At 31.5% G+C, this 107,143-nt stretch overlaps 3 protein-coding genes and 3 pseudogenes across 4 annotated transcripts; 3 read left to right on the forward strand and 3 right to left on the reverse strand.

Annotated features, from left to right (window-relative positions):
- LOC129292839 (laccase-14-like) overlaps positions 1-1,766 on the forward strand; it is a 21,068-nt pseudogene extending 19,302 nt beyond the window's left edge.
- A 22,894-nt stretch (positions 1,767-24,660) lies between these two features.
- Positions 24,661-27,291, forward strand: LOC129292841 (laccase-15-like; annotated as a pseudogene).
- A 6,896-nt stretch (positions 27,292-34,187) lies between these two features.
- LOC129292772 (uncharacterized) lies at positions 34,188-45,780 on the reverse strand (annotated as a pseudogene).
- A 9,322-nt stretch (positions 45,781-55,102) lies between these two features.
- Positions 55,103-61,020, reverse strand: LOC129292189 (laccase-15-like). Its single transcript, XM_054929747.1, has 7 exons — positions 60,879-61,020; positions 60,387-60,538; positions 58,127-58,371; positions 57,922-58,047; positions 56,404-57,025; positions 55,836-56,188; positions 55,103-55,551 (listed from the first exon to the last, which is right to left on the reverse strand). Exons 1-7 carry the CDS (start codon positions 60,975-60,977, stop codon positions 55,418-55,420), a joined length of 1,731 nt encoding a protein of 576 aa, XP_054785722.1. The 5' UTR covers positions 60,978-61,020; the 3' UTR covers positions 55,103-55,417.
- A 2,325-nt stretch (positions 61,021-63,345) lies between these two features.
- LOC129292877 (putative laccase-9) lies at positions 63,346-69,507 on the reverse strand. The gene is made up of 7 exons (XM_054930553.1): positions 66,883-69,507; positions 66,456-66,607; positions 65,845-66,089; positions 65,618-65,743; positions 64,851-65,439; positions 64,394-64,746; positions 63,346-63,705 (listed from the first exon to the last, which is right to left on the reverse strand). Exons 1-7 carry the CDS (start codon positions 66,973-66,975, stop codon positions 63,569-63,571), a joined length of 1,695 nt encoding a protein of 564 aa, XP_054786528.1. The 5' UTR covers positions 66,976-69,507; the 3' UTR covers positions 63,346-63,568.
- Positions 69,508-77,717: 8,210 nt separating this feature from the next.
- LOC129292703 (exocyst complex component SEC6-like) lies at positions 77,718-99,549 on the forward strand. 2 transcript variants are annotated; one of them, XM_054930314.1, is made up of 28 exons: positions 77,718-77,736; positions 77,982-78,100; positions 78,273-78,499; positions 79,857-79,895; positions 80,179-80,267; positions 80,394-80,484; positions 81,425-81,514; positions 81,627-81,706; positions 81,856-81,948; positions 82,552-82,578; positions 83,768-83,875; positions 85,352-85,478; positions 85,611-85,655; positions 86,708-86,763; positions 87,167-87,275; positions 88,604-88,744; positions 88,843-89,022; positions 89,197-89,280; positions 89,384-89,470; positions 90,415-90,459; positions 95,243-95,321; positions 96,206-96,275; positions 97,361-97,448; positions 97,564-97,653; positions 97,773-97,889; positions 98,412-98,474; positions 98,943-99,079; positions 99,184-99,549. In XM_054930314.1, the coding sequence occupies exons 3-27, from the start codon at positions 78,371-78,373 to the stop codon at positions 99,072-99,074; spliced, it is 2,259 nt and encodes a 752-aa protein (XP_054786289.1). In that variant the 5' UTR covers positions 77,718-77,736; positions 77,982-78,100; positions 78,273-78,370; the 3' UTR covers positions 99,075-99,079; positions 99,184-99,549. The 2 variants fall into 2 exon arrangements, with proteins under 2 accessions (XP_054786289.1, XP_054786288.1); XM_054930313.1 differs by lacking the exon at positions 77,718-77,736 and having other exon boundaries at positions 77,834-78,100.
- Positions 99,550-107,143: the final 7,594 nt, after the last annotated feature.

Below are 107,143 nucleotides of genomic sequence, written 5' to 3' on the forward strand. Positions count from 1 at the left end.
ACACCCCAACCACAGCCATTTTGCAATACAGTGGAAGCTCCAATACTTCTCAGCATCCTCCGATGGTGCTCCCAGATTTTCCTGAACATAATGATTCTACTGCTCTTTTTAACTTCACCAACAGGTTGAGGGGTTTGGGGAGCAAAAGTCACCCCATTAAGGTTCCAAAGAAAGTTAACAGGAGGATTTATATGACGGTCTCTGTGAATGTTCTTGCATGCAATGCTAGTACTTGTGACAGCACCACCAAGCTCGCGGCTAGTTTGAACAACGTGTCGTTTCAGACCCCGAGTATTGATGTATTGGGCGCTTACTACTGGTACGTACAATATTTATATACATATATATATACACTGTCCATCTATATTCTCACAGGTCACAGTTTGTGTTCCACTTACGCACAAACAATAATTCATGGGTTGTTTCATTATGCAGGAATAAGAAAGGAGTTTTCACTAAAGACTTCCCGGAAGAGCCTCCAAACTACATCAACTTCACAGATCCTGACAACAACGCATTTACGACCACGGGAACGAGGGTGATAATGCTGAACTACAATGACTCTGTAGAGATAGTGTGGCAAGGAACGAATAATTCATTGAATACTGCCGAGAATCACCCAATGCATCTCCATGGATTCAGCTATTATGTTGTGGGACGAGGCTGGGGAGTTTTCAACAATAAGACAGATCCCAAATCCTATAACCTCGTTGATCCTCCGGAAGTTAACACTGTTAGTCTTCCCATTAATGGTTGGCTTGCTATGAGATTTGTCGCCAACAATCCTGGTATGTCTTTTAAGTTATCATTCATAAGCATGCCGACGTACTTTGAAAAATATTACTGTCCCATATTTCACTGGGAATTATCTGAATCTCAAGCGGCTTTTCCATATTAATTTAAACATATCTACAGGCTACAGCCCAAGAAAATTTCTGAACATCCTGACCTTTGTTTTTCCCCAATAACAAATCATAATTATTTTTAAGGACAAAACCTAAGTGGAGGTTTTATTGGACTTTTTACCGTGTTAAGAAAACTATTAGTATTTTTTTTGAAAAAAAACTACAAATTTAAAGAATTTGTGGTAATTTTAAGAATTCCTGAAATCTTTAAAACAATTGTCATCTTAATGATTTTTTAATGCAACGCTTCAAGTTATGACTTACCAATTTTGATTCTGTTTGGATTAGGCCAACAGATAATGGATGTATATAGAACTCATATAATTAACTTGTGTGTGCATATACATTGACATATAAAGATTTTTTAAAGGGGTTCCATACGTTACATGAAGTAGACAAACTGAACTTTTTTTTCGTATCTCATGAATAATACAGCTTTTGTTATATAGATGTACGTGCATATTGATTCATTGATGATGACGGATAAGAAAAGTGATCAATGAATGAATTAATTTGCAGGAGTATGGTTTATGCATTGTCATTTTGAGAGGCACAGTAGCTGGGGAATGGACACTGTGCTGATTGTGAAGGATGGAAAAACCAAGAAGACAAGGATGCTTCCACCTCCTAAGTACATGCCTCCTTGTTCCAAATGAAGACGTTGCGTCATTCGACATCAATCATTCCTTGACCCATTAGTAATTATCTATAAATTAAATAACCCTGTATTTGATCTCAGACAAAGAAGCGAATCCTGAGAAATTTGATTCCGTTTAGTTGTTTGAGCAATAATGTCTGATACTAGAAATGGTTCGTGTTCATGTTGTCATTAGTTTGGTTTGCAAATTCTTCTATCTCTCATCCAAATTTATGTCAAATTGATTGATACTCCTCTAGTCCTATTTATAAAGTAGAGATAGAAGAAAAAATTTGGTTTTATTTATTAGTCACTTGTCAATTTTTAATATTTTTTACATTTTTACCCTTATTAAATGCTTTGAATAAAAATATTAGTAATGAGATTTAAGAACATTTATTAAGGCTAAAGGTGAAAACTTGTTAAATTTTAAGACAAAATTAATGAAGTTTAAAGTTTTTCTTGATTTTGATGAAATATATTAAAAATAACTTGTAAATAAAATCAGAGGGAGTAACTCTTTATATTTCGGTGTTTAAAAAGTTATTAAGGTGAATTTAAATAGTTATTTTCCTCCTTTATCATAATTTGGTCTTTTGTTTAGTATTTGAGTCTCTAATTCACTTTGTTGTGAATAGCAGTTTTTAGCCTTGTTTTCATTTTTTAGTCTTGTTTTCATTTTTTAGTGTCTTTAGTTGTTTATTTTGTTTTTGTGTTATCTTAGATGACTCTTGAGTTTGAGAAGCATAAGAGTGAAGCATGGAAGGAGTTAAAGTGAAGAAAATTTGCTGAGAGAAATTTTGTGTTAAAAAAATGGACTTTGATTGTTTTTTTTTTTTAAGATCCAAATAAGAATATCAACGTGTCAAATAATACAGATAGAAATGAATATATATATATATGTCAAAAGCTCCCTAGCTAGATGCTACTAAAAGTAGCTTCATGTAATTAAGTATAAAAACTTAAAAAGTGGTGATAAGATGTGGTGTTATTTTCAGCGTGTTAGTACTTCATTAGTTATTAATTAACATTAATTAGGTCAGGACGCACAACAAAACGATGGGGACCAAACTTGTTCCCCATCAAAGCAAACAAGGAATTTAAATCCTTGACGCAAAGCAAAGCAGCATAACTAGCTGTTGCTCCATAATCAAAAGGCACTACTGGTGAAATGTTGGAATCCAAAAAAAGATACTAAAATCACGTTTTGTTTTGCCCCTTATCAAAAGTTAAAATAGACCCTTTTTCTGTGTAATCAAATGACAAAAGAAATAAAATACTAAATTACTTCATGCCCCAAATAAAAAGGTTTAATTTAAATAAATGCATCAATGTATCATTTTATGTTTAAATTATTCTCAGAGGAATAGTGTTACTCCTAAATTACTCATCATAACAATATTATCTATAAACTAATTAAATTAGAGTAATGTGCTCCCGTCACTTAAATATCAATTATTATAATTAGTGAGACTCATTCTTCCTGAATGATGACTATAGACTCGAAATTAGTAGGGAGGTCAGTGGGGAGGGATGAATTTTTGTGTTGAATGCGAGCTTCGTGGATGAGCAGGAAATTGAGAACATCTTCTGGTGAGAGATGGTCTGTAAGAGTAATAGAGGCAACTATGGACTCGAAATCAGACCCAAGGCTGTTGAGAAGGCAAGTGATGAAGTCGACATCATCCACTGGTTTAACTACAAGACTCAAAGCATCAGCAATTAACATGGCGTTTTTAAAATACTCAGTTACAGATTCATTGCCTTTCCTTAGAGAGGTGATTTGGTTATGTAGATGCATGAAGCGAGCCTGGGATTTTTGGGTGAATAGTGGGTCAAGAGCTAACCACAATCACCTGACCGGTGAGAGGTTCTGAGAGAGAAGAGATTATTAGTACGGAGAGGACGAGTTGATCTTGGTGAAACCAAGAGAAGTAGTCTGGGTTGGGAGTGCCAGAGATAGTGAGCTTAGGAGGAGCGGGTGAGCTGCCATCAATAAGGGAGAAGAGATGTTGGCCCTAAAAACATTGTGCGGTTATTGTGTGTCAGCTTGATAGAGATAAAATGGGAGGGAGACAATGAGAATGAGGTAGGTATTGGTGTGAGAGAGGCATTAGCCATTGAGGTGGTGGTGGAACCTTGAGGAGACTAGATTGAAGCCATTTGGTGAGAAGGCTCTTATACCATTAAAAAACGAAGGACAAGCTAAAGGAATATTACATTACCACCACTATCTGAAAATGCACAGGAGATCAATATATATATATATACATATATAATGCAAGGCATAAGTGTCGCGTGATAGGAGAGTTGGATTACAACATACACAAGATGAATCGTCTTTTTGACCTCTATCCTTAACCACCCAACTTTTCATATTTCTGTACAAACAAATGGAACTACGTACATTTTCGGTTTCTATCAAACGCAACATTATTATTTTATGTCTTTTCTTCTTTCACTACCAGATTTTCCTATAAAAGAAGCATATACGTTTTGGGAAACGTCGATGTCAAGTAACACTAGCAAATTTAAACCTGGTCTCTAACCGTGAAAGAAACAAGAAATCCTACGTGCTAAACGCTATTGCATGCTAGTGTCGAACTCATTTTCGGCTTCTCTACATCGATATAGTATAACCTCGTAATGTTTGGCTTATGTTATACATTAAACGACACACTGTGACTTTTCACGTACGTATTAAATCTTGGCCATTCAACTAATCTCCTCTCTTGGAGACAGAGTAGGAAATAGAGGTCGGGCTTAAAAGATTGAGCTTGAAGGTCTTGCTTAAAAAAAGATTCGGGCTTTAAAAATTAATCTTTTTAAAAATAACTAAGTTTGAGAGCCTAACCCTAATAAGACTAGTAAAAAAGGACTTAGATAGAGGCAATCTTTATCAAAGTTTATGTGAAACTTTAATTTATTTCATGTTAAATTTTAAAATATTTTGTTTTAATTAAAATGTTAATTTTTTTTTTTAGGAAAAAAGGCTTAAGAGCTTGGCCCTGAGCTCTTTAAATAAAGACTGAGCCTCAAAATCAAATAAATTTTTGAATAATCAAACTTTAGGACCTAATCTTTTAAGAGTCAAGTCTGCTTTAATTCCCACCTCTATTTGAAGAGAGATCTAGAATGAATGACAGAATGGGCTGTACAAAGTCATCACAGTGGACTGATTTTCGGGCCTGAATTGTTGGGCTTCTGGGATGTGTTAATACTTACTAAGTAGCAGGGTCTATTTAATATGTCTATAAAGTTAAACTCATATCTAAGGACATTATTTTTTTGGCCTGAAACCTAAGGACAACATCTGACCTTTACATTTTTGGTAATTTTCTTTATTTATCCCTTCCCAAAATTAGTAATCTCGTTAACTGCTCCCAACTTCGGATTCCTTTTCCAAAATACAATTACATGTACTGGACAATCTAAAGATAAAAAATTCTACTTTGTATTTCTTTTCAAACCATCCACGTTTTTCTACTTCGTCAAAGCATTTTTTTTTGTTATTTTTAAATGTGTTGTTATTAAAAAGAATTTAAATGCCACGCACTGTCAAGAAATGAATTTTTTTCCCAGCACGTGTTAAACATAGATGATAGATCATCGTCTTGCACGAAACTTGTCATTAAATTAAAAGAAAAGAAAACGTTATATAGAAGCCAAAAGATTACAATAGTGAGATAAATCCGAAAACCAAGGAGAGAAACTAAAGGTAGAAAAAAGTAAATTGCCTTGAACCAATTGGTAATCTAGACTTGTAAAGGAACCGATCGTAAATGATGAAGGTCTGGAATCACCACATTCCTGTTGGTATTGCAAGAGAGGAATCCGTGGAGCAGATTTTTCCTGAAACAAGTGATTCGCAGACTACCATCTGAAAGCCATTAATATAGCAGAAGTTGCAAATCCACCATATAGCACAACGGATACTTAAAAGGTGGAAAAGACTAGAGTCCTGTGAGTACTTAAATTTGAAGCCTATGACGAACTGATTGCTCCAGAGACATGTACAACTTAAGAATTAAATTTTTTCTCGGATGCATGATTTAGAGCTATCTTTTCGATCTCTTGCCATAATAAGGGCATGCTGTATCATCAACTAGTCGGTTAACTTGAAAAGAAACAGCGGATTATGTGTAGTGTAACTTCCTTTTGTTCTTTTAATTTTTAAATAGAGACTTTTTTATTCTAAATACCATCATCTCCATACAACTACTATTTTATTTTCCTTATATGCTTTTGTGTTTTGCAGGAGATGATATTCCGTGGTACTGATACGACGGCGCTTCTAATCGAGTGGGCAATGGCGGAACTGGTTTTGAGCAAACAAGTTCAAGCAAGGCTCCGTGAAGAAGTTGACGAGGTTGTGGGAGACAAAAATGACGTCACTGATTCTGACGTGGCAAAAATGCCCAACCTCCGAGCTGTCTTGAAGGACACCCTGCGAGTACACCCACCGGGACCCCTCCTTTCTTGGGCTCGACTCTCCACATGAGACGTCCAGCTCAGCAACGGTATGGTGGTCTGTGATGAATATTTAATCTAGTGAAAAACCACCACGGACTATGATACCCACTAAGATTAGGGACACAAGACTCAAATTTCTAGAGGGATCAAACTCCATCTTAAGTGTGTGTTGGTTGTAATACGTGAACAGGGGAAAAGAAATGGGAATACCCTGATCAAATATTTGACGCTTCACAATCGTTGTCCATGAGCACTGGAAGAAATAGGCTAGCGCAGCCAGACACTGCTATAAGAAGGTCGACGCAAGAATCAAGGGTAAGAATTCCATTTCACCCTTGGAGGCCAAATGTCTCTGAATTGGTCATGGAGAATGATTCTGCAGATTAATTGAAGAAGGACTGCAGAGGTCCAAATTGGACTACCAGGTCTTGGGCCCAAGTAAGAAAGTGGTCCGTCAATTGAAAAAGATAGACGCCGTGCATTATAGGCCCAATCTCAGGCATACCACTCTGGAGATCATCGAGCATGGTCATACCATTGTCTCCAATTGCAGAGTCGATGGACGCGACACCAGTATTGTCATCTGTAATGACCATATCAGCAGAGAGCGAAGCAATGATGGTAGCTGAAGGATATATGGATGCTATCTCAACAAGGTTTGGCGACAAAAACAGCGGCAGGGAAGAGTTCACCAGGATGGGATCTTCTATCTTATCACTCTGTTTTGGAACGGAGATGGTCGTTGTTCATGGGACCTCTGTAATCTCAGAATGCCAACAAGAACGATGAGTAGAAGCTTCTTGAGAAGACAAGGGCTCATAAACTAAACCCATGCGATTCATCAAAGAAGCAAGTGTAGCTTCAATTCTATCTAGGCGAGAATAATCCATCATCGCAGCAAGCGCAGCATCAATTTGATGAGAAGAATCATCATGATGTTCACGTTGCTCCATGGAAGCCATAAATATTGTTGCCCCTATTTGATCACTCAGTTCAGCCCCAAGCTCTTAATGAAAGCACGAAAATGTAATGGTTATGCAAAATAACAACAGAGAATGATAGATGCTCTTTTGCAATATTTCATAAATCAACTCAATACAGTCTTACAGAGCATGACACAAGCACAAGTACAAAATAGAGAAATAAATGTGACAATGGAAAAAAAAAAAGGATAATAACCAAAGGAAAAATTGCAGAGAATACCAGAAAAGAGCAGAAAGGAAGCAGAAAAGACAGAAGAAAAGTCTCAGGAGGAAGATGATTGAATCATTGCACGAGAACCAATTGCAACCAACTTTGTCCTATTAAAGGACCTCCTCTTCAGCCAATTCACGAAGCTTCCACGTCACCTGAGCTCTCTGACTTCTACGGACTGGTTTGTTTGAGGGTTCCTTGCTTGGGGTCTTATCATTGGGTTGCCATCCATCTTTAGTGGGCTCCTCTATTGGGTCCTCTATTAACATCTCAAAATACATTTGTTATGGTCTCCTTCCATTCATGGATTTGCATAATAACTCCAACTCGTTGAGTGATGTTCTTGTCAAGCATGAGTTGGTGCGTGCTGTGCTTCTTCAGTTAGTATTTCGAATGGGTTTGACATACGTGCCACAGTGGCTCTTTCATTGCTTGAACATTATCTTGATTTTTGATCCTGGGTATGCCAAGAATGATTGCAGCCTTAGAAGTGATGGGAGCTTGAAATTTGTTATTGAGTTATATCATTTATTAAATATTTTGACTACTGCAACTACTGTTACAATGATGCAACAAAATTCTGATTTCAATACTTCTCTTGGCTCCTTACGAGCTAGTATGACAGTCGACGAGCATTGTGCATTTATATCCAATATGCAACAACTTGGAGTTTCTAAAATTTGGGTACTATTGCTATACACTGCATATGCAAATTTTGATGCTGATGGATGTATCATTATTTTCATTTATGAAAAGGTTAATTATTTTCATTTAGAAGGAACAAATTTTGTTCAAGCCCTATATCGCTCGAAGTTGCTACTCAAGGGGTGCAATGAAAACACGTGGGGGTGTAGAGAATATTGTAACACTTACTCTCTATTAGTGGCTCAATGTTCTGTTCCTAGATATTCCTTTAAGTCATCGCAAGTTGATGAGATAGCATTTGCAAAAGTTGTTGTGGGTTCTGCTTTCTCATCTTTAGTTACTTATCAGAGCATGAATGAGTCTAAGAGGCACTTCCAAGAATTAGTGGATATCAAAGGAGTGATCTGGATGGGTCCTCTCATTCTAATACAACTAAAGGTTTGCGTCGACACACTTTTATTTATATACGAATATATGATGTTATATATATATATATATATATATATAGGAGGATTATGGTTTTCCCCACGGTGTATGAATTTTAAGGTTTTTAATTTGTTTGAAAAGTGTTATAAATGTTGTATGAGTGTGTGAATAAATATGGGCATGTGACGCACCAAACTAAATAAGGGGGCGTTTATTAATTTTCCTCCACATGTAATAATTAGTATTGTGGTTAATTAGTCGATATTATGTGTTTTGCGTAAGCATCATGTGCATGGTTGTCCCGGGTATTCCATGTAGAATCAAGCATAGAATGCGAATAGGCTTTACATTGTAGTGCCTGGCACAGTCGGCTCCTTTTTATCCTGATTTTTATGCACACCGACCTTTTTTTTCCCCCCTCAATCCATCCCAGTGCATATATATTTATTAATGAAACAGAATTTAATTAAACAATCTTATTTCAACAATTAAAATATTTGATACATTAATTATTAAACGTCACATTAATTGAACAAATTCTCTAATCCTATCAAATATATATGAGCTATCCAGCAACTATCAAGGAATTTAAAAAAGTTGGCTAAAAATAAAAGGAATTACATTAAAAGTGCAATCAGATAAATAATTAAATTAATGGGAATAAACTTTTGTGATCCCATGTGATCATTGTTCATATACTACGTCAAATTCCTAGCTATATTTAATTAGAACTCATAAGTGACCACTGACACCAAGTACGAAATATCATATTTTGTGGATGCATGGTAGGTTTTTTACATGGTACACCCTTAGTGGATGTAAAAAAGCCCAAGCCCATTATTTATTTCTCTGAACTTTGGGCATATTGGCGGATTTTTTGTGATTGATTTAAGAAATGATCTTTCGGCCTAACTTTCCACTGGGCTAAATTGGACACTGAAGTGATAAATTAGGGTCCATCTGCATCTGCCCAAGGGTTTCTGATACTGCAATTAATGGTTCTCATGTTATTGCTATACACTCATTTTTTTGATTGACTTCACATATATAGCTAACAAATTGCAGATCAAAGCCACGACCTTTCCTCTGTCGGCAGGATTTCATACAACTACGTATATAGGCCTTTGCATACGTTGATAGGTTGTCCTTAAATTTTTCTATCCATTGTTTGCGTGAAAAGTTGAAGGGTAAAATATATTTTTAGTTTTTAAATTTTATATAAAATTTTAATTTAGTTCTTTAATTTTATAAAGTATTTTTTAGTTATTTAACCCTAATATCGTTAATTTTAAATATTTCTATCAATCATTGTTATTTTTAAAAAGTTAAACTTAATATATCAATATTTAAAAATATTTTATTAATATTTAAAAGTTTAATGTAAAAATTTATTGGGATGAAACTAATGATATTAGAGTTATATGATTAAAAAGGCACTTTATAAAATTAAAGAATTAAAATAAAATTTCATATAAAATTAAAGAGTTAAATGTATACTTTACGCAAAGTTAAAAGCAAGGAATGAGTACGTACCTTGTTTCACATTTTTATCGTGTCTGGAGTTAACATGAACTCATTCGACTAAACTAGAAATACAAAGTTATATTCTCTTCGTACCGAATTTTATTCTTTAATAAAATAGTTATTTACTTTTAAATTAACTCTATCTTTTCATATTCATTTCTATTAAACACCCTACAATAACTATAAAATTATTATCAATAGGAGTGCTTTTAAAAAAAATAATGATTACATATCAAAAGAATAAAAATATTTTATATTTTTAAATATTCAACTCTTTTAAAAATATTTTATATTTTTAAATAAAAGAAGTGTATATTTGACATCGTGGAGGCCCTTTTGCTTTTTACATTGAGAATGCGGTGGCTAAGATAATTGAGAATCCACAAAGAGAATTCGATACAGACGAAGAGAAGTATGAAATGAATCATAAAGCTGTCAAGATGTCACTCGACAAAGGAACCACTAGTTCACTAAAGATAAAGAAAACGAGGGCTGACATTACGTTGTGCTGAAAAGAAAAATACACTACTTTTAATCTCTATATTTTATTTAAATTTTAATATAAGTTTTTATATTTTTTTTGGCATTTCAGATTCTTTTTTTTTTATGTCTATAATACTAGTTCTCATATTTTCATATGAACATTAACACAAGACAAAAATAATGTTAATAATACTAACATGTCAATTAACACTATTAATTTTATGTTTACATGAATTTTTTAATGAAAATTTTTTTCTTTATAAAAAAGCCTACATTAGAGGAAATAAAAAACTGATCTGAACTATTTAAATATTTGCTCGTTAAAAAATCCATGCCAACATCTTTATCTCATCCAATGTTAGCTTTTTTAATTTTTGCTTATTAAAAAATTCATGTTAGCATCTTTATTTTATTTGATGTAAGCTTTTTTTTAAAACTTTTTCTTATTAAAAACTCATGTCAGCATTATTATTTCATCTAATGTAGGCTTTTTTGTTTAATTTTTGTTCATTCTATATCACCATAAATTTGATATGTAAGCATAAAATTAATGGTGTTAATTAACATGTTAATATTATTAATATCGTTTGTACTATATCAATGTCCTCATAAAAATGTAGGGATCAACATTGTAAATGAAGAAAAATGTAAGAATTAATTAGAATGCCAAAAAAAAAATATAGGAATTTATATCAAAATTTGAGTAAAATATAAAGATTAAAAGTAGTGCTTTTTTTAATAAGAAATACAAAATCCTTGAAAATAAAGGAAGAAGATGAACTGACGAAAAATTGTTTTGAAAATGAAGCCGATGCTTGGTGCTGCAACTTCGTAAACAGGGATGAAGTTGCTGAACTGTATACATCGATGTCATCCTGCATGGACCCCCTCCCCCCTTTGATTTCTCCTTTTCCTTCTTTAACTGCTTTTTACCAAATCTCTCTTTTATTTTTTATTTTTTTTTTTTAAAAAAAGCTCTTATGTATCGATCTGCCTTGTAGTTCAGGTCCTCTCATTCTTAAATGTTGCAGGCTCCACCACTAGATGCCACGCGTGAACGAAGGCTTACAAAGCTGAAAGAAACGGCGTAACCCAAGCACAAGACCGACGCAATGGCAAAAGCTATTTGCTCCAGCATACTGAATTTTCGGGAAGGCTAGATGGAAAAAGTCTATGTTGAAGATGATAGATTGAAAAAGATATAGCATTTTCTTGTATCAAACAAGTGATCAACAACTTAAAACTCCTTGAAACAAGCTGGGCCAAACTTGACATTAAAAATTCAATCAACATCAACTGGACAATTGATTGTGGTGGAATGCATGGCGGAGCCACTTGCCATGGAGGGTTACCCCCACACTTGGGAAAAATAATATATATGGAAATATATACTTTTATATTTTATAATCTATTCCCTCTCTTTTTTCTTTATTTTAATATTTTAAACTTTGAACCCATTTCAATGTTACATTTAGATTAAATCTAAAATTTAATTTTTTAACTCATTCTAGTGAATATTAATCCATAATTTCACCATATCTAAATACCAATATTATTTATTAATTCTTCAAAAAATAGAAAAAAACAATTTGATTGGACTCTATTGACATTATTCTCATCCTAAAAATACTAGTTAGAAAAAAAAGGTAACAAAGAATGAAGATTCATAAATTAAGAGTAAACTCGTTGAATGTATTTTGCTAACTCACTATACTTGCAAGTCTGTAACTAAAAGTTGAATTAAGAAATAAAGACAAAGAAAAAAAAGAAAGAAATTTAATGGATTTTAAAAAGATAAAAATATTTTCCTTATACTAAGGTCCTGGCTTAACCTCCCCTGACTCAAGAACTTGACTCTACCACTGGTAATTGGATCAAAGAACTCTTCAAATATTTTAGATATCATCCTAACATAGTGATTGAGCTATTTAAAATTTTGGAAGATCTTGCCCTTTGTTGGAACTTTAAGTTTTTAAAAATTAACATCCATTCTGACTCCATGAAAATAGAACTATCAATGGTTCATTCAACACAATTTCTTCCACAACCACTTTTTAAAAAAAACTATTAAGAAAATTAGAAAGTTTGTTATAAGAGTTTGGACGATCATTTCTAATTATATGTTCAAAAAAACAAATAAATATGCCAATTTATTTGTTCACCGGTCTTCTTACGACAACTAGATATCATGATCTTCAATTAGCTACCTTTTGAGTGGAGAAAATTTATTATTTTTGACATGATCTAACTTGTTTTTGTCTCATTACACAATTTTCCGTGATCTTATACTAAAAAAGCCAAAAGAAAGAAGAAAGACTTGCATCAATAATGCCCTTTAAAAAGATGAGGATGAGTTTGTTCATAGTCAAGGCCGAACTTGACTTTAAATTTGACGGGGGCCAAGTTTCTTAATTTAATAAATATTATTAATTTAAGTAATTTAAAACTAGTTAATTAAATACTAATAATTTTTTAAATATTTAAACTTATATTTACGATTTTATAAAAGGAAAAATATACTTACATATATATTATATGCAGCCATGAATTAAATAAAAAGTGGGTGTTGATGTTTTCTTTTTATATGATTCATGATTGGCGTGTTAAATATATATATATATAGGGAAGTAGTGGAATCGGCCCCCTCCCTCATCAATTTAATTCCGTGGTTGTTTATAATCTATCCACCCTTGGATTAGACCTAAACGGAATCTAACAGATGATCAGAGTAAACAACAAAAACTCATCCAAGTTCAAATAACATAAGAACAAATGGGGGTCACGGAAGGTGGCTCACTCTCGCTCCGCGAGAAGCAATAATCAACTTTTAGGTGAAATCCAAAGACAGACCACCTGTCGAAAAAGCCAAAGAAGGACCACAACTTCCAGGCTTCCCGCCAATCTTCCGCGATTATACCCACTCTGATCACGACGTGCCGATTTTCACACACCAGTTCTCAACTAATATTAAATGTCTCCATGTTTGAAATGATCCCTTTTCTCTGCAAAATAATACTCCTGCCAATCATTTCACTTATTTCACATTTGTTAAAAAAATATTTTTTAATATTATAAAAGAATAAGATGCGTTTTTTATTTTTAAATTTAAATAATAATACAATTACATTAATTATATTTATAATAATTAAAAAAATTAAAAAAGATAATTTGATTATCACAAAGTGTCCTACATTTTGAATAAAAATTATCTCTAAAAAATATCCTACAAATAGAATCAAAAGGAGTAGTTTTTGTTTACAATAAAATCTGATAATTAAGCATCCAAATCTATTAGGCTAGGTTATTTTAACTTATTTTATTAAAAAAATTATCTTTTTAAAAAATATATTTTATGAAATTTTATGATGTTTCTTTAAAGTTTTAAAAATAATTCAAATCTAAAAATAAAATTTTAATTATTTTAAAAAGCTATTTTGAATAGATTTGAAAATAATCTGAACAAAAAAATATTATTTTAACAAGGAAAAATATTTGAAAATATTATAAAATTTTAAAATAATATACTAATATATTATTTTTACAAAACAGAAAATGAGAAAGATATCTTAAAATTTGAAAACAATTAATTAATAATTACTTTTTTATTACTGTAACTAAACATAAAATAATACTTGAATTGTTTTTTATAAAATCTCTACAAAATTAATCTCTTTTATAAAATCTATAAATCATCTAACAATTATTTATTTATTAATCTTAAACAAGCGGCCCAAAATATAATTATGATTTACAATTACGAAATGATCATCCAAATTGATGGAACAGCCCAAATTCAATAAAACTGATTAAAAAAAATAAGAAAGAAGAGGATTTGTTGAAGTCTTGTTAGAAACTCCCCAACAAATGCTCTGAAAGCAATGTTGGGTAAGTTGACTTGTTGAGATTAAATTAATGATCAGTAAGACATGTGGAATAGAAATTACTCCTACTATAAGTCTATACTCGTACAGTAACTTCTAAAAATCTGGATCTAGAATTGATTATTGTTTTTGTGAACGAAAAAAAAATAATTATTGTAGTGATCATAAGGGATGCACTTAAATTTACCCAAAAAAAAAAATTTATGTGCATTTATTGGAGTCTCGTGACATTAGTACTGCTGAACCACACCGATAAAAAAATGTTTGGGGTATGTATTTGAAAACATCAGGATAAAACATATAAAATTTATTTATAAAAAGGAAAACAAAATTGCACACGGATCAATTAAAAAATGATTTTGGTATGTATTTGAAAACTAATTATTATGTGGTGAAATATCATAATTAAACTCAGATCAATTAAAAAAATTGAAACAATATTCTAATTTCTTAAAATTTTCTTCGGGAAACTTACAAAACAATGAAATGTGAGGCTGCTTTCCATCCAGCGAACATACGAACGTACGTGACTTAGCCTCGCAGGTTGCGGCAGTCTACATGTCTATCACGTGCATTTGCCTTTTTGTTTTTTTTGCCAACGCATTTGCTTTTTACCGCAACAGAAGTAATCGGGAAAAAATCACGTGGTGGGCTTGGGTGATCCAAACCTTAGTTGGGGTGGTAGAAATTCATTGGAAAGTGGGACAAACAAAATATGTTTAGATTACCAAAAAAAAAACAACATTCAAGAATCATTTAAAAAATTTATTTGTCAATAAGATTCTCATTCAAAAAACCAAAGTCAATATTTTTATTTTAATACTAATTTTAATTTGGAATTAATTTTTATTTGTGAATAACTTTTTTTAAACTTTTTTAAAAAAATTGAAAATGACTTTTCAAAAAACCCACGTTAAGATTAAAACATTAAAAAATTATCTTCTGGCGTTATCGGTGAGATGGGTGGGGTTAATTGGCGTTATCCGTTATGACTCATTTTTGTTTCTTTCTCTCATCATCTCGCAGACTGTGCACGTGCTCTGACCAAAGCTACCTGTTGAAGATCCACGTTGGCCAAGCAATATGCTCCTTTGATTATTTTTATAAATTATTTTCACAAATTTTATTAATATCAAATAAAAAATAAAAAAAGAGTTTGAAAAATTTTAAATATTTTTATATAATAAATTAAAAAATAATGTTGTGATATTTTTTTTCTTCTAAAAAAATATTTTTAAATAGTATTTAAAAATTATATCGTAAATTAAATAAATTTTTTAAATTTTTTTTTATAAATGAGATTGGAAGGAATATTTTATCAATAAATATATTTTCCACTTTTTTTTTGGGTCAAGAAAAATATTTTATTTTATTTTATATGTTCACTCTTTGGATGCCTCTTATAGGCTTCTTCTATCAGGCCAGAAGCGCGCCGCACGTAAATATTTTAAAAAAAATAATTAATATTAGTTTTTTGGTTGATTTCATGGAATATTATTGACCAGCTAATCATCTGGCTGGAGTGAAAAAATATAAAATAAAAATTATTTTAAAAATGTGGAGGGGATCTAATGATGTGAAAAATTATTTAGCTTTTTAAAATGAAAAAAATGATAACAACTCCCCAATTATATAAATGCTAATATGGTCTCCATCAAATTTTATAAAGTCTTAAAGAATTTCTGTGTCAATAAATTTTAAATAAAAATTTTATTTTTATTGATAAATTGTGATTTCTTAGTTATAGTTCTTGAGATTCTTTCAATAAAAGTTATTATTTTTTTGAACAAAAGTTGTAACTAAAATTTGTTATTTTAAGAACTTATTTTTAATAACAGAAATTACACTTGACAAGTTATGATTTTTTGTTCAATTCTTGTAGTTCACAAACCAATAGTTGTTATTCCTTAAAACAAAAGTTATGACTGGGGCTTATTTTTTAATGATAAAAATTATACTTAATAAATTGTGATTTCTTATTTACAATTACAATTCATGAAAAAAGGTTGTTATTGTTAAAGTAAAAGTTATAATTGAAACTTATTTTTTCAATAAAGGTAAAATAATTTTTTTACTTTAAAATTTATTAACACAGAAGTCTATATGAATTTTAATAGTATTATAACATTTTGAGAAACTAAATTGTCATTTATAGAATTTAGAAAGATTTTATTGTCATTTTTTCATTTAAAATTTAACATTTTCTACTTTATAATTTATTTTAACACTTTATAATTTAAAATTTGTTATTCATTGATTTATTCAATTTTTTACAATTTACAAATAATGCTTTTAAATCAAATTATCTAAACAATTTTAACTTTTTTACTAACTTTTAAAAAAGAATTCCAACATAGATTATATTATAATCACTAATTTTTATTCAATTGGGAATTTTTTAATCCAAGCACTCTCTTAGCTTGTCCCGCCGATCTGGATGGTAGAAAAACCACACTTAAAAAGCACATATAAACATAATTGTTTGACTCTCAAGTTGACCTTATAAGTTTATCATTTTTACGTTTTTAACTTATAAAATCATGTCAACTTACTTATAAATTTAAATTAGATACAAACTCAGTTAACTCGCGAGTCTATTTTCAAGTTTATCATGTTATGTTTCTAACTTATAAATTATGTCAATTAATTTATAAATTCAGATTAGACGTAAGCTTGATTAAACTTGTTAAGCTCGTCAATTTTTTTTTGAGTTGAGTGAGTTAATTATATACTATAAAAAATTCAATTTATAAAAAGTTATAAGACCTGGTTTAAAGAAAAAACTTGAAATGTAAAACCTAATATTAATAAAAATAAAAATATCAAAAAATAAGTTTCCTTCTTTTAAATTTTTTATGTCTTGTATATATAATTTATCAATATAGATGAAATTAATTTCAATAATTCATATTTTTAATATATTTAAATTAAATTACAATCATATTTTACTGGTTGTGTTAATAGAAATACACTCTTATGAATTTATGATCTGAGTTTGATATACGAGTTTATATTTTTGTCACGAGTTTATTTAAATTTGTGAGTTTAACAACCTTGCATACAAGGCTTAAGAGCAAAAAAATATTCTAATATTTTTCTGCAGGGGCTAAATACCACAAAGTACAATTTTTTTGAATATGAAAAAACTAAATCAATTTTAATAAGAGGGAATATATACATGCTCAAGGAAATTAACAAACAAATATTTGTAAATAACAAAAAACAATTAATTATTTACAACAAAAGGCTTATTTATTCACAGCATTATCAAACTTCATAACATGTTGCCTCCTCCAAAAAATTTAAAATTTGATGCTTTTTAAATATTATATAATAAAATTTGATAATTATTTAATTAAATTAAATGATTATTATCGTGCCACATGAAATACTTATTAAATGAGTAAATTTGTGTCTGAAGGTGGAACCAACCTTGATGTTTGGGGGTACCAAATTTTCATGAAAAATATACCCCTTTCATTAAAAAATTTGACATACATTTAACATAAGTTAAGTAATTATTTTTAAATTGATATAATTTTTTTATATTATTCTGTTTTTAATAAGATATCTCTCTTCAAGGTGAATGATTGAGTGTTTATTTTATTAAAGATATTCTTAGAAGAAATACTTATTAATTACACATTAAAAAACTAAAGATATCTTATAGTTTTAACATCTAACCTAAAAAGTTTTTTATATTTTTAAATGGAAGGAGTATGTATATGTATAAATTATTATTTTTATTTTTTATATTATTTATAGTTATTTTGAAAAAATAACTTACAACTTTGAAACATCATTATAAATTGATCATCTACAAAAAACAGGAGAGATCTTCAAATTTTATAAAATTATAAACCAATCTATAAACTTTAAAAATATATGTTAATTGTTTTTTTTTTGCTAAAAACTAGTCTTATTAATATCAATTTCAAATTTAATAAAAGTAAATGATATAATCATTCAAATGATCAATTTTATAATAAGTGTGTTTAAATAATTTAAATAAAAAATAAAATTTATAACAAAATATGGGAAAATCACTCTCAGGTGCTACTTTCAACATATTTTATCAGAATTAACAAGAGAAACCTTAAAAATTATTAATTTTTTTATTTAAAATTTAATAAGTTTTTAATTTTATCTCTATTAAATATGAATACTTTTTTTAGCATTAAATATGCATACTCTGATAGCATATTTCTTGCATTAATATTTAATGAATGACAAAGGAGAAATTTATGATAAAATTTTTTATGACTATAAATTAGACAAAAAAATTTCTCTCTCTCTCTATCTTATAAGTAAATAAGAGGAAATTTATATAAGTATGTCTATATTGCATCTAGATATATTCGACTTCTTTTATTTTTTTGTAAAATTTTTCTATGGAATTGAATATTTGGAGACCCATATAAATATATTGAAAGGATAGAAAGTTAAAGTCGGGGTGGGGCCATGGGCCCCCTCACCTTATAGGTAGCTTTGTCACTATTTATGTTACAAAAATTGTTGTTATTCATCATTCACAATTTTTGGCCAAAAAAAAAATCATTCACAATTTTTGTAAAATGTATTATAAAAATTAAGATTTATTTTTTAACAACAAAAATTACACTTAATAAGTTATAATTTTTTATTTAATTTTTATAATTTACAGAATAAAAATTATGATTCCTTAAATAAAAGTTTAATTGAAATTTATTAAGTAAAGGTAAAACCTTTTTCACCAAAAAATTTATTGACAAAGAGGTCCCTAAAAACTTTATTGAAATTATGATATTTTAAAAAATTAAATTATCATTTATATAATTTAGAGATATTTTATTATCATTTTTTCCTAATTAATTTGGTTACTTGGGCCTGAAACTTAAGCATGAGCCAATCCTTCAGTATTCCATCACAATGCCATTAATATTAACCTACAATATAACACAAATCATATTATTGTACAACTCATGGATGACTATATATATATTTTTGGTATATATATTATACTCTTTTAATTTTATTTATAAGTCACTTCTAACATGATTCACATGCATCTAAAAAAATCTTAAACTCAATAGCTCAATCTTAAAATTTAATAAATTATCAAATTTATTTTTATTAATATACTTTCTCTCATCAATATTTAATGGAGGCTATTGTAAAAATTGTAATAAGAATTTAATAATATGACTTATAAATAGAGAAAAAGCTATCTTCTCTCCATATTTTATAAATAGGATTGGAATGAATATAATATATATCAATGTGTTTGCTTATTATGGAATCATATCTTTTATAAATTATAAATGACATGATTCATATTATCTCTGATGCACACAAAATATTTCACTGTAAGTGTATGGTCAATTTGCAATATAGTAGTGCGACAAAGTTGATCCCATAAGAAATCAAGCACAATAACAATTAGGCAATAAAGTTTCTACTTTTGTTTATATTAAACAAAACCAATTGAAATCAATTGATTGACCAAAATAAAAAGTGAAATGAATAAATACAATGAGATTCTCAAGCCAACAACTACAAATGTCCAAGGTAATCTAGAGTCACTAATTCCTTACCAACTTCATGGATCTTTCTTCTACCCAATTAATTAATTTTAATACCAATTTGGTTAATTTAGAGTATTGGTGGCTATAAGAGCCTTTCGAACCTCAAATGACCCTCTATAAATTAATTATATTATTTTAATAAAATTAGCCAAGAGGCAAATTCAATTCTAACTCACTCTAATTTGATGCTTATATAGGATACTAGGTATATCTCTATCCTAATTGAAAATTAGATAATAATCTAATTCTATATTACTCAATCTAGGGTCCAAATGAGATTTTTTTTTTTCAAAAAAACTCGAACACCCACATTCATATTGATAGTGCCAAACATCAAATAAACAATTAAATGCAAGATTAATAACAAAAATCAACATTCAGCATAATCAATGGGTAAAAACCAAACTCTAATCCACCAACTTCATAGTTACTTTGGTCAAGAAGAATCAGCCACTAATAGCCATGAAAATGTCAAAAATCAAGATAATATAATATACATCCAAATGAAGAGAAAAGGGAGAAAAAAGCTTAGGAAGGATGATTTCTATCACAAATTACGAGACTCAAGTGTTCCCTAAGCTTTTCCCGCTCTTTCTCCACCTTAGAATGCTTTTTGGATGTGCAATTGTTGGTTGAAAATGAACTAGAATGAAAATGATCTTCAAAAACTCTTAAAACAGAAATTAAGTGAAGTTGTGTGTTTTGGTGAAAACTAATTTGATATCATGACATTCAAAATTAGTGCTATAGCATCACTGGGCAAAATTAATTTTTGTGGGTTTTAAAATTGTCAGTTTGAGCCTATGAATTGGGCTTATAAATAAAACCCAAATTGAATATCATAATTGATCTCTATACTTCTACAATTGTCTTAAACAAATCCACACCCACTCTCACAAATAATTATCAAATTAATCCCATAATTGCTAATTAATTTCACAAGATGACTTTTAATTACATAAAAACTTCATTAAATTCATCAAAATATTAGAAGTCATCAATGTCTATGCAATGTAGATGAGATATAGCATCTATAATTGTGAATATATGACTTTGTGGTGATGTGATGGTGACATTTAAAACTTATTATTACACACATGTTTGAACCTTGAAATAAAATCGGTTTGCACACTTGTTTGAAGTCTGAAATGAGATTGGCTACGATTTGCAGCAAGTACCTATATGTGTCACATTGTTTGAAATCCAAAAATTGGATTAGCTCTAATTACAGGAGCATAGATTTTGGCATTTGTGGGCATTTCAGATATGGAGAGCTCGTCAATTCCATAAGATTATTAATCAATTTGTTTAATTGTAAGTGAATTTGAGTTGACGTGAAAAATCTCATGTCAATTAAATTAAATTTAATAATAATTATATAATAAATAAAGAAAAAGGACTCAAGCTTTAAAATTTTGAATTAAGTATTATTATATTCTTCTATTACTTTTGTCCATATTCTTAGATCACATTGAAAAATTGAGGGTGTATAAAAATCTCTCGCCCTCTTGGTTATGCGTTTGTCAAACCGATCAATTATCTGTGTTTATCCGATAATATTTTTCTTTTAATTTCCTTGCGATGAAAGCTGATCTATATGCAATTAAGTTTGGATACTATTTTATATTGCTAGCGATACTATAACAGCATAAATAAATAAGGCTGAATTTAAAAGGATTGTTCATTAAAATTACCTCATTTGCGTAATTTCTGCTTGAATGTGCCAGCAGTAATCTTGATCAAATCATTATCCTTGCACTCAGTAGGGTAACGTTGTCCACAATTTTGTTGTTGTTCTTTTTTTTTTTCTTTTTTGCTTTTGGGTATAGAACAGGGCTATGCCCCAAATAATATTATTCACTAAAAATAAGACGATAGATCAGCCCTCCATATCTAATGCCACCCAAGTAAGAATCTCGCCAGGAGGATTTTCAAGCACACTATACAGCTCTCAATCTAATTGACACCCTTCTTAGCAAGCCAGTCTAAGGTACATATTACCTTCCTTAAAAAGGAAAAAGACAATTTTGTCGTTGTTTTTTTGTTATTGTTTTTTTACCAGCAGTTTTTATACCATTTTGTTGTATGCGCATTATAATTAATTACCTTATATTAGAAGACATACAATGAGCCAAATATGGCTTTCGGTTCACCAGACGAGCATCATTTAGTTTCCTCTGTCTATATTCGAAGATTAATATTACTGTTTTTATTTGTCCATCGGAAAATTAATACCACTGTTAGACAACATATTATTAGCTTAATAAAATATAGTGTAACAGTCAAGAGATGTCATTTCAGCAAATTAGATAAAAAGGGCAAAGAAAATTTTCTGAGTAGTTTTCTGTAGTTTTTGATTTTTTGTCTATAATTTTGGGTCATTTTTTATTATAATTTTTGAGTTATTTTTTAGTCAACTTATGATTAAAATTGGCAAGGATTAGATTATACTATTTTTAAAAGTTAAAAGAAATATTATAGAAAAGATGAATTTAAAATCCCAAACATTTTTGGACATACCATAGTTTAGAGTCAATTTAGTCATTTGCTTATTTACCCAAATAAAGATAACATAATCTATTGCATATGATCTCTTTATGCAATAAAGAACAATGATTTTATGTATATAATTTTAGAATAAATAAACTAAAAAATAGATAACTTATAGAAATTAGGCTAGCTAGAATATATATATTTTTCAAAGGATTAGAATACATATTTAATCCTCTAATTGCATGTGATCCAAATAATTTAACGTATTTAATTACTCTGCGGAGTCTGATGGCGTGAATATAGTTTTCATTGACGTGTTGGTGATCGATAAGTGTCGCCAAACGTGATCTGTGTCTTGGGCTTATCGCCTTGCATGAACTGGTAAATGCTTGGAAGTCAACTTAAATTTTGGTCAAAAAAAATTTCTTTTGCATAAAAGTAATGATAACAATTTCATGATTACTAGGAACTATTTTTTTTTTGCTGGCCTAATGGTTATATGTAATGATAACGTACAGTTTCATCATTCCTTGCTATTTTGATCCTTTCAACGTAAATATGATATCATTTTACTTTATAATATATGATTCTACCATATGTTTATATATTCATTAATTCTGATTACTTTTAATATTAATTAAAGAAAAAAAACAATCATTTGTTCATATAATTTTGTTGGAGTTCGTTTTTTACTTCTTGCAGTTTTTTTTAATAAATATTTTCAGTTTTTATAAGAACTGAAAACACTAAAATTATAATGACTTAAATAATAAAATCTTATTAAAACTATAAAAAACACAAAATATTCTAAAAAAATTACAAGGACTATAAGTAATACCTAATAAAACTATAGAAAATAAGATTTTTTTTTAATTAAATCTCACATTTTAATTTTAGTATTTTGTAGCTATCAGTTTAACTGACCAATATTTTTTTTTTTTTTGGGAATCTGATACATGAAGGCATATTGCTTCGCCTTCGAAGTCACAACTAGAAAAGACAATCCACGTTCTATGATCTATACGCTGCCACGTCACCCTGAACAATTCCTCAAAATCTTTTCTCCCACATTATCAAATATTTTATAAATATTTTCTCATATATCAAGTGAAGAGATAAAACCACCCCACCCTATTTCTATTATGTAGCCTCAAATGGGTACTAAATGTCTTTCCTTATGCATTGCAGAGATAGTAATTTAAGCACTTCGTAAAAATATAAATGCTTTTATCTGTCTTGTAAATATTCAGATCTTTTCAAATGCGTATGGTGAGGTGATATATTGAAGAAGAAACGAAAAATAAAGTTGAATCATGGTTAATGAAATATGTAGAGAAACATTGAAAGAATAAGAAAAGGAAGAACAGAGAGTTATAAATAATCCACCACTCCATACTTTTATACTTTTATAGATATTAATTTTACATATTGCATATATATTCATTATGTACAGGCGGGCGACATAAAGGTGATTTTTATACTTGCATGCTTAATTGCTTATATATGTCATTGTGTAAACGCTTTTGCCGCCTTCTCTTTTGTCACAAGAATCGATCAGATATTTCCTTCGGCCAAAAACCCACAAACCGCAAGTGGTGCTTTCACAGGCCAGAAACAAACTTTGGTGGAAAATGTGGTACTCCAAGAAACTCATCATCTTTTTCTCCATTCTCTGGTTTTTCTCCTTGGCTGGCGTTTATTCTCAAACACCGAAACGTTACACGTTTGTTGTAAGTCCCACAACAATATTTCATCTATTAATTAATCTGCCTCTCCTTTTTTGCGCTAATTATTTCTAAGAACAATAGTGTTCGCTAACAGGCCATTATCTGTCATTCAATTACTATTTTAACTGGTTTCTCACAGGTGAAAGAAGCTCGATACAGGAGACTTTGCAGCACGAAAAATATATTAACTGTAAACGGACAATTTCCAGGGCCGGTTATCAGTACTGGGAGGGTGAAACAGTCTATGTCGATGTTTATAACAGGGGCAGATACAACATCACTCTGCATTGGTACTTTTTCTTCATCTTAATCTCAGCACTTTATACAAACAAAGAAGTTAAGAAGTGATTTCATAACTTTGACAAATCATGTGGCAGGCATGGAGTGAAGCAGCCGAGCAATCCATGGACAGATGGTCCTGAATACATCACACAGTGTCCTATACAACCAGGACGGAGGTTCAGACAGAAAGTGATTTTCTCTACAGAGGAAGGAACCTTGTGGTGGCATGCTCACAGTGATTGGTCCAGAGCCACCGTCCACGGGGCTATCATAGTCTATCCTCGCCGTAACTATCCTTTCCCCAAGCCTCATGCAGAGATACCCATCATCTTTGGTATGAGACATACACTTGATCAATTAGTACGTACTAGCCGTCCTGTCCTATGTAACCCCACCAGATATATGGTTAAGGGAGATTTCTGAAAGATGATTCTTGTTGTATGTGCAGGAGAATGGTGGAAGAGTGATGTGATGCGGGTCTATACCGAGTTCCTGAAATCAGGAGGATCTCCAAACAATTCTGATGCCATCACTATAAATGGCCAACCAGGAGACCTTTATCCTTGCTCTAAATCAGGTATGTGGTCAACCAATCAAGAAGCAAACTAAGTAATAAATATTTTTTTCTGAAATATGTGTGTGTCAATCAACAAGACGACAAAAACGTTTTCTGCAACATTCAGGAACGTTCAAGTTAGACGTGGACAGAGGGAAGACTTACCTTCTTCGCATGGTTAATGCTGCAATGAACCTGTTCCTCTTTGTGGCTGTCTCAAATCACAAGCTAACCCTTGTGGGGACAGACGGTAGCTACACGAGGCAACTGACGAGAGATTACATCACAATAGCTCCGGGACAGACAATGGATGTGTTGTTACATGCCAACAAGAAGCCTAATCGTTACTATATGGCAGCAAGAGCATATTCAAGTGGCGTTGGAGTTCCCTTTGATAACACCACAACCACAGCTATTATTCAGTACAGAGGGAAATATGACACGTCATCGTCTCCTTCAATGCCCGATCTTCCTTACTACAACGACACAGACGCAGCTTTTAGATTCTACAGCAGCATTAGAGGCCTGCCTGAGAAATTTCCCCACCTGATCCCAGTGAATTGCTCCACGAACATAGTAACCACACTCTCTATAAACACATTTCCGTGCCGGAAGGGCCTGACCTGTCAGGGACCCAACGGGACCCAATTGGCCTCAAGCATGAACAACATAAGTTTTGAAAACCCGAGTATTGACATACTTGAAGCTTACTACAACCACGTAAATGGGGTTTTCGGAACGCGATTTCCCACATTTCCGCCATTCATGTTCAACTTCACGGCAGATTATTTGCCGATGAGTCTGGAGATACCGAGAAAAGGGACGGAGGTGAAGGTTCTGAGGTTGGTGCAACAGTAGAAGTTGTGTTTCAAGGCACCAACTTGGTGGCAGGGATCGACCATCCAATGCATCTTCATGGATTTAGTTTCTATGTTGTCGGATACGGGAAAGGGAATTCAACGAAAAAATGCACCCCAGGGATTTCAATCTGTTTGATCCTCCGCTCGTCAACACCGTGGCTGTACCCAAAAATGGCTGGGCCGCCATCAGGTTCGAGGCTGCCAATCCAGGTACTGTCGCAAATTTTTATTTTGTCTGCAGAGATACCCATCATCTTTGGTATGAGACATACACTTGATCAATTAGTACGTACTAGCCGTCCCGTGTCCTATGTAACCCCACCAGATATAGGGTTAGGGAGATTTCTGAAGATGATTCTTGTTGTATGTGCAGGAATGGTGGGAAGAGTGATGTGATGCGGGTCTATACCGAGTTCCTGAAATCAGGAGGATCTCCAAACATTCTGATGCCATCACTATAAATGGCCAACCAGGAGACCTTTATCCGTGCTCTAAATCAGGTATGTGGTCAACCAATCAAGAAGCAAACTAAGAATAATATTTTTTTCTGAAATATGGTGTGTCAATCAACAAGACGACAAAACGTTTTCTTGCAACATTCAGGAACGTTCAAGGTAGACGTGGACAGAGGGAAGACTTACCTTCTTCGCATGGTTAATGCTGCAATGAACCTGTTCCTCTTTGTGGCTGTCTCAATCACAAGCTAACCCTTGTGGGGACAGACGGTAGCTACACGAGGCAACTGACGAGAGATTACATCACAATAGCTCCGGGACAGACAATGGATGTGTTGTTACATGCCAACAAGAAGCCTAATCGTTACTATATGGCAGCAAGAGCATATTCAAGTGGCGTTGGAGTTCCCTTTGATAACACCACAACCACAGCTATTATTCAGTACAGAGGGAAATAACACGTCATCGTCTCCTTCAATGCCCGATCTTCCTTACTACAACGACACAGACGCAGCTTTTAGATTCTACAGCAGCATTAGAGGCCTGCCTGAGAAATTTCCCCACCTGATCCCAGTGAATTGCTCCACGAACATAGTAACCACACTCTCTGTAAACACATTTTCCGTGCCGGAAGGGCCTGACCTGTCAGGGACCCAACGGGACCCAATTGGCCTCAAGCATGACAACATAAGTTTGTGAAACCCGAGTATTGACATACTTGAAGCTTACTACAACCACGTAAATGGGGTTTTCGAACGCGATTTCCCACATTTCCGCCATTCATGTTCAACTTCACGGCAGATTATTTGCCGATGAGTCTGGAGATACCGAGAAAAAGGGACGGAGGTGAAGGTTTCTGAGGTTTGGTGCAACAGTAGAAGTTGTGTTTCAAGGCACCAACTTGGTGGCAGGGATCGACCATCCAATGCATCTTCATGGATTTAGTTTCTATGTTGTCGGATACGGGAAAGGGAATTCAACGAAAAAATGCACCCCAGGGATTTCAATGTTTGATCCTCCGCTCGTCAACACCGTGGCTGTACCCAAAATGGCTGGGCCGCCATCAGGTTCGAGGCTGCCAATCCAGGTACTGTCGCAAATTTTTATTTTTGTCCGTTAATTTTCCCCCCTATATTGTCTAATTAATTAATTTTTTTAAACAAGAATATGTTATTTTTGTTTCTAAAAATTACAAAATATCTGAGATATACAAATTAAAATAATACCCAGACCAATATATTGAATAAATTTTACAAAACTCATAAGAGATTCATGTAATGAATTTTTTTAATTTTAAAAAATAGAGATAAATAGAATTTCAATACATGAAAATTGTATACTTTAATCAAAATAAAATTAACTAATAAAACAAATTGAAATATGCCCCAATTAAATAAGAGAGTTAAGTCTGGAGAGTCAAAGAGGGCTGACACAAGTGGACCCCACTAAAGTCCCATCCGCTCGTTACTTTATCATTGTCTGCTGGTTCTCCACCGGGGAAACGTTCACATGTTGATCTCAAGTGCAAACTAAAACATGTTTTTCCCTTGCCTTTGTACTAAAATAAGGTAAATATTTAATTTGCTGATTTATTATGTACGTACGAATTGTAGGAGTATGGTTACTACACTGCCATCTAGAGCGGCATATTTCATGGGGAATGGGAGACTGTCTTCATTGTGAGGAATGGCTTAAGGTCCAATCAAACTCTGCCTCCTCCACCTCCTGACATGCCACCCTGTTGAAGCAAGATTCTGAATTTCTCCATTTGGGATTATGAGAAAGCCTAATATGCATCTACTGTGTTTTCTAATTACTCTCTTTGTTCAATCCTTGTGAGTCTTCCTATTTAATAATATGCATGTACTGTGTTTTCTATAACTCTCTATAATTCGTTCAATCCTTGTAAGTCTTCCGGTTTCAAGATGTACTGTATTTTCAGTTCTCTGTTTTATTTTTTTGATAAACTTTTTGTCGACTCTTTTCCTATCATATAAAGGAAGAAAAAGTTGCTGAATGTCTTGATTACACGAAGAAAGCTAAGTTAGCTACTAAAACAATGGACAGGCTCATGGAATAATTATCAATATCAATATAAACTACCACCAAAAGTTTCATTATTTATATGTTCACTTAACCTGTGTCCCTCCGAAATGAGCCAACATTAGAAGAAACCTTTTGAGATAAGAAGAAAAGGAGCTTGTTAATTATCCCCGTTTCACTAAAGCCAACACCACTTGAGCTTAACTTATAGCATCCTGTACGTCCTTCGTGCATCAAGCGTGAAGTACCCAAATCTATTGTTACTGCATTCTTCATTAGGGAAAATGACACACAAGAACCTAAAAAAAACAAAATACATTGAAGAAACCCCCAGTTTACGAATTTACAGAAAAGGATCAAATTTTAAAGAAAACAAAACAGACAAAAATACCCTTATATATTTGCACATAGTATAGTTACAGTTGGCAAAAAATGCTTTTTCCACGGGAAGCCATATTGGTCAAATCAAACTTCGCCTCCTTCACCGTGGGGCATGCTACCATCTTGAAGCTTCTTTCCGAATCACGCACTGTTTTCAATTTAATTTGCCACAACTCAAAGCCGAACTATTTTCCTGATATATTTAGATGCAAATATTAATCCAACTTATATATATGACTATATGTTTTGCAGTCAGTTCCTTCACCCCGTTGATCTGTTTGTATTTCTTTCTGTTCTTTTTTTTTTTCCCCTGGTTCTGTAACCATCTGTTCATGTAGTCTCGTACACACAAAAAAAAGAGAGGAAAACTTGCTCGGGATCGGACAAGATAACTCTAAGTAATTAGACCACTTGTACGGCTCACTGGGAAACTTCGTCGGGCTCTCGTTATGATGATTATCAAGTCTAATTAAAACCCATTAATCATACAAATCTAAGGAAAAAAAAAAACCCTCCGAAATGCAACATGGATAGGCTCCAAATCAAATATAATCATTATCCAAAACCAATCCGTTGTTGTCTTGTAGTTATATCCCTCATAGCTAGCTTGCTCACAACTAGAAAATAGCATTTATATAATGCCTTATATTAAATGATTATATGCAAAACCGTTTAATAAAAGGAGAAGGGATTTAAAAAACTAATTATTAAGCAATTAAACTGATTATGTTAGCAATGTCACTATAGGTCATGTCATATCATTAAGTGATCAGTTTTTTTTTTTTTATCCATTATGTGATCGTAATGCCTAGAACAAGCAGACAATGTCAACGATTATGGGTACGGTCTCATAAAATTCACAGAGGACATAATCCAACGTGTTTCCACTAGGACTCTTCTAGGCAATTGTATATGTATAATCAACATCTTCATCATTATATTATTTTTATTAATAAACATGACTTTAATTTGTTGCTGCTGTTACTGCATACAATAATATGAGGACGCATATTGTGACATGTATACTTATGCTTTAATGAGAGAAGCCCTTGAAGAATTGGCACATAGTATTTTTCAAGCATGATTGACCTTTAACAAACAACTATGATAGTAAAGAAATAAATGTGATATAAGTATATTTAAAGTTCACATAGATGATATACATAGATAAAATTAGCCAATTTTTGAGACTTGAATCTTTATATTTTAGTTGTTATCTAATTGGCTTAAATCAAGAAAGTTTAAACTATGTATAACTTTTGTGTACGAATTCATTGTATATTCGCGCACGTCTGTGTTGAGATTTGAATGTTTATATTTTAGCTGTTATCTAAAGCAAGTTCAAATTATATACAACTTTTGTGTACGAATTTATTGTCCGTTTGTGTGTGTGCCCGGGGGGGGGGGGATAGATAGAATATGTTTTTGGGTGTTGGAATATAGTTATATAACATACAATTAGAAATGCAATCTCTATTTAAAAAAAAAATAGTTACAATATTCAATAGTTATGAAGAAAAACCGTTGAGTATTATAACCAATTCTACAACAAACCGACATAACAAGATTGTAACAAACAAATATTTTATATTTTAAACTATTTAATGATTTTGAGGTCAAAATTGTTACAACTGAGTCAAAAACTCAAGGGCTGAGCTATAACAAATTAAAATTTAAAGATTGAGTTATAATTAAGTTAAAATTATAAAAATTAAATGGCTATTTTACACACACACACTCCATCCATTTAAAAATATAAAATATTTTTTAGAAGTTGAATGTTAAAAAATGTAAGATATTTTTAATCTTTTAAGATGTAATCATTACTATTTTTCAAAAGTGTTCCTATTGATGAATGATTTTATATTTATTGTAAAATATTTAATAGAAGTAAATATAAAAAGATAAAATTAATTTAAAAATAAATAACTATTTTATTAAAAATAAAATTTAATTAAAAATATTTTATACTTTAAACAAGAGGGGAGTATATGTTAGTAGTGGCTGCTGCAAGATCGTACAGTCTTCATTTCTTTGTCGGACTAAAATCTTAATTCGTTTTGTCCGGACATGCCGACACATGTTCAGTATAAATCTAGCTTTCGGAAGAGACTTGCTCATGGAAAATGGCCGAAATTCGAAACAAGTCCGGCGAGGCGGAGTCTGACAACCCGTTAGAGATTTTCAGGATCGGACATGTAGTAAATGAATTGGCCAAAAAAAAAAAAAAAAGACATGGAGTAAATGAATGTGAAAAGCGTACGTGTTCATGAGTTACGCACTGACGAGTTATAAGATATCTTTATTAAACAACATGATTTTGCCTTCAGAAAAAATTTAATCGCCTGAATAATTATCCTTAAATATCACCAGATTGATTATTAATTAATCACCACTTACAATCATAAATAACCTCTCATTTTCTCAGTACTGTCGTGCATGTAAAAGGAAGCCAGCGATTATTAAAGGGTTATAAAATCCAAGAGTTTTCATCCAACGAGTTTGTGCGCGCGCGTGAGGGAGAGGGAGAGATCCAACTTATCACAATTCATCCATATTTAGTTTAATATTTAATATAAAGACCCATAACTCAAATAATTAATTGTCTCTATAATTAACTAATGCTAATCCTTGATCATTAATTTATAAAATTATTCCAGGATTAATATCCCTAAAAAAAAAGTGAGATCGATAAAGAAAACATACATATTTGATAGTATTAGCTAACAAAAATAAATCATGTGAGACTTGAAAGAAAAATCTTACCTTCACAATGTTCCCCGCGTTTTCCTCATCGGATCTTTTTACCTTATAATTTATTCTTAATCATGCCTCGCTCGTATTTAATTCTCCTCATTTCTTTAATTTAGATTTATCTTTTACAACTATTTTACTAATAAAATCTAAATGAAAATACTATACTCCTTGTTTTTATATTATGGATAATATATACTCCTTCCATTCAATAATGTAAAGTATTTTTTGAAAAGTTAGATATTAAAAAATGTAATATACTTTTAGTCTTTTGAGATACAATCATTGTCCTTTTTTAAAAGTGCCCTCATTAATAATGACTTTATATTTATTATAGGGTGTTTAATAAAAATAAATATAAAAAGATAGGGTTAGTTGAAAAGTAGGTAACTATTTTATTGAGAGGTGATATTCGATTAAAAATGCCTTATATTTTTTAAAGAAGAGAGTGTATATATATATATATATATATTTGCATCTAGATTTTCGTATACAATATTACACCCGGGGCATATATATCACAGAATAAAGTGAGAATTGAAATGTTCACCCAAAAATAAAAGAACGTGAGGTACCAATTACATGAATGATCATAAGTAGTGGCTTTTCCTTCCTTTTTTGTTCCATTTTTTTTATATAAATGGTGGTTATGAAAACAACAGCACGAAGATGAGAATCGAGAAAGAAATGTCACGGAAACATTTAAAAGAAAAACGAACAAAAGATGTTAAATCAAATGTTTCTTTTCAGCTAAGCGCAAGTCTTCTTCCGATCCATTCAATCCTTCTATATTTAAATTCGTCGTCTTTCAATGGCAGACAAAGATTGTTTGTTGAGTTTTATGAGGTCATATATTAGGCAATGAGATGGATTTGTTGTTTTCCAGAATATGTTTATGAGTTTCCATTATTGTTCTACGTGTCATCTCCCTTAAATGGTGTACTATCTCCGATCTTTAATTTTAGATAAAGTTTGCAAACTTTTATTAGTTCTACATATAAGATAAAGTTAGAATAATCAATTTTACCTCTTGTTTATTTATTTTTATTTGAATTCCTACATAATAATTTATTACGGTCATCAATAACAAAGCAGGGTACAATTAGAAAGTTATAATTTGTTTTTTAACAATTTAAAGATTATAATCAATCTTTCTTAACAAGCATGAACTTTGTTAATTTCGTCTTATATTATGAACTAGAGTATTATATTCTAGTTCATCAATTTAAGGTTCATTTTTATTTAGTAAAGTAACAGTCAAATAAAATATATAACATTCATTTCAGCGATTTAAAGCTCATTTTTATTTGGTAAAGTAACAGTTAAATAAAAATATATAACATTCATTTCAACGATTTAAAGTTTATTTTTATTTAGTAAAGTAACAGTTAAGTTAAAATGTATAACACTTTCAAAACAGAAAAAAAAATTAAAAACATTGAAAACTTTTAAGATTGGATTGGACATTAATTCTAAAGTGAAACACTTAGGTAAACCAAATGTACCACATTATTTACAGTCTATTTAATTAAAATACTCTAAATAATCTAAATAAAATCTTGTGTGATATTTTTTAAATTGATTTTATTTTTATAACAAAATGCACATTTAGTTTCTTTCTACTATCAAAATTATTAATATCAAAATTAATTTATATTTAATGTTATTTTTTATTGGATAAATTATAAATGGTATGATGTGCACCAGTCTACCTAAATATTTCTTTAATTTTGAATAATGAATAGGTGACACCATATCCAATTGAATATTTTCTGTCAATCACATATCATTAAATATGGTTAGCGAATTATATGAAGCAGTGGCTAACAAAACGTTTTCTATTTTGTTTAGAACTTTTCTTTTTGGCAGTTGGCAGTTGGCATTTATAAATTGGAAAACTGATTCGGCTAGCAATTTTTATTAAGTTTTCAATTCTTTGCCTTTTTTTTTTATCGGAGCAAAGAAAGTTTTTTTAAGTGGTTAGCTACATGGAGCAACTTAACAAGCAAAATAATATAATATATAATAGATATATGGCGCATGGAACCTTTTATTTATGCAAATGCAGATGAATTTCAATGTCAGCAATTATATTAAAAATAAATAAAGCAAGGACCTATTTTAAGAGAGAGACAATGTTCAACTTATGAAGCACTGATATTACAAATTACCTCACATATATATACATTGATTATTGTATCCAATAACGATACTTTTCTTTGATACATATTTATAGAGTATTGAAATATTTTTTTTTAATTTTTGATATATATCTAATACTTCTAAATTACAAATTACTATTTTAATGCCAATACTTTGAAACTGTTTTTAAGAAATTAAATTTTATTAAATATTATGATATCAATTTTTTGTTTTTAATATATTCTTGTGATTTACTTTTAAAGTCAAAGATTATATTTTTTTAAGAAAATCAGTTTTAAATATAATAAAAGGATAAAAATTATATTTTTTAATTACGAATATAATCTTTTGGCGTATAAATCCTAAGTATGAAATTACTAGTAGAGGCTATGCTGTAAGCAATTAGGTATTGATAGATAATTAAGTATAATTAATGATTATATTTTGTTTAATATTACTATAAAGAAATATATACGTATGCTAAATTGCATATTTTCTAAATTAAAATTATATTTTTAATGTTTTTATGATTTTTTATAAATATATTTATATGTATTGAAAACATATCATGTACAATATTTTTAAAAATAAAAGTATTCACTGTTGAATGCGTATACGTTAGGCGTATCAGTATCTTTGCAACGTAAGATCCGACACTTTCACGTGTGTTCACTGTTGTGGTCCAGGATGGAACTAGATAACAAGATGTCAAGCCAATAATGATATTATAGTTGTTGTTTTTATTATAATTTTCCAAATAAATTACATGATAATATATCATCGTCGCACTTATTAATCCATGCACCAAAATATCAAAAAATAAAAAATAAAAATCAGCAAGACAACAATATCCAAAGTTCTGAACAGTCCGTGCATGAATCTGTTCTGAAAAACTTCAACAGGGTGGGATGTCAGATGGTGGAGGAGGCAACGTTTCACTGAACCTTAACCCATTCTTCACGATCAACACAGTCTCCATTCCCCAAGAACTATGCCGCCCTAGATGGCAATGCATTAACTATACTCATACTACACGTGTATATATCACGCAAAGTTAAAAAAAAATTAAAGATGAGTCTAAGGGTCTGAAATTGATATGTTAATGTTGTACCTGAGTCGGTAGCCCTGAACTGATGGCAGTCCAGCCATTTTTGCGCACGATCACCGTGTTCATGAGAGGAGGATCAACGAGATTGAAATTTCTGCAGACCAACTGTTTGTTGAAATTCCCAAATCCATATCCAACAGCATAGAAACTGAATCCATGGAGATGCATAGGATGGTCAAATCCTGCGACTAAGTTTGTCCCTTGGAGAAAAGTTCTACTATTTCATCATACTCCAGAATCTTAACCTCTATCCCTTGCTTAGGTGTTTGCAGAAGTAAAGGCAAATAATCAGCAGTGAAGTTAAAAATCAATGGCGGAAACATGAGAAATCATCTTCCAAACACTCCATTGACGTGGTAGTAATACGCTTCCAGTATAGTAATAGTTGGGTTTTCAAAACTGATGATGTTCATGCTTGAAGCCAAACGGGTTCCATTGCGTCCCTCGCAGGTCCGGCCTGTCGAACATGGAAACGTGTTTATAGAGAGAGTGGCCACTATGTGAGAAGAAATTTTCACCGGAACTTTGTGGGGAAATTTCTGAGGCAACCCTCTATTGCTGCTATAGAAGTTAAAAGCTGCCTGGGTGTCATTATAGTAGGGAAGATAGGGTAATGAGAGAGAGGAAGATGCCTTATATATATTTCCTTTCGTACTCAACAATAGCTGTGGATATGCTGTTATCGAACGCAACTCCGTCCCCTTTTGAATATGCTTTTGCTGTCAAATAGTAGTGATTTGGCTCCTGGTTTGCATGTAACAGGACATCCATTGTTTGCCCTGGACCTATTACGACGTAATCTCTTGTCAACGGCTTCGTGTAGCTGCCATTTGCGCCCACGAGCGTAAGCTTGTGATTCGAAATACACACAAAGAGCATGAGGTTCATTGCAGCATTAACCATACGAAGAAGGTAACTCTTTCCTTTCTCCGCTTTCAACTTGAATGTTTCTGAATGTTGCAGAAAACTCAGATGTTAGGTACTGCTCACAGCCTCACACACTGATCATCAGAAAAGATTACGTAGCTTTCATATAGTCTGTCCATCTACCTGAGTTTCAGCATGGATGAAGATCACCTGGCTGGCCATTTATAGTAATGGCATCAGCGTTTCTTGGAGTCCCTCCAGATTGGAGGAACTCAGCATATACTTTCCTCACATCCTTCTTCCACCATTCTCATGCGAAAGAATACAATTATCTTTCAGAAACTTGACCATTACCGGACAACCATTAATTAATTATCCAAGACTTTGATTCTTATACCAAATATGATGAGTATGTCTGTGTCGGGCTTGGGAAAAGGATCGGTAAAGTCGTTTCTGGGATAGACTATGATAGCCCCATGGACAGTGGCTCTCGACCAACCATTGTGAACATGCCACCATAAGGTTCATTCCTATGTAGTGAACACTACCTCGTGGCTGAACCTCCCTCCTTGTTGTATAGGACACCCTGTGATGTATTCAGGACCATCTGGCTATGGATTCCTCGGCGGCTTCACTCCATGCCTACCACATTTAATTAGTAAGAGTGAAGCATTTGTAACTTCATAGCTTTTATTTCCTTCTTCCATCGTATCAAAAGTGCTGAGATTGAGATTAGGACATAAATATACCAGTGTAAAGTGATGTTGCATCTGCCCCCGTTATAAACATCGACATACACTGTTTCACCCTTGTAAGCAGTGAGTATAGGCCTGGAAATTCTCCAATCACTGTCAATATGCTTTCTGTGCTGCAGAGTCTTGTACACTTTGCTTCTTTCACCTGCAAGATATTACAATGTTATGAAGTCAAAAGATGGCTAATGGCTTGCCCTGTTTGTTGATGTTGGGAGACTTGTAATCAAATGTAGTAATTTTCTGTCTACTAAAAAAGGATCTCGAGAGTCCTGGGCCTATTCGGGCTTACTTGAAGGATGCACTGTGCTAGCGTCATTGACATACTTCAATATTGGAGATGGAAATTCAACCCGTATAGGGGGTGACCCCTGCATTCCTTCACTGACAGGTTTTAAATTGGCCTCACGAGCTCTGTGTGAAGAAACTAAAGACTGGATGGTGGCGGATTTAATTCATAACCATTCGTGGGATTTGACAATAATTGATGGGATTCTCTCCCAGTCCGAGAAAGAGGCTATCCTGCAGATTGTTCTCCCACTGTTTGAACGTGGAGATTGAGTTGTTTGGACAGTAAGCAGATGGCGTTTATTCTGTTAAGAAAGGCTATCGATTAACTAACAATCAGAATCCCCCAGTCAAAAAAGCCCCTCGCCATCACGGTTTACAAATTGTGAAATATAGAAGGAGATTTGGAAGCTTAAAGTTCTTGTTAAGATTAAATTTTTTCTCTGGAAAGTTATCAAAGGAGCTTTACCCACACATGAAAATTTGTGGCGAAGGAGATGTGCCTCTAATCCATAATGCTTGGTCTGCTGTGAGCATGTGGAAACTTTAGAACATCTTCTTTTACTTTGTGAGCGTGCTAAACGTGTTTGGTTTGGTTGTCCTGTTAGTTTGAGAATTAATGAAAGCCGCATTACTCATATGCATGCTTGGCTCCTTCCACTACTTAAACATAGTGAGATTCCTGACATGACTAAAGCCCTGATTGCATTCACCCTATGGCAAATATGGAACGCAAAGTGCACTTTTACTTTTGAAAAAATGCTCATTGAACCTGAAGGAATTATTCAATTTGCCACTGCTTATTTTGAGGTTTTTTGGGGTACTGATGACCGGTGTACTACTGAAATGAGAGCTAGCAGGGCTCAAGAGACTGCGAATGCCAATTTAATGCAAATGAGGAATGTTTGTGCTATTTCTGAATTTGATTTCTTTGCCTTCTGTGATGGTGCTTTCTTTAGCTCTTTAAATAAAGGAAGTATTGGTTTCATTATTCGAGAGGTCCCGGGTAGGTGTGTACACATCTCTGCTAAGCCTATTCGTGCTGTTTCTCCTTTATTTAGTGAAGCTGAAGCCTTGCATCAGTGTGTGGTTTTCTGTTTGGTCTTTGGTCTGTCGAATGTGCCTTTTCTTTGAGATTGCTCCTTTTTGGTTAAAGCTGTGCAACGTGAATCTTCATGCCCAAACTGTGAATGCTCTAACATCTTGGATAATATTTGGAATCTTGGGCTAACGTTAAGCTCTTGTAGCTTTAAGTGGATCCCACGAAGCTTAAACCGTGCTGTTGATTGGGTCTCTCATGCAGTAGGGAAGGAGATGCGCCCCTCAAGTTGGGCATCCTTGCCCCGACCTCCGTTAGCTACTCTCCTAGATAGTGACTACTCTGATTCTAGGATGTTCACCTTTGACAGAACCTGAGTTTTGCTTTGTGTTGTTCAGTTTTTGTGTTGCTTTCACTTTCGTTCAACCTGTTTGTGATTTGCTTTTGTGAGTTTGCTGTACTGCACTTTTAATTTTAGTCATATGATTCTCGTGTTCTTGGCCCAAAAAAAATGGTAGTAATGTTTCAGTTTTTGGGAACGAACACCAACGGATGTGAAAGCCAAAGCATGAAGAGCGTGTTGATTCATGGTTTCAAAAACCACATTATCGTGAGAGCGCGAGAGAGAGCTCTGCAACCGGTGGTACAATCGATAGTAATGAAGTGATGATTGTTATTTATAAGACAGCATCGCTTTGAGGTATTGTTTTAAAGCAGAAAGCATGATAAAAGATTTTGAATCTGACCCATATCCGTAAAGTGGGAGATAATCGAAATGATCAAATTGGTCTTTATAGACTGATTGCAATTTACGACCAACTTGATAAGTACAGTATATTGCTTTAATGGCGGATTACACGAGTTCAAGAAACTTAATATTATTTAAATAGGGAGAATTTTAAATAAGCATCAAGGATGTGACATAATTACTAGTAAGTTTTAAAAATATTTTAAAATTTTAGTTCATTCCAATGGATAAACATAAAAATAATTTTAACTGTAAAAAAAATTAAAATATCCTTCACTTATTATATAAATTATTAATTATTAATTATTAATTTTATTATTTCACTTGTTAATTTATTAATATAACGTAAATTACATTTATTTGTTAAACAATCAGTAACATTAATTATTAATTTACTAATTTTACTTATTAATTTACTAATATCAATAATAAATTATAAGATCTGTCAATAATTTACACTGATATTAACAAATTATAAAACCTGTCAATAATTTACAACTGACGTTAGGGGTGTTCAACTTGTTCTTGCTCTGATTGGCCCAGTTTCATTCCATTCACATCGGGACGAGTCTCATCCCAAGCCAAAAACAATCAAGATGAGAGTTTTTGGGATAAGATGAGAAAGGAGTTTAAGATGGGATGGGACAAGAGATTGCCCTCAGCTCCATTCCAAATATTTTATATATATATATATATATATTATTTTTTATTTTAAAAATTTATATTAAATATATTAATTATATTAATTATAATTTCAATATATGCTATTCTTATTAAAACTAAAAGGTTTTTATATTGATAATTTTAATAACACAGAGTAAGCAGTATAAGATCATATCTTTCTTTACAATATATTAGTTATATTAATATAATTTATTTTCATATCTACTGTAACACACCAAATTTTTTTTTTAAATAATTTAACTCAACCAAAGTTGGGTTACAGCCACCCAACACATTTTTATATCAATAATTTCGATATAAAATATTTTATAATTGACTTCAACTCACACACTATAACATTTCAGATAAATTTTTACCTCCCACATGCCATTAGGCTAAATCACATTTGTCCATCCTTATACTCCCAACAAGTAAACTAAATCACATTTATCCATCCTTATACTCCCAACAAGTAAAATAAGCAATTTAGTCAATTTTCAACACAAGCCAGTTATTTGGCCTTATAATCATGCCATTTTAATCAATCCAAAGTAAACCAAATATTAAAATTACAATCATCCAAATTGTACCAAAAATAGAAATAGTTTGAAAGGCATGATTACATTTATATATTCATATAATTGACAATAAACAAAAAGCCTTAATATTGGCAATATAACACATTATAAATCATAAATTAAATACCCAAAAGAGACAGTGGATCTATACCACTAAGCCTCTGGGACTCCTCCACGTGTCACTCTTGGCTCTTCTCCTGAAAATTGTTAACCACATAATGAGACTCAAAAGTCCCAGTAACCAAAGCCAATTTATGATAGTGTATACAAACAATTAAGTGTGTACTTATTAAGTAAAAATTAAAAATAATATAATTCCAACAAATATAAGAAATATTACAATACACACAAACAACCATCCTTATATCTCTCCATTAACCTCGAGCCGTAGCCCTCACTCGGTGCTAAATTACCCGGCCAAAGGTAGATTAGCCCGAGTCCTTACAAGCCACCTATTGAGCTCCAATAGGGGAGTACCACGTGGCACATAAATACAACAATAATAGCAAGTCTCCCAACACCTCCCACAATAAATAAACAAATTCATAATAATATTGCACAATTATACAATATTACAAAATTCATAATTTCTCAATAATCACCTAATTAACATGAAGTAACACTAATCACAAATTAAAAGCATGGTTACCTTGTGGCTTTTTCAATAAATTATTCCTTAAAATTTCTCTCTCACCACAATCTTCACCAGTAATACAATCTACAAAATAACATATTATTTATAAATATTAGTTTCAATTTTTGAAACTAATAAAATAATTCTAATAATAGAATTAAAAATATAACATAATTCCTAATCTCAATCTTAATACAAATCTAGAGTCAATACTATTAAGTAAAATTTTTAACTCCTCTTTTAATTATCAATAAACATTAATAATCTAAAAATCAACTTCTAAACTAATTTTTATTATTAAAATTTTCTTTTTATTTCATAAATTCGTACCTAAAATACCTAAAAATTAAAAATTAAGTCTCTAGCTTAGAATCATAATCCTATAGCCATAATAATTCATTTCTCATCCCAAATAATCATCTAAACCTCAATAAATCAACATATATTTTCAGATCTAGTCTATAATTTGATCCATAAGCCACAAATTCAAAGATCACTAATAAATTTATACTCTAGAATATTTATTATACTACTAACAACCTCAAAAACTATATTTATTCAACATAAATTCATCCCTCTTCCAGATCTTAAATTTTCTACCACTATAAAATCAGAAACCAAAGAAGAAGGATGACTAAGAAAAAAATTTTAGAACACTTACTTAGTCTTGAAAAGCTTAAAGTCACACCCTAAATATCCTATTAAAAACTCTTACCTTAAAAATTTAGATATTTCGCACCGGCGACTCGCTTCTCTCCGCCTCAGCTCGCGCGCAGGAAAACAAATTGCAGAAATGAAAGGAAACGGGTGAGTTTTATAAAAATTCAGTGGGTCCAACACATTTTTTTTATTATTTCTTCTTTTCTCTCTCCCCTTTTTTTTATTATTATTTTATATTTACTATTCATGCGGCACCGAAAGCAAATTCGTTTTCTTCTTCTTCTTCTTCTTTTTTTTTGGCATACCTTTTCCCCTTTTTTTTATTATAATAATAATTTAATAATTTTTTTAATTAATTTTTAATTTTTTTTAATAAATTTATTTTTTTAAAAATTTTTTTAATTTAGAATTATATCCTAAATTAGATTTAATAATCATTTTCTACTAATTTTCTTACCTCTAAATATTATTTTTTTTAATTTCTATTAACCTAAATTAACTATTAAAATTTAAATTGGGATGTTACATCTACATATTTAATAACTTTTATTTATATCATATTTCTTATTTTATTCTTGAAAGAATCACTAGCTTAATATATTTTAACTAAAGAAGAAGAATAATGACTTGATGTTGCTGGGCTTATTTGTTGTTGCTGTTCTTAGAGCCTGTAGATCACTTGTAATTGTTATCATAATATATTATGTCTCATGTATACTTGACTGTAAGTTGTACACTTCAAGTTGTGATTGATGTAATTCAATAATTATTATAATTTATGTATTAGTATTATTTTGGTTTTAAATTTATAAGTTATGTGATTTAAAATTTTAATTAATAAATATTATTATTCCATCTTTTCTCCTACATTTTTTATTTATTGAGACATCTAAATGTTCATGATCTTGTCCCAGTTTCATCTTGATTTCTAAGAGATAGGACAACTTTTGGGATAGTATAAAACACAAGACAGAGGTGTCCTGATCCTGTCTCATGAACACTCTTAATTGACATTAGTAAATTAATAAGTAAAATTAATAATTTAATAATTGATGTTGTTACTTATAATTGAACAATTGATGTCAAGTTTTATATATTTAGTGACATGTCAATTCATGTAATTTACAATTTATATTAGTAAATTAATAAATGAAGTAAAAAAATTAATAACTAGTAATTCTAAGAGTACTTTAATTTTTTTACATTTGAAATTTTAAAATTTTTCAAGATCCACTAGTAATTATATCATATCCCTTATCTTTATTTGAGATTCTCCCATTTAAATAAGATCTTGAATTTTTGACCTTGCAGCTTTCCCTTCAGGTCCAGCAATATTAAAATATGGATTAACTAGTATCAAATACACACGGCAACTGTCACAAAAGAAATTGCTTCTAAATGAGGTGAAAAAAATGCATAGCAGGCGAAAATTAAACTTGAATTAATACAAAACTAGTAAGACACCATGCAATTAATGCACGGGAAAGTTAAATTGTTTTCTTAGGAAAATGACGGATCCTCCATCTCTTCCTTGGGGCAGTTCGACAGCCACCATGCCACATGGCTCTCTTCGCTCTCCCATTCTCTCATTCTCTCACTCTTTCTGTCCACGATTCTCTCCTCTTTCTTTTTCTATCCTCTCCTCTTTCCCTTTTTAATTTCTAACAATTAGATCAAAATTATTGGATGGTCTAAATTGGATTTCTTATAAAACATTTCATTTTATTTTTATTTTACTGTATCTATTAATTAGTTATATTAAATTTGATTTTTATTATTTATGTTTCTTAAAATTTAATATTTTAATACTAATTTTATAGGAGATCAAATTTAAACTGTCTCAATCGTAATCTGATAGTTAGAAAGGGAAAAGAAGGATGGGATGGGAAGGAAGAGCTGAGAATCTCACTAGTTGTAGACGATGTCATGCTTTGCATAAGAGTTAGTTATGATTATATATGCGGGTGGGTTTAAAGGAGACTTCTTGTCAATTACAGGGGTTAGAATGTTTTAGAAATTATATATATATATATATATAATTTGAGTTAGTAGATTGGCCCATGTAATTTATTAACCAACACGAAATAGATTGGATCATAATTGAAGATGACATGAGGACCCTCCTGGATTCTTTTTCTAGCTTTAACTGTCATATTACCTAATCAGGCGTCTTATTTTTTTAGTTTCTCTTTATTTATTTATAAGAAGTTTATTTTTAATATTAATTTTCTTACCTAAAAAAATTAGATTGGATCGGGATAATCATAACCCACATAATTTATTATAGAATAGTAACTGTTATGTTTATTAGATTGAAAATAAATACAATAAATATATATGAGAATAGTAGATTACACATGGAAATACACAAATAATATCACGTCACTACAGGCGTGGTTACATTATTAAATTACACGGCAATATTAATGATCAATATTCAATATTTGCATCTAAACATCGTGAAAATAATTCATCACTGGATACTTCAAATCATAATAGGTTGTTTATAAACAGCGCAAATGAGTGTGAAGAAAGCTTCAACATGGTGGCATATCTGGTGGTGGAGGGATCAAAGTTTGATTTGACCTGTTACCATTCTTCACTATGAACACTGTCTCCATCCCCCAAGACAGATGGCGATCTAGATGGCAATGCAGAAACCACACTCCTATCATCCACACATCATTAACGGTGTCAATTTTCAGAGATTCACAAATGTCCAAAAATCTTAAACAACACTCTCAAATATAAAAATGTAGAACTTTTTGTATTATATATACTCCTCCATTTAAAAATATAAAATATTTTTAATTAAATCTTACCTCAATAAACTAATTATTTATTTTTAAACTAATCATATCTTTTTATATTCATCTTTACTAAATACTCAAAAATAAATAAAGTATTTCATTTTATAGGTACACTTTTTTTTTTAAAAATAATGATTACACTTTAAAAAATTAAAAATATTTTATATTTTTTAATATTTAATTTTAAAAAAATATTTTATATTTTTAAATGAAGAGGGTGTATATATATGTATTTGACAAATGGAACTAATTAAAGTCATTGGAGAACCTGGATTGATAGCCCAGAACCTGATGGCGGCCCAGCCATTTTTGGGTACAGTAACCGTGTTCAAAAGAGGAGGATCAACCAGATTGAAGTTTTTGGAGTCCAACTTTTCATTGAAATTCCCCAAACCATATCCAACAACATAGAAACTGAACCCATGTAGATGCATCGGATGGTCTATCCCAGCAACCAAGTTTGTCCCTTGAAATACAACTTGCACTGTTGCACCATACCTCAGAACCTTCACCTCCGTCCCTTTCTTCGGTATCTCCAGAACTAGCGGCAAATACTCTGCCGTGAAGTTGAATGTCAACGGCGGAAACATGGGAAATCGCTTGCCAAACACCCCGTTGACGTGATAGTAGTAAGCTTCCAGTATGTCAATGCTTGGGTTTTGAAAACTGATGTTGTTCATGCTTGAAGCCAAACGGGTTTCGTTGGGTCCCTCGCAGGTCTGGCCTGGCAGACATGGAAATGTGTTTACAGAGACAGTGGTCACTATGTGAGTGGAGATATTCACTGGAATTTTGCGGGGAAATTTCTGAGGCAACCCTCTGATGCTGCTGTAGAAACTAAAAGCTGCTTGCGTGTCATTATAGCAGGGAAGATAGGGTAACGAGGGAGAGGAAGATGGGTTATAATTCCCTCTGTACTGAACAATAGCTGTGGTTGTGGTGTTATCAAAGGGAACATCAAGCCCACTTGAATATGCTCTTGCTGCCAAATAGTAGTGGTTCGGCTTCTGGTTAGCATGTCACAGAACATCCATTGTTTGCCCTGGTGCTATTACGATGTAATCTCTTGTTAATGGTTTCGTGTAGCTGCCATCTGAGCCTACAAGCGTGAGCTTGTGATTTGACACAGACACGAAAAGAATCAGGTTCATTGCAGCATTAACCATACGCAGAAGGTAACTCTTTCCTTTTTCCACTTCCAACTTGAATGTTTCTGAACGTTGCAGAACAAAGTGTTAGGAACCTAGCTAGCGTTGCATCAGATATCTATCTAATTTACACAAACACACAAACATACCTGATTTAGAGCAAGGATAAAGGTCACCTGGTTGACCATTAATAGTGATGGCATCAGAATTGTTTGGAGATCCTCCTGATTTCAGAAACTCGGTATAGACCTGCATCACATCACTCTTCCACCATTCTCCTACATGTAAAAGAATCATCTTTCAGAAATCTCCCTTGAACTATATATCTGGTGGGATTATATAGGACTAATACGTAGTAATTAATCAAGTGTCTCTCATACCAAAGATGATGGGAACCTCTGCATGAGGTTTGGGAAAAGGATAGTTACGACGAGGATAGACTATAATAGCCCCGTGGACGGTGGCTCTGGACCAATCACTGTGAGCATGCCACCACAAGGTTCCTTCCTCTGTAGAGAAGATCACCTTCTGGCTGAACCTCCCTCCTGGTTGTATAGGACACTGTGTGATGTATTCAGGACCATCTGGCCATGGATTCCTCGGCTGCTTCACTCCATGCCTGCCATAAAACTGGTTAAAGTGAAGCATGTGAAAGTGACGAGATCGAGACCAGGAATTAATTAAGTACCAGTGTAGAGTGATGTTGTATCTGCCTTTGTTATGAACATCGACATAGACAGTTTCGCCCTTGTGAACTCTTATAATGGGGCCTGGAAATTCTCCGTTAACAGTCAACGTACTTTTTGAGCTACAGAGCCTTGTATACTGGGCTTCTTTCACCTGCAGAGTTTCGTTTAATTAATTTTGTGAATATTCTTATAAGATAATTATAACCCAAAAAGGGGCGGACGGACACGATGTTAGGGGACTTACAACGAATTTGTAACGTTTCTGTGTATGGGAATGAACACCAATTGATGCTGTGAACCAGAAAATGAAGAAGATCATTATCTTGGAAAACCACATTTTCATGAGATGGAAAGACTTCAGCTGCGGAAAGTGCGAGAACTACGTACTTCTTTTCTGATTTACGAAGGAGCTAGTCACTTGGGCTCTGGTTTATATAGAAAAAATTGAAAGCCAGCCACCATTTAAAATATATTTTTGAGTAGCTTAATTCTTTCTACCAAGATGACACGGGCATGTGTATGACACCCGGATCGCAACGCAATTCCTGTAAATTTTTTTATGTAAGTTTGTGAAGTGTTTAAAAACTTTTCAAAACAAAAATTAAGTGAAGAAGATCAACATCCTCTGAAGCGGATTATAGTCTTCTTGAGTATGATTTGGCATCTTAGAAACCTTATCCTCCGTCAAGGCTTGATGCAGGATCAAACATCTTCTATCAGATGTTTCAACAGTCAATGCTACTTGTTTGAAAATAATTGTGACTGGAATGACGAGAAGATTAATCTCAGTTGCTCATCCTTGGGAATTAGGTGTTTCTCTTGATTCACAGTTGGTTAGACAATTTGATTGGAATATTTGCATGAAAGAATTCAAATCATCTTCTCACTAGTGTCAGCTGGGAATTTTCAGGGGCAATCAGTTTATCACTGGCTTCAAATTTAAGAACTTACAGGACTCAGTATTTTCCACCTATTGAGTATCCGTTATGCTGCATGGTTTGCAACTTCTGCTCTATTAATGGCTTTCGATGGTAGTCTGCGAATCACTTGTTTCAGGAAAAATCTGCTCCATGGATTTCTCTCTTGCAATGCCAACAGGAATGTGGTGATTCCAGGCCTTCATCATTTACGATCGGTTCCTTTACAAGTCTAGATTACCAATTGGTTCAAGACAATTTACTTTTTTCTACATTTAGTTTCTCTCCTTGGTTTTGGGATTTATCTCACTATTGTATCCTTTGGCTTTTATGTAACTTTTTCTTTTCTTTTAATATAATGACAATTTTCGTCCAAGACGATGATCTATCATCTATGTTTAACACGTGCTGGGGAAAAAATTCATTTCGTGACAGTGCGTGGCATTTAAATTCTTTTTAATAACAACATATTTAAAAATAACCAAAAAAAATTGCTTTGATGAAGAAGAAAAATGTAGATGTTTTGAAAAGAAATACAAACTCAAATTCTTTATCTTTAGATTGTCCATTAAATGTAATTTGTGAGCAGTTAACAAGATTACTAATTTAATTTTGAGAAGGGATAAATAAAGAAAATCACCAAAAATGTAAAGATTAGATGTTTCCTTAGGTTTCAGGCCAAAAAAAAATAATGTCCTTGGATATGACTTTAACTTTCTACACAAATTAAATAGACCCTACTAAACTCAGTTTAGATCATAGAAAGCAACTTGTGATCGATGGACAGGATATTTTTCTAAGCATGTACAAATAATTAGTTTAGACATATATTAGCAACCTGTTTGGCGTGTATGATTGTTAAATTGTAAATTTTAATCTGCACTATTTGATTTATAAATTAAACAATCAAATGGGACACTCCCAAAATGTCATCACTATGTTATTAATTCGTGGCCAAACATATATATAAACAAATTTAAAATAACATATGAAAAATTCACAACACGATCACATACACTAGAAACTTTGTTACACTAATTTATTAAAAAAAATTAATACATTTTATTGGAATTTGGTTGTGTCAGTCAATTTTTTATTTGCTTCAAGAAGTAATATTTCAAGTAACATTTTATAGGAAGAAATATGATTAAAATATTTTAGAATGTAAATTCATTAACATATGTTTAATTTATATGTACATGCATTATCTTCGACGTTAATGAACAGGAGACAATATTTTTTTCGATGAATCTAAAGGCTCATTAATAAAATAAGGTACCTGCACTCAAGAATGAAATTAATAAAACGTGATCACAATGAAGATAATTAAGTGATTAAGAAGGACAACTCCAATGATCTCTATTAGATTCTTCTTCTTGTTTTTTTTTTTTGGCCCCTACTATCTCTATCAGATTCACTTTATTACATTCAATTAAGGAAAAATCACATTAATTTAAGGATCTATGAAGAAAGTTATTTGCAAACAAAGACCAATAATAAGTCATTATTCAAAAACAAACAAATCCATATTCTTATTTTAATAACAATCTATTACTTATTGATCCTTATTTGTAAATAACTTTAACTCTTTTATGATATTTCTCAGATGTAATTTTCCCCTAGATTTAAGGGAACAAGCATTATGTATGTATATATGTATGAACGGTTAGTTTAGCTATGAAAATCAATGTTGATTATCTGTGGAAAAAACATGACATAGACTTTGTTCTACTTTCCTTTTGTATACAGAAATAAAAGGTAGCTGGTTAGTGTTACTCCTTTGAAATAAAAAAGCCGCCTGTTGACTACATTGTGCCACTCTCTTACTTTCTATGCATTTCATAGTTTTTCAAACTTCAGAAAAACTTAAACTTGCATGTAGTGAAGTTTGAAATTAGGTTAAACACGCATGTAGACACTTTACACATATTGATTGGTAATTTTAGAATCCAACTTGATTTAATTAGCTTCCATCTTGACCTTGGATTTTAAGCTCAGATTAGGTACACCTAATCGAATTTTAGTTAATCTGGCCGTCCTTTTCTTCATGGAAGAAATGTATGCATAAAGCTAATTCGTTGAAGAAGTAATCCAAATATTGAAATTTTCAAAACACTATTTTTCCTTTTACTATCGCTATCTATGCAATGCATACCTGAGGACGGGCTAATTAGGTCTGATGAGCTTGAAAGTTGTATCTCGCTTGTGCCTGTGCGTATAGATGTGATCTCGACCATGTCAACGTTTAATTTTTCCCTTTGCTGATGTTTATGAGAAAAACTTTCGTGTGAAGATATGGTATTGAATTTATTTTATTATGATTTAGTTGTTGAAATTTCATTATTAAACGTTCTTTTTGTGGTCGAAATTTTTAAAACTGAAATTTTATATTAGCAAATATATATTGATTATGAGTGCCATTTTTAGCAAACGAGTCAATTTGACACCTAATATTTAATTAAATTTTTATTGTATTGTACCGTATTTAAGAATTTTCTCACGGCTCTCTGAAAGGCCATGAGAGATGAGCATCCTTGAAAGAAGAGAGCAAATGCCACGAGAAATGATAATACTAGGAAGGTCAGAGCATCAAGGTATACTTGAGAATTTTCTCACAACTTTTAAAGAGGTAATGGAAATTTCTCGCAAACTTTTAGAGGACGAGAGAAATGAACATGTTGAAAGGCAAGGACGTCATTGGGTAAGATTGAGAATAATCTCACAGGCTTTTGGTCCAATTGATAAGGATTTGACTTATAATCTACAAGATTGTGAGATTAAATTTCACTATCAATATGAAAACTTTGTTAGTGGACACTTTGTAAGTATTTTTGTAAGTGTTCTTTAAATTTGAAAATATGTTTTAATTCTAATGAGCTTTCTCACCTCACCTAAACTTTTTGTGCAAGAGAAGAAAAAAATGTTTATATATATATATATATATATCTATAATAATGAGGGGTTTAAGCTATATATTGCTCTGTAAAGAATGATTGAAATTCAAAGCCAACTTAATTAGTTGGACACCACGAAAGAAATTAAGCTACATGTGGGCAAGTTGATATAGAGAAGAAAATGCTGTGAGAAAAAGTTGAGAAAGTATATTAGGAGCTCATATGCATGTCATTTTGTTCCTCGAGAATGTCAATTACTTATTGCATCAACGTTCTTATTTACTGCAACACGTACACGCAGCACCAAATATATTGCCCCGGAATTCTTCATTAATTAAGACATTAAATGGGTAACTAACAATTATAAATCCGTCTTGTGCCTTATCTTATATGGGAAGGCATTTTTGTGGCTAAAGTATTTAGTCTAAAACACACTTTTAATTCTTTAACTTTTCACATACAAGATTTCCTTTTGATTCCTTAATTTTACAAAGGAGTTTTTCATACTTCAAACACTAATGTTGTTAGTTTTTTCCACACAAATTTTACAAAAAATTTTTAAATATTGATAAAATATTTTCAAATAGTGAGGTATTAAGTTTATTTTTTTAGAATAACAATGTTTGGCAAGAAAAAATACTAATTTAAAATTAGTGGTGTTAGAGTTAGGGGATTGAAAATGTACTTTATAAAATTAATTAAGAAATTAAATTAAAATTTTACATAAATTTAGAAGAACAAAAATATATTTTAGCAAATATTGTTAAGGAAAAGTTTATAATATTGTTACAAACACTAGTACAAAATAAAATTTTAGCAACACATTTTTTGTCAAAGTTTCTAAAATAACTGCAGTAATAAATAATATAGTAACAGGCTTATAAATAAATAGAAAAACATAGATTTCATTAAATTCATTTAAAAATCTTAATTAATTACTTAATTTAATAATAAAAATTAATTATTTAATTAATTAATTTAATATATATTAAATGTGTGTGAGACACTTAATTAATAAATTTAATTTAATTATATAAGATTAGTTAACTAAGTAATTTAATTTTTCTGAATTTAGAGACATTAAATATAATTAAATTAAAAAATAAATTAGTTAAAAAATTAAGTTATTAATAAATTGAATTAAATTAATTCAAATCTGAGAATAATTTTTAATTAAAAATGAATTAATTGGTAACATTAAATTATGAATTAATTAGAAAAATTTAATATATTTAAATTATTAATTAATAATTGAAAAAAATTAAATATTAGTTACAACAATTGTTAATTAATAATTACCATAATAATTTTTTAAAAAATAGACATATGGCAACAAGTCTAATTGAACCTGTCAACATATGTCTTTTCTACCTTCTTTTTATTTATTTTTTTTAAATGAACTTATGGTGATAGCTCCACATTAAACTTGTCACCATAGATGATCTTCGGCGGCAAGTTTTATGGAGACTTGTCGTCATAGGCCTTCTTTTAGCGCATTTTAGATTAATTAATTACTTAATTTAATAATAAAAATTGATTAATTAATTAATTAATTTAAATTATATGTGTTAAGACACCTAGTTAATCAATTAATAAAATTTATTTAATAATATATAATTATAGTTAATTAAGTAATTTAATTGAACTTAAGTTGTCTCAATTCAAACATATTAAATATTATTAAATTAAAAAATTTAGAAAAAATAAGTTATTGATAAAGTAAATTAATTTAATCAATTAAAATCATAAATTAAAATATTAAATTAATTAAATGAAATTTAATTAAAAATTGAATTAACTAGTAAAATTAAATTGTGAACTAATTAGGAGAATTTAATATATTTTAATTATTAATTAATAATTGAAATTAATTAATTATTAATTACAATAATTATTAATTAATATTTACTGTAATAATTTTTTTTAAGAAGACAAATGGCTATAACCTGTTCTAATTCCATTTTTAATTTTTTTTCCAAAATAAGTGACCTTTAGGTGATCTATGGCGAAAGGTTTACTAGGACCTGTCGCCAAAAGTCTAGCTGAGGGTATAACCTTAGCTATTCAACTCCAGCTCTTGCATATCATTCTATAATTTGCCCATAGCTCTAGCTCTTATCTCTTCAATTCCAGCCACCTCCTCAACTCCACCTCAAATCTCTCTTAGCTCCTCTCCCCTCAACCCACAGTGGCCTTTGAAGTGATCCTTCTTCCCAAATAGGCATCCCAACCTTACAAAGGGCAGAGTCAAAAAATTTTATTAAGGGGAGCCGATGAAAAAGTACATATGATAATTAAAGAAATTATATTTATATATGTATCAATTTATATATGTATCACCAATATAATATAAATATTTCAACGTATATATTTATATTCAATTTTACACATATATAACAATATATATATATATATATTAAGTTTTGCTTATCGATTTTTTATGATATAAATTAAAAATCATTAATTATTTTGTCTACAGTAAATGTTTTAACAATTTCCTTTTCAATATAAATTATTATTAAATTGGTGAAAATTTTATCATTTCCATAAGTATTAAATAATTTAAATACATCATTAGAATTTAAAATTTTATTCAATGTAATTTGCTCTATTACTTACTTATTAAATTTACTATTTAACTCATTCAATTGATAATTATAGTAAATAAATATATCAACACATTAATAGTGCTTAATTGCATCTTTATGTCAATAAGATTGAATTATATCAAAGTAAAAACTATTCATATCATAAATTTTAATAGCTTGATTACTTTTAAAAAAGTAATTTTTTCTAGAAGAATATCTTTATCAAATCTCTTAACTTTTAGATGCGTGATTTTATGATAGATATCAAATATATAACATTCAATATATCTTAAAATTTTTGGTGTAATGCTTAACAAAGTTTGTTAATAATAATCTTCATAATTTTTTTCATTAAATATAAAATAAAAGCAACATAAAATAATATTAATACTTTAAGAGCATGTATAATGTTATCATGTTAAAAATAAATAGATCCTGTAATAATTATACCTTCAAACTATTAAAATAGTTACTCTAACATACATAAAAGATTACATATTGAATTAAAATAAAAAATTTATCTAATATTTCATAACTTCTATAATATGCCAACTTATTGAAATTAAAAATATATAACTCATACATTTCATAAAAAAAAAAAAAAAGTTAAGGGCGGCTGTGGCCTACCAGTCCCCCCCTCTCCCCACCCCTGCAGCCTTGCATCATGGGAATCAATGAAGCTGGCCGAGGACACGTTTTAGGTTATATTTTGAATTTGAATTCTATTTTTCTTGATTATTGTTGTTTTTTTCTTCCACTACCATTAAACTTTCTGCACTTGGGTTTTCGACATTTTTAATGTGGTTTCCCTAAACCTGAATCTCTTAATGGATTATCGTTTTATCATTTCAGGTGAAAATTTTTAGGACCCATGGTGTATGGATGCTTGCACTGTTCACGCTTCTATCAAAAAACCCTCGCAACTTTGAGATTTGCTGCTAAGTTCAGCCTAAAACCATTTTGTTCGCTTTGTGATGGTCATGTGATGCGATGCTGGCAATAGTTGTATGATAAGAGCGATGATAGAGTTGAAGTTGAAAGCTTTTATATAATAATAATTTTTATTGGAAATTGTGTTATTATTTTTCTAGTGCTTTGTTTTACTATAGCTGCCACAACACTATGAGGGTTTTGCGCTACAAGAGCACTGTCTATATCAATGACTTTGACCATGCTAAATATCTTCTTAGTTACTTTAATAATTGGACGTGCTCAAAATCTGATGGTAGTGTAAGTGTCCCTGTTATCACCTGCTCAAACTAACTCATTGATAGAAATATTCTCGATGCATTTTCACAATAACATTCTTCTGTGGCTGCTAGCGCTTGGAAAATAATTTTTTGCTGACTTTGTACCTCAGAACCTGACAAACCTCCACAATGTTACAGACCGGTAAGATGAACATCCTGCCAAATCGAATCATGCTTATTTCATGTGTATTATTAGCTTCTACATCTGAAGTTTCATAATTATTCATCAAGGTTCTTGGTTTTTATTTATGTTTGTCAATCTATTGTCCAACAAGAATCTGCAGGGTACCATTCCAAACCTCAGTGGAGTGATCGCCCTCCAGTACTTGTAAGTATTAAGTAAAGCATATGTCTCTTATGTTTGTGGTTTGTCATCTATTCAAAGTGAAAAATTTATTTATATGAATTTCACTTTGCAAATTGCAAGAAAATTCTGGGAAAGTGAGACACACATCGTGATCCACCCGTAAAACACTCGGTGGAGTGGCCGCCCTCCAGGGCTTGTGAGTATACAATTATTAGTTAATGCATAAGAAAAGCTCCTAAAATTTAATTTTTGAGTCCTATAGAACAATTGAAGTGAAAGTGCCATGCATGTGACGAGTACAATAGTTGCTAATTGCCAATAAATGCATGAGGTAGAAACACTTAATGGTAATTTATTATTAAACTATACTACTATACTACTATATGTATATATTTCTACCAGTCTTATATATAATTCATCTTCTAGGAAAATATTATAATTTTTTTATAAGTTACTTTATATAGAATGATATATAATTAATTACTTTTATTTCAATTTTATCCTTTCATAATTTTTCATGAGTATATAGTAAAAAAATTAAACTATATACTACATATACTACTTCTACCTATCTTAAATATAATTTATCTTCTAGAAAAATATTATACTCTTTTTTATAAGTTACCTTACAAAAAACGGTATATATGTTTTTATATTATTTTTATTTTCATAATATGTTACTATCCACTTTTGATGCTTTATATTTTGAAGCTCACCTTAGACTTGAATTGTTATTCATACGTATATTGTTATTGAATTCAAAACTTTCACAAGTTTAGAATCATATTCTAAACAAGAGATAAAACATATACATAACATTTGATCTAATTTCTTTCTAAAATCAGCAAGATTAAAGTAAATAGTTTATACTTCTTTGTATTAGAAATGCATAATTATATTTAGTTGGTATATTTGCACTGATCTTTGGAGTTACTGTTACATATTTATGTAGGTTTATAATTAATAAGAGATGTATATAATTATGAGTGATTTTAAAAAAAAAAACATTTACGATCACAATCATTTATTATGACTATAATAAAAAATGTTATTTATGGCCATAGTTATAATTAATAACTGTGGTCCTAAATGGTGATGCTAACCATTTATGGTGATAAGTTCAAGATAGACCTATGACTACAAATGCTTCTTTTCACTGTTTACGGCCACATGTCTAACTTGAACTTGTGATCGTAAATGCTATTTATTATAATTGTAGTGAAAAATATCATTTATTATTGCATTTATTTCTATCACGCATTATCTTTTGCCATCAAAAAATATTTTTTAACTGTGGTGAAAAACTCTGTCTACACCAATGAAAGCGCCCAATGCAAGCCAAATATCTAGCTAGTATCGTAACAAAAAATATTCACCAGCAGTGTCCATACCCCAGCTACTGTGCCTGTCTAAAGATGACAGTGCACTGTCCGTAAGGAAAGTTACTAGAAATTCATAATTTTCCTCAAATTTAATAGCAATCTCTAAAACAAGGGATAATAATTTCAGCAATATTTTATAATAACTCAGGCATTTAGAAATAATTATGATTTTAAGATCACTTAAACTAAATTTTTTAGATATACTCGTATGTAATCCTCCCCTTAATTTATAAAATGCAAGATTTTATTAATTCCTCGGATTATGCAACGAAGTTTTGGATATTGAATCACATTTGATATTCGCATAATTCCTACTCAAATATAAAAACAGTACTTAATATTTGTTTCTCAAGTATAAAGACAAACCTGCAGGATTCAGGGAGAGATGGAGATGATATGAAATTAGGAATGTTATATGTCAACATGTGTGCTGTAAATTAAATCCGATCGAGGCACTTAGATATCTCTAGAAGTGAAAGTGAAACAAATACATGAAATTCAATAAAATACTTGAAGTCATTAGCAAACCAAAGATAATCACACCCCATTCACAAAAAAAAAAAAAAGGTAATCACATCCCTATATCAAGGCTTTGAGATGAGCCGGCCGGCCATGCAAATCTTATATTTTCTTGGAAAATGCTTACAAGATCCTAATAAACTCTCTCTCTTTAAGAACAAGGAGGCAGATATTTAGGCGGCGGAAGCATGCTTGTTTGTGGGGTACCTCCATCTCTCACAATAACAACCGTGTCCATCCCCCAGCTTGTGTGTCTATCAAGATGACAATGCATGTACCATACCCCTGTCCTCGTTAGGAAACAAGACTATTCTTTATCAGTAAAAAATTGAAATATTTCATAAAAGAAAGAAATGTGACCTAAAAAAAATGTTGTAGTCTATTTATGTTAAAAGCTTACAATATACACATACAAAAAAAAAAAGAGAGATCATCTTAATAATGACTTATGAATATAAACTATTCCTTAAATCTCAATAAATAATATATTGTAATGTAATAATTCTCAATAGATCAGATAATATATCAATTGAACCACACATGGCTAGATCGTAGTCAAGAGAACCTGCCTGGATTATCAGCAACAAATCTCATTGCAACCCATCCATTTTTGGGAAGACCAAAGGTGTTAACGAGTGGAGGATCAATTAAGTTGTAGGAGAGAGGGTCTGAGACATTGTTGAAATTTCCGAGGCCAATTCCGACCACGTAGAAGCTAAAGCCATGAAGATGCAGAGGGTGATTCTCTGGGCCAACAAGACTCGTACCTTGCCACACTATTTCCACAACCTCCTTATAGTCCAACATTATAACCCTCGTTCCTGTACTTGGGATCATTGTCGTGTTTACCACGTCTCCTGTGAAGTTAAAATACAATGGCGGTTCATCTGGAAAGTCCCCTGTGAATACCCCAGAAATGTTCCTGCATATATATTTTCATAAATAATTTCACAGAAAAGAAAACAAAAAAAAAATTAAAGTCTTCTTATTTCAATATCTTCAAAAATTCACGTTTGGTTTGTTCAAATGAATGGACTTGTGTCGTGGAAAGTGAATAAAGTTGAATGTTGTAACTAATATATACTCAGTAAAATAGAATGATGTCTTAAGTTATGATAATGGAGATCATAGACATACCAATAGTATGCTTGTAGAATATCAATTTTGGGAATCCGAAAGCTTATGTTGTTGAAGCTTGAAGAGAGTCTAGTTCCATTAGGGCCGGAGCAATTTGAATTAGCGCAAGGCAACACATTTATAGAGACAGTCATAAAAATTCTTCTACTGACATTTTTGGGAACATCTACCGGATGATCTTTACTCGCCAAACTCCTCAACCTCTTACTGAAGTTAACCGCTGTCCCTGAGTCATTCAGAGCAGGAAGCATAGGAAAGGGAATAGCTCTAGAAGAAGATGATGATTTATCATCTGAATTGGATTGATTATAAGTGTAAGCTTTGTACTGAAGAATTGCTGTTGCTGTGGAATTATCATACGGTGCATTTCCATCGTAAAAGGGAGAAGCAGCAATGTAATACTGACGAGGGGGCTGATCTGCTGTGACGAGCACGTCCATGGTTTGTCCTGGGCCGATTACAATGAAGCTGGTCTTGAAGGGTTTTGTGTAGGACGCGTCGATTCCCACAACTGTAAGCCTGTGATGTGCAATCCCAAAAAAGTGTTCTTCGTTCATCGCAGAATTTATTATCCTAAATAGATATGTCTTCCCGTAATCAACCCATGAATGATACGTTGTTTCTGCACAATTAGTCAAATCAATAAATAGGAATTCAGTTCCATTGTACCCTCTCTCTGATCTTGTAGATTATTAATCTTCCATAATAAATTGATAGTTGTGTGTGAGTGTTAATCACTTTGGATAAAAAGATATAGAATTGATTAGCTATTTTTCAAAACCACTCTTATTTACATAAGGATAAGTTTAAAAAGTAATTTTATTTTTAAACCGTTTTAATGATTTAATGCTCCTCCTTAATTATTTTCAGCAAATAGCTAGAAGTATACTAAAAATCATAAAGAATAGTTGATTTCCAAGTAAACAAGTCCTTATATAATTTGAAATTCATGTTTTGTGTGTGTGTGTGTGTGTGTGTGTGTGTGTTAAATAAATCATTAAAATTATCTTTAATTTGCTTTAGTTTCATCTTTAATTAATTTATCCCTAATAAATACCATAAATTTGAAAAATATATGCTCTTTTAATTTTACCCCCCCTCATTAAAAAATGGTAAACAAGGAAACTTTCGAAATGATGCAATTATAATTAATACTTCACAAATTTTTGATAAATAACTTATATTGGACCATAAAGCTCTTATAAATTGTAAAAGATTACTTACATAAAGGAGCGGAGGAAGCACCAGAAAATACATCTAAAAAATCAAACATGAACAATAAAGAGATTTGAAGAATTAAAAATTGCCATTTCTTTTAACTAGATAATTTAATTAGCTGTCAAAAGGATAGCTATAATTTCTCTATGAATGTCCTGGAAAGAAAAGTGAAGCCACTCAACAGGATAAATTTGGAAAACTGTACAATAACTCTCTCACATTAGGGAGTCACTGTGAAGTTCAAAGTTGAAAGTAAACGACTTATTAAAAAAGTTGATCATTAATGAGCATAAGTGGTACCTCTTGAACAGTTATAGAAATGTCCAGGTTCACCGTTGATGGTGTAAGCATCAGATGAGTTGGGCTCGCCACCACTTGCTAGTGCTGAAGTTATTATTTGCTGCACGTCCCCCTTGTACCATTCCCCTGCACATTAATCACTTGTAATTATGTTATTTATCAGGTAATCGTTGGCTGAAATTCAACAAAGACATAATGTACTGACCAATGATGAAAGTTTCTTGTGCATGAGGTTGAGGAAAAGGATAAGAGGTTTGATTTACAGGGAAGATGAGGATGGCGCCATGGACGGTGGCACGAGACCAACTACTGTGAGCATGCCACCACAGTGTTCCTTCTTCTGACGTAAATGCCAACTTCTGTCTGAAACTCGTTCCCGGCGGGATCGGGCACTGTGTTATGTTCTCTGGTCCATCCGACCATGGGTCTCTTGGTTCCTTCACCCCATGCCTGTTATGTCAACATCCTCTGAACCATATCACTATCTTACGGTGCATGTTCAAGTGTAAGTAACTTTATCTTAAAGTTAAGTTTAATGATTAATGAAGCTCGTTCTAAAGCTTTTGAAGAATTTTATAAGAACCTTGAGACGAAGGAAGGAGAGCAAAATATTTATAAGATTGCCAAGAGTAGGGAAAGAAAATCAAGAGATCTAGAACAGGTAAGGTGTATTAAGGATGAAGAGGGAAGAATTTTAGTTACAGATGATGAAATTAAAAATAGATGGGAGACTTATTTTTCTAAACTTTTCAATGATGGAGAGGATTCATCTAGTAACTTGGAGGATTTAGTAACTGGTGAAGGAGAACAAAATTTGTCATTCTATCGAAAAATACGTGATAAGGAGGTAAAGGAAGCTCTTAAGAAAATGGCAAATGGTAGAGCCAACGGACCTGATTGTATATCTATCGAAGCGTGGAAATGTTTAGGTGAAGAAGGGGTGAGATGGTTAACTAAGTTATTTAATGTGATTTTACGGTCCAAGAAAATGCCTGATGAGTGGAGGAGAAGTACATTAATTCCTATTTATAAAAATAAAGGAGATATTCAGAATTGTACTAACTATAGAGGGATTAAACTCATGAGCCACACAATGAAATTGTGGGAGAAAGTAATTGAGCACAGGTTGAGATTGGAGACAAGTATTTCTGAGAATCAATTTGGTTTTATGCCAGGTAGATCAACTACAGAGGCGATTTATCTACTAAGGGGATTAATGGAAAAGTATCGTTGTAAAGATAAAGATCTACACATGGTTTTTATTGATTTGGAAAAAGCTTATGACCGTATACCAAGAGAAGTGCTTTGGAAAGCGTTGGAAAAAAAGGGAGTACGGATTGCTTATATTAAAGCCATACAAGATATGTATGAGGGGGTAAAAACTAGTATAAGAACGCCTAGTGGTCAAACAAAGGATTTTCCTATAAAGATTGGACTACATCAGGGATCATCTCTGAGTCCTTATTTGTTTAACTTGATTTTAAATGTTTTGACGGAACATATTCAAGAGGAAATCCCGAAATGTATGCTCTTCGCGGATGATATAGTTCTTATAGCAGAGACAAGAGAAGAGGTTAATTGCAAACTTGAGTTATGGAGGAGGACATTGGAGTCGAAAGGTTTTCGTCTGAGTAGAAGTAAGACGGAATATTTATATTGTAAATTTGGTAAAGGACTATTCGAAAATAATTTGGAAGTGAAATTGGGAGATCAAATTATACCTCAAGTGGAAAAGTTTAGATATTTGGGAGCCATTATTCAAAATGATGGCGAAATCAGTGGAGATATTTCACATAGAATTCAAGCTGGGTGGTTTAATTGGAGAAAAGCTAAAGGAGTTATTTGTGACCGTAAGGTGCCTAATAAACTTAAAGGAAAGTTTTATCGTACTGCTATCAGACCGGCAATGTTATATAGTAGTGAATGCTGGGCTCTAACGGGACAGCAAGAGCATAAAGTTGGAGTAGCAGAGATGAGAATGTTACGATGGATGTGCGGACATACACGTAAAGATAAAATTCGAAATGAGCACATACGCGAAAAAGTGAGGGTGGCACCTATTGAGGAAAAAATGGTAGAAAATCGGTTGAGATGGTTTGGGCATGTACAAAGAAGACCAAGGGAGGCACCAGTGAGAAGAGTGGAACATATAACTTTGAGTCCGATTAAGAGAGGTAGAGGAAGGCCTAAGAGAACACTCTTGGAAGTTGTTGAACGTGATCTCTTAATTAATAATATTTCTAAAAGCTTAATAAATGATAGAGCACAATGGCGTCTTGCAATCCATGTAGCCGACCCCACCTAGTGGGATAAAGGCTTGTTGTTGTTGTTGTTGTAAGTTTAATGATTAATATATAATAAAACAAAATAACCCACCAACTTGAGTTTTAAAGATTTTAGTTCAGACGTCTTAGTGCCCTCTACTACTATTCTCTCCGACCGTTTCATGGGGAGAAATTACTGACCAGTGAATGGTGACCCCATAGCTTCCCTTATTGTGGACGGTAACAAAAGCTGTATCGCCTTTCTGAACGCGAATGGTAGGCCCTGGAAAGCTCCCGTTCACTGTTAATATGCTCTTTGTGCTGCACAGCTTGGTGAAGTTCTTTTCTTCTACCTGTACAATGTAAAAGAAATCTCACATTTAAAAATTAAAAGATAGATCATAAATATATAAATTTATAAAGTATTTAATATAATGGCTAAAGCTATTTTTATAGAGCATATACTATCCTTAAACTTATTTAATACAAAAAATCTAATATTGTATCTATAATTTCAAATAATAATAAGTTTCACGGTTCAAAATTTCAACTACGGGAACAATCTCACAACAACATATACATGAACTTACATATTTATATACTTACAACAAAGTATAAACTATCACGCCATGCAAAAATAAAATGAAAAATGAACTTGTGACGAATTCTCACAGTTGGGATTTCAAGACTTACCACGAAATCATAATAATGTACGTTGCCTTGGCTCTTGCCAATAAACATGAACCCCAGAAGAGCTATTAGCAAAGCTTGAATTTCCAGGTGATGTCCCATCCTTGCTTGCTCTTCTTGGTAGCAGTATAGCTAGAGAAAACAAAACACATGGCTTTATATATGTAATTTTATGACAATCAAATTTTGCCATACTTACAAGTTACATATAGGTCAAGTTCTTGGATCTGACGGATTTCTCAAAGGTTTATTTCTTCATCTTCAATTCGTTGCAAATATTATAAAATAGTCACCGCTTTGGTACCATTTTACTCTCTTTCGAAAGCGATGTTTTCTTTGTAATAATGTAATATATATCCTGCTACTTTGCCTAAAGTAGTGTCTACTATGATACATCATAACACGCACTAAAAAATGTAGATCGGCAGTCATTCGTTTGATCTTGTAAAAATTATATTCTCTCAGTTAAAACATTTTTAATTAAATTTTACCTTTTTAATAAAATAATTACTTACTTTCAAATTAATCCTATCTTTTTATATTTACCCTTATTAAATACCTTACAATAAATATAAAATTATTATCAATAAAGGCATTGTAAAAAAAAGATAATTATTACATCTCAAAAGACTAAAAAATATTGTATTTTTTAACATCCAACTCATCAAAAAATATTTTATATTTTTTAATGGAGAGAGTGTGCTGCACAACCAACAAGTCATGCTTAATTGAGCTAGTAGATAGGAGGTTATGTTAGTTTAATATCGTGAATAGTTCCGAGTTTGCCCCCTGAGTAAGTAGTTGCTTTAAATGTTTGTTGGGAGAGTTATTCCTTCAATCTTTACTCAACTGAATTAGTTGAGATCCAATATGATTTTCAAATATTTATTTTTTATGAATATTATTAAAGTTTAAATGAATTGAGTTTCAAATGATTATTAAAGTTAAAATAGGCTTCCTGACTTAAAAAAACACTGAAGAAAATATTTACAAATTACCAATCAACAAAATCCTTATATATTACAGTGAAATTTGAAGGCATGCTCTTATAAGATATGAGAATGGGATGGCGCCTTCACCAACAATACAATCCTTTAGTCTAAAACTAAAATAGAATTTCACCAGAAAAATGTTTAAAACGCAATTCTTTTCATCACTTTTAAATTTTAGTTTCCATTTCATTCCGCATCTCGAATGAGCAATGACCGGTAAAATTGTATGAAAATCAAACTATGGAATTTATTTAAATTAAAACTTTTTTATCTGGGGCATGAAATTATTTAATATTTTATTTTTGTCATTTGATTACACAGAAAAAGGGTCTATCATAACTTTTGACTTTTGAAAAAGGGGCAAAACAAAAAGTGATTTTAGTATCTTTTTTTGGATCAACATTTTACTCGTCTGTGCCTTTTGATATGGAGCAACAACTAGTTATGCTGCTTTGCTTTGCTTCAAGGATTTAAAATCCTTGTTTGCTTTGATGGGGGAACAACTTTGGTCCCCCATCACTCTATTGTGCGTCCTGACCTAATTAACGTTAAATAATAACAAATAAAGTACTAACACACTGAAAATAACACCATATCTAATCACCACTTTTTATATTTAATTACGTGAAGCTGCTTTTAGTAGCGTCTAGGGAGCTACAATATATAAGATAACACGAAAACAAAATAAACAATTAAAGACGCGCTAAAATATGAAAACAAGACTAAAAACTGCTATTTGCAACAAAGGGGCCATTTGCTTTTTTTTACTTTTCCACATTTAAAAAGTAAAATTTTACTTTTAAAAAGTTAAAAATTATTTGAGTGAAATATTTTACAAATAAGTATACATTCAAACAGTAACTGAAATTGAATTTTTAAAACGTAACTATTTAAAGTTTTTGAAAAGTGAATTTAAAAAATAGAATGTTATTTGATCATACCACTCTAAATTTAATCTCTTATTTTTTATTTAAAAAATAGTTAATTCATTAAAAATATAATAATAATTAGGCATCATGTTTTTGACATTTTAAATTAAATAATTAATCATATTAATTTGTAGTATTAATGTATAATAAAAGTTACAAATCTTTGTCATATTTTTTTAAAATTACAAATTAAAAAATACAAATAACTAGAGAACAAATTTTTAACATTATATATCAAAATTTATGTTATTTAAAATCTTTATCACATTTTTTAAATATTTTAAATATATTATATTTGTATAATAAAAATTATAAATCATCATAAATTAATATCTTTTTTGATAATTGTACATTTAAAAATACATTTTACTATTACAAATCAAACAACTTTCAGTATACCAAACTGACTTTTAAAAAAATGTATCCAAACACAAATTTCGTTACAATAATTAACTTTCATTAAATTGACTTTAACCAAATAAAATTTCACCAAATGAACTTTTGATAAACTGAAAATCAAACATACACAAAGTGAATTAGAGACTAAAATACTGAATAAAAGACCAAATTATGATGTGAGGAGTTCCAAACCAAAGTAAACAACATGAACACGAACCATTTCTAGTATCACACATTATTGCTCAAACAACCAAACGGAATCAAATTTCTCAGGATTCTCTTCTTTGCCTGAGATCAAACACAGGGTTATTCAATTTCTAGATAATTATACCAATGACTCAAAGAACGATTGATGTAGAATGATGCAACGTCTTCATTTGGAACAAGGAGGCATGTACTTAGGAGGTGGAAGCATCCTTGTTTCGTTGGTTTTTCCATCCTTCACAATCAGCACAGTGTCCATTCCCCAGCTACTGTGCCTCTCAAAATGACAATGCATAAACCATACCCCTGCAAATTAATTCATTTATTGTTCATTTTTCTTATTCATCATCATCAATGAATCAATACACATACATCTATATAACAGAATCTGTATTATTCATGAGATGCGAAAAATATGCTCAGTTTGTAGACCCCATGTAACGTGTGGAACCCATAATTTTTTTTTTTATATAAAAAAAATCTGTATATGTCAATGTACATGCGCACTCAAGTTAATTATATGAGTTCTATAAACATCCATTATCTATTGGCCTAATCCAAAGAGAATCAAAATTCGTAAGTCATAACTTGAAGAGCTGCATTACAATTGTTTTAAAGACTAAAGTTACTACCGAATATTTCAGGAATTCTTAAAAGTACCACAAATTCTTTAAATTTGTAGTTTTTAAAAAAAAATTGCTAATAATTTTTTGATGAAACTAATTAGTTTTCTTAACACTGTAAAAAGTCCAATAAAACCTCCACTTAAGTTTTGTCCTTAAAAATAATTATGATTTGTTATTTACTTCCCAACGCCGGGGAAAAACAAAGGTCAGAGACTCTTCAGAAATTTTCTTGGGCTGCAGTCTGTAGAGATGTTTAAATTAATATGGAAAAGCCGCTGGGGATTCAGATAATTCCCTGTAAAATATCGGGCAGTAATTTTTTTGAAAGTACGTCGGCATGCAAATGAATGATAATTTAACAAACATACCGGGATTGTTGGCGACAAATCTCATAGCAAGCCAACCATTCATGGGAAGACTAACAGTGTTAACTTCTGGAGGATCAACGAGGTTATAGGATTCAGGATCGGTCTTATTGTTGAAAACTCCCCAGCCTTGTCCCACAACATAATAGCTGAATCCATGGAGATGCATTGGGTGATTCTCGGCAGTATTCAATGAATTATTCGTTCCTTGCCACACTACCTCTACAGAGTCATTGTAGTTCAGCATTATCACCCTCGTTCCCGTGGTCGTAAATGCGTTGTTGTCAGGATCTGTGAAGTTGATATAGTTTGGAGGCTCTTTCGGGAAATCTTTAGTGAAAACTCCTGTCTTGTTCCTGCAAAATGAAACAACCCATGAATTATTGTTTTTGCGTAAGTGCAACACAAACTGTGACCTGTGAGAATATCGATGGACGGTGTATATAAATACTGTACGTACCAGTAGTAAGCGTCCAATATATCAATACTCGGGGTCTGAAACGACACGTTGTTCAAACTAGCCGCAAGCTTGGTGGTGCTGTCACAAGTACTAGCATTGCATGCAAGAACATTCACAGCGACCGTCATATAAATCATCCTGTTCACTGTCTTTGGAACCTCAATGGGGTGACTCTCGCTCCCCAAACCCCTCAACCTGTTGGTGAAGTTAAAAGGAGCAGTAGAATCATTATGTTCAGGAAAATCTGGGAACGCCATTGGAGGATGCTGAGAAGCATTGGAGCTTCCACTGTACTGCAAAATGGCTGTGGTTGTGGTGTTATCATATGGAGATGAGCCGTCTTGGAAGGACGAGGCGACGATGTAGTAGAGACCTGGTGTCTGGTTAGCCTGGAGCAGAACGTCCATGGTTTGGCCTGGGGTGATCACGAGGTAAGGGGTGGTGAAGGGCTTGACGTAGGCTGCGTCTATGCCTACGACTGTGAGTGAGTGGTTTGTGATTCCGAAGTAATGGGCTTCGTTCATGGCGGCGTTGATTATGCGAAGGAGATAGGTTTTTCCTTGCACCACTGAAAATCGGTGTGTCGTCCCTGCAAAATTTTCCCGTGTTATTTCCGACAACATGAAATGATATGTACTGCAATATTGATCTTTATCACTACTTCTGGAGGATTTTCAAATGATCTAATTTTTAAGTACTTTTTAGTGAGTGATCGGTCGCCTAATAATATTGGTCAAGTTGATCAGTTTTTTACATCGTGACGTTACCGTTAGAACAAGCATACAAGTCTCCAGGTTGGCCATTAATGGTGAAAGCGTCAGAAGTGTTTGGTTCTCCGCCAGTGGCCAAAGCGTCGTCTATGATTGTCATCACATCTCCCTTGTACCACTCCCCTACATATTGTTTTCAAAATGGTGATTAAACGAAGGTTTAATTTGAGAGAGGGATTTAAATACAGTATTGAAAGACGAATTAATGTAGAAATGGAACATACCAATGATGAGGGTTTCTTGGCCATAGGGCTCGGTGAAAGGATAAGAAGAGCCGTGAGGAGGATGGATGACAATGGCTCCATGAACAGTGGCACGAGTCCAGTCACTGTGAGCGTGCCACCAAAGTGTACCTTCTTCGTATGCTAAATTGATTCTCTGGGTGAAGTTTGTTCCTGGAGGAATAGGGCACTGTGTTATGTTCTCAGGTCCGTCTGACCATGGATCGTTTGGTTGCCTCACCCCATGCCTGCATTTTCATGTTGCGTTGTACTTACTGATATGAAGTAAATATTTTAAAAAACATAGAGAAGATCAACACGTAGTGTTAAAAAGATGAGTAGAGATCCATTTAGATCCTTCTTCTGGTGGTTTTTGAAATGATAGATCGTTATTGTTAACAGTTTGAGCTTGAAAACAAGTTTGTTGATTCTGCGCGGCTTCATACGTATATAACTCATGCTGATCAAATTATAAACAACTCGGTTGTTATTTTCCTGATACTACTAATTATTTCTAATAATTACAATGGATTAGGTCAAAAATGAAATGAAGGAATCGGATCCGTGTTTTGGGAAGCTGTAAAATAATAATTCGCTTGTGGAAAAATGAGTACCAGTGGATGGTAACACCGTAAGTTCCATGATTGTGGACAGTGACAAAAACGATATCTCCTTTGTGAGCAGTGATGGTAGGCCCTGGAAAGCTACCATTCACCGTCAAGATGCTCTTCGTGCTGCACAGCTTCGTGAAGTTCTTCTCTTGCAGCTGTAATCCATCTCAAGTATAATAATTAGCATCGGATCCACAGTTCGCAATAGTTAGCTAGCTAGTGTAGAAAAAGCATGTGTGTGTGTGTGTGTGTGTGTAATGTTGTTTAGGATGTGGCCAACAACAAAGCTAGTTAGAGATTAGAAAAGGCAAAGTAAGCAAAAGCGTATATATATATATATATATATATTAGCCCAATATTCATCCTAATTAATCTTTAATTAAGAATATTGCCAGAGTATATATTTATTCTCGCGTATGGACGAACTTACAACGAAGTCATGGTGATGAACAGCGCCTTGAGCCTTACAAAGAAGGACACCCAAAATGACCAATATGACACTCATCTCTTTCCCTAAATTCATTTCTCCTTCCTCGTTCCTTTCTTTCTCTCTATGTGTACATGACTTCTTCACTTCATCATAAGACTAATATATATAGTAGCTTATCTTGGCCATCCATTTGTCAATATTTTAACTGCTCAATTATTTAAAATATTTTTTCACATCTAAACGTTAATAATCATTTTTTTTGAGTCATGAGCACTAAACTCACGTGATTAATATTTTAATCCCTACATGCATGCGCGGTACAGCATCATTTCTTTCTTTAATAGTTGCGTATTCTTTACTATATATGTGCACGTTGCTGGCTGCTTCAACTTGGAGCTTTATCCGGTCAAAAAAATTTTCTAAGCAAATTAGCAATAATTAATTAAGGTTTCTTATTTTTTTAAATTTGACATACGTTATCTTATAGATTAAATAATATATGAAGCATAAAACATTTTGGATGTAGAGTCAAATTTTTTGATAATAGAGCCACTGCTTCAACTATAAACCTCGTCAGAAGCGCGGGCCTTCTTTTTTATTGTTCTTGTGATGACAGACTCAGAACCTGTTAATTTTTTCTGGTTTGTATTTTTGCTGTTTTGTTTTGTTTTGTTTTTTCTTTTTCGGTGAGTTTTGTGTGGTAGGTTGTGTATAAGTTTTTTTGGAGTATTTCTTTTTGCTTCGACTATTTATGCGTGTACTATTTTGTTATTAATAAATGGGTTCGTTTTCTTGGGAGGGGGGAGAAGCATATGCCTTGTAAAAAGTAGCTCTAGCATTTCAAGATTAATTTTAGAAAAAACATAATTTTGAATTTATGTACTTTGTTGAGTTTTGTTATAAATTTTTATATTTTTTTATTATTTTAGTTCTCTATATTTTTATTTTTTAGTGTTCTAGCTAGGTCCTGTAACATTGCTCATGAAAAAAATTTAAAACACTAAGAAACAAAAATATATAAACCTAGAATATCAAAAAAAAAAAGTGTAAAAACATATGGCAAAATTTGAGTAACTTGCAGAAAACCAAAATTATATTTTTCCTTAATTTTATTAATAGATGATGGTATTAAGTATTAACCGATTTTTTTTTTCTTTGAGTTTTATCAATGACGTCTGTAAAATAAGGAAAATAATTAATATGATAATATTGTAACGGCTGGCCAGGCCAAGAACATGTAAGATTTTAATCTAGAAGTCCTGCTTCTAGGAGAGACCGGAAAGTGATTAAGAAATCAGAAGATATATAAAATTTGATTTCTCTAGCTAACCAGACTTATTAAATATTTTTTTACTTTAATTAACTGGACAAACACCTCTGTCTTAAAATTGATTTAGTTATAACTAAGGAGCATGCAAGTCAAATAGTCAATGTCTAATTATCTACATGGGTAGCATAAGACATGATAATAAGTAAAAAGACTCAAGCGGTTTTTTTTTTTTTTCGGGTTCATTACATCAATCTAAAATTTTACTTATAACCATATGTGTTTGAATCAGTTGTTAAATATGAAATGAGAGGTTTGACTTAATAACTCATAACTTCATAATTTCTGAGACAAAATTATTATAGTATTGATTTAGTTAAAATTATGTTTCAATCAAAATCAACTTATTTTCAAATACACGCTCCACTGGCTAATTATAAAATTTAAGGATTTAGCCCAAAATTCCAAACTCACAAGATCATGGGTTCATCCAATCCTACTAATAATAGGAAGAACTTCTTGATGGCCAATTTGTAGTAATTACTTTTGTATTTTCCTTTCGAACCTACGGACATGTGCTAGTTATAATTGATTGACTGTTAGTTACTCCCTCCATTAAAAAATATAAGATATTTTTAATCAAATCTCAACTCCAATAAAATAGTTACTTACTTTTTAACTAACCTTATCTTTTTATATTTACTCCTATTAAACACTTTACAATAAATATAAAGTTATTATTAATATGGGTACTTTAAAAAAAAGCAATAATTATACATTAAAAAATTAAAAATGCCTTAACGGAGAGAATAGGTGCTATGGTGAACATGGGACTTAGAACAGCAAAGGCATACATTATTTAGAATGCAAAATTATAAAAAATATTATTGAAAATGAGTTAAGGGTGTTCAACATTATAAAACTAGCGGGGACGAATATTAAAAGGGTGAGAAAATATACCTGTAAATCCTTACAATTTCAATCAATTTTGATTTAGGCCCTTGTATTTAATTTTATTTTAAGTGAGTCCTTATAACTTGATCAATTAATTTTTTAAAAGGAGAATTACATATAAGTCTCACTCAACACAATTAATTACTAACAAATCTATTGATGACTGAGCCCTGAGAATAACAAGTGAGCAATTAATTATATTGAGTGAGACCTTAAAGTAATTTTTTATTTTTAATCCTAAAGGTTAAAATCCTTAAAAATTTTCTTAAAAAATAAAATTAAGAACTTTAATATTTTTCTTAAATGCTTGTATTAATTTAGAATTAATTACATAATTTTTATAACTCAAAAATAATTTGGTTAGTTTGTTTTCGAAATATTTTTTGTACATATAGAATTTCCATTACAAAAAATTAATAAAAATATGAACAACATACTAAGTCAAATTTTATTTTTTAATTTTGGTTAAAAGAATTAAATTAAGTTCTTTGTAAACTCTAAGAATATTTTTGTTTTGTAAAATTCAATTATTCATTATAAATTTTAACATTCAAGATATAATATATATATATATATATATATAATATATCAAATTATAAAGATTTAAATTAAATAAAATAAATTATAAGAACTTAATTTAAAATTAAATAAAATTATAAAGACCTTAGATCAATTTCCCTTCAGAACTTAGTGCAGCAAGTTGTAAATTCTGTTAGGGATGAGGATTGCTAAGCATCTGACAGCTAATAAAACAAGAGGCTTGTCGGAATTTCCTTCGCCTAAGCAATTGTTGACGTGAAGGATTCACAAACAAACGAGAATTATTACTGTCGTTCACCACTCCGATTCAAATATTCAATGAGGACAACTTGCAGGCTTGTACTACGAAGATTCCACTGTCCCCACTTGCCTGTAATTCGTTTTCCACGTTTCAATTTTATTATATTTTAATTTAATTTTAACGTTCACTGCAGATGATTAGCTGCTGCCTTGGCATAGTTCAGAACCTAACCAGCCCCCTCCCCCCCCCCCCCAAAAAAAAAAAAAAAAAGAAAGGCGGTCCTCGTTAACTCGATTTCTTTCATTTCCACCACCAAACCACTGTCTTTATTTCCAAATCATTGTTGTTTTGAGATCATGACATGTCAAAAATTTTAATTAATGTTATTACTATATACTCCATCCCTCATTATATATAAAATATTTTTAATTAAATTACATAAATTAATAAAAATTATTTATTTAATTAAAAATATAATAATATTTAAATTTTATTCCTAATTATTATAAATAAAAATAATTTTTTTCTTTTAATATAAATTAATAAGAGTACTTATCTTTTTCTCTTTCTAATTTAATAAGAGTATAATAGTCCATTCATTAAAAAATATACTAACAACCTCTTATATTTTAAGAATAAAAAATATGTTAGAAAATTTTTTATATATAAGGAGAGAGAGAGAGTGTGTACCAATTAAAATACTTTCATTTAATGCCATAAATTAACAAAGGAGCAGGAAAAATGTCAATGAAAGAAAAAGGAAATGAGAGAATTTTAAATAAGGATAAGAGATGTAACATAATTATTAGTGGGTCTTAAAAAATTTTGAAATTTCAGTTCAGTTTAGAGGAACAAAAGTGAAGCTAATGCCAACTATAAAAATACTAAAGTACCATTCATTTATTATGTATAATCGCTAGTTGTTTAATTTTTTTACTTTATTTATTAAATTACTGATATGAGTTGCAAATTACATGAATTAATATATCAATAATTATATAAAACTTAGTATCAATTGCTCAATCATTATTGGCAATATCAGTTATTAAATTATTAACTTTATTTATTAATTTATTAACATCATTTGTAAATTACTGACAAGTCTTGTAATTCATTAACATTAGTTATAAATTATTTAACAAGTAAAATTACCAAATTAACAACTAATATCACTACTTATCTAACAAATAGATGTAATTTGCATGTGATATTGATAAATTAATAAGTGAAATAAGAACATTAATAACTAATAATTATGCATCACAAAAGGTAATTGTTGGTCTTTTCACATTTGAAATCATTTACTTTCATCCCCCTAAATTGAATTAAAATTGTAAAATTTTTTAAAATTCACTAGTAACTAAATCACACTACCGATCCTTATTTAAAATTATCCCAAAAGAATATACATAAAAAGAGGTGTTAATAACCAATAAGAAAGAAATACTCCACGAGTTATATGGTTATGTGTGTAAATCACTTTTTATAATTAGGATAAGCGACTGAAAACGAAAGAGATATGTGATTTTTTAAAAAAATGTAAGGTATTTTATTTTTTAGAGGATTTAAACTTTTTTCTTACTCATGTGGAAATTAGTTTTATTATAATTTATTCTATCCGTTAAAAAATATAATATATTTTTAATTAAATCTCGTCTCCAATAAAGTAATTACTTATTTTTAAACCAATCCCATCTTTCTTTATTTATATATGAATTTTAATTAACTGTTGATTTCATACATAACGGTTTGTGATTTAATAAATATTGTTATTCTTATTTGTTTATTTAATCTTTTTGACTTGTTAAGTTCAAATATTAAAACTGCTTTGTCATTGAAAATTTAAATGTTCTTGTTATTGAAGTTATATAGAACTTTTATTTTAAGTTTATAAATTTTTTTACATTGAATTGCTCTCTCATTTAATTTATATAACTATTATATTTTATTCATTTTAATTTTGAAAAATATATTTAATATGACATTCATCCTAAAAAAATATAAAGTAATATATTCAATATAAAAACTTTAAAAAAATAATAATTACATATTTAAAAACTTAAATATTTTACATTTTTAACATATAACTTTTTAAAAAATATTTTATATTTTTTTAAGTTGAGGGAGTATATTTTACTTTTTTATTCTATCAAATCGAATTCCCCGCGAGAAAGAAGACTCCATATACATGCATCACACACAATACAGTCCATATACATGCATCACACACAATACAGCACATTTTTTCTAATCCCCTCTTTCAGCTTACTTGGGGATTTGATATCAAAATTCCTTGCATCTAGAGGAAAAATCATACCATTTGAGCTATAGTCCAATGACTAATATACCTTCCATCTATGTTCAATTATAAGACAATTTGAAATGGAATATATATACTAATAAAATATAATAATAATATTTTATAAAACTATTTTTTAAAGTAAAACTATAAATTTAAAAAATTGCCCTTATACATTTAATCATTACACTATAATATCATTTTAATTTTCCCTTTTCTAAAAAATAATATTAAAAAATACTATTAATAAAACCTTATTTTTATTAAATAATCTTATATTTTAAATCAGTGAATTTTTTTTAAAGTTATCTTGCAAAGTGGGCAGAAGGGAATATTTCATTTGGAGAAAGGACGATTAATTAAACGGATAAAAAAGTAGCCTTGCACTCGCCCGAATAATTACCTCTACCGCCCTTTTTTTCTTTCCGCCTAGACCTAATTCTATCCACCTACCATGATCATTGCTCCCCTTATCTTTTAGAACGAAAAAGCCACACTCATATTAAATAAATATAATGCTCACAAAAGATTGTAAGGACATTAGCGTAAAAAGCCATTTTTGTAACAGTTGAAAAATAATTTTCACCATACAAAATAGAGTAAAATAGAAATAAAAGAATTTTCGCTAATCAACTTCATCCCAAACGGAAGCCTCGCTTCTTCTTCTTCTTCTTCTTCTTTTTTTTAAGAAGGGCAAAGCTATAGCTACGATATGTGATAATTCCGGTTTTTTTTTTTGAATGTCGATTTTTATCATAGAAAATTTTAAAATAAACAAAATTCAAAAAGAAAAACAAGGTGTAATAAGTTGCGACTTACCCAAAAAATTTAAGCCTCTTCCAGCAATATAATATATCCACACGCAATTCTCACTCCACGATGATCGTGATGAGGAATGACAATGAAGCCAACTGCCCAACTTAATTAAGCAAGATGGCGTGCAGAAAGAACCCATGATATTGAAATTGGGTTAATCATCAGGGAAGCTTAGATATGTATCACCTTGTGACTCTTAATTGGCTGCTTATTTGAGTTTCGTTTATATAGTTGCATGTGTTCTTACAGTACAAGAAGTGGGAGTACGTTGTACTAACACGCATAGTTTTAATGGATATTTTTCGGTGCCAATGAGCATTTTAAAAAATTCACAAAAAAATATAATAAATTGATTTAATTTCAGCTTTGATTTCTATTATTCTACTTATGTAATCATCATCTATACAAAAAAAAATTACTAGAAAAATATATTATTGAAAAGTTATAAATAATGCGATTTATTTTTTAAATACACAGGGACTTCTAATTGATTCAAATGTTTATTTCAGAACTGTTTTGATGGTTCATCTGCCTCTTTGTGCGTGCGGATTTAGTTAATTCAGGGTTGATGCACTTACGCCTACTTCAATGATCGTATACCTTTGTTACACCTTTATGCTGCCTTTCAGTGTTAAAAAAAAAAAAAAATCGGACATCTTAAACATTTACTACATAAAATCAAGGGTGGAAATAGAGAAACTAATAGAAGCCATAGCGCTCTAATTTTTTATTTTTTTTAGTAAAATTTAAGGATTATATATTTTTAATTCCTCCAAATTAATACATTATAAAAGCCTTAAAACTCTAAATAAAATTATTATTTCAATTATATAGTAGTTTTTACGTATGCATATTCCATTTGTTTCAGTGGTTTAAAAATATAATTGTCATGAAATTTAATTATTTTTAATTAGATGATATTACAGTTGTTTTTAAAACATTAATGTCATTTGATATTACTTTCATTTCATATTTGATAAAAAAAATTATAAAAACGGTTACCAACAAACTTTGTCAAGTATTGCAAAAAAAATTTAAAGATATATTGAATACTATACACTTAATATCAATAATAAAATCACTTATTCAAAAGTTAAAAAGTTATGATGAAGATATGTTTTCCTAAACAATTTTTTTTATAATAACCAAGTTATTGAAGTTTATTATATGAATGATTTTTATCATGAGATACTTAGATCTCATTGACATAAAAAAAATTTGTGACAATTAAGCATATTACAATATTGATATATTTATTTGCTATAATTATCAATTGAAAGAATTAAATAATACATTTGATAAGCAAGTAATAAAATTTTTTAGATTGAATAGAACTTTAAATTCTAAGGATACATTTAAATTATTCAATGTCTGCAGGAAAGATGAAATCTTTATCAATTTAATGATAATTTATATTAAAAAAATATTTAAAATTTTTATGATGAATGTGATAATTAATTATTCTTACCTTATGAAAAATTAATAAACAAAAATTAAAAAATAAAAGTATATATACTTTTTGTTATATATATAATTGAATATAAATATTTATATATATATATATTAAAATGTCATCTTGATCTTTTAATAAAATTTTTTGGCTCTGTTTTTGTCCCCGTGTGAGATGACGCCGGTGGGATGTGGTTTTATCGTGAAGCGTGTCCCATATATGGCACTCAAGTCTCATTCAAATAGTCAAGTTCTGGTTATTTTCTTAATTATAATTTTATATTTGTTATCTTGAATGAAGTATGTGCAAGATAATATCAATATATAACTATCAACTTGCCAAAAATAATCATTTAATTTAATACATCGAAATAAAATGAAAACTCCAAAGACTTGGATTTAATAAAAAAAACACGATAAAGAAAATTCTAATTGAATGTGACGTGGGAGTGGAATAATCGACTTCAGTCTATGGAGGGGAAGTGGAGAAGTCATTAAAATATTGAAAACTTAATTTCATAATAAAACACTTATAAGTTGTATTAATTAATTGAGTCCGTCTGGAGAAAGGAAAGAGTCTACAGTGGCCAGAGGCCTTAAGGTTGTTAGTTTCTTAGAAGAGACGCCAATCCAAAAGGAGAAGATTGAGTGCATCTCGCAAAGCAACGGCCTTTTTTTTTTGACCAAAGAGCAACGGCCTTTTTTCAATAATATCAATTTCAATGTATCCTCTCTTTTTTCCTTTTTCTTTTCTCCCATCAAACATCAATCATCAATCAGTGAGTAAGTTTCGCGGGCAACAAGTGAATTAGTCAAGAGTGGAATGCATCGAATGATTATTGTAAGGGCACGATCGACGAGAATAAAGTGAAGCGTCGGGAGCAGGGTGTTCAGAGGATAAGATGGAATCGAAACACCCTATTTCCTATCCTGTTTAAAAAATTAAAATTAAAATTAAATTTTGATTCCATATTCTGTTTCATTTCAAAAGTCATTTTTTTTCGTCTCGTTAGGAGTCGAGGTGGGACCAAAATAAGATCGGGACTTCCTTCCATTCCGATAAATTAAATAATATTGAAGAAAAATTTAAATAATAACGTTCATTAAAATTTTAAATTATATAATTTATTAAGTTTAAAATCAAAACAACACAAATACATAAATCACAATAATTCAAAGTCAATTATTGAATTACATTAATCACAACTATACATTATAATAGCAAATATAAGTGATCTTTTGGTTATAAGACTAACAACAATAGGCAAGTCAAGCACAATATCAAATTATTGTTTTTCGTGGAGATGTACTAAACTAATTATTCTTCTAAAAATGAAGTAAAAAATACATTATAAATAAAAGTTATTAAATAGATAAATATAAGAATAGATTATATTAATATAATACTCAATGTTATTAAAATTATCAATATAAAAAAATTTATTTTTAAATAAGAATTGCAAATATTGAAATTATAATTAATATAATTAATATAAATATAAATTATATTAATATAATTAATATATTTAAAAAATAATAATATATATATATATAATATTCAAGACGGGATGGGATGTCCGGATGGTAATCTTGTGTCTTGTCTCGTCTTGAACTCTTTTCTTATCCTGTCTTGATATAACCGAGACAATATTGAGTCAATTAGAACAAGCCCAAGCTGAACACTCTTACATGAGAGAGGCAGGACAAAAGTAACGGACTTAGAGGCAGAGATCGTGGCTCACTTTTCAGATAGAGGCCCAGTTTTTGAAAATACACTCAGAAGGACAAAGCCCGTTAAAAAGCCGTATACATGGGCTTCTATATGTTTGGTCCATTGGTCCTAACCGATGTCAATAAAATTTGACTGTTTGTTTTTTTTTTTTTAAATTTCACAGCCCGACATCATGAATAATCTATTAGTATTACTATTTCCTATTTAAACTAATCCAAAATTTCATTGTATGAGACTATTTTTACTGGCAACAATCTCACGGGGAATCTGATCGATCTTCAAACAAGTTGAATTATTACTTGTTTGTGGTTCAATAGCTAGAATGCAATAGAGAGTATTGTAATTAAATTAATGTGTTTGTAATTTTTGTATAAAAAATTAATGTGTTTGTAGCTTTTGATTAATTATCTTAGACAGGCAATAAAAATGCAGATAAAAAAAAAAGAAACAATAAGCATCAAATTCGCTGATAAAAATAAGTCATTAAGAGATTACAAAAGTAAAATAAAAATGCAATTTAAAATACGAAGTAGAGAGGTTTGGAAATTATAATAAAAATATATTAAAAAAGTTTGAAAGATTTTGAAAATTGGTGGATGGCCAACTATTACAAGTAAAGTAATATAGGCTAAGTTTTAGTTAGAGCTTAAGCATCAGAAGTAATAATTTGGTGCCCCGAAACCCTCCCTTGTATAAGGAAGTCATGGGGTTTCTTTTTTTGTTGTCGTTTCTTCTTAAAAAAAGGGGCAAAAGAGGGTCTATTTTATTTTGATGTGCAAAAATTTAAGTAAATCATGTCTCATGAGTGGGGTTGTCAGGTTAAACTATGTTTTTAAATTCAAAAAACATTTATAAAAATACTTATAAATTATTTACCGATAAAATTATCATATTTAAGCACATAATCTTATATATTAAAGGTTAAATCCTTATTAATTAGAGAGAATGTCCATTTTATTAATCAACCAAGGTAACATTACACATGCTAATTCACTTATAAAAGTTAAAAAAAAGGAAAGCAATGAACCTACCATAGGTGAAAAATAAAACAAAATAAGATTTCCCCTATTCCACTAGATAAGATGGTGGCTACCTCAGTCATCCTTGCAGTGCCATGCTGCAATCCAATCCTCAGCATTCTTACCAATTCTTGAAAGCTATGATGGCCCACAACCTTCAATAGACCTCCATAGATCAAAACATTAGCGACACAACATCACAGCAGCCCCGGTCACAGAATTTTGCATCCAACTGCTTGATTCTTCCAGAAAGGAGTTCTGTTGGGTTTATGATTATATATTAGCACAACCTCTGCACCAACTCGATCAAAACTTTGAACCTTTGTTCTATAACCCTGTGAGCGATCCTTTGAATGAGATTATAAGCTTCACCACATGTGACAGGTTAGTTTTTAAATCAACAAGTCATCAAAAAAATTAATTCTGTCACTAATGCGTAGCTTAACATAATCATCTTATGCTAAGAAACGTTATATACACTCATATATATTAGGTCCCTCATCCAGAGTGTCTTGAAGCTGATTTATGGCGAGGAAGGTAATGCCGTCAGTCAGACATCTTTCTTTAATCATAGCCTTGTTTGTATTCAACTTTTGTTGTTTTACTAATAAATAATAAATATTGAGAAAACAAACTTCTTTTTTATTTTTTTTTATTGTCTGTAACAAATTTCTTCATTTTTCTGGATCGCCCCGTGCTATTTTAGCATGGCAATTAATGACTTTTCTCTTGTTGCATACTGATACTAACCCCATCCCTCTCTTCTCTACCTCCCAACCAAGTCCCAAGAGTGCAAGGGGGTCGTGGTTCTTCGTTTTCGTTACCCGCCTAGCTGCCGATCAATCACTACAACAAGCTTTTTCCTTGCCAGCAACGCTTTCTGAATCCATACTTGTTCTCAGTAGGATCTCTTTCTCTTCCTTTGCCAAGATATTCAACTCAAATTCAACATCCGCGAAAGTCTTGACTTTTGCTCCAGCTGTTCGCCAAATTTGTGCTTCTAAAGGACATATTCTGTTCATTTTCCTAAAATTCAATTCAATTCAAGCTGAATTTGAGTTCTGTTCGTATAGGGTGCCGAGCCTGTCGGAGAATTTTGAGAGGAATTTTCTTATAAACTCGATTTTCTCGTGTCCTTCAACGTGGGCGGTTTTTGAGTAGTGACGTCAAAATGATGGTCGAAGATCTTGGAGTTGAAGCTAAGGAGGCAGCAGTTCGTGAGGTGGCAAAGCTTTTGCCGCTTCCAGAGCTCTTGCAGTCCATCTCATCTATGAAGGCCGATTACATTTCACGTCAACAGGTACTAGTCGAATTCAATTCGTTGTCTTTGATGGGTTGCTATATTTAGCTATTAAGGATTTTGGGGAGCCATATTTGTTACTTGTTGGTAATGAGGCAATTTAGATGTAACAAGGTGTATCATAGCAATGGGCTCTATTTTACATTGGTAGTTAGCTGATAGGTTTATCCAATTTCTTTCTTATCCATCCTTTTCAACAAATTGGAATTGGATGTTGTCGTTTAAAGAAGTAAAAAAAATCTTGAGGCAGCTGATTTTTTTTATGTGGGTTAGGGAGGAGATCGATATACGAGACTGATCAGTGTATGCTATGCATGAAGTCTGCATACTTTCCCCCTTTTTAACAGTCAATTCAATTAACATTGATCCCAAGGAAAAAAAGGGGGTAAAAGATATCAACAGAAGGGAGGAAACAACCAATTCTTATAGTTTCTATGCTAAATATGATGTTTAGAAAGTGATGAAATATGTTGGAGAGCAACGGAGTAGATGTTCAAGAACCATTTTCACTTCCTTTCTCTGTTTATAGGAATTTCTTTGTGTGCGTTTATACTGAAGATGAATTTTGCATATTTTCTTCATTATACCCCCGCCCCCCAGGGGTGGCGCTTGGGTGTGAGAAGTTTTCTATTGGGTTTATGCCAAGACCATGGCGTAATTCTTGAATCAATATGAGAAAATAGGGAGAAAAAAAATAATTGATAATGAGGTTGATGTGAGGTGCTGTCCCAGCAAGGATTGGCTCTTATAGTTTATTTAAAGCATAGACCAAAATATTTGAAAGTTGGTGGCTTACTATTTGGGGAGGCTCAGCGTGCAGTGCTATGGCTCCCCCACCCCTGTTGAGGATTGGGATTCTGAGGTTGATACCTGTGATTGATGATCACTAGAAGATACTGATCAGATATTCAATGAGTATGTTGCCTCTAAAGCCTGTAGTCATAATGTTTAGGTTAAATTTTCTGCACGGACATTTGCTATTATAAAAAATGCCGTCTCTTTTTATAATTCAATAATAGTGCCCATATTTAATGCATAATTTTTGGGGTTGGAATGGCATGTATTGAGGAAGATGGTAGAAAACCATTTAAGATGGCTTGGAAATGTATAGAGAAAGCTGTGAGAGGCATCGGTGAGAAGAGCAAAGCAAATAGTCTTGACAAGAGAAGTAGAGGAAGATAGAGAAGACACTTACGGAAATGGTTGAATGAGACCTTTCAGTTAACAGTATTCCTATAAACTTGGTTGATGGTAGAGCACAATTGTATTGTGCAATTCATGTAGCTCACTCCACTTAGTAAGATAAGGCTTATTGTTGCTGTTAGTTCTGATTGTTGCTATTTTGCTTTATTTACAGGCTAATGATGCACAGCTTAGTACAATGGTTGCAGAGCAGGTAAATATTATTGAAGAATTCTGAAATGGAGAACTCAGAATTTTGTATTCTGCCCAATCTTATACCAGTACGTTAAAAATTCAGTGCATAAAAGGGATGTATCACATGCCCTCTATTGCAACAATAGAAGGCATATGTTATCTGAACTTTGGAGATTATTGTGTCAGCATGATATCTATACCATTAAATATGCATCACTATATGCGTTCTGCACTGCTGTTGATACTCTTGATCTGTTATTTCACATCTTCTGTTTCCTTGGCCAAAATATTCTTGAGTGCAGGTTGAGCAAGCACAGGCCGGATTGGAATCACTTAACTCATCTCAAAAGACAATAAATCGGCTTCGTGAAAACTTTGTCTCCATTGAAAAGTATGTAAACAATGAGATGGAGATGGACTAACATATTTTATGACTTCTCAGAGTGTGCTTGTTTAGTCTTGCAATCTTGATTACTTTTGAGCATAATGTACCTTTTTTTTTTTTTTGGTGAATCAGGTTTTGCCAGGAATGCCAAACATTAATTGAAAACCATGACCAGATAAAGCTACTTAGCAATGCAAGAAATAATTTAAACACAACCTTGAAGGTTATTTTCTTATCCTTTTTAATGAAACCATTTATCATGATTGAATTGTAAAACATTACATTGTCCTGAGAGTTGATATCTTAATCTCCCCTTCCTGTGCTTTGCATGGGTTGTATGCTTGGTTTTTCTTGGTCAACCATGGTTAAAGTGAAGATGTAGTGCCATACTTCCGCTAAAAGGCTTCTTGTGTTGTATCAACCATTAATATTGTATTTGGTCTTTGGGATAAGTTGATAGTTGCGACAACTATCAAGCAGTGATTATAGGAAAAATACCACTCCAGGTCCCCATGCTTCAATTGTGTTTTGTTTTTACTCCCTATAGTTTTTTTTCCCCATGATTTTCTATCCCTTTTATTTGCTCCATTTGAATTGATAGTCCTTGTGTTTTTAAAAGTACTTGGAAGGATCATGAGATGGCCCAAATGGAATTAATTTTGTTGAGGTAGACTTAATGCTGTTAATCCCACTACATGACTAGGGAAAAAACATGCTGACCTGGAAAAAATTAGAAAATTGTCTGATTAAAAATTTGATTTGATTAAAAAGCAGGAAAAGGAATCCCACTTCCTTAAAATGACTGTGTGTGAGTCAGAGGGAAAAGGGCATTGCACAAGCATAAGGGACTGGACCTCAGCAAAATTAACATTGTTTGGGTCAAGTCGTGGTGTTTTTGAGTATTTTTCAAAGTAAAGGAACTAACAGCTCGGACAGAGTAAACAAAAGGAAAGAGAAACCATGAAAGTAAACTGTAGGGACTAAAAAAAAAAAACTGATTAAAGTATAGGGACCTGAAATGGTATTTTCCCTTGTAGGGAATATGCCTTGATTTTAACTAATTGTAGTTTAAACCTGGTTTTGGCGAGATCTATCACAGCATTTTCAAAATCTTAGCCTTCCTCATATAATTTTGACCATTCAACTCCTCTGTCTTCTAATAGGATATTGAAGGTATGATGTCCATCTCTGTTGAGGCAGCAGAGGCTCGGGATTCTTTGAGTGATGACAAAGAAATTGTAAATACATACGAGGTAATATTGGCCTTACTTGTGCTGTGATTAATTATTATGCTTAACATCTAGTGCTTTTTGAAATCTTATATACCTTTTCCCTGTTCCCCCTTTTCATCTTTTACTGTTATAGAGGTTAACAGCCTTAGATGGGAAGCGGAGGTTTGCATTAGCAGCTGCAGGTTCTCACAAGGAAGAGGTTGGCAGATTAAGGTTTGCACGTTCTTAAGTTCAATCCTGACTATTTAGATGATGATGAAATGGCTAAGATCATTGATGATTTATGTTGCTTTCCTCAAGTTCTTTTTTTGCCCCAACATCGGAATATATTTTTCTTATCTTAGTCTTGGCATATGTCTCAGGGAATATTTTGAAGATGTAGATCAAACTTGGGAGACCTTTGAGAAGACATTGTGGGGCCATATTTCCAATTTCTATAAACTTTCTAGAGAAAGGTTTGTGCCTTTTTTATTTTGGAATTTCTTTTTTGGCGATGGGTTTGTGTCATTTTTATTGTGTTTGGCCTATGACTCAACTTCTATGAATTGAGTACTCTGAGATTTGAAATCAAATTATGATTTTTATTGATTTGAAGGTTGTAACAGATTTGAGTCATTTGTGCTTTCGTTGAAGCCTTCCTTATTTTTGGCCAATCTTTAAGTACTTCAAGGACTTACTTAGGTTTGGGATTTTTTATGCGTGAGGCATACTAGAGAGTTTCAAGGGTTTTGTCAACTTTATCTAGAACTATGAGATATTAATGCATTTTTTTTTCACTTTTGTTTTCATTAAGATATAAGATGTCGTCATTATAATAAACATCTGAAATAGAAGGACCACTATTTTAATATACACCAGAAGCAGCTGTGTGCTTGGCAAGGATGTTGGAGAGAACTACGGTTGCTTAGTGTGAGATTATAGATATAGGAATGACAATTTGGTGGGTTTGATTTTTATTCCACAGCAACAGACTTGGCTGCATTACATTGGCAAACATGAAGCTATGCGCTTTGATTGCAATAATATGCATAATTCCTTTCTTTTTTTCCCTTTTGCAGCCCTCAAACTCTGGTTCGTGCTATAAGGTATGCTGTTTCCGACAATGACATTACCTTTCTACTTTTCTGTATTTTTTTCCTCTTTTGAATTGTTGGTTAAATGGCTTCACTGTGTATCAGTGCAGTTCCATGTTGCCAATTGAAACTTAATTATTTTTGTTAGCAGTTTGTTCATAATATTCTAGCACATCCACTTTATGATTGTGCTACGAGCTTCTTGCCTTCAATGAAGACTCTTTGACGCCTGTTGTTACAACTTATGGCAGGAAGAGTCAAAAGAAGATTTATAGGATTCAGCTACTTTGTATAGGCCTTAACTTTACTTAGCAAGATTATGTGTTACTATAAGATGTTTTGCAAGTTTTGAATATATAAGAAAATGACAGGCATTTTCATCCTTTTTTACACACACAGGAATGGTTCTTAATTTTTTCAGATAAAAATGATGTTTTGCAAATTCACTGGTATCACAATGGAAATTACAAGGTAACAATCTTTGTATTAGGAAATATAACACTAGCACTATGAAGGGTGTCCAAAACTTCAGTGATAAAGCCAGATTTGGTATGGATTGTTAGGAAGCGCAAGCTAGTATAGTCCATGTCTTCCCTCATCCTTCTCATAATTTGATCATGAAACACAGGTTGGGAGAATATAAGACTGCAATTTAATAACTTTCGGAGTTGATTAACAAATAGAAATTTGTGGACAATTGAGGAACATCTACTTGAAGTTTCATTGAGACATTCAAGATCTGATTTAAGCCTTCCAATTTCTCGTTGGAGATTTTATTTTTCAGACTGGGATGATATTACTAGGGCTGAAGACATAATTTGGTAATAGGATTTTTTTAGAAGCCAAGAATGGGCTAAAAACAATGGAAGCTAACGAATTTCATATACCATCTGTTGCTCATTTTGAAATTTGTTTCTATCAAGAGAGTTTTACTAATTTCAATACGCACCCAGCTGATTTTAACAAGTTAATTTCACGTTTCTTTTCAGTTGTCATTTCCAACAACTTTGCTTTGGTGATGAATATTTTGTTAGCTACTTTAGCTATATAATTGTTTGGGTCAATCCCGTCCCTAATGGTTTTGCTTTCGAGTGTTGGATTTCCTTATGAATATCTGTGGGCAGGGAACATGTGGGTAGATTATCATTGCACTCTTCATATTAACATAATCTTGTTTTCTCTGTGTCAAATTCGGCTCTAGGGTTGTTGAGATGCAGGAAATCCTTGATCAACAGATTGCAGAGGAAGCAGCTGAAGCTGAGGGGGATGGTGCAATGGAATCAATTGCAAATCCACGGAAAACTTCCATGTAATTTACATTTTCTTATTGATAAAAAAAACTTTCATTATTTAGAATTGATTTACCATTATATGTGTTATATCTTCCCATTGTTATTTTTGGATGCACTAAAGAAGGGGGTTTGCATTGTGTGGTGCGCTTTTTCAGCTTTTTAAGACAACGGTCAGTCTATTGAACTGTGTTTACTTTAAGGACAGGATGCAGCAGTATACTTGAGCTATAAAACATGGTTTTGATGCAAAAAAAATGATCCGATTCTGTTCAAAACAGATAAGACAGCAATTCTAACTAACAAAAATAGTGTATAGGAGAGGTGTCCACATTTAATACTCGACAGTACTTCAAACAGGATTGCCTTTAATAAGAGGGTACTTGTGAGTAATGGAAAAGGAAAAAAAAAAAGAACAAAACAGTTAGCTGGCTTGACAATGAAGAAGTGATTTTTTCCCAGCGAGCTTGCAAGTACATAAGCATGAATGCAAGATGGTTTGCCATGCTCACCGAAAACATCTCCCCTGCTCACCACCAAAGAATCATTAACTACCCTTTCTAGCACATAGAAAGGGAGAAATGTCAAGATAATGTAAAATGGAAGAAAGATACCCTCTCAGGATAGGTTTTGCAGCTAACCTCAACCAAACACTAAAACCGTGAATATAATCCCAGACACAACTTCAAAGGTTTCCTAATGAATTGGCTGGATTGGGATTAAGAAACCAATGAAAAAAAAAAAGCAAGATAAGATTCGGATGCACCTCTGGTCTGCTGTGAAGCTCTTGTACTTTTTTGGGGATGACATGATTGCTGGAGATCATACAGGAACCCAAGCCAGCCTTTACATAATTTAATCCAAGTTAGAGTGCAGGGTGACAATTTTCAGATAATATTTTTTGGTTAATTTAAATTCTGAGCTTGCCTTATTTAGATCTGAATACCAGTTAAAATTTTGAGTAGATTATGGTTAGGAATTCTTGCATGCTGTGCCGTTGAAATCTGCTCTTTACTTGTTCTTCATTAATTTCATTCACTTGTGATTTACTGGAAGTCTTTCATTTTTATTTTTTATTTTTTTGGTGACGAGAAGTCCTTCATTTTATTAGTCCTATCCCTTGAACATTAGCCTCAAGAGGAATTCTTTGTTTTTGTGATCGTTTTCTGAACATTAGTACATCAAAGTTGGATTTGATGCTTAATTTTCAAATCAGTGCTGCCTTAGAACCAAGTTTTGTTTGCATCTATTGTTGATTTCAGTATGGTTCAGGGATCTTTAAGCTTTTAATTTATGTGCTAAGGCATGTTATCATCAAAACAATCAGTAGGCTTCTGAAGAAACTTTGGAGTTAACAACCATTATATCTAATTGTCATGTCATCCTTTGATTTTGAGTGTCTTATTCTTATTCTCAACATGATGATATCTTTACTTGAAAGGGTGCAAGTTTTACTTTGAAATCACTAAGATTCTGTTGTCAATGATGAATTCCAGAAAATCTGCCAGTATAAAAAATTTAACACAGCAAAAACTAAAGGTTCAGGGGAAAGGCTATAAGGATAAGTGCTATGAACAGATACGGAAGACTGTAGAGGAGCGGTTTAACAAGCTTCTCACTGAGGTACCTCAAATTGTGTACTTCATGCTCGGATGCTCCCATAACACACCCTTATATGCACACTCGTAGATTTACACTCACGCACACACACATAACCCTGTATGCAACTCACTGCCAATCTAATTTATGAATCAGCTTGTCTTTGAGGACCTTAAAGCAGCTCTAGAGGAAGCACGAAAGGTATGAGCATTATTTTTTGAAGCTTTTCTAACTCTTTATTTTTCTCCCCTTTTGGACCAAATAGCACTATTATTTTTACTCCTTTTCTCCTTTATCAGTTTATTGTACTTCTTCTCATCACAAACTGATTATTATATACCATTTTTGTAGCCTAGAGAATCTTAAAATTGCATTTCATTGCCTAATAAATTTTGTTGTGATTTATCATGTGTCCTCAGGAGACTTAAATATATAATGGTTGGAAATATGAGATAGATATCATGTTCTTTCTCTTGGAGACTGTTATATTAAATTAACATGTGATCCATGGAAATAATGTAACCTTTTTGTATTTTTCAATAGTACAAAATATATTCGAGCTTCTATATGACGCAATTCAAAGATTCTATTCATAAAATATCTGCATTATAATTTATAAAAGTTATAACTGGCAAGGCTTGTTGCAAGGATGACTCAATAAAGTAATCATTCAATAAAGTTGTGGTGGAAAATGGGTTTTTACAATTACATACAATCTTGATGAAAGCTTAAGCTGTTAAGAAACCTGTTGTTATGACAGAGGATGCTAACAGTGTCCGTCAGCCCATAAACTACTAAAATGCATAATCCTGAAAGACTTTGATTCTCACAGATAGCATCCCGCCAACCTCCTCCAACCTTGAAGAAAGGAGCTTGGTTATGATCTCGTAATCACAAGACATCATTCTAATAGGTTCTAAAGTTATGCATGAAACTTTATGCTAGTAACTACTATAAATAAAATAAAAAATTCATAAAATCCTTTGTCAGGCCATCATTCAGAAAGGACCAAGCAAAACTGAAACCATCAAGACCAGCAGCATTCTCTTGATCCACCATTCATTACACACCCTAAGTTGGTGTACCATTTGATTTAAAATGTACGTACAAATGTATTAAAAAAATGTACATACAAAAATGTTTCATCATTGATATAGAAAATCAGAATTTGGCACTTGTTCCCTGTATTTCTTCGACATCATCCAATCTCCTATTTATGCCCCTCATTAATGGAACCTTTTTAAGTCATACAGATTCAAGAGGAACTTGGAGATGTCTACGACTATGTAGCCCCCTGCTTTCCTCCAAGGTTTGCTTTATTCCTGAATATACTGTTTTTCCCCCTCTTTTTTGACAGGCTTTTGGTTAATATGTCAATCTTTTGAGATGTTATTTGGGTGTGGTTCCTGCTATAGTATCTTCTATGACAATGGTTTTTCTGATTTCTATATGTTAATAGCTTTTTTAATTAATAATTATAGTTCTTCCTATCTTTATTTAATTAATTTGCTAGTCATTGAGGATCACATGCACACATATCTCTGTGTGTGTACTGTTGTCTGTTATTATGGCTCATAAAAGTGTCTCTTAGACATGGTTCTGTATATGAGGATAAGCTGCATATTTTATTACGCTTGAGGGTGCATTTTTTATTGTAAGTTTTCTTTATTTACATGTTAAATTTGCTATAATTCGGTTTCCTTTGCTGACAGATATGAAATATTTCAGCTGATGGTAAATCTGTACACAGAAAGATTTACTCAGATGCTAAGGTTGCTCAGTGACAGGGCAAATAATTTAACAAACATTGAGATATTAAAGGTATTTTGGCAGTGTCATTACTGTTGATTGTTATCTCATACAATATCTTATTCTCTCTTCACCAAGGGGAGCCAGTTGAGCTTTTTTTTTGCTCCCAGAACAAATTCATGCTTGCAGATCCCTTACAGTTGCAAACTTCCCAGTCTCCTATTGGAAAAAGAAAAAAAAAATGTGGGAATGGGATACGTGTTTTGTAATCCTGAAAGTGATGCCTCTCCTAGTAGTGTATGATGAATCCATATCTTACAAATGAAACTGTATTACAGTTGGATGTTGAAGAATTTATGGAAAAGCTAACTTTATTGATTGTAATTCTAAGGTACAAGCAAAAGAGAAAGCTCCAAAATCTATAGGAGCCCAAAGCAACATTCTAAAAAAGAACCGAAAAGCAAATAAAAAGAACACATAAGGAGAGTATACAAACGGCTTAAAAATAAAAGTAAAGGAAAGAAAAGATAATGAGACTGGCGTTGAAAAGCAAGTCTTAGAGACTTAATAGAGACTTGATTGATCTGATTTTGTTTTGATCTCAATCAGGAATATTATTTCCAGCTTTAGTTGATACTATCAAAATGCACCAGATTAGGAAATATCACAGTGAGATTTTCTCGCTGTTGAGGATTATGTTGACATGTTATTTATTGTAAATGGTTGCATTTGATTATGGCTGATTAGACTGTGATTAGGCAGATTTGATTTGTAATTATTTGCCATTAATTCTTGTCCTGTACATAACTATAAATAAAATGGCCTGGTAGATCAGTACTTACTGTCTACTTTTCCCTCATATTCTCTCTTTTCCCTCGTACTTTCTCATACTTGCTCAAACTCTCCATGGTATCAAAGCCTATTGTGGTTATGCTTCGTTCAAATCATCCTAGCTTCATATGCATGCATCTTAGGTGCTGTCGAACTCCTTGTTGCTGCAATATTACTTTGAAGTGTCAGATTATAGTTTTCAAAGAAAACAATGCAATTCAAAGATTTTTTTAACGTAAAAAAGTTCAGAGACTTTTATATGCATTAGTAGTGACTTAGGGGTTTTCTTGTTGATGTTCAACCGTTCATTTCTTGGTGGATGTTATAATTTTCTTCTTGTCCTCAGTTACAACTTTTTGAGGTTGCTAATGTTTTCATGACTTACTGGCTTTTAGATATGTGAAAGCAGCTAAATTTAACCCATCATTTGTCTACAATTGTTGATTAAAATGACAGATAGTTATTTTATAAGCTTTTCCCTTTTTTGGGAATTTTTTGGTCTTTGCCTCTTTAGTATCTGGCGTAACTTTTACGTGTTACAATTTTCTGATTTTTTGGTTATCTAGTAGGTGACCAGTTGGGTTGTTGAATATCAAGATACTCTGATTGGGCTAGGTGTTGACGAGACTCTGGCTCAAGTTTGTTCTGAAAGTGGTGCCATGGATCCTCTTATGAACTCGTATGTTGAAAGAATGCAGGCTACAACAAGGGTATTTCTTAGCCACCTTATCTATCGATTTGACTAATTATTTGAAATTCTTCCTTGGATCTCTTTTTAATATTATGCTTTTGTTCATGTGGCTTTTAGAAATGGTACATGAATATATTGGAGGCTGATAAAACGCAGCCCCCAAAGAAAACAGAAGATGGAAAGCTGTATACCCCAGCAGCTGTTGATCTGTTCAGGATACTTGGAGAACAAGTACAAATTGTTCGGGATAATAGTACTGATGTTATGTTATACAGAATTGCCTTGGCAACCATTCAGGTAATTTGCCTTGGCATCCAAACCCTCGGTGAAAAGTGATATTTAGGCAAAACATTGCAAATAAATTTTGCTGGTGGTGCAACATGCTAAAATTTCTTCATTCTCACAATAATATCACCAAATAACCACAACTTATAGTGTCCCTGTGGTTTTTGACATTCTGTAATTTTACAGGTGATGATTGATTTTCAAGCAGCTGAAAAGAAGGGACTTGAAGAACCTGCTTCTGAAATTGGTCTTGAGCCTTTATGTGCAATGGTTAGTACACTTTATTGAGTATTAGGTTATTGATATATTTCTTCAATAATGCATTGTTTTGAAGCTCGTGTTAACATAAGATTCCATGGAACGTTGTATTTAGATAAACAACAACCTGCGCTGCTATGATCTTGCAATGGAGCTGAGTAATAGCACCATGGAAGCTCTTCCACAAAATTTTGCTGAGCAGGTTTGGAGCTTGGATTTTGTGTTTGTTATGGCTAGTTTGATTTGTTTGTTAACTGTTGCATGATTGACCTACTCTTTGTTGTTATTGCATTTTCCCAAATTTATGTTTATATTATTCTTCTTTATTGATGTTTCCTGCATTGAATTCCCACTATTTTGTGCTGCCTGGAAATCAGCTTTTTGGAAACATGATTTATTTCATTCTGAAGAAGAGTTTGGATGGATGGTCAATAAGTGTTGAAGGTCCAGAGGCCAGAACATTCTTTGTATTTTTTCCAATCTGATCCCAAAATTGGGCCAAAGCAATATGCCAATACCACTACCAGTGCCAGAGCTTGTTTCTTTGATATCTTAATTTCCATCCTACTCTTGTCAACACTAAACTACAAATGAAGACAAATAACATCATATAAACATAAGAATTACAATCTTTTCAAAGTGACTTGGTGATGATATTAACATGCTTCTTTCTTGTTTAACTAGAGTTCATGGGGTTTTTTTGGCCCCCAAACTTTTTTTAAGCAGTATCTGTGGGTAGTTGTGTGTGTACATTATTCTTACTATTTGTGCTGTATTGGCCCTTTATCTTAAAATAAATAAATAGTTATTATTTTTTACTGTTTACCACTCTGATGGAAGTGCTATGCTTATATTGTTTATGAAATTGTTTTGAGATTACCTTCGCTATAGGATTTTATTTATTAATAAATTTTGCTTATTCCTATTGTTCTATGTCTAGCGTATGTTAAATGTTTGTTCAAAGTATCTCTCGAATGTATTTGCTTTCTTCTATCTCTCTCTCTCTCAAAAAAAGAAAAAAAAAACAAAAATATTTTATGAAAGGAAAAGGAATCTGTATATTTGTTGAGCATGATATTGGAAGTAGTGAAGTTCTTCATTCGTTTTTCTTGATTTTATATCTTCAGATTTGCTATTTCATTACAGGTTAATTTTGAAGACACCTGCAAGGGATTTCTAGATGTTGCTAAGGTATAAGAATGTCTACTACACGTTTTACTCTAATACTTTCTCGGTGGATATTCATTGAATTCACATTATTTTAATCAGCTGAATTCAGCATAATGCAGTTTATGATTACTAGTTCAACATGTGATTTCCTTCTTAATTGAGATTCCGGAATTCATCTTGATAACATATCATGCATCCAAAGAGCCATAAATCTTTTTTCCCCATTGGCTTGGACCTACAGAAATTTAATGCATGGGATGCAGTAATTTATGTTGGTGAGGAAGCCTCTGATTCTTGGAGTATTGCATGTTATGAAGGGGAAGAAAATAATTATCTTGACTCTGTACCTGGATACCATGAGAAACGACGTTTCTCTGTGCAGTTACCTAGTAAATCTTTCTAATTCATTTAAAAGGTAGCTATTTTATATCATAGAACCTGAAGATAACTGTCCCTTTTTCCTTTAACCCTCTCATTTAAATCTCTTATGCATTATGTATGGACAGCCTTTGAGAGGCTATTAATAACATTGTAAACACATTAATTGTTATTATTTTTCATCTGTTGTTAATCATGCATTCAAAGATGTGCAAATCTATATTTATTGTTCTTCCAAATAAAATTTAACATGAGAACAGAAATATGATAACTGAAGAGGCTTGCACAATGAACTCTCATGTAGTAGCAGCTGTTTCCCCTTTTATTTATAATAATTAAAATAGAGATTAACTATGACTTAAACTTGTAAAGATAAACGATACAGATCATTAAGCCTCCTACAACAACAACAACAACAACAAGCCTTTATCCCACTAGGTGGGGTCGGCTACATGGATTGCAAGACGCCATTGTGTTCTATCATTTATTAAGCTTTTAGAAATATTATTAATTAAGAGATCACGTTCAACAACTTCCAAGAGTGTTCTCTTAGGCCTTCCTCTACCTCTCTTGATCGGACTCAAAGTTATATGTTCCACTCTTCTCACCGGTGCCTCCCTTGGTCTTCTTTGTACATGCCCAAACCATCTCAACCGATTTTCTACCATTTTTTCCTCAATAGGTGCCACCCTCACTTTTTCACGTATGTGCTCATTTTGAATTTTATCTTTACGTGTATGTCCGCACATCCATCGTAACATTCTCATCTCTGCTACTCCAACTTTATGCTCTTGCTGTCCCGTTAGAGCCCAGCATTCACTACTATATAACATTGCCGGTCTGATAGCAGTACGATAAAACTTTCCTTTAAGTTTATTAGGCACCTTACGGTCACAAATAACTCCTTTAGCTTTTCTCCAATTAAACCACCCAGCTTGAATTCTATGTGAAATATCTCCACTGATTTCGCCATCATTTTGAATAATGGCTCCCAAATATCTAAACTTTTCCACTTGAGGTATGATTTGATCTCCCAATTTCACTTCCAAATTATTTTCGAATAGTCCTTTACCAAATTTACAATATAAATATTCCGTCTTACTTCTACTCAGACGAAAACCTTTCGACTCCAATGTCCTCCTCCATAACTCAAGTTTGCAATTAACCTCTTCTCTTGTCTCTGCTATAAGAACTATATCATCCGCGAAGAGCATACATTTCGGGATTTCCTCTTGAATATGTTCCGTCAAAACATTTAAAATCAAGTTGAACAAATAAGGACTCAGAGATGATCCCTGATGTAGTCCAATCTTTATAGGAAAATCCTTTGTTTGACCACTAGGCGTTCTTATACTAGTTTTTACCCCCTCATACATATCTTGTATGGCTTTAATATAAGCAATCCGTACTCCCTTTTTTTCCAACGCTTTCCAAAGCACTTCTCTTGGTATACGGTCATAAGCTTTTTCCAAATCAATAAAAACCATGTGTAGATCTTTATCTTTACAACGATACTTTTCCATTAATCCCCTTAGTAGATAAATTGCCTCTGTAGTTGATCTACCTGGCATAAAACCAAATTGATTCTCAGAAATACTTGTCTCCAATCTCAACCTGTGCTCAATTACTTTCTCCCACAATTTCATTGTGTGGCTCATGAGTTTAATCCCTCTATAGTTAGTACAATTCTGAATATCTCCTTTATTTTTATAAATAGGAATTAATGTACTTCTCCTCCACTCATCAGGCATTTTCTTGGACCGTAAAATCACATTAAATAACTTAGTTAACCATCTCACCCCTTCTTCACCTAAACATTTCCACGCTTCGATAGATATACAATCAGGTCCGTTAGCTCTACCATTTGCCATTTTCTTAAGAGCTTCCTTTACCTCCTTATCACGTATTTTTCGATAGAATGACAAATTTTGTTCTCCTTCACCAGTTACTAAATCCTCCAAGTTACTAGATGAATCCTCTCCATCATTGAAAAGTTTAGAAAAATAAGTCTCCCATCTATTTTTAATTTCATCATCTGTAACTAAAATTCTTCCCTCTTCATCCTTAATACACCTTACCTGTTCTAGATCTCTTGATTTTCTTTCCCTACTCTTGGCAATGTTAAAACTTTTAAGACTTTTGAAATGATAAACTTGAACTTAAGGGATGGATAAATTCCCAATCCATTAGTAGTTCCACTTAGATATGTGGAATTCTTGATCCATTAGATAAGTTATTCTGTTCCATATTTATATACTCCTATTTGCATCTTTCTTGAAAAGGACGCCTTTGGTAGATGTTGCTTCGAGTAGCCCAGGATTCTATGGACTCTTCCATGAGCACTTCAATGGCTTTATTCATGTATTGATCAACAAAACTCCTACAAGAGGAGATATCAGATCTAGTGTCAAAGAGATAGGTACATTTCCTACCAGCCAGCCTTTGATACCTGTTAGTGCCAATAGGAACCCCATCTTGTTTTTAACTCTTAGAAGTAGACTTCATGAGAGTATTTGATGGCTTGCAACCAAGATATTATTTCAAGAAGGTCAAGAGTGAGTTTTGGTTGAGAAACTGAAATTCCCTTTCTTGATTGAGCTACTTCTATTTTGACAGACACCTAGGGAATGGGGAACCCTCCACCAAAAGCTGGCTATAAGGGGGTAGAACTAATTCATTTAAGTACTCCATAGGGTATCCCATACTACTCAATGTGAGATTTAGGTATCCCTTGCTACCTTGATCTCCATCAATTATCCATATTTGAAGAGTCAACATCCCTATGGCTATAGTCAACAACATTTCACTCGACTTTTTTTCCAATTAGAACTCTCTAGGTTGGCCCTTTTTGGAGTTGGCGACAGTCGAGCTTGGTGCTAATGTATGGACACTGAAGTGGAATGATGAACCTTCCCCTAAAAGTTACCTATCAATATAAAAAAAAAAAAAAACCACTTATGGGATACAGTATCCCATAAATCCTCTAATATATTTCATTGTGAGGCTTAAGCATCATATGCTACCATGGTCTCTACTCTCTATCATGTCCCCAAAAATACCTCGTCTTGTCAAGGCCTTAGATTATCAATTCTATAGAAAGTATATCATTTAATCAATTTACTTCTTCTCAAAGTCACCTGTAATGCCTGTGTTGTGTACATGAACAATTAGAACAGCCACCTTTATTTCAGAAGAGAACTTCAAGAATAAGGTACGACCAATTGGCTTTCCCATGAATATATCCATAGCTCTTCACAGTTCTTGTAAACTTGCTAGACCTTGCCCTTGGGGATTACTTGAGGAATGAGGACGTGTAATGACTTGTTCAGCTTACACTGTTTTTGCCTTCACGCAGATGATGATCCAAAGGAATCTCTATGTTGACTTTGTTCTCTAGATACCATTTGAAGAAAACAATATGGACATATGTTTGATAAAGTTGCCAACCTAAATTTTCTACCAAATAGAACAGTATGTTGATTGTGTTAATTTTTACAACTTAACCAAATGTCTCCTGGTAGTGTTTTCCACATGGTTTGAGTGAGCACTCTAGCTATCAGAATAGCTTTATAGTAAGTTATACTTTCCTTTATACTTTAGGTTGTAGTTAACAATGAATACCCAGTTACCACCCACAAGTCTTATCTTTGAGCTGACTAGTGATTGTTCAGGTGCCATTTGCTTCAAGTGCTGTCATTTCTTTTTTGGATAAGAGAACACTTTCACAGATTATCATATTTCTTATCTGATACGACCCCATCACTGGTCAATGTCAAAACTTTGTAAAGGAGACATAAAAAGAATAGAAAAGTGACAGCAAAAATGGGACTGTTGGTTTAGGAGAAAATCCTATTGGTAAAGACCAGCTGACACATCAAAGTTGGGAAGCAAAACTAGGTAGTGTTGGTAGGAGTAATGTTTGTTTGGCTCTTTAAATCTGTAATTTCATGCAGAGCGGGTTGCAGGGTATTTTGGAGAATTGTGGTCAAATCGAGGAGAGTTATGGCCTCTCAAATGCCAGATTGGGGTGGAGAAGATCATCTTTTCTTCATCATTTTATCTTTTTACCTTATGAGTATTTTTGAGAGGCTTGTGTTTGTGTTGCTGTCAAGAGGGTGTATCTTATGATGTTTCATGTACTCTGTAATTGTCATCTGAGTGTAGTTTCAGTCTTTATTTTGCTTGTAATCCCACTCTATCATTCAGCAATAGTAATTTTTAGTTACTTTTGAAGTGTATTTTCTGGTTTTCCTTGTTTTTAAAATTAAGAGAGTAGAGGGTTCCATTGTTATCCTTTAATACTCCCTATTTAGCATGTAAATGAAGGTTTATCAACAATATCTATGTTGTCAGTCAGTTTGATGATGTCAGTTATATGGTAAAGGTTAAACTATTATAATATAATTTTTTTGCATTTTGATGATAGGAAGCTGTGCATCAAACTGTGTGTGTGATTTTTGAAGATCCCGGTGTCCAGGAGTTGTTGGTGAAGCTATACCAGACAGGTTAAGTACTTTTATCCATTACCTACTGACCTAGTATTGTTCTTATAATATTTAGTCTAATTAATGTAATAGTACCCATTACCTACAGGCGAAGAAATGTTGGACTCATGAATAATAGGCTGAAACGCTGAACTAACTGGTGGCCTTTGGGAGGTGTGAGGTCTTTGTGTGAAAGAGAGAGTCATTTATTGTCGGTGAGGGGATCAAGGGAGAAGTAAGCAATTAGTGAGTGAGTGAGTGTGTGGAGAGTCTGTGGCTTTCAAATGGGTAGAATTGTGTGTTTGTTTATATTTTTCCCTTTGATTTTTGGGGTTATAACTTGTAGTACTCACTAAGACCTACACTCTGGTGAAATTAATATTGCATTAATAAAATTTCTGGAGCCGTATCTGGTAGCATTACATGGGATATTCCAGGGATTTGTTCACCCACTTTGTAGAGTCACCTCCCAACCCAAATTTTGGACTTCCTTGTTAAGAAGGCTAAGGCGCTGAGAGGCATGTTCTTCATGTAGGCAGCTATTGCATTTTGTTTTCCTGGATTGTGTTTAGGGGTTTTCATTGTGCTTTTGGGATGTTTCTTTGCCCTTGAGCTCTGTGTTGTTATTCTCTCTATAATTTTTGGGTATAAAAAATGCCATTGTCTTCAAACTTTAAGATGTCATAGGAAGAAAGCTGTTGGAAAGGCCAAGTTTGTGATCAATTCCAGGTTAACAGTTGCTCTGTACGATGTTTTTAAATGTTGCATGTAACAATATTAAATTTAAGTGTTTTATAAACAAGTCAATAAACCATGTTTTCTACCCTATCTTTTCAAGCACATGTTCTTACAACTCAGTTAATTGTTTTAACTAAAAACGTTGCCTTCTCTTTTGCATATGCCAGAGTGGAGCGAGGGGCAGGTAACTGAGTACTTGGTTGCAACATTTGGTGATTATTTCACTGATGTCAAAATGTAAGTTTATTTCCTGGTCCTAGTATCTTATTTTGTTCATTGTTCCACCTATGCCAAAATATTTCCACCATCAGGTTTCTTTTGTTTCAGTCAAGAATCCAGTCAACCTAAACAATTACTGTGAAGAAAGAACCAATTACTGATTTTTATGAACCATCAGACCTCCAGTTCTTTGTTTTAGTTGACAATCTGCATAAAGCTTCTTATGGTAACAAGAATTAAAGGTCTTATGGCTTGTGGCTCCTTGAATTCCATCCTGCAACATTCTGATTCCCTAATGAATGCTTGAGTTCATATCTGCATCTCTATGGCCTCATATGTTCATCATGAGTTGTCTTTCTTGAATAAAGGAGAACAAATAATTGATCGTACTGTGGGATCTTAAAATGTAATTAGGATTGAATATGTCCTCATGTTTTCTTTTTTGAAGGGAGAGGGGGAGAAAAAATCAACAAAGAGTGACCTCTGCCACCGAGAGCAAGGGGTTCCAAATCAAGGGTTCAAACTGGGGTCATATATGAAAGGGTTTAGGAAGGGGGCATTCCTTTGTTTCCTCGGAAATGTAATGCATTAAACTGGAGAGGAAGAAAGGACACTTCTCACCTTGAGATGTTCATTTCATATTGTAGCAACTAGCAACTTGGTTTCATTCCTAACCATTAATTAATAAAACTTACTGCCACCAAGTGCCTGGATCAACTGGTAAGGCGGGCTTAACCAGTGATTTTGAATTTAAGTCTTGGGAATATAGTAGTGTTAAAACTCAGTGGTACAGCCCACTGTCCAAAAGGGTCCGTCAATGCTTGATCCGAATTAGTCCAGGGCAGGCTTATGATAACGGGTGTGCAAGCAATTAAAAAAAAAAAAATGAAATTTACTATTGCAAAAGAAAAGGTGCTTTTGAACTATGCGAGCACCATTTGATTTTCTTTGGAGTTTCTAGTTTTCATGGGTCATGCTGCATCATTCTTTGCCAAGTCAAAGATGGGTAAGCAATAAGTACCCTTGCTCTTTTATAACTATTATAGATTGTTGAATATCTAGTATGTTGTGGAAATTTTACCAGTTACAGCTTTTCATTCAAGGTACATTGAAGAAAGATCTTTTAGAAGATTCGTTGAAGCCTGCCTTGAGGAAACAGTGGTCGTTTATATTGATCATCTTCTAACGCAGGTTCCAAACTCAAAATTACTGATAATCTTTTTTTTTTTTTTTGGGTCTTCAACTTTGCACTTTGTAACAACTCACCATTTATGACATCATTGTCTCCCTGATCATTTGATTGCAGAAAAACTATATTAAGGAAGAAACAATTGAAAGGATGAGGTTAGATGAAGAGGTTATCATGGACTTTTTTAGGGAATACATAAGTGTTTCTGTAAGTGCTCTTGGTTTAGTGCCTCTAACTATAGTCATTCTTAATGTGCAAATTATGCTGTTAGTCTAGGTATACTGTGCTCAAGCTTCTCATCGTTTATGTCCCTGCCATTGGATTAGAAAGTTGAAAGCAGATTGAGGATACTCAGCGACTTAAGGGAACTTGCTTCAGCTGAGAGTTTGGATACCTTCACACTCATCTATACAAATATTCTTGAACACCAACCAGACTGCCCGGTATGATTATCCTCAATATGATACTGGTTTCAATTATAGTTGATTAATCTATGAATGCAAATAAAAGTATTCTAAGGTTTATACTCTGAAGTTCCTTATTTTATTTTGAACACTCGCAATTAGATTATGGGCCACAAAAGACAGTACAATGAGGGGGGGAAAGCAGCTCATGACTTGGGCCCATTAATCTTTAGTAAATCCTTGTGATTTTTACGAAAGATCTGCCTCCTAAATGCCCTAGAATCTTGAAATATTAACCAGCAACAGATATTCAAGATAAAGAACTGGATTAGACTGAGAATTAAAAAAGTTGACCAAAATACATGATAAAAACAAACAGTTGTCACATGATCAATTTATCAAAATGCATTTCTTGTTTATCATATTATTCTTCCATTTTATATATCAGAAAATTTTTTGGTTTTTTTTCTTTCTTTTTAAAGAAGTAAATGTCTCAAAGCTCGTGAAATTTTAAACTTGGAGTAGTCCTGGATGATGAACCAGTTTTCTGTGCTATTGTAGGCTGAAGTTGTTGAGAAGCTTGTTGGTCTACGAGAAGGCATTCCTCGAAAGGATGCCAAGGAGGTAAAGAAAATTCAATGATTATTTTTCTTGACATCGAACTCAAAATATCTTCTAAAGCAGGGAATATGAATGGATAATTTATACAGTGGTAATGTTATGTTCAATTCTATGGGATCCAAATAATAAGGCGATTGTAGGTTTGCCTTTATGGAAATTTATTTGAAGAGAAGAGAAAATGCATGGTGGCATTGAGCCTAATCCTTGCCAGTCAACAAGATTTGGGCATATTCTAGTGGGAACATTTCGTGTACAGATTCCGTTACAACATATTGAACTCATATTCTGGGCCAATTTATGGCGCTTCTATCATTTAATAAACGAGACTAGTTGTCCCAAACTTGTAATTGGAAGAAATAGGACAACGTAGGAAAAGGAAAAATTGCAGTCATTGGTTGTTTAGGAGAGATTTACTGGAGAAATTTCATGGTTCTCAATTTCTTATGATATATAATTATCGCTGTTAATCAGGTCATACAAGAGTGCAGGGAGATATATGAAAATTCTCTTATTGATGGAAGACCTCCCAAAACTGGCTTTGTTTTCCCACGAGTGAAGTGCTTAAATGCATCATCAAAATCAATCTGGCGTAAACTCACTTAAATGAAGTAAGATTATACGAAATGCTTTATTCTCATTGTTGAAAATGATTTCAAAGCAGTTTCTTTTCTTTGATGTGCAACCTTGCAAATCACACGTGAATTTAATGCAGGTCAGTTGTCAAATGAGGACATGGATCAAGCGGATAAGCAAAAGCCAATCATTGGAACCGTAGAGATCTGAAAACGGAGCACTTGGACCAGATTCGGTTTCTGGAGACTAGTTTTTACGCCCTGTAATCAAGTCTGTTGATTTGATATTTAGAATGTCCCGTAGTCATTAGATGACACAGATTTTCCACATTGGTTGGCACTCGGCAGTTTGTTACCAATTGTTTGATTCAAGGGAGTGGATTGATTGTTTTATTCTTATGCTTATCAAGCAAGTACAAGTGCTTTTGTTTTCCTAATAACTAGACATGTATTATCTGTAACTTGATGAATAACATTGTTCACTTATATAAATTGTTTTTGGGTTACCAGCGGAGGTTTTATATTTTTTACTGATTGATATTGATTAGAATTACAAAACTGATTTAAACGAAAATGTTACTTTTTGTTCTTAACTTTTTCCATTTATCGTTTTAATCTATAAGCTTTCATTTATAACAATTCAATATTTGTAGTTTATTGACTCGTAACATTTTAGTCTATAATTTCTTGGTGATCAATGTTCATATTTAGTCCTTTAATTTTATATGATATTTTATTATTGTCCTTTAATTTTATAAGATATTTTTTTAATTATTTAATTATAATACCGTTAGTTTTATTCTGTCAAATTTTTTCATTAAACTTTTAAATATTGCCAAAATATTATTAAATATTAATATATTAAGTTTAATTTTTTTTAAATAACAATGATTGAATCAAAATAATCATTTAAAGTTAACAATGTTAAGGTTAAAAGATTAAAAAGATATTTTATAAAATAAAAGAATTAAATTAAAATTTTATAAAAAGTTAAAGGTTTAAAAGTATATTTTAACTATTTTTTAGCTTATCACAAATTTGTTCTTATTATTTTTTTGATTTAAAATAATTTAACTTAAATGTGCTGTAATGACTAAGTTGTTTTGAGTTACCGTTTAGTAAGTACATCAATAATTGGGGGGGGGGGGAGAATAGGTAATAAAAATATTTTTTTGATTTAAATTATTAGATGGAAGTGAGGGATAAATTGTTTTGATAAATTACATCATTATAATGTTATAAATGAAACGGTAGATAAATTACACTTTAGCAGTTTACCCAAAAAAAAAAAAAAATTACGCTCAAGCACATCATCTCCTTCCTTTGTAATTTGCATGAATTGGCACTGTAGATGCGATGTAATTTTTTTATTTTTTATAAATTAAAGTTGTTTTAAAAAAATTAATTTTTAATAACAAATCAAAATCAAAATCATATTTTATGTTTTAGCTTTTTAAAAATTTAAATTGTATTCCTCCATTTACTAATATTGGATATTTTTTAAAGAGTTGAATGTTAAAAAATATGAGATCTTTTTTAATATTTCAAGATGTAATGTGTTTTTTTCAAAAGTATCCATAATAAATGAAATATTTTATATTTATTTTAAAATAAAATATTCCACTAAATACTCTTGTTGATTCTATTTATAGGGTAAAGAAAGAAGAGTTTTTTGTCTTATTTATAAGTTATCTTATTAAATTTTTATTATAAATTTCTCCATTTAACCTCCATCAAATGTTGGAGAGAAAAATATATATTATTAAATTACGTATATTTAATAAGAATAAGGTTAAGAACTTATTAAATCTTTTGATAAAGTTAATAATTTTTAAATTTTTTCTTGATTCCGGTGAAATATATTAGAATTATCTTATAAATAAGAATAAAAAAAGGATAAATATGAAAAGATGATGTTAGTTTAAATTGATTACTTTACTAGGGGTAAAATTTGATTAAAAATACATTACATTTTTTAAAATAAATTATTATTTATAATTGTATATTCTAATAACTATAAAACTTATCATTTTGTACTAGAAATTTAAAAAAATAATTAATAGTAGTGGCTAAAGAAATTAAAAAATATAGCTATTTTTACTTATCCTTTTTCTAAATGATTAATAAAATTTAATTCTAACTATTCTTTCCTCTATTTATTTTAAATAATGTGAATCAATATTTTTGTGCCTTACATGGGTTTAAAATCTAGTTAATATAGTAATATAGGAAAGAAATTTTTTTCAATATATTATTAATAAGTAATAACTCCTTTTCAAACTCCTATTACATGTTTCAGGATAAACAACACTCTAGATATCTCTAAAAGGGAAAAAAATTTAAAATATTAGCTAGAACTTAGAAGAATAGCAAAGGTTTAATCTTTCTTATTATATGCGTATCTTGAACCCTAGGGTTTAATCTTTACAAGAAAGTGACACGAATTATGGCATAGAGACGGGCTTCATACAAGCAGGGCCTTGATGGCCCCACAGAGGGAGACCCGGCTCAAAATCAATACGGGTCAGCAGAAATTAGTCCAGACTCTTTCATCATTCGCCATTTTTTGTAAGAAATAAAAATGATTACAAGAACAGAATCATCTCAAAGATCGTTAGGCCCAAGATAGTTTGGATCTTTTGTTGTAAATTGTCCTTTCCTTTAAAAAAAAAAAAATACGTACGACGCATTTGTATCACAAATTAACCCCTTAAACATCATTTCAAGGTATGATTTCTAAATATAAATATATATATATATATATATAATATTACTTAAAAAAGATAACTTTTTAAATAACATTTAAATTTTTAAAAAATTATTTTTATGATTGTTAGTTGTGGAGATATCTTAAGTAACAAAAAAAAAAAATTGTGAGATAGTGCTTGATGAAATTAAAAAAAATGTATGGAAGCCAATAGATTAAAATATGTGGCGACATGCAGAAACAATAAAGAAAATTGCATGGAGTTTGGAAGACGCCATGTATTCATGATTTTATAAAATTTGTGATTCAAAAAAGATTCTTTTCCATTCACAGTACACCAATTAACAATCTTATTTACGGAAACTTGATTCATCCAATTTGACCGTTATTCTTTTAAATATATTTTTTTTTGGGCTACAAAATAATATTTTATCATACATGCCACTTAGAAAGATATTATACTATAACATATCTTACCTAAAAAAACCAAGGTATTGATGTGAGATATTTTTTCATGTGAATCAGGTATTTTAAATTTATTTCACTCCAATTGAAAAATATATTGTGATGCGAATTAATTTGAGTCAAATCAGGTGTATATTGCTAAGTATTTAAAACAATTACAATTCTTAGACCCAAATATCTAATCAGGCTTATTGACTCGTGAAAATAATTTTTTTAAATAAAATTTAGATGAGTTGAATTTAAAGACTCTTTAAGGTTAAAATATATTTCAAAATATAAAAAACATTTATAAAAATATTTATGACTTGTTTGTCAATAAAATTCTCACATTAGAAGTAAGATTTGAAACTATAATATGATAGATTATAAATCAAATCCTTATCAACCAAACTAAATTTTATGGAAAAACACATGAAAATATTTTATATATAATATTTGCCCAAAAAAAAAAAAACTTGCGGAGTGGAAAATGAAAATCATTGAGAGGGGAGAAGTGTGAACGGGTTGGGCCCATCTGAAATAGGGAAAGGCAATTCACTTTTTCAATGGACGGTGGGACCCCCCACCATTGTTTGATGATTGTTATATTTTCAATTTTTATATGTTCCTGAAATTACGCACGTGGGAAAGTAGCGCCCTGCCAAATCAAATATTTATTTACGTCCAAATTGAATGGGTTTTGTATATTTGGATGGTTTTGGGCACAAACAAGGGACAGCGTTGTCATTTTCAGCATTAACAATAATCTAAGTTTGGAGGCATTAGATGTGGCAGTTAAACAAATTCTTTTTTTTTTTTATCTACTTAACTTATATATGCCATTTTAATGTATGTTTTTCCCTCAAATTAATTCTAATAGGGTCAAGTGCTCTTAACAAATGTTGACTTACTCCTATTTAATCCAACAACACTAGTCCCAAAGAGATCTCTCCTACGACAAAATTAATAATCCGTGCATAACTCAAAATCTTTAAACAAATATTTAAATAAAAATAGACTTTAGATGCGAATTGGATCAAACATTAAAATTAAATTTGAGAAAATTTCCTTGTATTTTATTTTTTAAAAAAAAAGAAGTTGTTCGTTTCAACAAGAAAATATAGTTAATACTTTATCTGTGTATGGTTGGACTTGAATCTTAATCTAGTCAATGTATATTTCACCAAACCAGACATGTAATCATTGTCTACTTGAAATATCCTTATGCTTTGCTTAATAGTATATTTATAAACAATTGAACATATTATTTCAATTAATTAAAATAAAGTTTAGTAGAAAGGACCAGTGACTTGTAATGTAATGAACTAGGTGTCATGATACCTATATTTAATTCCTAACAGTAATCTGAATGTGATTATTTTTAATAGAAGTGTACATGAATGTAATAAAAAAATAAAATGTAATTTGATGATTAATAAAGTAGTGTTAAAGAATCATTGATAAAAAGTAGAGATAAAATTTTATAGTCAAATGGAGAAAGTGAATGCATTAATTGATGGTAGCCCATTCATGCTTTATTATTAGGTGTGGTGACAAGTGACCCCACTTTGACCTCTTTGTTTAATCTTTACCCCAAAAAGCTCATTTCCAAATGAGACATCATTTCATATCATCGCCAATATAACTTGGAAAAATAAATAAATATATACATTATACATAAAGCCTTCACGTAACAAAAATTTAGATATGAGCCACAAATCATGGTCAACAACATTTAGATAGGATAAGGTGAATATTATTAAAGTCTACAGTGCTACGTGCCCAACCTTTCCGCTGTTCGACTCAACTCAACTTGAAACTTCATCCAACATGCTAACCCAATATCTTGTCATCATCCCATGCTTGATTTTAGGCTTTATCTGACAACTATATATCTATGCATACACACGCGCGCGCGCGTCTTTTCTTTTTTTAATAACACCCGACTTATATAAAATCAAAGTATATCGTCTTGTTATAATTGTGTGTGTGTGTGTTATATATATATATATATATAGGTTAAATTTCGCGCAAAAAATTCTTGCCTTCTGATGAAATTAAACTAAAGAAAAAGTAACTAGGTATATATTAAAAGAAGCTAAGGTGGAGTCATCTTAAAATAAGAACGTATCATTTTCATTTAGATTTGGATGGACCCTCTTCTTTAGTTTAGACTTTAAATAATATCACTTTTGCATCTTCAACTATGAAAAGCGATATATGTTAATGTTTTCTCTTTGAAAAAATTTAAACTATTTCTCAACTTGCTAATATTTTTATTTATACGGTCTTCATGTTTTCAAAAGAGAAAGATATCCTTTAGTTATATATTTTACTCATAATTAAAGATAGATATAACTTATTCATTGAGAGATATCGTGTGAAAATATGAAAGAAAAAGCATTTTTATTTCACTTTATTATCAAACACTGTTATTGTTGATATAAAGGTGGGTGCGTGAATGTAATGCAGTGCATAGTTTTTAGTTTAATTATGTTAAAAAGGTTATGAAGTCATTCATTACATTAAATACAATGCTATGTTATTTTGAAATATATTGCCTGATAAACCATATAAGATGAAAGATGAGTATGTATCAAAATGAACAATTAAAAATGATAATATCCATGAAAAACCATTGAAATGATTTAATATCAAATAAGGATTTGAATGAATCGAATGCTTATCAGAACTTAAACTTTCAATTGTCAATTATTAATTTTTACCTGTCACAAGTTCTTGTTTGATATTAAATCATTTCAGAGGTCCTTCATTAATATTCTTTCTAATAAAAATACATTTTTACAGGATTACACCAAAATTATATGTGATGATACTAGCATTTGAACCATAGAAACAAGGTTCCAGATTAGATATCAAATAATCTCTCACCATATAGAGACTGATTTCACTTGCAGACTAAAGCTTAATTAAGTATTGCTCTGATCATCCATCTTTCATGCATATAATTCATTAACGTCCAGTTGGTAGCTCTCTGTCTCAAAATAGTGTAATTTATATCTATATATGCAGTAATAGACAAGAATTTTCCTCCATGATTTTTTCAAAGAAAAATGAGATTGCATATACTCATTAGCACTTTTTTAGATTATACAGAATTTATTTGTAGATTTGATTTCATCCCTGTTGTTTAGTTGCAACTCATGAGACTGGCCGCATTGTGTAGATAAGTAATTGAGATTATTTGTCGAAAAAGGATTCAACATTCATTGGAATAGAAAGCTCAACAAAGTCAAAATTCTTTGGAATAGTAAGTTCGACAAATTAACATTTATCCATTTCATGCAAGCTTTGATGTTTATCTAGCATATAATTTCTCCAAAGATCATCCTCTTTCCAGAATTATTAACACAATCAAAAACTTTGTTGTGAGAGATTAAATGATTAATTTCAACTACATATTTCAAAAAAAAAAAAATAACTACATTAATTGGCTTTGCTCTCCATGCTAACAATGACAATTTAGATACAATAGTTTTTGAAGATGCACCCGAGTGTAAATTCTTTTTAAACTCTGATATAACCTAATTTGTTTCTTTGCATGGGTCTTTTGTCAACTTATATTTTAAAAAAATTATTTGATGAGAGTGAGTTATGAAATTGAGAATATAGAGTTAGAGTGATGTGATTTGGTTTTATATAAAAGAGTTGGAAATAGATATATAAGAACTAATTTTTAATCAATTCTTGTTGAATTCAAATCTAAATTTTTTTATATAGTTACATCATGATTATGATTGTGAGTATTGACATCATCATAAGCGCCCATTTTCAAAGTTTTCAAGGGTACCAAACATGTTTTTATTAGATAATCTCGAAACTGCCATATTTTGCAATGGATAGGTAAAAGATGAACTTTATTTACCAAGCTCTTTATAAAGGGCATGGAAGCTCTACAAAAACACTTATTATGAGTGCTAATATGTTACCCAAGCATGCCTTTGAGACTTTGACTATAAATTTCTTGGTTTTACCAAACAGTCAAATGTCAACCATCATTTTTTCAAAGGAAAATAAATAGGCACATATTCATGTAATGTGATATCGTTAATTTTTTTTTTTGGTTTCTTTTGAAATTTTATGTAAAAAAAAAAAAGGAAGTGTGATGATGTGACATAAAATATATCTACAACAAAACTGTGTGTAGATGTACGTCTTTAGCTAAACTCAAGGGCCTGGGGCTTGACCTTTTCTTCCTTCAACCGGAAAAAAAAAAAAGACTTTAAGTCTATATAATATTTCTTCCGACTTTATTTATAAAATAAATATAAAATATTTTATTTATAAATAAATATTTCTTCCAACTTTATTTATAATATATTATTTCTTTTATTTATAAAATATTTATATTTAATTATAAAATATGTTATTCATTTTTTTATTTCAATTTTTTTACTCCTATTAAATATTGATGAGAGAATTATTATTAAAGTATGCATATTTAATATAAATAAAGAAACTTTTAATGAGAGTTAATGAGTTTTAAAGTTTATCTTAATTTTAATGAAATATGTCAAACTAACTTATAAGATTAGATAAAATATTTGTGAATTAGCAATTTTAAGGGCAATTGCATTTTCAATCAAAGATCTATGAAGGAAAACAAAGTTGTAATTTAATGCAAATGGTTTAACCTAATCGAACCAAACCCTAGTTGGCTAGTTAACATTAACATACCCAAAATTGTGAAGTCATTTGGCACGCAGTCTCAATTTCAATCAACACCTAATTTGTTGCCAAACATATCAAAATCGAAGATTACAAAGAAGAAATGATGCTTGCTTATACCAAACCACAAATCAATTAATTTAGACAAACAAAACGAGCCCCTTTATCCAAGTGCTCTAGAAATGCCTTGTCATGGCAAAATCACTAGATGTGGCTAACCCAATATTCCCTTACATTCCATTTTCTGTTCACAAAACAAA

The sequence above is a fragment of the Prosopis cineraria genome, unplaced genomic scaffold (assembly GCF_029017545.1).
Source record: "Prosopis cineraria cultivar Desert tree isolate PC_DT_omini unplaced genomic scaffold, ASM2901754v1 PC14, whole genome shotgun sequence".
Classification (NCBI taxonomy): Eukaryota; Viridiplantae; Streptophyta; class Magnoliopsida; order Fabales; family Fabaceae; genus Prosopis; species Prosopis cineraria.

Coding starts and splice junctions, on each gene's coding strand:
- LOC129292189 (XM_054929747.1), bottom strand. CDS start 60,977: ATGGGACATCACCTGGAAATTCAAGCTTTGCTAATAGCTCTTCTGGGG. Junction 57,026..57,921: donor TTTCTATAACTGTTCAAGAG/GTACCACTTATG, acceptor CTAATTGTGCAG/AAACAACGTATCATTCATGG. Junction 56,189..56,403: donor ATTCTACAAGCATACTATTG/GTATGTCTATGA, acceptor ATATATATGCAG/GAACATTTCTGGGGTATTCA.
- LOC129292877 (XM_054930553.1), bottom strand. CDS start 66,975: ATGAATTTAGGGAAAGAGATGAGTGTCATATTGGTCATTTTGGGTGTC. Junction 64,747..64,850: donor ATATTGGACGCTTACTACTG/GTACGTACAGTA, acceptor TTCATTTTGCAG/GAACAAGACAGGAGTTTTCA. Junction 63,706..64,393: donor ATTTGTCGCCAACAATCCCG/GTATGTTTGTTA, acceptor ATTAATTTGCAG/GGGTATGGTTTATGCATTGT.
- LOC129292703 (XM_054930314.1), top strand. CDS start 78,371: ATGATGGTCGAAGATCTTGGAGTTGAAGCTAAGGAGGCAGCAGTTCGT. Junction 90,460..95,242: donor GATTTCTAGATGTTGCTAAG/GTATAAGAATGT, acceptor TTTTGATGATAG/GAAGCTGTGCATCAAACTGT. Junction 96,276..97,360: donor TATTTCACTGATGTCAAAAT/GTAAGTTTATTT, acceptor TTTTCATTCAAG/GTACATTGAAGAAAGATCTT.